This window comes from Oculina patagonica, chromosome 4 (genome assembly GCF_052425735.1).
Source record: "Oculina patagonica isolate OP01 chromosome 4, crgOcupat, whole genome shotgun sequence".
In the NCBI taxonomy this organism is placed as follows: domain Eukaryota; kingdom Metazoa; phylum Cnidaria; class Anthozoa; order Scleractinia; family Oculinidae; genus Oculina; species Oculina patagonica.
In genome coordinates this window covers 23,126,419-23,257,990 of record NC_135761.1, presented here as the reverse complement: position 1 = coordinate 23,257,990, position 131,572 = coordinate 23,126,419, and the positions used below count along the sequence as shown (strand labels likewise).

Sequence of the window (131,572 nt, the reverse complement as noted above, 5' to 3'; positions counted from 1 at the left end):
TTTCTTTTCAGACATGTAGAAACAAGGTACGTTTAGACCCTCTGAAGTTCAGAAGAATTTTTCCTCACTCAAAGACATGCGACAGTAAAAGTAAAGCTACAGATATAGGCCTCCTGAGAAGAAAAACAAATTCTTCACGTGCGCAAAAAACAAACTTGTAAATTTCCTCTAGGCCAATATGCAAAATTCCAGTGAATACCCAGACCACCTTTCGGTCTTGTCGCGTGCACTTTGATGTTTTTTTTCCGACAACCTTTCTCGAATTAGCTGTATACATTTATCACATAAGTGCAAGGCTACAATGCGTGCAATTTTTAAGGTCAAATTCGTCGATCCGCAAACCTATTCACCCCTTCCAATAGGTATATATATGTACGCCATAACACATACATGTAAATATACTTATGTCGTCATTGCATAGGTTACTTGCATGGAATCGTCGTTCCTTTTTTTACAGTAACTGGAATTGTATGATATTCTGAATACGTTACATTTTTCTACGGCAGTATGGGAATGAAGATATACTTTACTATAGTGGTATGCTTTATCTACAAATCTTATACAAAAATTGAAATTAATTTTTAACTTTTTAAAAACAGTCGTATTGGAAATTAATTTTTAAGCCTCTGTTAACCCTAACAGAAGAAAATTAACTGTTACAGCCACCACCCCATTGAGATCCTAACTGCACCACAAATATGCTTTTCATACTCTTCTTTTCATGTAACGGCTCCTAGATACAAGATGTTGAACAGTATACCAGTACTGTTGTTGTTAAATGAGTAAAATTTCGGTAAAAATCGTGGTACAAATGTTGTTAGAAAAGGGTAATTATACCAAGTCAGAGTAGGCCCAATGGGAGTTAAATTTTACAATCAAAACGATTGTATTTTGACTTAATCACTAGTGCTGGGTATGAGTGAATTAACTAAGGTGTATTTTTTTGGAAACCACAATGATATCGAGTTGAGTTTATATCGGTAGCCTTTTAAGGGTACCAATTCATTTACTAAAAATATTATCTAAAAATAACATACAGCCTTAGGGAAAAAATTACTTTTCTCCAAGTTTTGAATATCAGAATTAAATAAGGATTTATCATGTGTTTAAAAAGAAACATTGTAGTTAGCCGCAAGAAAACTGTTCCCTGTGATAATGGTTAGCAAAAACATATATGCCGTCAGAGTCTAGCTTTCGAGCATAGCAGAGCTAGTATAGAAAGGTTTATTTTTGTCGGTGTAACTGAAAAAACCGTAAACTTAACAAGTCGGTTCCGAAACAAACAAAAACACGTGCTATGAAAAAAGCAGTTGAAATATCGACAAACTGTTAAAGCGAAGCAAAATAAAATAAATTGAAAAACTGATTTTGCTTTATTTTCTTCCTCGTTGACAGTGACTCTTTCCGATAATGAGAAAAACAAATAAAAAACAGCGTAGGTAGAATGGGTTCCTTCCTCAACTATAGAGATAAATAACAATATATAAGCAAAATAAAGTTAATAGACGAATGCTATCTTGGTTTTAAAGTCGAAGTGATTTTTTGCGAGTTGGAAGGTTGGAAAATAAAAAAAATAAAGAGTAGAACGATATATGCATATCCAAAAATTAACGGTCATCGGAAATGTGGGCTGGTGACGTAATTTATAGTGGCAAGACCTATTTAAAATAGCTAAATGTGTTGGATCTAAACACACAATCACACACACAAAACGTATTTTTAGATACTGCAATCTGAAGTTTGCAATATTATTTATTACCTACATTAAAAGTGTTAAGCCATGGAATCAGGTAAATAATCAATGGTTATTCTCCTAAAGTTTCACTTTATGATAACAATAACAATTGAACGTAGTTCTGATCAATGCATGTCTTATCGACGCTTCGAAGTGCGGAATATTACAGATTAAAAACGTAATGCAGCCTGTGCAGCGTTATTTCGGCATTGAAATTCCCCAGACAGATATGATAAAAAGCTTGGGAAAGTAAGATATGAATTAACACTTCTAAACAACTAATTTAAACTTTAAATTTAAGACTTTATTTTTACTTTGTGATAAAGACCTCAATCCCTCTTCATCTCAGATTGTTCAGGTGCGTGATGGATGCATTAAAAGTTTCCCATTTTAGATCAAGTGCGAAACAATACATATGTGTAGGCGGCATTAGCTGTAACTGTGTATAAACAAAATCAAAAAGAAACATAATTCAAGTCTAACCAACAGGCTAAAAAATAAAAATAAAAACTTTTGACCATGTACAGGCACATATTCAAATTGACCAGATTTTACTTTCTCGTTAATATTTCTTTTGATCCACTGTTCAAAGTGGCGTGACATTTTGTACAATCTCTACTGTACGGAAGAAATATCGATACCAGATTGTACCCCGCAATTTAGCGTGCGGGCGAGAGAACTACATGCAACTGAATGGATTACAAAATTCGTAGTTTTTTTTTAAAAAAAATAATCTGAAATAATGAAAAGGCACTCACGTATGAGTCCCTTAACGATTATTTGCATACACTCAACTATTTGAAGCAATTTTTCCTGTTGTTAATGAATGTGCTTTCTATGCAATCTTATTGGCCGATTTATAAATAACTGATCTTGCTATTGCCAAATAAAATCTTTTCATCTTTCCAGATTATCTGAATTGAAAATCACGTTGAAATCTCGTTAGGTCCGGCCAAGAAATAAAATCATATTTTTGTTTGGAAAAAAAATCTGAAAACAAAACAGACTTAGCCAATACCTTTACCGACAACTGAACAGGGCCAAGTAACGAAACTCACACCTTGTATATTTAACTCTTCATATTTATTTCCTTTAATTTTTTTTAAAAAATTATGGAACATCAAGACAATATTTTTCTCCTAGTTGACAATTTCCTATATTGTATTCACTAGAAACTGAAATCACTCGTGAAAACAAATCTGATAACATGCATTCAGTTTCTAATCAACATCAAGTATTAAAGGCCTCGAGGTCAAAGTACTTCATCCACGATTCAGCAATCGTTTGAGCTTCAGACTCGCCGTTTTCATAATTTTCCCAAGAATATTGCTTCGCCATACTTGTGCTTTTGACAGGAAGAATGGTTTGACCATTAAGTATTTTCGTAGTTGTCGTGTCAGGCGGGAAAAAGTCTGGAAGTATTTTGGAACCTTTTCGACAAAACATCTCACGGCTCTTCCGTGTTCGCTCAGATTTGCTCAATCTGTGTTTGCCACGTGAGCTGTTAGTTGGCACTAAGTGATTATAGAACACTTTCTGTGTTGACGACATTTCTATGTCTTTTAAGTCTTCTTTTCCTTGAAATAGGGTGATGTCTTTCCTTCCTTTCATTTGCCGGTTGATATTCAGTCACTATAAGTGTGGTTCCTTCACTCAAACGATGTTTCGAGTATAACTACCAATACAAAATGCCCAAACCTTTACGGTAAATGTAGGAGACGCGCAGTCTAATACGACCTTGATCACAAACTATCTATATTAATTTTTCCTATTTGATTCTGCTTGTATTTAAACATGCAGTGATTCGATCTTATTGGCCGAAAGTGAGAAAACGTAAATGTATCTATACGTAAATTAGCATAACGTTACGTATTTCGTGCTGTTTCTTTACGTTCACTCGAGAAAATGGAATTGACAGTATGCGGCCATCTTGGCATCTAAAATGAACCAATGACCACTCAGCCACTTGAGTTTTAAGTGCAAACTCTGTAATGGGTGGTATAGATTTTAATATCTTCCTAGAAGTGCTACTTCCAAGAGAAATCACGACTTTCAATATTGAACACTATACATAATTGCTTCACCTTATCTTACATTACTGAGATGTATTATCGAGAATGCTTTTGATAGCTTTGTCTTCGCTCACAGCATGAAGCCTTGCATGATAAACTTTGGACGTGACTTCACGAAAAAGCTGTTTTTATTGTCTTTAAAAGTTGTTCTTCATAAGCTTCTATAGATTTCTTTTTAATGAACTAAAGAAACAGGATCTATTGTTTCAACCCAATCAATAAGAGCTTTAGCCATCTGTGGTCTAAATAGCTCTGTGGGCGTTAAATAAAGAAAAACGCAAGAGTACCCATATCAACCGGTTTACGAAATAATTTGCGTGACTTCTACCAATTTTTCAAAAGCAGATGGTCCTCTCGAATCTGCCACCTTTATTGGAAACCGAATTAAAAATTTCTAGTTTTTACAGAGATAGTGTGCTGGTTTTAACCCTTCATTCTGATATAACTGTGAAAACTGGCCATAAGAAGTAAAAAGAACATCAGAAAATTATTAAATATTTGAGGCTAACGTATTATTATTTTAATTTTTTATTTCGGAAAAGTACTCAAAAGTTAAATTATTGTATATTCATAATACAGAAGAAAGGTTTCATCAAATACTTCTTGGACTCGTTCTTATAACTACACCCTAAAAATAAACAAGGCTGGAGAGAACCAAATCACATAACTGGATTATGCGATCAGGATCAAAAGCAAAATTGAAATTGACGACTATGGGATAACTGATGCAAAAAAGAAGTCGTTTAAAGTGAGTTTAAAGTATTATTCAGTTAACATGTGGATAGCCGAGTCCACATTTCATGGCAACCCAAAATAATCATGTGATTCTCTAACCCGAAAGCGAACAAAACAAATAATAATCACCGTGGAGCTGTCGTCCATGTGTAGCCTATTTCGGATATGGAAGGTTGCGCGGTGGCCTAATGGTTAGCGCGTGGGACTCCGGAGCGAACGTTCCGGGTTCGGGCACTGGCCGGGGTCACTGTGTTGTGTTTTTGGGCGAGACATTTAACTCTCATAGTGCCTCTCTCCACTCAGGGGTATAAATGGGTACCGGCGAAATAATGCTGGGGGGTACCCTGCGATGGACTAGCATCCCATCCAGGGGGGGGGGGGGGAGTAGAAATACTAGCTGCTTAATGCTAAAGAAACCGGGATAAGGTCCGGTAGTAAGCGCCACTTTGGCTCGAAGTTGTCCTTTATAGACATGAATGACAGTTCCGCCATGTTGAAAGTTGGCAGTTCATGCCATGTTGATGCGCTCGCAACGTAGGTGGTGCGGGCACGTGTGCCGTATGTCGGATGAGCATCTCCCGAAGAGAAGAGGCTGCTCTATGGCGAGTTGAAAGAAGGCAAGCGCTCTCGTGTTGGCCAACGCAAGTGTTACAAGAACACCCTCAAGGCCTCCATGAAATGCAGCTGTATTCATTGCAATACCTTGGAGTATGCGCACAAGACCAGTCAAGCTAGCGCACCTCTGTGTCTTCAGTTATTTTCGTCTCTGTACACTAGACGTAAGTTTATTTCTTAAAATGATGTGAAAACTATGCAGTTCCAAGCAACAAATAGAATTGTTATATAAAAATATTGAAGATCCGATACCAGGATTCATTGTAAGAAGATAAAGAGCGTTCTCTGGTAAACTATTTTAAAAAATTATGAGCTTTTGACAGCCAGACTGCTGTCTTCGACGGATAAAAATGAAGTGATAAAATGGACCTAAAAATTTGAATATGACTAGCGAATCGCATAAATTAAAAAGTTAAAAATATGTGTAAAAGAATGTTAAAAGGAATGCTAAAAGTGTATAAATTACTGTTTGTTTAAAAGAATGTTATATTGTCCTGGCAGAGGGCACGAATTGTTGTCGGCCTCGACCGTTTTTGCCGTGTGCCACGATTCAAGTGTCTTTCTAATGCGATTGTTGCCCTTGTCAATTATCTCCGCGTTTTCAAAGTCGATGGCGTGATCAAGAGTCCAGGCATGTTTTGCTACATTGGAGCCTTTAGCGCATTGTTTAGTATTCCTGATATTTTCTTTTCGCCGTGTGCTAAACGATCTTTTTGTCTCGCCGATGTAACTCCAGGGACAAGACACACAAGGGATTTTGTAAACAACATTGCACTGGTCGTCGACCCGACGTCGAAACTTGGTTACTCGGATATCGTGACTTTTGAGAATTCTTGTAAGAGGTTCGGTAATGCCTTTGATGTAAGGAAGGACCGCGAAACTCTGGCTATTCATTGGATCAGCCCAACTGAAGAACATAGGCGTACGGGCAATTTTTTGCCAGGGGGGGCGGTGAACCATTTGCCCAAAAAATTATCTCAAGTTGCCAAATTTTTACGAAAAAGTCGAGAAGAAACTAGGTTCCTGCGATGCACTAATATAAGCTACCATAGGCCTACATATGAAGAGAAAAACTCGTGAGTTCTTGATTGAATTTTCATTGAGCTTTACTAAAATTCGTCTTTTTGATGTGTTTTTGAGCCTTTCGGGCGGCCGACCCAACGTGGTGTATGCGACAGCTTGTGTATATAGAAAAATGTATGGGGAAATCACGGGTTCTCTAAAATCGGGTAAATAAATATATATTTTGAAAAAAGTTTACCTACCTCAAATGTGTCGTTACTTGTGTCTTGTCCGAATTTGGAGTCATTCCGACGCATTTAGCGGTTATTCGAAGTCGTTGTCTCCCCTTCTTTTAGTAGGAGAGACACCTCGTCGGTGACTCATTCGGAGGAGCACTGAGGTAAGTAAACTTTATCAAAATATATTAACCGTCCGTGTTTCCCATACTTTCTCTTCACCTCGCACACCTTGTTCCGCCACTCAAAACCATCAAAGACATTTGAGCTTGGGAAGCCTGTGCTAAAGCTATCTGCCATTTCGCGGCCGAAGATTTCATGATACGATCTTTTCTTGTTGACTAAGATTTGGCATATGCCCTTTCAATGTTAATAAGTGCGATGTTACTGACACGTTACCCCATGGTGCTGTTGAGGTATGTTTTTAATCCGCCCAATGCACACAATGATCTTTCTGCAGAACACGATGTAGCAAGTATCATGCACTGCGAGGATATGTACCACATAAGAAAACTTTGGAGACATATCAAATAGAACATTCTCGTGCATTGTCTCCAGCATTTCTGAAACAGTCATGTAGCCTAATCCGCGCAAACGACGAAAACTCGCGTACATTTTCTGCTCGGCTTTCAGAATCTCGCCGTCGATTTTTTAAAATTTAGCAACGCGGGGAAGCTTTCTTTATCAGGGTCGTGTTTTACCGTGACATATTTCCCAATGAGTGACCATCATTGTGTCCATTGGTTAGTTATAAACGTTTAGAAGGAAGTTCAACTGCTGGCTTCCACGAAAGAACGCTCTTGCTTCTAACTTCCTTCATTTTAAATTCCTATCCACTCTCTGTGTTCTTCTCTCGTCTCACTTGTGGTGGCCGCCGGTTTGCGTCCTACCGGACGCGCCTTCGTGATCTTGGGTAACTTTTAGTATCTGTCTCACTTGTCAAGAAAAAAACACGCCGACTTCAGGTAAAAAGAAAATTACCGAAAAAAAAAAAAACTACTTTAAAAACTGGCTTTGCCTTTCTTTCTGCCCAAAAAATCTAGTTCCCAAAATTTGGGGGGGCTGCAGCCCCCCCACCCCCCCGGCCCGTCGCCTATGCTGAAGAACATCCCAACATTCTTCAGTGAAGGTGTTGGGGGGTTCGAAGATTTCTTTCTTATGATATCAGCTGTGACTTTTGGTGGGTAGCCATTAGATTGTAACGCGATGCTAATGCGATCAATTTCACGGGCTTTTCCAGATTCCGAGTTTGGTAGTTTTAGAGCTCTATGCAAAAGTGTCGCTGCAGTGCTAATTTTGTCTCTCTGTCATGATGTGAGTTATCGTTCTCCGTGTGTGGGCCGTCGTTGCTGCGTAAGGTCGAGGTGACAACTGGCCTGCTTGGTGGGATGGGTCGGAGTTCGGATGCTTCCTTCCATGATTCCTACTCTTCGACCGCCCCTTGGCCCGTCTTGGCCAGTGTCATTCCTCGACCTTTTTCTCGCTGCTATGTTCTCCCCACCCGAGCCACTCTATCCCAATACACTGCAGCCACTTTTGCATAGCTCTAACTACAAACTCGTCTGACCGTGATTGTCTGTCTCTGCTATCACGTCAGCTATCTTCGCCCAATTCACCTGAGAACGGGGCGGGCTCAATGATGCCAGAGTTTCCGGTCCTTCCTTACATCAGGCACACCTCTACAAGAATTCTCAAAAGTCACGAATCCGAGTAAATCACGTCGGGTCGACGACCAGTGAATGTTGTTTACAAATCCCGCGTCTTCCCTGGAGTTACATCGGCGAGACAAATCGTTTAGCACACGGCGAAAAGAACATATCAGGAATACTAAACAATGCGCTAAAGGCTCCAATGTAGCAAAACATGCCTGGACTCTTGATCACGCCATCGACTTTGAAAACGCGGAGATAATTGACAAGGGCAACAATCGCATTAGAAAGACACTTGAATCGTGGCACACGGCAAAAACGGTCGAGGCCGACAACAATTCGTGCCCTCTGCCAGGACAATATAACATTCTTTTAAACAAACAGTAATTTATACACTTTTAGCATTCCTTTTAACATTCTTTTACACATATTTTTAACTTTTTAATTTATGCGATTCGCTAGTCATATTCAAATTTTTAGGTCCATTTTATCACTTCATTTTTATCCGTCGAAGACAGCAGTCTGGCTGTCGAAAGCTCATAATTTTTTAAAATAGTTTACCAGAGAACGCTTTTTATCTTCTTAGAATTGTTATAATTCCAATATGGCATGGATTTTGAGAAAAAAAGAATCTGATAAGAATTACTTACAGCATGTGCATGCTGCAACTTCTATACAAAAATAATCATACAGCTTCCATACTTAGATTTCTCAGTTCCAAGCTGGAAATTATGTTAATTTTTCTTGGAGATTATTACCTAAGTTTCTTTGAATGTTTTGATGTTCCGTCAAGCCACTACCATAGACCTCGAGGCTAAAGTACGCCACCCACGATTCAGCCTTCGTTTCCATTTTAGACTGCCTGTACGCGCTTTGTCGTTTTTCCTCGAAAACTCCCTCGACCCGCTAATCCATTTGAGGCGAACAATGATTCGATGACTTAAGGTTTCCTTCTTCTGGATTTGTGTATCATGCAGAAAAATGCGACAAAAAAAATCTCGGCTATTTCGTGTCCGCTCTTGCTTAATCTGCGATTGTCATGAAAGCTTTTAAATGAAAACATATGGCCATCGACGACTTTTTGTCGGATAAATTTTTAGGTCTAGTCTTCCATTGTGTTTAAAATGAAATCAAAAAAAAATGTCCTCTATCTGAACTGGCGTGTGAAAAGTTCTCTATTTTATATAATTTTCCTCGATCTTTTGATCTTTTAATTGAACTTTGCAAGACCGCTTGAAAAAATAAACTCTCTGGATCTGTTGAATTATATTCCTCAAAAGAATCACGATCACTAAAATAAAGAAAATCCAATTTTTCGGTTCTGCCTCTAAGGAGGTATATTCGATTTTTACTGACAAGCGCGCTTATGATGATCGTTTCTGTGAGATTTTCATATTTGCTTCATATTAATGATAAGGAAATCACGTATCAAAATCTGATGTCCTGATGATTATTTGCATGCACTACTACTTTTTGAAGCAGTATATTTCTGTTATTATGAACATTCTTGTGGTGCAATCCTATAGGGCGAAATTAAATAACTAATATTGCTTTTGCCCAAAAAAGGTATTTTATCTATTTAGATACACGATTGTCTGTAAAATTTTTCTAAAAATCTGTGTAGTTCCGGCCAAGAAATAAATTGTTTTCAATACACTCTTGTTTTTTTAGGAAAAAAAAAATACTATAATTAATTAGCAGAGACGTGTTCAGTACTGAAATAACAGCATGGACATGCAAGCTAGAAAATTTATGCAGCCTAGTATGAACCTTATAAACTGTATTATAATTCTTCTTCACGATTAACGCACATTGCTTGAATGTTTTGATGCTGAGAGAAAACCATGTGCTCGTCTATCAGTCACCAGCTGACGATGTTGTTTCGGTATAGCATAGTACACTCAGTTCCTAAAAATCATCACGTATTGCAGGCCTCGATCGAGACCAAAGTACTTCATCCACGATTCAAAGATGGCTTGAGCTTCAGAATGTCCGTTTTCGTCAATTTCCCAGGAATACTGCTTCGCTAGGCGGTCAATCCTTTTGGTTGAAAGACTGACTTGATGATTAAAGATTTCCTTTTTTTGTTTGTCAGGCGGAAAAAAATCGGGCAGTATTTTGGAACCTTTTCGACAAAATATCTCCTGGCTCTGTCGTGTTCGTTCAGATTTGCTCAATCTCCGTTTTTTACGCGAGCTGTTACACGATACTATAATGTCCATGCTGTCTTTTTTATACTTCTGGTCTTCTGGTCGTTGATCTTTCCCCGTGGGTTTGGTTGTCGGCAGCTAGTTCCTATTTTTTATTATCTTCTGCTCGGCGCGGTTTAATTAAAGTGATGTTTCAGAACTATAAATAGAAACAGCATCATGCCTTGAAATTGACAGCAAACCGTAGTGGCGTTCATACTCGGCAAACGTACGCACAAAGGAAAACAATTAGCGAGTGGGTCTATTTATATATTTTCATCTTAGATGTTGCTTGCATTTGAACAGAGAGTGGTTAAAATTAAATACATCTATTGGCGAAAAGTTAAAATATGTCAATGTCAACATTTTAGCATAACCGTAGTTTGACGCTGCTTTATCTTGTCTTTTCACGTTGTTGAAATAATAAAATCGAACGGATTGCATCCACCTTGACACAGAATTTACCAATGGACACACGTAAGATTAATATCACGATGACAACACGAATAAGCGCAATCGTCAATTTACTATTATAGGTAGATATCGTCTTTGTATACCACCATGTTTCATTCACTTTATTGTCAAAAGAAATGTAGGGTAACACGTCGTTCTCGTCGTCCTCGTCGTCATCATCATCATTATCATCATCGTCATCATCATCAATATCACCATCATCACAACATCATCGCTATATTTAAAAACATATGAACACTTGTTACTTTTATCATGCCAGAGAACCAGATCTGAGGTTACTTCATATAGCCGATTGCATTAAAATAGACTTGCTTGAATGACTAGAGAATTCTCACCGAAAAAGCTTACCTAAATCTGTTGTTCAGGCACGAAGAAGAATATTGGCATCTTTGCTTTAAATAACGGTACTCGATAGTGATAGTCAGGTGATGAAAGTGAGCCAAGTATTTCAGTTAAGTTTGGCTAGCTAGTAAACAAATGCATGTGCATTCGTACTGCTTTGGTCTAATGGGTCCACTGTGTTGGGCTTTGGAACAAGAGGTGCGACGTTGATATCTGGCCGGGGTCTTTGTGTTGCGCAATATAAACGAGATATTTAGCATCTTCTCTATTCTGGAATAAATGGATACCAGCAAAGTGTTAGGGTTGGGGCCCTGGCTGGAATCATTGTTTGATTACTAGGCGATACACGTAAGTCTCAAACTGGTATGCATATCTAGGTTTGATAATTAATGTCAACGAAATTATCCTCGCAAACTGTTTTTGAACTTGTGGAAGTGTACTGTTAAACTATGGTTGAAACTATAAACATGACCGTTATAGTTTGACTTGATGGACTCGTGCACAGAGAAATACTGAATGTGAACTGCATGTTTAAAAAACTGTAACGAAGCTTGTAGTTTTATATTAAATACTAAAATGAAATAGAAATTATATTTGGCTAATTTTAAAAGGAGCTTTTCGAAGCTTTAATCATAATATTTATTTAAAAAATAACGGTAATAACATCAGAATACATTATTAGTGAAATCGTTGCTTGTATTTATAACAACAGCGCTCCGACTCAAGCCAATCAAATTGTCTAGTTGCCCTCACCGTCTGCCAGTAGCTACTACTGAGAGAGACATGGAACATGAACCAAAACTGATACTTTTGTACTTTGAGGTTCGCTGATAAAACGCAGTTTAAGGATTTGTCAGGTTACATCGTGATAAGTTTTAGTTTTTATTTTATCATGAAGTGAAGCACTAAGATTTTGAACATACAATGAACAGTGCCTTGTTTACTCACTTTTAATAAATATTTTTCAAATACAAAAGGTAAATCAAAATAATTGTATTTTATGATTATTTACATAATTGCAGGCAAATGGATATGGCGTAATCAACACAACCAACTAATTTTTGTTTTGAAAAAAAATAGGAGCATTTCTTAAACTGAAAATATCTTCCAGAAGCGATTTAGAATTGTAATTATGGTGCCATTAGAACAACAAAGAATTTTCATATTTCACAAAAAATAGAAATATAATTGTATTTATGCAAGACATCTCATAAAACGCAATGTTTCAGCGAAGAATCACGTCTCACGGGCCTCGAAGCCAAAGTACATCATCCACGATTCAGCGATCGTTTGAGCTTCAGACTCTCCGTTTTCTTCATTTTCCCAGGAGTACTGTTTCACTATGTTAATTCTTTTCACAACAGGAAGAATTGTTTGATGGTTTAATGTTTTCCTCTTTGGCGTGTCAGGCGGGAAAAAATCTGGAAGTATTTTGGAACCTTTGCGCCAAAACATCTCCGCTCGGCTCTTTCGCGTGGGCTCTATTGTTAATCTACGTTTGTCACGAGCGATGTTAGATGACACCATATGGGTTCGGAAGACTTTCTTTGATGAAGATTTCTCCATGATTTAAAGTGAACTTTTCAGAGTTACTTGCCCCTCGGAAACAAGTCGAGATGCAAACTGGTTTTTCTTCTATAGCATGAATCTTCTTTGTATAGTTGTGAGTTGTTCTGAGCTCGATGATTGTAAATCTTTCTAAGAACCAGATATCTTGATAACAACTTGAATAAATAGTAAGTTGATGAACACAGTCAGGTGAAAAGCAAAACTGAGCGTGGCCCTACATAAATTCATCTAAAAAGCTTGTTGTTTTTGAAACAGTGTAAGACAGATATCAGTCACTTTAATCAGACTGACATTACCCCAAAGGCAGAAGACGTCAATGAAATATTAGCATAAGCATTTAATATGATGTTTGATATCGGCATCTTTTGTAACAATGGGCTTGCAGGAATAACAATCACAGACATCTTTTACCTGAAAAATGTAAACACCGAACCCTACACAACAGCGCAACACGCATTCTCTTTAGTCGACAACCCTGGATATTTTTGCTATACAAATGTTGTTTTCGAGGAATAAGCTAAAAAGATATTTAGCATTTTACTGCATCTTTTTTTTTTCGTTGTCATTCTAGAAAAAAGTCAGAACATTTAAGTTATTTTTATTTTTGCTAACCTTTTTTTATAACCTAAGTTGGATTTGTTTTTATCTCATATAAGTACTAGTTTTAGTAAGAATGAAATATCCTAATGTGGCCGAAGTCATTTGCATTTATTTCTGCTAACACTGATTCGGTGATTAAAAGAACAACACCATTTTACCTTTGAGAACGTGACTAGAATTTATAATAAGATAGTCCTTGATTGAACATCTGCGCCTCAAACGCAAACATCAATATTGACAAGTTTAGCAACCGAGACACCAAGAAGGATGTTCACAACATATAATTTCCGATTGATTTGTTTCGGCCTAATATTTCAAGGTCACAAACAGTTTTACCATTTATGGTGATATAATTTTATCTCGAGGGGGTAATACTAATAGCATCGCAGAAAGAAGCATAGTCTACGACCAAAAATAGAACATATTATTTCGCGAGCATCCATTTGCCAAAAGAATATTATTAACCTAAAAGTTACTGCCTCTGAAACACGCGTTGATAACCAAAGCCGAGTTTTTTTAAAAAAACAATGCTTTTTATAATCTGTACAAAAACTAAATGCGTAGTAACGCAACCAACGAACTTGACACAACAAATAGGTGTCCAATAGCGAGCGGATGCGAACGCGTTGGTGCATTTATTTTTGAAATCCTTATGGAAATGATGGCGGAATGCTAAAAAGAATAATAATAAACTGGCATCAACATTTTATTTCGCGTGAAGCACTTCTGTTAAAAGTAATGCATTTTGCTGAAACTCAAAGTTGAATTTTTTCCGATGCGAAGGATACAAAAAAGTGGCAAAGTATTGGGCTTAACGTGTTTTCTGAGGCTAGGAAATAGCAGTACGACAATCAGTGCGGACCGGTGAGAAAACACATCTTCGCTTACCGAAATTTATGCGAAAGTGAAGCGCGCTCACTGATTGGTTAATTCCGAATTTCACGATTTGCCCGCCCCCATGGGTGCACTCTGACGTCACTGGTTTGTTTTCGAGGTCTTGTTGCTTCACTGGTCACTCACACTCTCATTCGGGGAACAAGTAACAGTTGATAACGATTTAAAGACTGTGTCACGATTCTACCTTTAAGAATGGCCATCAATTTACAAACCTAACAGTAAGAACATTTCAAAAACACAGCAAATTCTAAAGAAGAAGCATACCAAAATAAAAGATTAACAAATCTCCATAGAGATCTCCAAATCGACTCACAATCACAATCATTCACCCATCAACTGCTTCAGTGAAAAAAACATGCATGAAGATTTCTCGAAATCGATAAATATTTGCGAGAGAGAGGTATACAAAAAGCGATGGTACAAAGAAAACGAAAACTGAACGTGGCCATCAGAAACAACCTAGCCAAGAGACTTTGACGAACAAAGATTTCATAATCTTCTACCACAAAATTAGGTCTCCGAACGTGAACTCTAATTTTCGAGAAGTTGTGGTCAACGCTTAGGCCCTCTCTGTGCGTCGGCTCTCTCTCCTCCTCTCCTTCTCCTCTCCCCTTTCTTCTTTTCCCTCGGCCCTCCGTCTCTTGCCTCCTCGGCTGGGCTGGGCTCTCGTTGGTCGCATTTGTGTTGGTTTGGTTGTCGCCGTGTCATTTTCCCGTTTCTCAGTTTTGGGCTTTCTCCGGCAGTCCCTTTAATGTCTCCGAGACCTGATTGAGCCCGCAGTTTTTCGTTTCGATGTTGCTAAGCAACTAATCGCGCCATGATGGCGTAACAGCTTTCGGAGTACTTCTCATTACTCGCGATACTTTTGATTGGACTGACTAAACTCGGAAACCTTATATAATACGAGTGCTTCAACCAAAAGTTCGCCAAAAATGGCACTTGCTCCCCCGACTGGTCTGTTCTCGACAAATCAAGAAATCTGCATTAAACTGAAAGTTTTCAAATCACAAAATCTAAAAGAAGAATTGTTAATTGGCTGTAGAAGCTTGAATTCAACTTAGGGACAAGCAAATAAAATCTCTTCGTCAATATTTGACGGGAGAAGTCCACGTATCCTTAGATTGTCAATGTGAAAGTATCAAAATTTAAATGGAGCAGCTGAAATTAAAGTGTTACTCGGAGCAGAGCTCGTTGTTGATTCTGTGGATTATTTTGGAAAAACATTTCAACTGGAAGTAAGATATATACAAAACTGCTTTCGAAATTTAACTTAGAGTTGGGGTATTTTGATGTGTTTTGTTATGTTTATATTTAAAAAACGGGGGGGAAATAGTGAAAATAAGCAGAAATTGGAGATTATACAAAACATTAAAATGTTAGTTATATGAAAAACAACATATAAACACTTTAAAAGAAAATCAACTGATTTTTACGAAAATAGTTATTTTTAAAAATATATATTTCATACAAAACGTTCTAACTTGAACTGTTATAGGCCATTTTATTACATGAAAAGAGATACATGCAAAAAAACGAAATCAATATAGAATGTTTTCTGATCAGCGATCGCAACTTTGCGTGCAAACTGCGATGTAAGCGTGGGGCACATTGTATTATATCTACGTAAGTTGCCTCAATCGTGTTTAAATCTGTTTCTCAAGAAGCGTTCGTAACGGAGGTAATTTAGTTCCTCTTTAGGTTAATTAAGTTTTCGCAAACTGAGCACGAGGTAAACAGCACGTCCTTAAAAACAAAAATAGGTTATTCACCCACTGATCATAACATACGTAATACAAGTTTAATTAATTGCAACACACAGAAAAGTTTTCAGTATTATATGAAATATATTTACAGTTTACTTGCGGATGTGATTGCTGCTGCTGCTGCTACTACTACTACTACTTCTACAAAAACAACACAAGCAATCATGTTGCTCAGAAGAAATGGATGCAGATTAATGTGGCATTTTCCCAGAAACTCTGCCAAGTTTGTTGATCAGCAATTAAGTTTCATCATTACGTGCTTAAAGGAGCTACGTCATGGACAGCACATCTTGAAAAAATTGTCAATTTTTTTTCAAGTTTGTTGTTTGTTATTTGTCTGAATCTACCTCATTCTTGATCATTTCTGTTCACTTTTTGGTTTATTGTTACTTCTTTGTTTGTTTTTTCTACCTTAGGAAGCTCTTATTTTGAGGCCTAGGTCTCCTTAATTTTGAAAGTAATAACTTAAAATATCGTGACAAATCTCAATTAATTTCTAGACACATTGTTAGCCGAAGAACTTCAGCCAGGCAGCAATTCCTCTTTGTTTTTCAAAAATGTCTTTGTTTTCACCGAGTTTGTCAGTCTTTAGTCCAAAGCAAGCGTTTTTGCGGCAACATGTCTTTTCTTGGTATCCTGGAAAAAAATCCGGGTATGCTGTTCGCATGTGAGTGTTGCACTGACTAACCTTCCTATTAGACGCCTCAATGTCTATTCTTAACACAAAACTCCGGCGTGGTTTTTTACACATAGCCTCTTCTGCATTGTTATTCTTCTCCTTTGTTTCCCTTTCATATTCAAATCCCTGACTCAACAATAACAACGACTCATCAGTATTGTTCGGCGTTGCTTTCTCTTCGGTTACCACTTCAAAAATCGTAGGCAGGCAAGCGATTTTACCCCTGGTATTAATTTTCCCTTTATAAGCCAAAGGGTTGTCACCCAACATCGAGTTAAACCTGCACATTCTGAATCCAAGGAGACCTTTCTATCAGTTGATTCTGACCTTCCAACAAAAAAATATTTATAACGCATTGAAATGACCTACCGTATATTTATACCTCCGATTTAATCAAAATAAATGAACATGTCACCAAAACAGAACAATTTAAAAACGCATGAGGCACTGCATGTAATAAAGGTATAATGTATGGATATTGGCAATGATTTCAAAAACAATTTCACTGTTATTGATAGCTAGTTCGAGTTTAATCTCAACCTTGTTTTTTTACGTAAATTTTCCTGCCCTAGGTTAAGCTTAGCCAACTAAATCTCGCGAACCACTATTTTTGGTTGTTTTGACTACAGTTGAATGATACCAAGCGCTATGAATTGTAACCCCTGCCGTCATTTAAAGCTTGATAATAACAAACGTGGAAATCGAAGAACTGGTGTGTTTTTCTCCGCGTCGTATTCGCTTGATCTTTTATCAGTATCTTTGCATAAACACGTGATTTTAGTGGGAGAGCCCCAGCTGTTTTCATTTCATACAAACAGTTTGAGGAATTATTTTCTGATTTTAACTTCTAATAAGATTCCTTTTCTTTAGGCCGCCGACCGGGTTAAAATTAAACTAGACATGTATTTTTCCACGGAGAACTTTTTAATCGAATTAAATGTTTTTCATCCTACTCATGGCAACCTACAAATGGCAAAGAAGAATTTTGTGTTCCGATGTTGACTTACGTATTTGACATCACCGACGTATTCCAATTTCCGCTGTCGGCGGACGTTGTCCTTTCAAAGTAATCTCCATACTGTAAAACGTGAGAACTCGCACGCTAGGAAAATGTACAAAGTGAACAACAAGACATTCTTATTTTAGAAAAATAATTCAAACAATTTGGTATAATTCCTAAAGCATTCATATTGAAATTAGGAAGAAAAAAATCGGCCGTCTTTGATATTCGCCTTTTGCCCTTTTCACGCACATTTTGGATGAGGCTCAGGTTTTGATCTTTAAATTTCATGTTTACGAAGTGCTTTGTTTGTTTGGCTCTTCCTATATTGCGTTGTGTTTATTGATGTGAAATGTAGTTTATATACTTTTCTGTTAATTTACTTCATTTTCTTTTATTTTTTAGAAATTTCCTTTAATTTTTCTATTTTAGGTTTCAAAAATATTTTGATAAGATATCGTTTGTTTATTTCAAAGAAGAAGAAAAAATGAACATCAATAGTTAGACTTTCTATACCTCATCACATTACAGCTAATATATTTGCCCTCGCCTAAATTTTTCTCAGCTGCGCAGAAAGGTAAATAAAGAATAAGGCTCCAAACTCTCAATGTTCTTGAAAAAAAATATTCGTTACGTTTAGTAGTTTACCCAAGTTGTTGGAAAAACAATTATGTTTTACGTCTTTAGTCGGTATTTGTTTATCAACGGGCATGTAGCCTCAAACCATCACAGTAAGAAACCGTGACTGATATTTTCGTCAGTCTCATACTTCAGAAATCGAAAAGTACACTAACATCTTAACGTAAGCTATTAAAGAACAGCCTGGCATTCAGATGGAGAGGATGTCAAATAGAATTTGCAAATCACGAACATTAAATGTATATTTAACACGTTATACTAACGCCTTAGCAATGTCCACGCCAGTTTTCTCGCTCGCGTTCTTGCGATAAATTTTAAAAAAGTAAGACTTTTGTTTTTTAGAAATCAAAAACTTCGAGGCATAAAGGAGAGATATGGCGAAATGTTCAAGGCGTGTGAGAATGAATATCTTCCTTAAGATACACACCTTATTGCAACAACGTTGTAGAAAAAAGGAAACAGGGCAAATAGGAGTTAATAAGACTATTGAACTACATTCTGGGGCTGTAATAATTCGCGAAACAGTCAGCACTGCGCGTTAAATAACAGGCTCTGGAATGTTTTCTTCTCACAGTATAATTATGCACATTTAACATGGGTCGCCTGAGAATGATGCAAGCTATTGATAACGATTAAGCTAATTAATTTCTATTTGGCTTTTTTCAGTATTTTTTTTCCGTATGACAACAATATTGCAATTAGCTGCATATATCTCGAAATGATTTTCTCTTTTACGACTTGAAAGCAATCATAGTCTTAGAAAAACAAATACTCCATCTGAATCACGTTAGAATTGGCACGTTTTTAATAGAGAAAGTGTTAGAGATAAAACACTGTAACTGCTCTATTGTCATATAGGTTTACTGTTTCAGACAGTTGAAAAATCCGCGTATTTTGAGTCTAAAGCATCTCAGATAAAATACGGTACGGAGAAACGGTGACTAAGTATGACAAAGGAAAACTCTGTTTAGAGAACGAAAACAACACCTAAGAATTGCGCTATGGTCTCAATACATTTACATGTAAATATAAATTTTTTAATGAAAGGTTTTAAGAAATTAACTATTAAGTATAATGTAGTTTAATTTCTATCTCGAAAATTGCCGGGTTAAACCTTACACAACTAGGGACTTTAAGAACATAACTTTGTACAATTTCGTAATTTGCGGATTGAAAGACAAAACCTCATGGTTACTTGTTTACCTCACCTGTACATTTGATATATAAGTTATCTAATAAAATCAATACAATTGATACACTCTTTCACTCATTTGCTTTGAGCTTGACTGCTCTCTGATTGAAGACTTATAGTCAAAATATATCATCGCTCCAATATTCACCAGTTAATAACTTAAACGCTATAACTTTTTTCGCATGAACGGTGTATTTGCTTCGTTGTTTCCTGAAGAAATTTGAAAGATATCATATCAATACATTTATTACATTACAGTTTTTCCATTCTCGACCACCTTGGTTAAGACTTATCACCCAAAAAACTCTAGCCAAGCAGAAATTTCACTTAACTTATACTGGGTATCAGTGCTTTTTCGTTTTTCCTGCGTTTTCTTGCTTGATAGTAGAAAACAATTGTCTAGCAATGGTGAATCCATGTTCTCTGGGAAAAAGTCAGCATACGGCGTTTTAAGAAAGTAACTCCACTCATCCTGAATTTGCTGGTATGGTCGCAATGGATCAGCTTTAGGTAAATCGGGTTTAATCGGCGAAGGAACGATACACTGTGCATGTCTTTGTCTCCTTGGCTTAGACCTTTTGTTCTTTTTTAACTGAAGGGGAGACAATTCGTTCACCCCCAGCTGTTCTGCCTCAGTGTAATGCCGTTGTTCGAATTCTCCCTTTTCGTTTGCTTCATTCTCCTCGGCCATTTCAACATCTGTAGCTTCATGAATGGTGGGCAATCGACGCCAATAAGTAAGCTTAGCTGAACGGCTCGGAGAATAATCTCTGTGCCTTAAACCAGTAAATCGACACATCCTTCTTCGTTGACTGTGTCTGATGATATTTAAAAAAAAAATCCCTGAATTGCTTCAAATCAGAGAGTTTAGCTCAGCTTAGTGAGCAAAATGAACTACGTTTCTGGTTTACCAACACTATCAACAAATGAGAAAGTGCTGGAGCGTTGGTCAGTTTACTCTTCAGGCTAAAAGGTTTCTTCCTTATATAGGAAACTGGCTAGATAAAAGCGATAACGATTTTCTACACATGTAGCCGAGGCACGTTGATTAAACCTGACATGGCATGTTTCAATACTGAGATTAATATTAAATTTCCTCGCTTTCATATCAAACTAAGATAAAAGATACTAATAAGTTCAATCTTTAACTAAACAAAACGCCACGTTCTCGCACGTGAGCACGTGCATCAGAGCACATGAAGTACGAATATTAAAAAAATATGATCTATAAACCTGTGCCTGAATAGTCAGCTATAGCAAAAAATAAAAAGACCTTTTCAAAAAAAGCACAAAGATTGCAATTCCATTTTTTACACTGCTGAAAAGAACTCATTGCGGTTCTTCAGTGAATCCGAGTAAAACATCTTTGACTTATTCAATCATTGACTTACGTAAGCGATGTAAATGATTCAGAAGAAAACTGTGATAAGAATCACGAATTTGCCGCCTTGATTTGGCGAACATCACGAAAGCGTTGATTATAAGCACGAAAATAAAAAATTTCTACATAGTATTCTAAATCCACCAAAGAAAGTGTGATTGATAAAAATGAAAAACAGAAAAACATTTCAGATAGTTTTAAGAGTTTTTTAAGTGTTTATATTTTCTTATCATTTGTTATTGTTGTTGTTGCTGCTTCCAACAAAACAGGAGGATACGTGACAAAAAAAATATTTTGAGAAGTAAACTTTGATAATTTCCAAGAGTGCGTGTTTCACATATTAATTTTCAATTTCTTTTCCTTTTTGAATCAGTACTTTATCACATGTTTCATCTCAAAACTAACATAAAAGGAGGTGCGTGGCAAACAAGATGGAGAATTTTTGAATGTAGATTACAAAGGTTGAAGAATTGATCTTGATGTTGATCGCACAGTGTCAGCAGCCTTTCAAAATAATAAGAAACTGAAAGCAAAACTTGTAGAAAAGCGTCAGCAGAAATTTCGGGCGGCTTATTAAAGGAAAATCTAAGGATATATGATATCGAAGGAACAACTTCTTATTCCGCTTATCTACCAGCTTGAGGGCCTTAACTTACTCACTTTCCATTTTGTTGTACAACGACAATTTTACATTCTTTTCGTTTGTTGTAGTTGTTGGCGTTGACGTTTTATGCTGGTTTTACAAATCACTTACAAGGTTTTCAACCTAATAGGATATTTTTTTTTTGGATTTGATTTGGTGTGTTTTCACGCCTTTGTGGCATAAACAGTGAAACCTTTCTTAATCTTAAATAGCCCCCTCCCCCTCCCCCTCCCTCGCGAGTGAAAGGGTTCACTCGCGAGGGTGAGAGTATGTTTCTGTACAGCTATTTATATTTTGTTATAATTTTTGTGGAGAATTTTTGTGTTATGAGTCAGTAAAATATACATTAACTCATTGGAGTTTTCCAATGAGTTTGCAGCTAAGCAGCCCAAAACATTGTTTCCACCGAAACGCCTAGAAAAGAGGTCATTCTTGACTAAAAGTGTCTATGATAAGAAAGGTCAAAATATTCGTAGGTTTATAACGTGTATCTCTGGCCCTTTGAGACGTTTTACAGCAGCTAACAGACTGAGACTGAAAACGGAAGGAAATACAGAGAAAATACCGAGGGCGTAGAGTCGCTGGAAATGCGTGGGAGGCACGGACCCAAGGGATGGGCCATTATTTTCTTGGAGGGGGGAAAGAAAACTTTTCCTCTGCAATTTTTTTTTTTAGTTTACGCACCTCTGCAAACATTTTTATTTAAAATGCGACATATGTTTTGTTATACATATCGTGTTTGCAAACAATTTATTCTGTCTTTCTTGGCCCTGCAAACAATTTTTTCTCAATATTTCTCTCCCCCTCTCCAAAACAATAATTGTCCGTCCCCAATGTACCTTACAAAATAATGCTGTGATGGATTATCAACCTATAGCACTTGGTTTTTGCTAGCATACTGTAGCATATAATACGTTATGACCAACTTACAGAACTTCACAAATTCCGCTTGCTTCGATGCTTCCTTGATTTTTCACTTGCAAGTATAACATCCATGTATGCATAGGTGACCTTAAAAAAGCCAAACGGACAAATAAATATTATAATATAGTCGACTCCCGATAACTCGAACCTTCAAGGGAAATTGAAAAAGGTTCGAGTTATGGGAAGTTGAGAACAAATGACCAGAAATAAGTAAAAAACGAGGTTACTGTTTTTCTGTTCATACAATGTACACTTAAAACAGATTAAGAGTACAGTGAAGCCGAGTGAAATTGGAACAATACATTTTTAAATTACTGTATGAATCATAACGTAACGTAATGTAAAAAAAGCAAAGCAGCAGCGTCCGGGTACTGCGAACTTTGCAGGTTTTAAAAAGAACCACGTCAAGCTACTGCTACAGAGTTCATCGATTTACTTTCAATACGCACTGACGCTTCTCAACTTATCTATAACTATCAATTTTCTTTGAACGTTTTCTAAGGTTGGATTTGAAAGAATCGGTATCAACCACCACCAACAAACTTAAAGTCTGTAGCACGACAATGGCGCGACAGTTGTGTTTTGAGGGGCATTTCGGGGGCGGCTATGACTCGTGTACGTATTAATTTCAAACAAAATAAATTCACTTATTGACAAACATGCATGTTTCGAGTTATCGAGAGTAAAATTATATAGAAAATGACCTGAAGGAAAACAAAAATTGGTTCGAGTTAGCGCGAGATTCGAGTTAGCGAGGGTTCGAGTTATCGAGAGTCGACTGTATACTATTACAGCGTATTGTCTTAGTAGATCTCGAGTATTATACATTTAAATTGAACAAAACTAGTGGTAACCACAGGTTAGAAAGTGCGGGCCTCGATGCAGTTAAGAGAAGGTACTGCGAGGGAAGTGTTTTTAAATCACTGGACAAAAGAAAATTATTCCGAGTAAGGTCGAGTAACGCGTCACGCTTAAGTCACGAATGTTTTTTATCGTTTCCTATTGCCGCGAACCAATCAGAGTTTTTTTTTTGATTGACAGTTTTGGAAAGTGTAGTCCAGCACGCGGTGTGAATTTAGATGTGATTTTCCTCCGTCGGCAAACTCGCTTTGTTGTCAGTTTTATAAGGAATTTCTCGAGAATAACCGTTGTTGGAATCATTCGCTTTGCCGTAGTTTATCTGTGATAGAATCACAGCAGATCTTCTCAAAAGCAACACCTATAAAACAACGTCTGCAAAACGTAATGTCTGCAAGACAGAAGCCTCGATCTAATGTGACAAACTGTTGATTTTTCGCATTCTTATCGCTCTTGGAGACAAGATTTTTCTTTTCCGGTGTTATGAGAAACTGTCGTGATTGACACATTTTTTTGCATTCTGATCGTTCTTAGTGGAAGAACAAAATTTTCAACTTCCGGTTTGCAGATAGCCTTTATAAACGTGGCGCGCACGCGTAATACGCAATCCGCTGGTCACTGCCAAGATTAGGGTTGCGGGCCTCTCTTGGGCTCGCAATAAATTACATCTATTGAAAACTTCTGTTTTATTGTTTTAAATATCTCATCAAAAGAAATCATTTCTAACAACACCAAACTTCGAAAACAACAGGGTTCTTGTGAACTTTGAAATTCATTTTCTCGGGCTCTGATAAGAAATTGTTGTTGGTATTATCACGGATAATCACAAATTAATAGGATTTAAATTATTATTATTATTATTATATTTTTCGATTTCCTGATGACAATAAAAGGTTGCTTGGCTCCACTGTATCAACTTCTGCAACTGGTAATAAGTCAAAATTTCTTAATTTCCCCAGTATTACATTGATTTCGGGAGTGAGCGGTAGACGAATAGCTATTGCGCTGGTCTTGGAATGAAGCAGCCAGGGCTTCACTTTGAGCACTGGCCAGCATCAATGCGTTCTGTTAGAGCAGTTTTTAATTGAGTATCGTAAAACCAAAACCAAAGTAATTACTCTAGCCAATCACAAAGGACACAGACAATCCAGTGAACCAATCAAAACTCGAAGCAAATACATGTAACTGGCACGAAGCGCGGGAAAACGTGCGCGAGCGAGTCACGATTGGTTTTGGTTTTACTCCTGATTGGCTGAGAAAATGGCGCGAGATTTTTAAGCCAATCACTAAGCGTAGTAATGCAAAACCAAAGCAAACGCAATTTACTTTCGACACTCAAGTGAAAACCGCTCTAAATAGCAATCATTAAGAGCGAATTTAATGCTGGGGAAAAGGTAATCCTGCCGTGGACTAGCATCCCATCCAAGGGGGAATCGAAATACTCCTAGATGCTTCATGCTACTGAATACGGATGATTACGGTTGTCACCAATAATAATTTTTTCTTCTTGACCGCACATTTATTTTCTTTGTACCTAGAATGACAAGAGTGTGGAAAGCCCCGGTAACAATAATCATAGGATAATAACCAGCCTCGGGTGATTTTCACAAAGCCCTTCATCATCCTCGCAGGAAACCTAAAAATAATAGTCCATTTTTATTAAAAAAATTGTCATATTAGAGCACTGGAACTGTTAACGAGCATCTTCGGCTGCGGATGGCCAGAATAGGAAATGGATTGCAACTTGACAAAATAAGGCTTATCTTTTTAAGTTGTTGTCGCGCGTCTTCATATAATTGATATCTTAAGACGTAGCTTGATTTCTTTCCGCAAATTAAGGTTATATCTTCCATGAGATCTTCGGATGAAATGTTTTTCTGGGTTAAGTTGCAATTGCCTACCACAGAACAGTCTAGACCAAAAATCTGCAAAATCCGCGTGGCGTAACACCTTTAAATTACGACGTGATTCTCCATAGCAACAGACCAAAATAAAATATTCTAGTTGAGAAAAAATAAGTTTAAGTCAACCCTTAGGTATTAAAACAACTTGAAAATACAGGTTTTTATATCTAATGATATCTTCTTTGAAATGAACACGTTAGACGCGGACTGAGTTTATCGATGACATTCACTGAAATTTATTATATTGTTGTAGCTAGCAAAACCATATTTGACATTTTTAAATATATCAGTAACACAATCAATATCCTCGTGATAAGGTACTTCCGACTGCTCGGGTTTTATGGAATTAGAAACACTTTCTGCTTTTGATGAACGGAAATTTCAAAACTTATCTTTCTCATATAGACTATTTCTGCCTTTTGGATACGTGTTATTGAAATTGCTAGCCATGCAAAAATATTATTCAAAACTTCGTGAACACACACATCTTGTAAGTCTAAGCAATATGTGTTTTTGCGTAACAGCCGCACTTTAAGATTGCGAAATTCGTGAAAAGAGTAGTATAATATTAATATAAAATCACATAATTATATGTACGATCTCAAACTGCTCCACATACGGCAATAAAAATAAAACATTTGCTATAAATAGTTAAGGAAAACACTTAAATGACATTTTCGATGAAAAGGTAATCATTCAATCCTTTAATGCCCACAAAGTGATCAACGCATGTTTTTCTAAATTCAGACTATATATTGTTTTAATGCAAATGTACCATTAAAACATGAACATGTATTTAATACTCAAGCCTAACATCAAAAGAAATTACGACAAAAATCAAACAAACTTTGTTATCAATATGTTGGTAAACCAGGATCAGAAATGGCCCCATTGAGAAAGATTCTTTTGATACGGGAATGGTGCCATTACTTCTTATTTTTTAGTAATATAACAAATAAAGCGCCGAAATGGCATCGTACGGCTTTCGATTTCAGGGGACACATAAATTGCCAATCGAAATTTTATTTTGTGCTTTATGTTAAAACAGAACAACTTCCGATCAAATCGTCAGAGTTTTCGCGTTCTTATCATCATTTGCGCGCAAGGAGCGAAATCAGTTCCATGAATGTTAACGGATGCGGCGTCGTGAAATGGCACTTTTCGAAAATCGTGAAATAATTATGCGTATATTATACGATTTTGTTTAATTTTCTTTTAATTTCATTTTCCAAACCTTTTTGAGTCCTTGTTAAATTGCCATTATAGACAATATAGCATGAATAGCCCTTGCAATAATCATAACATTACGAAATTTCCCGTCAGAAAAACTGCTTGCTTTTTTGGAAACCGTGACAACACTTTTGTCTCTGAAGATTTCAATTAGCATAATAATACACTCCGCTGTGTACAATTTATACCTTAAAAGGCTGAATATTGTCAACGGCTATTTTGGGAACCAAAGTAATCTCCAGATGGCAGTCATATTTGGTGGTTGCTAGGCGATTGATAATAGATTTTAATTTATAATGCACATTTACACGTTCTAGAAAAGATCTAGCTACAGTAAACTTCTTCTGTGTAGATAGTGGAATACGGCTATTTGGTGCAGCATATTTCGAAACAGCGTGAGAGCAACTGACAATGAAACAAATGCTTAAGAAAGCCGAAATTCGCTCGAGAAGGCTAAATACGATCATGGAAATGGTTGAAAGCCAAGACGAAAATGGTAATCTAGTGGCGGACTCAAATCCAGCAAAAGTGGAAATTTCTAGTGATATTTCTAATACAACAAGCCTCACAAGACGGCTATATCAACACAGATCTTCAAGGGACGCAACTGCTACATACAGCCCCCGCGAAAGGAGAATCCCTTGCTCCCACGCAACGCCGCAAACACTGTCGGCCACATCGCCAAATTGGCGGGAAAGGGACAACGTATCAATAACACCTGCGGGAGTTGTTAGAAGCTCAAGTGAGTTATTGACGGGATCTGCGCTTAAACCAGGCCGTGCTGTTTCAGAGGTTGAACTCTTTTTCCCTGAGTTTTTTACAGACGGTGAAATGAAGCACAGCAGCGGAACAAATATAGAGCCTGTCCACGTCCACAAGGATGAACCGAACAGAAATAGTCAGCACGAAAGTGAAGATCCACTCGTTCAGTCGTGGCTGGATTTGTTTGGATCGCAGTTTTATAGATGAAAATGAAACAATGTTATCATCCGTGCATCTACAAAAATAAATGGGTATAAAAGACATTGCGGTTTAACTCGGAAGCTACGTACCTGAAATTGAGCCAAAAGATGAATAGCGGTACAACGAATACCGTAAAAAAAATAAACGGACCAGAACATTTTTTTAGCAGCAACATAAAGTGTTTATTTACATGTATAAATATTATACTTTCCGTTTTGGCAAAGACCTCTGTTTATTTGGATTATTCTTTATTTTGGTTCGAAACGCGCTGAACACGAGACTGACGCAGTGGGTAGAAAACAATAATATCGAAAGTATAAACAGACTAATTCAGTCGATTCAAGAGCTGAAATTACTAGGCACTACCAGCATCCCTAATGAGGCAATATTTAAAAATAGGGATTGCTTTTTAAAATTTTACATAACTACATAAGTAAGTAGCTAAAATGCATTTGTTTGTATTCGGTAATGTATACAGCCTGTAATATCAGTCAAGCAATAAAAACGTATTTTTAGTAGCTTGTTGTTCACAAAAATCTACATAACAGCCATTTTCAATTAGCACCGAAACATATAACACTAAGTCTCGCCGATTATTTACCTACTTTGTTGCGCAACTTCATAGTGCAAGCTTGAGTTTATTTAGTTTAACGCATTTGATCAAATAAAACGTTAGGTGTTTCGACCATTCCAGATTAATATACAAACGCTTATTATTGAAAGTTAGTTGAGCGGTTTTAAATTTGCAGTCATAACAACTTCCAAGGAATTAACGAAAGTTTTTATCTATTAAAAAGCCAACTGATGTATCTAGGAAAAGGTCTTGGTCTGCTTGAGTTTACAGGCTGCACCTCTAAGAAATTAGTGATAAATTGTTTGTCTTCCAACAAAGTACTCGAGAAAAAAAAATGTGACAGTAGCCCAGGGGGGGTACTTGCAGTATACATGACGGGGGGTCCGACGGAGCTTCATATTGGGAACCCAAAAATACATGGCCTGAAATTTTACACCCCAAAAAACCTGGCATCAAAAATTTTTTTTACCCCAAAATACAGACCTAGCACCTCGTTACTGATTTATTCAATCCAACAGACTTTAAGACCTAAAAATACATGACAGATCTCTTGACCCAAAAAAATACCGAGGGTGTAAATTTTCAACCCAAAAAATACGTCGGACCTCCCCGTCATGTATACTGCAGTCCCCCCCCCCCTGGGGACAGGAGCTTCTGGAAGTTACTGGACGGGTGACTTTTGAATTAAAAGGGGAAGCCTCAGGCAGATTTTGAAAAAACAAACAAGAAAACAAAATGCGAGGGTCACCGTTGTATTCTGCCGATTCATATTCTGTTGAAATTGTGCACAAAAAATCAAAGGTGTACTGCTCCGTGGAAATGATTTAAAAACCTCTTTCTGTATTTACACGTACTTCATCTATGAGTACAATAGAGTAAATATCCGGTAATATTGATTAAAGAGGTTGCAAATTAATCGAAAGCAGCGTCGATAGATAAAAAATATATGTTCGTTGTTTCACCAGCGCTGGGGCAGTGTATATGAAGTTTATTTTTTTTTTCAGAATGCGTAAAAAGGCGACTTTTTTTTAAAAAAAGTCTCTTGGGTAAGGAAAAGGTAATCGTAAGAAGTTGTTGTTCCTGAAACAGTCTCTCTCTTCTGCTTATCTGAAGATACAACTGAGCCAATTATTATCTTGAACCCTTGTGCGAAAAAAAATTAACAAAAACATAAATAAAAGCTTATTAAAAAATAAAGCGATAAAACATACTGGACAATATGAAACTCCCTAATAATAAACATGCAGGTTTCAAATACCAGGCACGAGAAGAAAAAAGGCAAATTTATTAAAGGCGAAGAAATTCATGCCAATATGGAACTCGGTTATTCTGATAAGCAAACTTTGAAAATAACTCCTCCCTCGTAGCCTTTACAGGTGCGATTCGGCCGCGAAACGGTGTATTTTTTCATAAAACGTTGTTTACTCCTCAGTTTCGGGATTTTTCCGAAGTAAAAGAGGTTTATGGTCCAACGTTTTGGTCAGTTTTACTCGCCTGCTTCTGGAATAAAGAAACAAATCAAAGATCTCTTAGAGATCTACCGACTATTTTGCATTAAGGGAGTAGAAATATAAAAAGACGGAAAAGGATTATTTACTTGTGTTTTAGCGTGAGTCACACAATCCATTGTTACGAAATTCAGTGCACGAGGTTAAATATTAGCGACCCTTCAACCTCGTTCCCAGGGTCTGGCCTCCAAGAGCGAGGGGGGGGGGGGGGGGGCGAGGGCGGGGAGAGAGAGACCCTGGGAACGAGGTTGGCGACCCTTAAGATAGATCGCCTTTCAGAAACACATACAGTACGTTGAGTTTTGTATTGCAACATACCTAGTTGTACGGTACAAGTTTGAGTTCTTGTGATGTTTAAGTATCTGCGTTTTCAACTTCGTTGTGGCTATTGGTGCGTTTTTTAACTGTTCAGTCAAGAGAGAGGACAATCGGTAAGCGTAGTTTCCTCCTCTAATAATTTTGTTTCGTTTTTACCTCGATTGAAGTACGTTTCTCTTGTGTTTATGTATTTATATTTGTGTTGCGGATGTAATGTTTGATACGTGTCACAGACTTTAGCTTAATTAAGGCATGGGAAATAGCTGCCATCAAATTCGTTGAAAATATAAAAAAATAAACTCTTAAGACAGTGAAGGAACATTTCAATAACACACCAAATAGAAAAGAAGGTACGGATGGCCAAAAGCGACTAAGATTGAAATGGTTTGAGTTTTTGAAATATTGTTAGGCTGAACAGTTTTCAAAGTTGATCTCGTTTGCTTGGTGACTTTAAATTATAACGCCCGGGAAACACATTTGGTTGCAATGAAGCTATGATTTTGTCATTTATATCCACAGAAGTGGATCGTAGTTACATAAAGATCTATTATTATTATTAGAAGTAATTTATTGGCAAACATTAATTTAAGTTTCATAGTGAGTATTTGGCAAGACTCAATGAAATAAACGTAGCTCAGCCGTGACACAATCCCTTTAATTTGTTACGTAATGTTCTTAATTTGTTGCGTAACCTTTGATAAGAAATAATAAGTCGCATTTTTAAAAATTTGTTACGTAATGATGTGTCATACGCGGTAATACTTATATAGCAATAGCTCACGTTTTTCTGTCTGTCTGTTTCATCTAGACACTGCCATTATCATCTGTTTATTGGTCAATTTTCTAATAAGATGACTGCGCTGCGTAACCAAGCACAGTTAGGCTAAAACGTGATTTTCAACTCACGCGTAAGGTCTACACGAGGCCAGACCAACTCGAGAAACAGAGTAGGTACGGTCAGTAATTTGCGTCAGATCCATTACCAAAGGAAATTACAGTTTGGTCGCTCTTTTTTAGGCGATTCTGACGGACAAAAACTGGTCTTAAAATCCTAAAGATCGTAACAGAATTCTTCTTTTTCTCTTCCGTTTCAGCAGAGATCTTAAGCTAAACCACTAACTTAGTTCCGAGATTGTAATTAACAAAAGAAAAAAGGCAGCGCATATATGAAATTAACGATCAATATAAAGTAAAACCTATGTACATAAAAATTCAGGAAGTTGTTAATGTTCTATGCAATGCCTAACCTATATCACACCTGTGAATATTGCGTACCTACTATCGGCAACAAAGTTAACCAGGAGACCTTATTTTTCAAATTGGCTTTTAAAAAAATTATCACTTAAAAGTAAAAATACATACTAGTTATGCAACGCTTTCGAGTGGTATACTATGGAATATCCCACGAGTCACTTGTATTTTCTCGGTATACACACGAGCCTTTAGGCGAGTGTGTATGCCAAGAAAATACAAGTGACAAGTGGGATATTCCATAGTATACCACGAGAAAGTGTTGTGTAACTATTTTATACCATGCCATAGAAAATACGCTTACTAAATTTCGTCGAGAATACAGTCGCAGCGCACTATGGGAAGGTTGGGTTGAATACCGTCGAATATACAACGGCTTTCCTGTATTCTGATTGGCTGTATTTTCTATGGCATGGTATAAAAAACTGTATCATACGGTTTGCAGTTACAAATTGTATAATCACAGACTATTTTTTTCACTACACTAGACCAGTTTAAAGTAAAACCTATGTACACAAAAATTGAGGAAGTTGTTCATGTTCTATGCAATGCCTAACCTATATCACACCTGTGTATATTGTGTACCTACTAACGCCTTGTTCTGATTTGCTGGTTTTTACACTATATGTGTCTTTATGAGCAATTAAGTCATCGAAAAAACCAAGGACTGCTGTCTGTTAACGAAAACTCGTCGAATTTCACAAGCGAAACTGGTATTCCGACTAGATACCACGACGACTATGATTACACACTTGTAAGTGATTAGAGAGAAAGCCTGTATTTATTAGTAAAACCGATGGAAGCAGGCAGTCGTTACACCTAGCCTTAAATTTCTTTATTATTTTTTTGTATTTGGCTAAAAATTGCCCGCTATATTTAGCTACAGGCTGCAAAAAACAATTTGTCTGTCTTCCCCTTTTTTTTAGTATGCGCTAACAAAAGGAAGAAAATAGCCGAAATATTGCTTTGTTAAAAACTTGAAGATTTTACGTAATTTGCAGGAAAGCTTTTACCGCGAACCAATAGTATTTGCGTGCTAAATACATTAACATCTGCTCAGAAATGAGGCAGCCCTACAATGGCGCGGTACTCCGTATATTCGTTTCATCCTTACTGCTTTTTCTCTTTCCCTTTTTATAATAAGAAAAATTACTTGCACTTAGTTAAAAGCGACAGAAGAAAGACGTAGCTGATTATAACCCTGCTGGCGGCAACAACATAAGAACAAACGCTTTGATCGGTAACGATCATTGATGCTAACTTGTATTATAGCACAACTAAAGTAAAGCGCGCGTTCTGATTGGTTAATTTAGCGTCTACTATTTGTCCATGGGTGCACGCTGACGTATGCCTTCAACCTGAGCGCGTGAACTGATCTGATGCGACATGGCACAAGAAAGTGCCACTACTTCACGAGTTTTTACTTGTTTTCTCAATTTTCCTGTGAATTTGAAAAGCTAAACATAAGAAAAACCATTTCTCCATAATGCTGAAAGACTTTGAGGTATAATGCAAGTTTGAAATAATTCAAAACTTTGTTTTGTTTGTATTTTTCTTTTATGTTTTCGTCAGTGTTTACGCGAGCACTACAAATAAGCGCGCGCACTTTTATCTCAAAGAAACTTTAATAAATCGCCTAAAAGTTGTGCTATAAAACAAATGGTAAACGTCACAGCGTGCACTATTGAGTTACAGATGCACTTGGGAGGTTTGCTAAGCACTCAAGAAGCTAGAGTCGCCCTCGGCTATCGCCTCGGGCGACTCTTACGCATCTTTCGTGCTTAGCAACCTCCCGCGTGCATCTGTAACTCAATAGTGCACGCTGTGACGTTTACCATTTGTTAAAGCTGAGTGTGTGAGATTAAGATAGACAATGACACTGACCATTTCCGTAAAATTGCTTGAGCCGATAGCGGGCACATCAGACAATTAATTGTATAAAAACATTTAAAAACATTCAGTTGTATGGTGAAACACCGAAATGGTAAAAAAAAAAAAAACATGGCCAAGGAAAAGTGAGGTTCGGCCACGGTTTAGCCGAGTAGCAACAAATGGTTTGGAAATCTTTTGTACAATGGTCAACTACTAACGTTCAAGTTTTAAACACTTATAATCCGTCTAAGAAAAACAGTCTGAAAAGAACCTTTAAACTCCTTAATTAAGTTTAGTTAACATTTATTCACCGAATGGAGGTGGCAAGTGGTGGATATTTACCGAGCCGCGAGGCGGCGAGGAAATATTCGCCACTATCCACCAACACTTAGGTGAATAGTTGTTTTAGTGTATTGTAAAACAGTGAGATAATATAGCCCAAAATGATGATTTTTGACTAGTTTATTCCCGTCAATGATAAAAATTTTCTCGCGCGCGTTGCTCGAAATTGAATAGCAAAGGATATCCGAAGTTTGAGTAGCCAATCAGTGCGCGCCAAAAACGCTATCCACTGTCTCAGTATATACTAAAATTAGATTTCTTGGACAACCTTTACACAAGCAATTAGCAGAATAAATAGTTTTTTTAATGAATGAATTTTCTATAAATTGAAAAAATGTAAATAAAGAAGCATTCCTTGCAATTGTGTTTGAAGGTTAAGTAATGGCACTCAACAACAGATTCAGAAAAGGTGAAAATGCTTTAAACGCTCTTTTATCTTTAAAATTTTCCGACTTCCCGCAATACCTCTAAGAAAGTGAAAATAACAAGGCACATATTATTTCCTAACTCTAATACGAAAATTACACCTGAGTGTGGCAGATTTTTTTTTCGGCGAACGGTTTACCTGAAGCCCCAAATTTTAGTCAAATTTGGACATTAGAAAATGGCCACCAATTAAATTGAGTGAAATACATTAAAAATAACCGGGTTATCCGAATGGCAAATCGATAACATATATTTGCAGATACTAAAATCAAACAAGAAAAACAAACAAAACTTTTTCAATTGCGATTTTGATGAAGTCAATAGCAAAAAGTTAAATAATAGATTAAAATAGTAAAACAGAAAATTACAAATGAAAGGTCAAGCACCCGTTAACAGAAAGCTAACAGCTACCAGAGCTCTGAATATTGCACCGATTTTAAGTGCGAATTTCGATCGATTCGTCGCTTTTATTCTTCTTGCGTAAGAGAAAAATTCGAGAAAAAGAGATTGCTCGCAGTCAGTTCGCTTCAAGCTGGATCATCAAAATTGAATGAAAGAACAATTTGTAGTCCATTAAGGATATTTACAATTTAAATCTATTAACTAACGAAAGAGGCAGCCCAATTGAAATATTTTTCCTAAACAAGGCCAAGAGAGTCACCGTTAGCTGAATTTTAATACAGCATTTAACGCACTTAATAACAAAATTCAATTAATAAGCATACTGATGACACTTGTCTATCTGCCTGTACTGTCAGTTCCTAAATACACATAAACGTTAATCCACTTGTTATATCTTACACGTTGAAAAAAAAAAGGTTCAAGTTGAAAAAAAATGAACGTTCTCCCTGCTAAATTATCGTAGATATTGGTACAGTTCTTGCCCCCAATATATTTTTCATTGTTCAATGTTCAAAATGCCAATTATTTTATTATCTGCAGGCCAAACAGATGCATCCAGGAGCCGAGAACTGGATCAGCTTGGACGTCAGGTGGTATCACACGGTCCTGATGATAGCGAAGCAATTTGTCACGTGGAAAAAAGTCGGGGAATAGAAGCTCGGCACTTGAGCGGTCAAGGGATGGAACTGCAGTTTTACCGTGACAAGAACCTTTTCGTGTCTTTGAACTTGCTGTTTTTGATTCTGTAGCAGAAGATGATTCTTTTAGGACAGTGCAATTCTTTGAATCTGTACTTTTGCTAATTGGTGACTTGTGATGCGATCCAGGACTGACAAGTTGTAGGCTTTGGTTAAACGGTAGCAAATATTTTCCTTCGACAGTGCATAACGTTTTCTCGCAAGCTGCTTCACAATCAAGATGAAGAAATCTGCTGCAAAGGGTATGCATGCTTCGTCAACCGAACACTGCTCTGAGCGGGAATGAATCAGTTAAAAGAACATATGGACTGTCAAGATAGCCGGCAATACTTATATAGCAACAACTCACGTTTTTCTGCCTGTCTGTTTGATCTAGACACTGCGATTGGCCCATTTTCAAAGATGACTGAGCTGCGTAACAAAGCACGGTTGAGCTAAAACGTGATTTTCAACTCACGCATAAATCTGCACGAGGCAGGACTATCTCGAGAAACAAGGTAGGCCCGTAATCTGCGTCAGGCCCATTTCCAAAGTAAATTAATGCTAGGTTGCTTTATTTTAGGTGATTTTGAAAGACAAAATCTAGTCTTAAGATCGAATAAAATAAGAAAAGATATGCGCCGAAGCCATCTCGGATGTTTAAAATTGGATAAGATCAAAACGGACTTCTTAATTCTTACCGAAGGAAATCATCTTGCAGTGAAATTGTATGCAACTTTTTTTGTATCATGATGCTTAGCTTCAAAATCCTCTTCTGTTTCAGCTTAGAGTTTTAGCTAAAACCAGTAACTTAGTTTCGAGCTCGTAACTAATAAAAGAAGAAGAGTAGCGCGTGCATATGAGAAATCAGAGACCAGTGTAAAGCAAAACCTATATACATAAAAATTAGGAAAATTGTTGACGTTCTATATGCACTGCCTAATTAAACAGCTTGATTCCATGTTAAACAATGTTCCTTCTCAACTTAGACCTGCACATGCACCCGCATGGGCGAATACGAAGCATTAACCTCCTCTGATCATGATTAAAGGAGAGTTTTTGTTTAAGATAGAGTTGTTTTTGATACTGTGTAACGCCCAAAATGTGTCTCAGTGCTATTACGCAGAACCCGCTGTGGTCGCGTTGAAATAGTGAATGAGGTCTTCATAATATCATACATATATTGGCGTACCTACTACCGGCAACAAAGTTATCCCGGAGCCCTTAATTTTTAGTTTGGCTAATAAAAACTGTTTGTTAAAAGAAAAAATATGCATTTATCGTATTGTTTGCCGTTTTAAATTGTAAAATCACAGGTATTTTAGACTACACTATGTCTTTATCGGGAAGGGTGCTGTTCGATGCTGTTGATGAAAAATCATCGTGTTTTACAAGCGAAACTGCACAGCTGAAAACATAACTTAACCGTGGTGTAAAACTCAAATAAAGCTGGTATTTATTTTGAATGTAATCAGCTTCACGCTAACTTTACATTTTTTAAAGCTGACTTTATGCCAACATTAAAGGGTAAAGGGACTTCTTTACACCAACTTTAAATCACATTTACTCATGGTAGCGTAAAGATGGCTTAACCACCTTTAACAACATTTAATTGATGGTGCAAAGTTGAATAACCAACTTTAAACCACCTTTAATTTCACGTAAATCCCAATTTTCGTGCTGTGCTGGTTTTCCGACTGAATACCACGACAATACTGATTACATACAAATGATTATAAAGAAAGGTTTCTTTTATCGGTAAACTCAAAAACCGATGGAGGTAAGCAGTCGGTTAGAATTTGTTTTAAATATCTTTATTTGTTTATTTATTTTATTCCCCGCTAGAGCTACTGACTGCAAAAAAGGTTGTCTGCTTTTTTCTTCCCTCGTATGGCTAATATGCGCTGACAAAAGGACTAAAATAGTAGATATTTCAGTTCAGTTTTCGTTTGTTTCAATTTAAAGATTTTACCGGGAACCAATAGAATTTTCGTGCTAAATACATTAACACTGTATAGTAAATGGTTTGAACCCAGGAGTATCAGTAGGTCGTTAAGTATGATCGTCCGGGTGAGAGTAGTTCTGGAAAAGGGTGAACCTCTGCCTTACATCGACTTACTTTCAGTACAACGGAAAACACTACAAGCAGTTGTACGGAACAGCCATGGGGTCGCCGGTTTCCGTTGTTGTCGCAGAAATTGTGATGCAAAACATCGAGGAACGCGCCCTTGCAACTTGCCGACAAACGATACCGCTTTGGTTACGCTACGTTGACGATACTTTTACCGCCGTACACAAAGACGAGATTGACGATTTTCACGAACACCTCAACGAACAGAACGCCGACATTCAGTTTACCAGAGAGATCGAAGAAAATGGAAAACTTCCTTTTCTAGACTGTCTGGTAAGCCGCGACAACAACGAACTACGAACTACAGTGTACAGAAAACCGACGCATACCGACAGATTACTTGACGAAACATCCTACAACCCGACTTCCCACAAAGCTGCGACTATCAAGACTTTGACAAGACGAGCGCAACTAGTTTGCGATACACCCGACAGTTGTCACAGTTTATCTGACGAAAACAAATACCTTGACCGCGTTTTCCACAAGAACAACTACAACACTGACTTTATTAGACGAAACACTCACCGAACTACTGAAACTACTGAAACTGACAGAAACCCGACGTCTGTTACTACAGCGACTATACCCTACATCAAGGGCACTTCTGAGACTATTGCGCGGATTCTACAACCCTACAATATCCGTGTTGCTCAAGGACGAACCTAACGACAGACAGGGAGCGATTTATAAGATCAAATGCTCCGACTGCCAGGCCTCCTACATCGGAGAGATCGGTAGAAACCTCAACACGAGACTGACTGAACACAAACGAGCGACGAGAAATGGTGATGTCAACAATCACATTTCTGAACACCATCGATTTACTAACCACAAAATCGACTGAGACTCTGCTGAATGCTTAACCTACAGTACTAACTATTTTCAACGACTGACTCTGGAAAGCTGGTACACAAACTTAGAACAAACGCCTATAAACAGATGTCAACAGCTACCGGCACCTTACAAACGACTCATTCACGACTTAAACAGAACCGACAAACGGACCGCCAACAGAACGACTTAATTTGACTAACAATAGACGGAACAGAACGACTTAATTTGACTAACAATAGACGGATCGAAACTGACCAATTACTGTCGACAAACTCTACACGAGTCTTACAGCCAGTAACATCACGGCTGAACTGACCAGTCAACATCAACGGACCAGACTAAAAACATCATCGACTGACAACAACTTTTCACTTGACTCTGAAGATGACTTCCGCTCAGGTTGTCGAAACATCAGTCACCATCAACAGTTCTTCTCAGAACTACTCTCACCCGGACGATCATACTTTACGACATTAACACTGTATTCATAGGCGTACGGGCAATTTTTTGCCAGGGGGGGCGGTGAACCATTTGCCCAAAAAATTATCGCAAGTTGCCCAAATTTTTACGAAAAAGTCGAGAAGAAACGAGGGTCCTGTGATGCACTAATATAAGCTAAAAAAGGCCTACATATGAAGAAAAAATATTCTCGTGCAGTTCTTGCATATGAATTTATCATATGAGCTCATAAATCACCTTAAAGACTGAATAGCTATCTGCCATTTCGATGGCCGAAGATTTCAATGATACGATCTTTTCATGGTTGACTACAGATTTGGCATATGCCCTTTCAATGTTAATAAGTGCGATGTTACTGACACGTTGTTGCCCCATGGTGCTGTTGAGGTAAGTTTTCAATCTGCGCAATGCACACAATGATCTTTCTGCAGAACACGATGTAGCAAGTATCATGCACTGCGAGGATATGTACCACATAAGAAAACTTTGGAGACATTCAGACATCAAATAGAACATTCTCGCGCATTGTCTCCTGCACTGTTCTGAAACACTCATGTAGCCTAATCCGCGCAAACGACGAAAACTCGCGTACATTTTCTGCTCGGCTTTCAGAATCTCGCCGTCGATTTTGTAAAATTTAGCAACGCGGGAGAAGCTTTCTTTATCAGGGTCGTATTGAGTGACCATCATTGTGTCCATTATTAAAGGAAATATGAATTTATTTGTTATAACGTTTAGAAAAGGAAGTTGATAATAACTGCTGGCTTCCACGTACAAGCAACGCTTCTTTGGTGCATTCATCAAGCTGTCCATTCACTGGTTCTTTAGATTTAAGATCTCGCTAGATTCCACGTTCTTTCTGAATGTATCGATTCTCACTGACGTCCCTACTTGAAATGGTGGCCGCCGGAAATTTACGTCCTACAGTTACGAAGATATCAGCGCCTCTCGAAATAAGGAATCTTGGGTAAATCTTGTTAGTGAATCTGGTCTCACATTGTCAAGAAAATAATAATCACGCCGACTTCAGGTTAAAATAAAAAATATCTATCTTTTCAAAAAAAAAAAGAAAACTACTTGAAAAACTGGCTTTGCCCAAATTTCTCTTGCTGCCCAAAAAATCTGAGTTGCCCAAAATTTGGGGGGGCTGCAGCCCCCCCAGCCCCCCCGGCCCGTACGCCTATGACTGTATTAACATTTGCTGAGATATGCGGCAGCCCTACGATGACGCGATACTCGGTATATTCGTTTTATCTTTCCTTTCTCTCTTTCCATTTTTAAATAAGCCAAATTACCTGTACTTAGTTAAAAGCGACAGAAGAAAGACATGGCTGATTATAACACTGCTGGCGGCAAGAACATAAGATCAAGCGCATTGATCTGAAATGATCATTATTTCTTCTTGATGTTAACTTTCAAGTGGCGTGTGTGAGATTAAGATAGACAATGTCACTGACCATTTCCGTAACATTGCTTGAGCCGATAGCGGGCACATCAGACAATTTATTGCACAAAACCAGAAACCCATAAGGGTTGAATACGTGTAACTCCATATAGATTTACTTTTTTATCCGTTTTTATTATGTAAATAGTTCTTTTTTAACTTATTTTAACTTTAAATTATTAATTGTAATAGTTGTATAATGATAGGTTTAAGTTGTTTTTACGTTTTTTTTCTTAGTCAGGTGTCCACGCTTAGTAGAGGGGACTTTTCCCTTCAGCTAAACATTTTTAGACACGGAAATTAAGTTTATTATTATTATTATTATTATTATTATTATTCGCATTGTACAAAGCGTTTGCACATTCGTTTACACTAAGTACCATATTTGGAAAATCACGAGAAACATTTAACCAATCAAAATTACTATATTTGGATTAAATTCACAGCGCGCGCTAGCTCGCGCTCGATGGCGTAATCTTGTTTTTGAAAAAGCTTGGTTGAATAAAGTTAAATTTGGTTAAATTCTCTTGTTTCATCTTCTTAAAGTAGTCTGCAGGAGAACTTCGTTTCGATACACTTGATGTATTTCTTTAGATTCTGTAAGAAAAATGACGGCGTTTTGGTCGAAATTCAAGCAACTTACCGCAAAACCAAAAATTATGTTGCGTATGTCATTACGTGTACAAAGCATTCGCGTACAAATTCTCCGTGTTTCCAATTATGGTACTTAGCAAAATGAATATTCAAACGCTGTGCGCGCGCGTTACACGTTTCAACCCTTATGGGTTTCTGATAAAACCTTAAAAACATTCAGTCTTGATGCATGGTGAAACACAGAAATGGTAACAAAAACATGGTCAAGGTATTAAGTGCAGTTCAGACACAGTTTAGCCGAGTAGCAACAAATGGTTTGGAAATCTTTTTTGTAGTGGTCAACTAAAAACGTTAAATTTTTAAACACCTTTAATCTTCATCAGTTAAGGCGATTTCATAGTCTTTAAAAAAACAATCTTTAAAGAACATCAGAAACACCACACCTTAGCTAATTGATTTTATTGGTTTTTATCCACAAAGAGCAATTTGCATAATAGCACTTTTACAAATAAGCATCTTGGACAACCTTTAAACAAACATTTAGCAGAATTATGAATTCGCAAAATGGCGTTTCTAAAAAAAAATCGAAGAAATTTAAAGTGAAGAAACAATCCTTGCAGTCGTGTTTGAAAATTACGTAATTGCAGACAACAAGAAACTCGGAAAAGATCGAAATGCTATAAACGCTACCTCTAACCTCTCGTTTAATATTTGTGTCTAATTGAAATTTGTTGGTGCTAAAGTAAGAGATATTGTTTGTTCGAGGTCCCGGCGTTTATTTGAGGTCAAGCTAACAAGTAAATATATTCTGTTTGTCACAAATCTCGACTGCAACATAAACTATCCAATCCGTAATAGTGCACCTTTGGGAAATAATCACCTTTGGATACCCAGGGACACTTTTTCAAGGCAGAACGAAGAGAAAAATCGTCCTGCCTTGACAAACTGCCCCTTGGTCTCGATTATCGGTAACAATAAATCAATCTGAAAAATTGGCAGAAAATTGCAGTCCGTTAATAAACGCCGGGCCCCGATTAAACGCCGGCTTCAAATAAACGCCGGGTTCGCGAAGCCAAGTTTGAAATAATTCAGAACGGTATTCAGAACATATGGTCAAAGATGAAGAAGATTAAAACGGGGCTGAACAGTTTTCAAAGCTTATGTCTGAAAATTGAAAATTACAACGTCCGAGAGCCGGACATATTTGGTTGCATATGAAGCTATGGTTTTCTGAACTCGGTCAATTGAAGTTCACATGGAGAATTTGGCCAAAGTTAACAAAAAACTGATAAACTAAACTCAACCGTGTCACAGTCTGGTTGAAGTTCAGCGGAAATTTTTATCAATATATTTACAGTACAATAAAAGTTTGCAGATTTTAGTCACGTGTTCTTCCACATGGCAAAAACAAAACAAAAAATCAATCGGAAAACTCTATTTTAATTCCGATTCTAGTGTAGTCAATAAAGTTAAAGCATTTTAAAAACACTAATTAACACAAAGCTGTAGCAGCTATTCTGAATGCTGACTACCGGGACTATGAATATTGCACAGATTCTAAGCGCGTTATAAATTTTGATCGATCTGTCGAATTACATTCTTCTCTCCTCAAAGAAAAACGCTAAGAAAAAGAAAGAGGCTGCTTGCAGTCAATTCACCACAAGCTGGTTCGTCAAAATCGGACAGGGCTATTTGTAGTCCATTAAGAACATTTTCAATTTAAATCCTTTACTTACGAAAAAGGTCGCCCTAGTAAAATTGTTATGCCTAAACAAGACCAAGAGATTATTCGGTAGCTGAATTTTTATACAGTACTTAACGCACTTAATAAAAAAATTTTCCATTAACAAGCACACTGATGACAATTGTCAGTTTGACTAGACTCTCAGTCCCCTAAATACACATAAACATAAATGCACTTGAAATATTTTACACGTTGAAAAAAGGTTACAGGATTGGAAAAAAATAACGTTCTCCCTGCTAAATTATCATAGATATTGATATAGTTTTTGGACACAAGTTATCTTTAATTGTTCATGATCAGTAGTCAAAACGTCGTCTATTTTCTCATTTGCAGGCCAAACAGATGCATCCAGGAGCCGAGAACTGGATCAGCTTGGACGTCAGGCGGTATCACACGGTCCTGATGATAGCGAAACAATTTGTCGCGTTGAAAAAATCAGGGAAGAGAAGCTCGGCACTTTTGAGGTCAAAGGATGGAGGTGTATTTTTGACGAGGCAAGAACCCGTCTCTCTACTAGTTGCATTTGATTCTCTAGTCGAAGGCGTTTTTTTTTTTTTTAGGAAAGAGCCCTTCCTTGAATCTGTAGTTTGGCTAATTGATGACTTGTGATGAGATCCAGGACTGGCAGGTTGTAAATTTTGGTTTAACGACAGCAAACGTTTTCCTTCGACAACACATGACGTCTTCTCGTGAGCTACTTCAGAATCAAGATAAAGAAATCTACTGGAAAGGGCTTGCATGCTTCGTGAACCGAACACTGTACTGAGCGGGAATGAATCAGTTGAAAGAACATATGGTCTGTCAGGTAACGCGGTAATACTTAAGTCTTATATAGCAATAACTCACGTTTGCCTGCCTGACTGTTTCATCTAGACACTGTCATCATCATCTGTTTATTTGCCCATTTTCAAAGATGACTGAGCTGCGTAACCAAGCACGGTTGCGATAAAACGTGATTTTCAACTCACGCGTAAATCTGCACGAGGCAGGACCAACTCGAGAAATGAGGTAGGTCAGTCATTTGCGTCATACCCATTTCCAAAGTAAATTAATGCTACAATCATTGACAAGTGTTGAAACATAATCAATTTAAGCCCTATTTTAATGGTTATTTGGACTTATTTCATGCTTTTGCCCCACTTTTCCAACCCCCTTCCCCCTATCAATGTTGTAGTTTGTTTCTAGTAGCCCTTTGCTACAATTTTACAACATTGGATGGGGGAAGAGGGATATTTTAGCAGACAGTCATGAAATTTAAAAACTAGTGGTAAATTTGCCATAATAACAGCAGAGCGATGTCAACTACTTTTGTCAAAGATTGTAGGTCGCTTCATTTTAGGCGATTCTGACAGACAAAATCTAGTCTTAAGTTCGAATAAAACAAGAAATGAAATGCGCCGAAGCTATACCGAATAGTTAAAAGTGGTCAATATCGAAACGGGCTTCTCTTGTTGCCGAAAGAAATCGTGTCGCGCGCGCGCAGTAAAGTTTTATGCAACATTTTCTCTATAATTCTCCGAAATCCTCCTCTGTTTCAGCTGAGAGTTCATACCAAATAAAAGAAGAAAGGCAGTTCGTGCATGTGAGAAATCAGAGACCAATAAAAAGCGAAACCTTTGAACAAAAAAACTTAAGGAAGTTGTTAACGTTCTATGCAATGCTTAATTAAACAGCATGACTCAATATTAAACAATGTTTCTTTTTAACTTAGGCCTGCACATGCACCCATATGGGGTGAATACTAAGTATTTATAAATACTTGTCTGATTTAGGAGAATTTTTGTTAAGATATGGTTGCTGTTAAGATATGGCCGCTGTGATCGCGTCGAAATTGTGAATGAAGTCTTCATAATTCATATCACACATATTTTTTTTATTGGCGTACCTACTACCGGCAACAAACTTATCCATAAGACCTTCATTTTCATATTGGCTAATAAAATCTCTAAGTAAAAATAAATTTATTGCATTTTTTGCCGTTTTAAAATGTAAAATCACAACCTTTTTAGACCACACCACTTTATATATTCATTAGCCGTTCAGAAAAAAAGGGCTGCTGTTAACGAAAACTCGTCGAGCAAAACTGGTTTCCTGGCTGGACACCAAAGCAACGATGCTTACACAAAAGTGATTATAAAGTAAGGTTGTTTTATTGGTTAGATCAAAAAATCGATGAGAACAGACATTCATTTGTTTATTTATTTTGTTTGCTCAAAAATTGCTCGCTATAGCTATAGACTGCAAAGAAGTTGTCTGTTTATCTCTTCCTATTCTCTCCATATGGCTAGTACGCGCTGACAAAAACACTAAAGAAGAGGTTTTAGCAGAGGTTTAGTTCAATTTTCTCTTTGTTAAATTAAGTACTTTTCATGAAAGCTTTTACCAGGAACCAATAGAATTTGCCTGTTTTAAAAATACATTTACATCTGCTAAAAAAAAGCCAGGCCTACAATGACGCAGTACGCATATATCCGTTTAAGGTCGCGGGGGACACCTTAGGCTCATCATTATGCATTTATTTAAAGCGTATGCACGAAGTACAACGACTCACATCGACAACTTTACGAGATATTTATGACTGGAGAAAAATATGGGCGCGTGCGCGTGATTTGTAAAAAATCCCTGTTTCTTTGATATTTTAACCAATTTAAAACAACACTTAGCGATATACGTTCATATAGATTGTAGGAAGTCTTTGAGCTTATTTTTATTTAAATTTTACTATTTCTGCAACAAGTGTACTCAGAGTAATCACAAAAATATTCAGCATAAACAATCGTGTCCTTTTTGAAAACGCATTGTTCTCACCATAAAAGCGTGGAATATAATTACCATAATTACATCTCTCCTTGGCAAAATGATCGTATTTAGGTCGGGACACCTTCGGAAATCTCAAAGTTTGGACTTTTCCGACAATTTTGTGGCAGAGAATACAGCGCGGATACAGAACTTCATGACTTGCCACTGCAGATAGGTAAACTATGAATACTGTAGTGTGTCATAACAGAAGCGGAATTTTAAAAGAGCGCTTTTAGAAAGAGGTAGAAGACATTAATTTCAAATTTGCGCACTTAAACCGCCATAACTTGCTGGCAAACTTTAAATTAAAAAATCCGCTTCTGTTATGACACTCTAGAGGTATTGACTGATTAGTTTTTGTCAAAATCGCAGTGTGCTGTCTCCTACTCGTTCCGCAAACTCTGCCACAAAATCATGTTTTTCCCAATTTGGCACTAACGAGGCTATAACATCGCCGTAAAATGCAATCTACCAAATAAAATATGACATTCACAATCTTTCATCATTTCGTTATGTCTCTGTAAATTTTGAGCTTAATCGCACCCATAACAGCCGAGAAATAAGCGTTTTAAAAATGCAGGTCAAGCAAAATTTCGCTTCATGAATTTATTCATGCTGTTGGTATCCCCCGCGACCTTAATCTTTACTCCTTTTTTTCTCTTGCCTTTTTCATAAAAATTTTCGACTCGACTAAGTTAAGAGCGACAGCAGAAAGGGGAAATTTTTTCAACTTTGCAAAAAGTTGTATCTTAATGATGCTGATCATTGTCCAAAAATAAAAAAATGGGGGTCACCGGACTTGTTTTTGAGTTATAAGCACTTAAAACTAGGTTTTCTTGTTTCTATGGTTACCAGTGACGTCAGCAAAATGATCTCAATTTGTTTATCAATCATTGGGCATTTGTTTGATACCATTTTTGTAACAGTATCCGGTAAATGTTTGTACCACTGACCCATTAAAGTGTGAGAGCTGAAAAGTGCTGGAAACTGTTGTGAGCCTCCTAACACGGCAGTTTCCATTTTTTCTCGTGAAATAGATGCACTGTTTGCCAGCAGTTTTTTATGAATTATACATTACTGCACAGTGTTAGCAATGTAGTGCTAGACTGGAAAGAGAAACCTTAGCTCAACCGTGACCCTTAATGACTGTTAAATGTAAACCATTCGGACAAAATGTTACCGGCGTCTTCGTTAAAGAATAATCAAGACTTGAAAAAGTGATGGTGAAGCCAAGAAGTTCAAGAATCACGTGAAATTTATAGGGCCTATAGTGAACTCGATTGCCCGGAAGCAAGTGAATTGTAATGTGGAACTCAGACACCAAGAGCATGCAGTATGCAGTCAACACACGCCTCCAGTCTGAATACTGTGCTGCTTCTTGCGCAAGCACAAATTATAAACTAAGACAACTATGCGCAACTTGCTCACTGAGTTAAAGCTTCTGAAATTACTCTAAACGTCCAGGCATGTTTGGTTTCTTATACGAAGCTACTACCTTGTGATGGTATTTACTAAAATTGTACTATCCCCAAATGTCAAACGAGACAAACCATCTGCATAAGAGCAAATACTGCTTTCCGTTACAAGAGGTCCATATATTATACTTAGGGAATCAGATATATCCTATATTTACCTGTCATTTATTATCCTCAAGAGGCGTGGAATTGTAAACCTTTTACCTTCGAAGTGCTGGGGTTTTCAAAATTGAAAAAACGCCAAATTTGAAGCTCAATCCGGAAATGTCACGTATCATTAGGTATCATTTTGAAATCGTTATTGTCTGGGCACTGTTTGGTTCCCATGAAAGGAAATAAACGTAACATAAAAAACAGTGGGGTGCCTTAAAAACATATCAAGCTAACCCAACTGTCTGCCGTTAAAATGAGGAAAACAGTAGCAAATTGCCGAAACAGAGTTGCTTTATTAGTGTTTTGCTCATTATCTTTCAACACACTCACTTGTATCAATTGCAATGGCATTATAGGAAAAGGCGAATAGTTCTGTTTCCTGTTGACCGCACAAGGTTAATAATTATTTGTTTCTTGTGACAGGAGTATCGTTATCGGTTAAATTCACGTTGCATGTTAGGTGTGCCCCGTCACTCTCACGTGTCTTGCTGCTCATGTTTGCTCGTAGCTCGGGACTTAGGCGTTAGTCGTCGAATGGTCCTTATACTGCTCATAATTAGTAAACTACTTGTTCGAAGCTAATAAACCAGTTGTAGAATTTATTCTCTTTAAATACAGGTGTCAGAAATTATACTGAATGCAATATCTCTCCAGCACTACAGGGGACAAACTTGTAAAGCTGAGGAAAGAATTCAATGAAAATTGTTTAATGCATGAATACGACGAAAATTAGTGGCTGGCAGTGACCTTGACAGGTTGAAAATTGAACAACAAATATGATAGAAAAAATAAATATTGATGCAGTCATTGCATTTAAACTAATAGTAAATTCAAAGTCGACACTAGCCCCTGCAGTAAACGAAATCCAGTTTTGATAAACGACATCCTGATTGTCGCATTGCAGGCAAATGCTTAGCGGCCTCCTCCTCCATCAACGGCCTCCAACGCATGTCATCAAAAGGCTATTTTTTGTCACATGCACAAAACGGGCTTAGTTCAATTGTCACGTGAAACATGCAATTCTTGATTGATTTTTCATAACTAACGGCCAAGTCGCCTGTTTTGAATGACAGCTTTGGATCAATATCAGCTATTCAGGTTCAGCTCCCGGGGGGGGGGGGTACTCCCTATAATGGCCTATACGGGGAGGCTCCGCCCGAAAGGGGTACCTTTTTCAGGCTCCAGGTATATAAAAGGGTAGGGATTTCACAAGTTTAGGTATATAAAAGGGTAGGAAAATCTGCCATAATTTTAAAAGGCCTTTATATCATATATTTCGAGCAGACGCAACTTTTGGCTGTATCGTTTTAATTTATTAAGCGCTACATAAAAATAACAAGAAAACTTCCCGTTTTAGGTAAATGTGATGTCGTGTAGGTATATGAAAGGGGTGCCTTTTTGCAATAAAAGGTATACAAAAGGGGTACCTTTTTCTATCAAAATGGTATATAAAAGGGTAAGGGGTTGGATCTCCGGGCGGAGCCTGCCCGTACAAAACTTTTTTGAGTACCCCCCCCGGGGTTCAGCTGTCGGCTCAGTATTAATGAAACTCGCTTGTTGCTCATAAATCAAGTAATAGCAACCAAGACGCCGTTCACTTCGCATTTTGCAACTATATTCAAGGTAGCTATGTCTTCAATGTCTAGTGTTACCTGTCGGTTTACTTAATTTTTGTTTTTCCCTGGTATTGCAATACATATTTTGCAATAATTATCTAGTACCAATCGCTAAAAGTACAGCATAGACTAGTAGACAGTTCTTGTCGTTCAGATCAGAGCTTATAAATTAAGCAAGTTGTTCTCTCTACTGAGAATCATATTAAAGTTGAAAAGGATTAACTTGACGGTAGTTTCTCCCTTTTGTTTGAATAAGCAGAATGAAGACTATTTTACAAAATACGAGCAGGACCTTAAAGGCAAGCACCAGCGGCGAAACGGGTGAAAGTGACAGGGCAGCCCTAACGTACAACGTGAGATTATCAGTTCACATGTCACACGAGACCTATCGTGCGGCCAGCGGCCAAATAAATCAAGTGGAAAGGCTTTTTCCTGAATTTTTTACTAGCAGCAGTAATATAACCTACAAGGTCAAGACTTGTGAAAATGGCCGCGGCAAGGTGGAACAAAGGCCAGACGATCCGCTTATTCAGTCATGGCTGAACTTGTATGGTGGTGGCTCGAGGGATTAGAAAGTGAACAGCCCACTCATAAGTTTACACTGCACTACGAATGTACGTTGTGAAACGGAAGAATAGCTTGCCTTTTCATCAGTCAAAAGGGTAGTTACGAAGAGATAAAGAAAGCAGTTGGTGGCATTCCTCCCGGTACTTTCAAATAGCCAAAGAGAAATTTTACGCTTCTACTTCGTGGGCTTCTTGGACTAAGCATTATTACATCTATGTTAATAAGTCCTAAGGTCATATTTAAATTGCAAAATATATAAATAGAAAAAACCTAAATTAATTATGGTTCCTTAAAAACAGTGAAAGTAGGTCTTCGCCACCGAAACGTTTGAGGATATTTGCACAAATAAAGAAAAATTTGAACACGTTTTCGTGAAAATATTAAGACATTTCCTTTACTTTCGAACATCTAAGAAAAAATGGTATAAAACTTAACTCCTAAAAGACAATAACTTTTTCTACTGCCAGTTTCTTATCCTTCAGTAAGTATAAAACGTGTCGACATGCCAAGAATCTGAACAATATTGACCACCAATACAACATATATGTATTTTTTATGCTGTGCCTTTTATTGTGAACTTTATTACTGTACATTTTTTATCTTGTAACTTTTTAAATTCTTAAACTACTTTTTAATCTCTTAATTTTGAATTTGAACTATTATTTTGCAGGGCCTCACTGAATAACACCTTTGGTGATGTGAGCTCCCTGGATAAATAACATTATTATTATTATTATTATTATTATTATTATTATTATTTTCTTTCTGGGGTATGTTTCGAATTCAGTGGGCTGGAAAATGTTTTGTCTTAGCTCTCATCTTCCACGCCTACGCGAAATTAATATTCTAACTATTCAAAATGGCGGCACTTAAGTCTGTTTTCGAACATATTTACCTAAAGGAGTAAACAGTGAAAAACGCTGAAAAGAGCTGAATATTGTCATAACAGTAAGAGCCTCGTGGATTATTATTATTTTTTAAGCTGTGCACTTATTTTGATTCCGTGATCTTGATAAACGTTCCCGTGAGCAAAACTATATCCGGTTCAATTTTGTTGTTATATATTTGTGCGGAGCCTTTGAAGCTGTCAGTGCATGAGATATACGAAGGCTATACAGATAGTGTTTCTTGCTGATTAAAATAGTTCTAAATATACACACTTATTCCCAACTGGTATTCCGATTCTAAGGTTCAGATTTAATCACATTTCAAAGCCATTCATGCTATCAGGGTAAATCCTCATGTAAACCATTCGAGCAAAATGTAACTGGTGTCTTCGTACAAAAAAAAACTAAGATGTAAAAGCATGATGGTGAAGCCAAACAGTTTTCTCGGAATTATGTGAAATTTAAAGGTGGGTAAAGGGAAGTCGAGTGTCTGTAACTGAGAATACTGCACACGCCTACAGTCTGAATATTGTGCTGCTTCTTGCGGAAGCTCAAATTATACATTTAGTAGATCTCGCGCAATCTGCTCCGTAACGGTTGCTGTAATTATTTCTAAATATCCCGCGTGTGTATTTTCATATATGAAACAACTACCTTGTGATTATGTTTGCTAAAATGTCAAACGAAACAAGTTATCCGCTACAGCATAAAAGTAAACAAAAAAGGTCCATATCATGTAAAGGGAATCAAATATATTCCACATCTACCTGACATTTAACATGCTCGAGAGACGTGAAATTGTAAATCTTTTACCTTCGCAGTGCTAAAAATGCCCAAAATTGGACAAAAAAGTGATGTTCAATCCGGAAACGTCAAGTCTATGAGTTACTGAGTCTCGATTAATTTTTGTCTGCGCCCAGTTTGGTTCACATAAGGGAAATAAAAGTGGCATAAGGAACGGTGGGGTGCCTTAATAAATATGCCAGGCTAACCCAAACTTTCGGCCATTTAAATGAGGATAACAGTAGCAAATTGTCAAAACAATGTTGCTCCATTTGTTTTGCTCATTATCTTTCAACACACTTGTATCAATCACAATGACATTATAGGAAAAGGCGATTAATTCTGCTGACTTTCGGCCGCACAAGGTTAATAATTATTAGTTCCGTGTGACAGGTCTATCGTTATCATTCAAATTCACGTTGGATGTTGGGAGTGCCCCGTTCCTTTCACGTGTCTACGCCGCTTATGGTTGCTCGTAGCTAGCGCCTGACGCGTGCTTCGTAAAAATGGTCTTTCTACCGCTCATAATCGGTGAACAACTAGTTCTCAGTAAAGAGAACAGTTGTAGAATTTATTCCCTTCGACGAAGTGTCAAAATTAATACTGCATGCAATGTCTCATTGTCAATGTCTCTTAATTTGAAGTCAACACTGGCCACTACATTAACTGAAATCCATTTTTGACAAACCACACCCTAATTGTTGTATTACATGTAGATACTCCGTTAGAGCAGTTTTCACTTGAGTGTCGAAAATAAATTTCGTTTGCTTTGGTTTTGCGTTCACTACGCTTAGTGATTGGCTTAAAAATCTCGCGCCACTTTCTCAGCCAATCAAAAGTAAAACCAAAACCATCGTGACTCGCTCGCGCACGTTTTCCCGCGCTTCGTGCCAGCTACGTGTATTTGCTTCGAGTTCTGATTGGTTTACTGGATTGTCTGTGTCCTTTGTGATTGGCCAGAGTAATTACTTTGGTTTTGGTTTTACGACACTCAGTTGAAAACTGCTCTAAAAGGTTAAGTGTTTCACTATCGGTCGCCTCCCACCCGTATCAAAAAAAAGATTTTGTTATTTATTTTGTCACATGTACATAACGGGATTAGTTCAATAGCCACGTGAAACATGCAATTCTTGAGTGATTTTGCATAACCAACGGCCAGGCCACCTGCTATGGATGACAGCTTTGGATTAATGTCAGCTATTGAGGTTCAGATGTTAGCTCAGTATTAATGAAACTCGCTTGTTGTTCACAAATTAAGTAATTGCAATCAAGACGCCACCGATGCCGTTTACTGCACATTTTCCAATTCTTTGAGGTAGTTATGTCGTCCATGTGATTGTCTAGTGTTACCTGTCGGTTTTGAAATTTTTTTTAAAAACAACGCACAAAAAAAAAACAAAAAATATATAAAATTAACTCAAAGGTAGTTTACCTTTTGTTGAAAATCTTAGGCATAAGCAGAATGAAGACCATTAAACAAACTACGAGTAAGACCTTACAGGCAAGCACAAGCGGCGAAACATGTGAAAGTGACAGGGCGCCCCTAACGTGCAGTGAGAGATTTACAGTTTACATGCAACACGAAACCGATCAGTATGAGTCTCGTGTAGGCAGCGGCCAAATGAACCAAGTGGAACGGCTTTTTCCTGAATTTTTTACTAGCAGTATAGTTGAAAGCTTCAAGGTCAAGACTAGTGAAAATGGCAAGGTGGAACAAAGGCCAGACGATCCGCTTATTCAGTCATGGTTGAGATTGTATGGTGGTGGCTCGAGGGATTAGACAGTGCACAGCCCGTTCATTAGTTTATGCACTACAAATGTACGTTGTGAAATGGAAAAATAGCTTGCCTTTTCATCTGTCAAAAGAAAGTTACGAATACGAAAGAAAGCAGTTAGTGACATTCCTCTCGGTGCTTTTAAAAAGCCAAAGAGAACATAAATATTCCGTTTCTATTTTTCGCTTTTAGAACTGAGCATTAACATCATCTTTGTCCTAAGGTCATTGATTTATATTGCAAATTATATAAATAAGAAAACTGAATTAATTTAGCGGTTGCCTGAGAGCAGTGAGGTATAGGTCTTCGCTTCCAAAAGTTTCAAGGATAACTACAAAAATAGAGACAAATTTGAAACACGTTTTCCTGATAATATTAAAAAATTGTCTTTTTTTTGATCATCTAAGAGAAATATGGTGTGAAACTAATTGAAACACTTTAGCCCTAAATGGTAATTACTCTTTCTATTATCAGTTTTTAAAAACATATAACGTGTCAGCACGCAAAGAATCTGTACAATATTGCCAACAGTTCAATAAATATGTGTTTTTATCATTCCCGTGTATGTTTCGAATCCAGTGCAAAAGTGGCTGTGAGGTGTTTAGTCTTTGCTCTCATTTTGCACGCCTACACAAAATTAATTCAAACAATAACTTTTCAAACTGGGGGCACTATGATTGCTGTTTCAGAATGTTTCAACCCACAGACATAAACGAAGAAAAACGCTTAAAAGAGCTACAGTGTTTAAATTTTTTTTATAACAATAAGAGCCTCGTTGATTATCTTTTTCAGGCTTGGAGTTATTTTGGTTCAGTGATCTTGATAAAAGTTTCCCGTGGGCAAAACTTAAAATTTTGTCCGGTTTAATTTTGTTGTTATATCTTACGGAACCTATAAAGCTCTTTCAAATGACAATGTATGTCCATGAGATATATAAAGGCTATACAGATAGTGTTTCTGCATGATTAAAATCGTTCTAAATATACACATTATTTACGAATTTGTATTTGTAAGGTTATTTTATCACATTTGCATTCACAATACCATCCTAGCTGGGTTTTTTAGGGATTTCATACTATATATCTGATGAAAGCTCGGTGAATCCTCAAATTTTCGGTTTGACTGACTTTATGTCATTCTCACCACTTTTTCTCGAGATATAGATGCACTGTTGTTCAGTGTTTGTGATCAGTACACTACGGCACTGTGTACGTAATGTAGTGCTAGACTGAAATGAGAAACGTGAGTTCAGTAGTAACTTTCGAACAAATATAACTGGTGTCTTAGTACAAGTAACAACTGAGACGTAAAAACGTGATGGCGAAGCCAAACAGTTTCGGTATCATGTGAGATTTAGATGTTTAGAGGCCGATAGTGGCTTAGGTAAAGTGAAGTTACATGTAAGTGTCCGGAGGGTAACTGAGGATACCACTAATGTTAATTGTAAACCGTGAGTTCAAGTGAATCTTAAGCTGAATCTCAGACATCAAGAACATGTTATGCAGTCAACACTCACCCAAAGTCTGAATGTTGTACTAATTCTTGCGCAAGCACAAATTATAAATTAAGTGCAACCTTCTCACTGAGTCCAGTCAGCTGTAATCAATTCTAAATATCCCGCCGGTGTGCCTTCCTATACGAAGCTTGTACCTTGTGATAACAGGTACCAAAATTGTATTATTTCAAAATGTCAAACAACAAACAAAGATTGCGACGGCATAAAACTAAATACTGCCTTAGGTCACAAAAAGTCCATATCAAGCTAAGGGATATCAGATATATTCTACATTTACCTGTCATTAACCTGTTCTCAAGAAACGTGGAATTATAAACCTTTCACCATTGAAGTGCTAAGACTGTCGTAAACTGGAAAATAACTTATGTTCAATCCGGAAATTTCACGTGTATGAGTTGCATTCTCGTTAAATTCTTGAGATAATGTATCATTTTGAGATAGTTATTGCCTGCGCGCTGTTTGGTTCCCATGATAGTGAATTAAAGTGACATACAAAACGGCGGGGTGCCTTAATAAATATATCAAGCTAACCCAAACTGTCGGCTATTAAAATGAGAATTACAGTAGCAACTTGTCAAAACATTGTTTCTCCATTTGTCTTGCCCAATTTTCTTCAATATTCTTGTATCAATTGCAATGTCTGAGAGGTTTATTGTTAAATTCACGTTGCGTATTAGGTGTGCCCCGTAACTCTCACGTGTCTTGCCGCTTGTGCCTACAGCTCGTAACTAGGGTATAACGCACACTTCGTAAAAAGGTCTTTAAAAATACCGCTTATTATAAGTGAAATACTAGTTCTCAGTTGAGACAACAGTTGTAGAAATTATTCTCTTCGTATGCAAGTGTCAAAAATTATACTGCATGCAACATCATATATCTTCCAGCACTACGGGTGACAATAACTTGGAAAGCTGAGAAGGTGATTCATTAAAAATTCTTCATAAATACAGACGATGATTACTGGCTGGCAGGACAGAAGCTCTGTTGAAACGTATTAAAATATATACTATGCTATGGTCAGTCTTTCATCATAAGCAGCCTCGTACACGTGCCATAAAAAGGTTTTTTTGTCACATGCAGATAACGGGCTCAGTTCAATTGTCACGTGAAACATGCAATTTTTTATCGATTTGGCATGGCAAACGGCCAAGCACCTGTTAAATGACAGCTTTGGATTAATATCAGCTATTCAGGTTCAGCCATTGGCTCAATATTATTTGATAAAACTCGCTTGTTGTTCATAAATTAAGTAATAGCAACCAAGCCGCTGTTCACTGCACATTTTCCAACTTTTCAAGGTAGTTATATTTTCTAAGTCTAGTGTTACCTGTAGTTTTTTAAAATTTGTTTTCCCCTGGTATTAATTCTGTGCTTTTAGTTGAAAACCCTGTGAAACGACATAGGCTAGTAGACAGTTCATTTCGGCAGATGTGAGCTTATGAATTAAGTAACTTGTTCTCTCTTTGAGAACCATAATATAATTGCACAGGATTAACTCAAAGGTACTTTGCCTTTTGTTTGAAATCTTAGGCTTCAAAAGAATGAAGACCATTTTACAAAGAACGAATAAAACCTTACAAGCAAGCACAAGCAGCGAAACGCACGAAAGTGACAGGGCACCCCTGACGTGCAACGTGCGATTTACAGTTTACATGTCACACGAAACCGATCAGTATGAACTTCGTGCAGCCGACGGCCAAGTGTATCAGGTGGAACGGCTTTTTCCTGAATTTTTTACTGGTTACAGTAAGACAAGTTTAGCTGAAAAGTACAAGGTCAAACCCTGTGAAAACGGCAAGGTAGAACAAAGGCCAGACGATCCACTTATTCAGTCATGGTTGAGCTTGTATGGTGGTGGCTCGAGGGATTAGAGAGTGCATGGCGCATTCATCAATTTATACTACACTACGAATCTTCGTTGCCTGGACCAACAGCTTGCTCTTCTCATCAGTCAAAACCGGTAAATACGCATGAAGACAAAAAAAGCAGTTGGTGACATTCCTCTTGGACATATTCCGTTTCTATTTCGTGGGCTTTTAAAACTGAGCATTATGAACATCAATGTTAATAAGTCCCCAGATCATATATTTATATTGCAAAATGTATAACTAGGTAAACCTAAATTAATTTAGGTTGCTCTAAAAGCAGTGAAAGTAGGTCTTTACACCGAAACGTTTGAGGATATCCACTCAAAATAGAGAAATTTGAAAATATATCCTCCTGAAAATATTAAAACATGCATTTTCTTTACTTTCGATCATCTAAAAGAAATATGGTGTGCCGGAAACTTTAGCGTTTCCTCTTACCAGTTTCATATCCTTCAGTAAGAATATAACGTGTCATCACGCCAAGCATATGTACATAATTGTCAATACTGCCCACCAATAAAACATACATGTTTTGTTATATATTTCCCGGTTATGTTTCGAATTCGGAAAAAGGTGTCTGGAAAGTGTTCAGTCTTTGCTCTCATTTTGCACGCCTACACGAAATTAATATTCTAACTGCGGCACTTTAATCTCCGTGGGCAAAAATTCATCCGGTTTAATTTTGTTTTTATATTTTGCGGAACCTTTGAAGCCCATGAGATATACGAAGGCCATACAGATAGAGTCACTTGTTGATTAAAATTGTTCTAAATAAACACATTGTTTTCGAACTGGTATTTTGATCCTAAGGTTATTTAATCACATTTCGAAGCTATCTTTGTTGGATATCTGATTTAAGTCGGAAAATCCTTAAATTTTTGGTTTTTGGTTTAACTGACTTCATGCGACTCTCGCCACTTTTTCTTATGAAGTAGATGCACTGGTTGCCAGTGTTTGTGATTAGTACACTATAGCACTATGTACGCAATGTAGTGCTAGACTGGAAAGATCGGAGACACCTTAGTTCAGTGGTGAACCTTAATGTCTTCAGTTTAAATCCTCTTAAGAAAAGTAGCTGGTGTCTTCGTACAAAAAGATGAAAAAAAGTGCAACCGAGACGTAAAAAACGTGATGGTAGAGCCAGACAATTCCAGAATCATGTGAATTTTTTTAGAGACCGATGGAGGCTTAGGTTAAGCGAAGTTGAGTGTCCGGAGTCTAACTGAGGATAATGCTTATGAAATTGTGAACCGCAGGTTCAAGTGAATCTTTATCTTGAACTCAGACATTAGGATCATAGTATGCAGACAACACACGCCTTCCGTCTAAATGTTGTGCTGCTTCTTGCGCAAGCACAAATTAAAAATTAAGCGCAACTCACCGAGTAAAAGTTGCAAGAAAAATTCTAGATAACCCGCGCGTATGCTTCTATACGAAGCTACAACCTTGTGATGATATGTCCTAAAATAAAGTTCTACTAGTTTGTCTGAAACATTTAAACTTTTAGTATTTTAAAATTTCAAAGAAAAAATATCCAACAGCATAAGTCTAAATGCGGCTTTCGCTCACAAGAGGTCCATATCAAACATGATCAAACTTATGCATACAGATATATTCTTCATTTACCTGTCATTAATTATGCTCAAGAGATGTGGAATCGATAAAACCTTTAACCTGAAAGTGCTAAGGTTGTCGTAAATTGGAAAAAAGGAATGCTCGATCCGGAAATGTCACGTCTACGAGTTATTGATTCTGATTTAATTCTTGAAAAAACGTATCATTTTGAGATAGTTATTGTCTGGGCACTGTTTGGTTCACATGACAGGAAATAATAAAAGTGCCACTTTTATGTATATCGGACATACGCAACGGTGGGGTGCACACTCTGGCTAGCCCAAACAGTCAGCTATTTAAATGAGGATAACAGTAGAAACTTGTCAAAACAGTGTTGCCCAAACTGAATTAAATCCTATTCCAATGTTCTACAAAATATTTGACTGTTTTACTCATATTGGTAAGAAGCACTTCGCCGCATCGCTTTATCTATTGTTTTACCAGCCTCGAAAGCTTTATTATTTTTTCACTTCTGTACACTGAGAAACAACTTCTTTGAGTTTTTTCCTTTCCTCTTCAGCCTTATGAGGACAACAGCCTAGTTTTACCGCACCAGACTGTTCGAGCCAGCATCACCAAGCTCGAAAGCTCTTCTTCTTTGACTGCAATACCCTGATAAACAGCCTCTCTTCCAAATATCATCCCTTTCTAATGCAGTTGAACCCCGCTAATTCAAAAATTCGAATTCTCCGTTATTTTGAACTAAAACCCATTTCCCTCGGATTTGCCCTTCAGTCATTTACTATCGGCTATTTCGAGCTCCCACTATTTTGAACTATTTTTTGTTTCCCCTGACAGTTCGAAATAACGGGGTTCAACTGTATTTCTTTGAGCAATTTCTGTTTTTTTCTTATCAAATCTCTTATACTTTAATGGCTGTTATATAATTTCTAACATTCTGTGCAGGTGGATAATTGGTTACTAGTTTATTCCTGTATCATTTTCTCATTGTGTCGGTAGGATGAAACGTATATTATCGATCACTGCCCCGCCGAGACATGCTATCATTAAACTAAGAAAAAGCGTCTAAGCCACTTGAAATTGTTTGTGCAAATTAATTGAACATTCTTTTATTCCTGTATCATGTTTTATTGCGTAAGCAGGATGCAACTTTTATAATCAAACGACTCCCATAGAGGCGTTATCCATTATCCTTGGTTTTATTGTATCCCCCCGCGTTTCATGTTTGTGGGGCGGGGGTTTGTGGGGGGTGTTAAAATTTAATAAAAAAAAATTTTAATATATTATAAAAAATATTTTTTCAAAAAAAAAAATATAAACAAAAAAAAAAAAAAAAATACCACCAACCTTGAGACCCCGCCCTTTTTTCGGGGCCCGGCGTTTAATCGAGAAAATACAGTAACTTATTTAGCGTAGGTGAAAGTGTCAAACACTAGCCGAAAGGATTTCTTAAGCATCCTCACACATTGCTCTTTCTTATGGAATAAAACATCAACAATACAACTTAAAAAAAACTTGAATTTCAGTTCAAAATAACAAAAAGACAAGGTAACGGGAAAAGGAATAGTGTCGGCTAGCCGTTTAAGGATTTTGATTTTTAAAGTTGTATTGAAATTTTTAAAAAAAAAAAATAGTTCAAAATTGCAAAAAGAAAAGGTAATTTATCCTTGAAAATGCTTCCACTGAGCCTGGTTTAAGTGTTATCTCTAAATACTAACTGCTTTGTTTGTCAAATAAATTAGAAAAAATGTATCAAATAAGCCGGCATAAAAGCAAATTGTGGTCATAAAATCTACAAAACGCCTGTTAAATTTTTTTAAATGACTCTTTGCCCGAGATGTCGTGTTTTTTAAGCGGGGCTTACGGCAGTGAAAATGCCTCCCAAATTCTTCGTCTGCAAAAACAATTTATCTGTATGACGTCTTTTACGTCATCAACTCCAAGCGCCACAGTCCCAGCCCCTTTGGCCCGGATATGGTCGGCCGTGTTGTTTATCAGATACATGGGAGAATAAACACTAAAGATCTGAAAACTGTTTTATTACTAATGAACCGGCCGTAACATCTAAAACCAATGAACAAAGCCAGCGACTTTTATGTCAATAGATCAAAAACTTCGGGAAGAAAAATACCTTTTATAAAGAAAGCGTAAAAAACTCAGCACAATTATTATTTTAAAAAAAATCGCGTTGAAATCTCTAGAGGCCTAGGATTGCTACAAAATGGCATCGTCGATCGATAAGGAGAGAACTTCTGAAGTTCGCCGATTTAATAAACACTTCGTTCCTTAATGCGACACCCCTTTGAAAATTTTACGTTTACAGCAGTTTTAAATTGAGTATTCTAAAACCAAAACCAAAGTAATTACTCTGGCCAATCATGTAGCCGGCACGAAGCGCGGGAAAACGTGAGTGAGCGAGTCATGAATGGTTTTGGTTTAACTGTTGAGTGGCTGAGAGAGTGGCGCGAGTGTTTTAAACCATTCACTAAGTGTAGTAATGCAAAACAAAAGCAAACGCGAACCAATTTATGACACTCAAGCGAACATCGCTCCATTAAAATAATAAACAATTCGCATGATACAATACTTTCACTCTTTTCTAAATCTGCAAAAATCTGACAAGAAAAGCTTTCGTTAAAACGATCGTACACAATTTCTGTATTAAAACGCTCACTGAGTTGTTGCAAATGTTTTCTTTGCTCAAAAATAGTTGCTATACTATCTTTGCGTCAATTTTATGGGTCACCCCGTAAAATAAAATTCTTCGTAATATACTTCAGGACAATCAACAAAATGTGATGTTCGGTGGCATTTATCGCCGGTGTTACGTCGTTGCCCGGCCGATGTTTTTAGGTTTTGCTTTGCTTGCCCTTTCAAAAATTCAAAAGCTTTTAGTTAGTTCTCATTTACATGAAGTAACGCTGGGGGCATTTACTTCAAACTAGACCTTGTAGTCCCGGCGTTTAATAAGGGGCGTTAATTTAATAATAAATAAACGAGGGCGTTTATTCAATAATAAATAAACGGGGGTGTTTATTTAAAAACGCGACCATGTGAACCGGTTTTTATATGAACCAAGCGTTTTCACTTTGCCTTGAAAATAGCGCTCTGATTTGCTTCATAGCTCAGCTCCACAGGTTATATTTCAGATATTCAGGGTGGCAAGTGAAAACAATTCTTTTGCATCCTTACGTCAGACATGACTGCAATAAATTTAAATTAACTTATTTATAGCGTGGTTTCTAACTAATAATTCGACTACAGTTTGTTGTTTTTTTTTTCACCAGCTTGCTGAAACGTATTTCAAGTAAAACAAACTCTTTTTTATTTCTCTGTGATACTCTTTTTTTCTACTTTTATGTTTCTTTCTTTCCAGTTTATGTGAAAAGTAGACGAGGCCCAATTGGAACTCTTTTACAAAAATAAAGGTAATTAACAAGCGTTCCAGCCACTCCATAATGTTTGCATCTTAAATGAACTCGAAAAACTAGACGATTCTTTTGGAAATGACGGGTGTCTCTGCGCTTGAGCGTTGTTAAAATAAAAAACAAAACCTGTGGCCGTGCACAGCTTGTTAAATGTAAACATTTGATATGGCGCTATGCATCTTTTTTTATATTTACATGTTATTTAGCGTCTGAGGCGCAAGTAATAAGCATGCGTGATAATCTGATAATAACAGTAAACATTATTTTTGGTGTCAGAAACTTTCCCGCCTCCTAAGAAAACGGCGTACTAAGAGAGGCCACCTAAACTTCACACGGTACAAAAACGAAAAACAAAAATATCATATTTTAAAATCAACCCATTTCAGTAAAATTTCACCTTCTTAACACATGACATTGTTTGAGTTAAACTGATCTGTATATTTATGTTATCTATTTTTCTTTCTGATAAAGTACGTGCGGCTACGGTTCACCCCATAGTAAATATTGATGACTCTGTTACGCTGTTCTTCAACCATGCCATAACAACCTGAAGAGTCCATTCAAATAACATCTGCAAGGACGCATCTGATCAGACGCTATTTTCGCCCACTATAAGTGACAGAGATGCTAAATTCAAACTGACAACAGCTTGCCGAACACTAAAAATATCCATTACTTGTACATCAATTTTCGCATAAAATCGAGAAAGCGAGGGTTTGTTACAGTATACATTTGAACTCCACTACTCTTAGAGGCATTGTGTGAAATTGGAAACCTTACCGATCGACAGATAGCAGTAGACTGTGAACTAAATGGCACAGAAGGTAAAAGGATTTGGTTTTAGCAGGCTAGATACCATAATGGAAACGGCAGAAATAGAAGAGAGGAGCAAACTGGATTACTTGAATACAGCGTCGCAGCATAAGCAATTGGCGTCTTCAGACCATATACAGGATTCTGAGGATGCTTTTGAAAAGATACAACAAGGTGCAACTTTAAGGAGAAAAAGAATTGCTAAACCCTCTACTCAAATACGCAACAGGATTGAACAAAAAGAACACAGACGTTTGACATCTCAGAAAGGGACGTTGGCTGAACCTTTGGTGATTATCAGAAATGGAGAAAAAACAAGAACTGATAGAGTAAACAATGCTAAAGCGACACAGAATAAAGCTCGAAAGCTGTGCGAGATGAAGCAAGTTGAAAAGCTCTTTCCAGAGTTCTTTCCTAAAAGAACAAGCATTTATCTTGGTCGACAATGTGACTGGAATGATGATCATAGAAATAACATGAAAATGGTAAATGAAAAGGTTAAGCAAGATCCCCTTATTCAGTCTTGGTTGAACTTATTTGGAGCTCGTCCTAGCATTTAGAGCCCTTTGGATTGAAATTTTTTTCAGACTAGAAATAATTTGCCATACGAACAGTGTCTATGCTTCTAAAGCAAATAAATAATACTGACAGGATATTTGTTGTGATCAAAATTTTGGGTTTGAAGGTGAATGCAGACATGCAAAAAACGGCATTGAAAACAAATTAAATATTACTAATACATCATTGAGAATAATTTTTGATAAAGTGATTGTAATTAAAATGTTTAAAGTTTTAGAGTGGAATTAAAAGAGACAAGGGAGGAACAGTTTAGTGTTTGAGGTTGAGCAACAGTTAATAGAGTATTTAGCCTAAGGCAATGGCTTACGTAACTGGGGTTAAGGCTATTGATGAAAAATTTGGGTAAGCACCAAGATGACGCATCTTGGTACAACCAATATACGTAGATGTGGAAAGCGTGGGTATACTTATTTGTTCGAGCCAGTGAAATAGCTATCTTGCGAAAGAATGTGAAACAACAGGCAAAAATCCGTCTGCGTTGCAGGCTAACCATTTAATACCTATACTAAATTTATTTTTGCTAGTTTTCAAGAGTTATTACAGTGTACTTTTAGTTGACTGTGGTACTTAAAAAGAAAAGTAAATTTTACAGTGATAAAAAATCACTGTGCATAATGTTGGCGCGTAATTGTTGCACCTTTAATTAATGTCCCATTCATTTGATTCTCATCTCATAAACCCAGCAATCATCTTCTCTGTATCAAATGAGTATAGACTAGTTTCCAAGTAAAAAAAAAAACAGATTTTTTTTGGGGGGGAAAAAAAAAAAAGAAAATAAAAAATTATTTTTTTTTATTATAATTATTATAATACACTTTATTTCAAACACATAAACCTACATTACAATGTAATTTACTTAATCAACTTACACTAAGATAACAGATAATTATTCAATTAAGACGTAAATTTATTCATTACTTGGGAAGATGAAATAATTATGCTCTTAAGAACAAGCACGCAAGGAAAACAAGCACGCAAGGAAAACTTAACCTGCGAACAAGCTTCTTTGTGGGAAATTGGCAAAAAAAAAACCGGCGACCGGAGCGAGAAAAATAAAACCGGAAAACCGAACGCGTTCCCGGAAAGATCTGCGAGATCATCCTACCCAGACCGCGCTCGTCTTATACTACTCGGTCATTTGTATATGTGTTTCTTTGTCATGTAGCGTATTTTTAAAAACTGTTGTTTGTGGTCGATGCAGTTCGCCTATTAAAACATTTTAAGTTTTCTTATTTTTCTGTGAAAGGGCGGATCAGAATAAACACGGCTTTGGTACTTTACAGGTGGTATTGCAAGGAATTATGATCTCTTTTACAGACATGGTGACCTACTCGTTTTTATTCCATATTTTAAAAAATTACACCGCAAGATCAGTTATAGAAAGTTTCAGAAAATCCCCATTTCAGCTCAGTAAGTTCTATGGTATTCAACCGTAAAAAGGTTCACATGCACGTATAAGCTCCAAATAAGTTCAGCCAAGACTGAATGAATGGATCTTCTTTGATCTTTTCATTTACCAATACCACGTTCTTTTCAAGATTGTTATTATAATACCAGTCACTTTGTTGAACGAAATGAGTGTTCGCTCGACTAGAGAAGAATTCTGGAAAGAGCATTTCAACTTGTTTGATGTCGCGTGCGTTATGACTGTCCTTCTTGGCCATTTCAGAATTGTGAGCTTGTTTTGCATGTTCAGTTCTAATAGATACGGCAGACGAAACGTTGCACAAAGGTGAACGCTTGTGTTCCTTTTGTTCGGATTTGTTGCGGATTCTCGTAGACGAGGATAAAACAATCCTATTTCGCCTCAAAGCTTCCAGATCTTGCATAGTTTCACCGCCGACAGAATCACGCTCATTTGAAGACGTCACTGACTTTTGCGGCAAATATAAATCAAGAAAACAGCCGCCGTTGTCGCTCTCTTCTCTCTGTGTTGCCTCCATAATAGTTTCAAGACGGCTGAAACGACTCAGACGTTTTGCCTTTTCTGCCATTTTTGCTCGGTATTTTTCAGTTAAAGCCGTTGTGCTGTTGTCAGATCTCTGGTATCGTGGCATAAATGCGTGGGCTCTGAAGAAAACAACTGAACGTAACAAGCTACTCCTTGTTTGTGCACTACTTACCCACGCATAACATAAATATTTTAATATGGTTTAACCTAAATTTAGATTATTTTTTGATTAACAAGGAAAATATTATGTCTGATTAAGTCCGTACAGATGGCTAGTCGAACGATATTTGAATATGTTGCTTTTAGTAACTTGCAATATTACTGGTTGAAGTTCAGGGTAAATTTATCAATATTTATTCAACTGTAAAATGAGACCAATGATAGTTACACAATGTTATCGAAATGGCTAATCGAAGACATTAGCCAAGTAGCCAAGGAAACTTGAACGTAAGTATTAAAACCAAACAATGCTTCGTGTTGTACGTATGGCAAATGTTACTGATATAAGATGATAACTATCAGTTCTGAGCACTGGTGTAGACACACTTGGCGTCTATGCTTGTTATTGAGGTCTCAGCCGATAAATTGGATGCACTTAAAACATGCATGGTATCGCACTGGTGTGTTTTCTCCTAAACAGCTGTGTAAACCGCATTTGCAATAAATAAATATCCATATTTTTAAACCTCTCGAGGAGTTGCAACAAGACTGAGTATAGCCACGCTTCAGCTGAAGTTTTGCAAAAAAAATTTCTTAGCTGTTCAAAAAGACATAACTGTGCTAATGGTTCTAGTAAAGAGAGTCAAAAAACGTTAAGAAACAACATTATTTCAAGTTCAAACACTTTTCTGCTAGCTAGTAGTAAAAGTGACAAACAAAGTTCAAAACTGCGGTTAATAGTATCGATTTAACTGATCTACCGCAAAGCTCATATCGATTTATTGCCACAATTTCAAACATGTTCCGTGCAATATCAATGCGAATATAAGTTTGTTTTTGTTCTCCAGTGTTTTCATGTAGCACTTGTGGTTAGATTCTTTAAGATGGATTCCGCTGAAAGTTCGAGCAATGAGTGCAAAAATTAAGTACCAAAAAATCTACTTGTAGTTTATAAGTAACATTTTATATACTAATTGAAACATCCCACTGAAATTCACTTGTCTTAGTGACCCCGTGTTAAAACTCTAAAGCGTTCTCGAGAAAATTAAGGTCAAACCTCGTAAAAATGTTTAAAACTGGCGCGAAACGTCCGTTTTAACTGAAATGTAGATAATTTCAAGTCTATTGTTCTCTGGCTGGTCAGCTTTAGAGCTCAAGTTTTGGTAGGTTTTTGTTACCCATGCTCAAACTGTTACCATGCTATGAGATCTCTTTGGTTACTATATTCTTGCCTGTATTGCTCGAATGCTCAGCGGCGGAAACCATCTTAAAATCTATGTAGCTTAACTGTTTGGAAGCAAGGGAGTAGTAATGGAACGATAGTTTTAAGGCTTTCTCTCCTGCTCCACAGCTCTATTCTGGGACCAATTTTTCATCCAGATCGACATTACCAAAACACAAAAAATTGGAAATGGTTTTGCCAATATTTTGGTTGCATTACAAAAATTGTTCTCGGGGCGAGGAAGGTTTTTGTAATAAAACCGAAATATTGGCAAATCCATTTCCAGTGTTTTTGTATACTAATTCGTCTGCGTTATTTTTACATCAACACACATATATAATCATGCAATCGAACTAATCGAAATCAGAAGAGGTCCACAAGATACTAAGGAGAAAAAATCAAATAGTTAAATTGTTTATGTATTTTCTCCACTTTAGATTACAACTGGATTCCTTATTGTTCAACTTCATGACTTTCATTTGACAAACGCAATTGAGCTTGCTAGAGAATATCCGGAGGAACAGATGTGTTGTTGGGAAAAAATCAATATTTGTTAAAGTAAACTCCAAAAAAGTTATCGAAAAAGTTCTTTTAAGTCTCCCCCTTTCTTTTTAAGTCCCCGTTTCTAACATGCTCTCTCTGGAAGTAGCCAACACCAAACTCTCTTCATTAAGCCCCACCCCCTTCCATAAAAATTAATGGTAAATCATGACCATTTTTGAAAGAGCAAACAAAGCGACTTTATGCTTTTAAAAGAGTTCATCCAACTCATTTTTTGCTTTGTCTTTATACTGTTAACAGCCCTCTTTTTCTAGTATTTATCAGTCTACTATTTTGCGAAAATGTATTACCAAACGGCACTAAAACAATAAATAGTCCACTTTATGTTTTTTATCAGCACCTTAATTAATATAAGTTTTGAAATTAGCCTCCCATCTCCCATAGCCCAATCTCTATCAATCTGTATTAAGGAAAAAAATCAGCAAATCTTGCTTTGTTTGGGTTTCAGTTTTAAACTCAGGCCGTATTTCTGAGTAGACATTTTTGGAACTGTTTTACTAACAGACACATACGGTCATTTAATCGTGGCTGCATTAGTTTAAAGCAGATTCTTTCTATTTTTACTCTCATAGCATTACGCCATCGTACGGAAAAGCGTCGCTAAGTCTCACCAGATGGTGACCATGGTGACCAGGGTATTATTGTGTATGATAAAAGCTAATCTCGTACCCAAATTATCTGAAGCACTCTTCAGTGAAAGCGAGAACATCTGGTAGTTAATCCATTTTGCCGACGTTGTCAAGTGTCAAACACAAATAACACGAACTCAAAATAAGGTTGAACTGCAATTTTATGAACGTAATCAAGATCCGTTCCAGCCGAATATCTGAATTCGTTCTGATAACTTAAGATATATCCAATGCAATACGCTCTTTTTTGTTTCATAAGAATATCGTTTGGATATTCTTATTTTTCTTGCCAATTTTAGGCTGAAAATATTCTTAATTTTCTTACATTATAGCATATGACATTTTCGTTTGTGCTGTATGCCATGCATATGTATTACATGTACCGTTCATAGAATTGTTATTAGCATCGAACATTTGGCTAGCGTAAGTTTTTATCCTTTTATTGGCTTCCTTTGCGTTTAGAGAAAAGAAGAAATTTATACGGTTGGATAAAAAGGTAATTGTATTATATTTATGAATTTTCAACACACAAAATTATATTATTTTCAACACCTTAGCCTCGGGTTTATTCTTAAAATATTCTTAAAACTTCGCAAGATTCAACCTTGATATTCTTATAAAATATATCCTTATAGAAAAAAAAGGGTAGCTAACCCAGTTCCCAGATAGCAATTTGTTATAATAAACAGATGCGGGGGTTTTTTTTCACAGGAGAATAACAACTGTGGCTATTATATGATAGCACGAGTTAGTAAACTCAAATTCAGAGCTGCCTTTAAACAAACATTTCCAAACAAAAGAAACAAAGCAACGGAAATTTATTCAAACTGAACTAAGGCCAAGAGACACCTGCTAAGAATGACAGTCTTAAACAAAAACCAATTAAAAAGTCAGCACCCTGCCGGCACAAAGTTTCATATCATGTTATATTCAGAATTCACTCCAGTGCACAATGAGTGTAGCAGCTCTTCACAAGAAGTCCCAGAAGTCACGCGTTGAAGTTTACTTAGGACGTTTAAGGTATTTATATTTTCAAGCTTCGAAAGGTGATGTCTTCTTCGTTCGATTCCTACAGTACAGTTTGCTGACTTTTCCTGATCTTAATTTTTATATGGCGTGCTTTTAAATTTCAAAAACAAAAACAATCATGTCAAGTGGGCTCACACTTCTTATTTTTTAAGCTCTCTCGCCTAGAAAAAAAAAATAAGCATGGTTAGAGTAAGAGATATAGTAAAAAAGCAGCGTTTTCCTGACCGTAATTTTGCTTCGACAGTTTTAGAATGAAGACAGTTCTACAAAGTACAAAGGAAGCCCGGCGATCAAATGTAACGCCATTCCTTGAAACACGTGAAGAGGACAACGCCGCCCTGAGATACCACGTGAAACCGCCCCCACACGTGCACTGCGGAGCTGATCAGCATGAGTCACATGAAGTTGACAGGCAAAGAAACCAAGTAGAACGACTTTTCCCGGAATTTTTTACTTACACCAGCAAATCACATGCTGCTGAATGTTACAGTATTGGGATGAGTTTGAATCAGAAGCCGGAACACAGGCTGAACGATCCGCTTATTCAGTCATGGTTGAACATGTATGGCTGCAACTAATGCGATAATTTAGTTGAATTGTCTCAAACAAAATGTTTTTTATTCTATTGTAGCTCTTTAACTGTTTTTGTAAATAGTGTCCCTCACAAAAGCAACTGTACCTGAAGTGAACTATACTTGATGCCAAAGACCATTCTTTATAAACATGAAACGTTTTGTAATAAAATAATGTGTGCTAGTTGGAGAACATCTTTAAAGAACATGAATACTTAACTGCTTGGTAATATAGTAAAACGCTTCTCGAGTCTTATACCGCTTAGAATCAGAATCAATTGCAGGAAGGCTTGAACAATTGAAATAATAGTTGGCAAGCAAAAGTTAGATAAATTCAAACTAAACAAAGAGGTGTATTGGGGAAATAAGAGACATTACATTAGATAAACGATTCTTTTTTTTCTCGGTCTTCTTTTAGCATCAATATCTAACACCTACGTTCCCGGGAGTTCACTAAAGCGTTTTGTTTCTCATTTAGTAATTTACGACCGCTGTAAATAACATGTCAAGAAACTATATACCGTCGATACAAACATAATTTTAGATTCTGGGGACAGATTTTGCAGGAACATCTTTCAAAATTGTCAGAAAAGAACACCTTGAGTGCATTGTGTCACTTAATGGTACACAGCGACGAAGGTACATTAGTCTCAAAACGACTCGTGTAAATTAACTATGGAAATAACTAGAGCGATAAAATGCATTCGTTAAATTTAGTGTGGCGCTAGCGCTGTGCCAATTTATTTCACGTGAGTCAAAAACTTCTATCACGTGAACACTACTGATTTAGCCAACACAAGAGAACACAAAGCGGACTTTAAGCTTCGTGACTATTGGATACTCCCTGTTACAAAACAGCATGGAAACATTTAAAATTACAAAACAAAAACCTGCTTTACTTCAAAGCTGAATACATCTGTGTTTCCCTGCTTTCTTGGCTCAATGGCAGCAGCCTTTGCTTTTTGCCAATTTCAAAATTTTAAATGAAAGGTACAAGAAGAAACTATATCCCTTTGATACAAACATAATATTAGGTTCTTGGGACAGATTTTGCAGAAAAATAGTGAAATTAAAAAGCTGCATACGAGTTCGCAGCTAGGGAAACGTGACATTGAAAACGTGCTTCTAATTTACCAGAGCTTGATTCACGTGAGCAGCTGTTTTTTTTTTTTTCTCTTTTTAAAATAACCGTCTCGAAAATTCGGCAGAAATGTATGATCGCTATCCCCGGTGATTTAAAAAGCTTAAAATAACCCCATAAGTCTCTATGGCCGTTCTATAAAATCTAAAGTAAATAAATTCCAAGTCCATTCAATTAGGAAACAGAATAACTTAAAGGATTTGCTTAAAAAGTTTCAATAAACGGACAGACTGATGAAGAAACATTAGTCTCAAAACGACTCGTGCATATTTATTGACGAACGCAATTAATTATAAACTGAAATAACACAAAAGGTGTTTCGTTTGATCACGAAATAGCGTGTTACTGCGTAACTATTAAACTTCCCGCACGTGCATGTTAGAATTTGCATAACTGAGTAGTTTGAAACTGAGTTATTTGCATTTTGGGGGGGTTAAGGATTGTAAGAGATCGAAAATCTAGAGGTTTCGTTTTAGCTGTAAAACTCGAGCCACTGGTTAGATATCATTTATTTAATATCGTTCTTTGCTTACGTTTTCTTCCTAGTAACTGTTTGTTAATTATTTTAGGTTTCGAAGTCACTTACATTGTGAATAAGCGAAATGAGTATTTTCGGATCAAATTCAGATTGAAATTCGGATTCAAATTCGAGTGATAAAACAATAATTGCAGTCGGTTTTTGCATATACAGACTGTATCGTGAATTGCCAGTGTCTCCCAGATCAATTATTTGCCTCAGCCTTCGGCTTCGGCAAATTATTGATCAGCTCGCCACTGAAATATCATTGTATTCTGTTAAGCCATTCGCCTCGTAGTCTAATTGTTAAATATGCATTAACTGTTCGAATGATAAAATATGAAGGGAACAGTGATTTTATTTTGTAATGCTTTGAAAGGATTTCTTACCTGCTTGCGAGGTGCATGTGGTGTTGTGGTGTCTACTCCTTTGAGCTTTGTGTTATCCCCTTGGTGCTTATTTAACAGTTGCGTACTTGAGATCTTATCAGTTCAACGTAGTTCTGTGGTTATAGAAAAGAGAGAGAATTGAAATTACGGCCTTGCAGTAGCCACACCCACAATTGGCCATAAAACACATTCTTTTGCTCTGTCACTCGACCTTTCTTCCAAGGAATGAATGAGTGACGAAATATCATCTACTTAGGATGAGGTTGAGCATGAAGGCCGGGGCAGACAAACATTAGTTGGCAGTTCGTTCGAGAGGCACCATCTTTTCAAAACGAACATGTATCTGACGTATCTGCATCATCTTAGCTTAGTTCTTTGCCCCCGGGTGGGGGATAGGGCAGTAACCCCTGCATCATCTAGTAGAGAAAACTAATCTGTCAGAAATTGCAACTTAAACGTCAAAATGTGCGAAAATATGTTTCCATTTGATAGTTGAAACAAAACGTACTTGTATAAAGCTATAAAATCATAAGAAAATCAGTAATATGACTTATAATCTATGCGCCAAATTGGACTGAAATTAAAAAACATAAATCTTTTCTCTATTGAAGGATGAATTTGTCGCCTAAGCTTTCCATTAGCACTTGTTTTTATTTAAATTTGAAAAAAGATCTTTAATTTACGAGTGAAAAATTTTTTCAATGAAGACTGAACTATATTAAAAATCATCTTACCGCTCATTGTAGACGGCTTCTTGCAATACCAAACTACAAACAAGGTGTGTGGCTTTCAACAGAAACGTTTGGGCTCCCTCGTTGTTTCATAACAATGCGAATTTATAGATATTTTGCACAACTTAACCTAACTCAAAGAAATCAAAATGGCGGCCGTAACGATGACAAACTTTTACCTCGTCTTGATGAGGAGAAGGCGCTTGGCGCTTGCCAACTTTTCCCGCCATTTGCGTCAAGTGGCGGGAAAAGTTGCCGAATGCAACATACACTGCAAGCGTATAAAGCAATGCAGATGCCTCTCAGGACATTCTCTAAATATTTACAAAAAAACTAAATTCGTGGCCTAGTGAATTAGTTGTGTGGGCTGATTTTGAGTTTCGTGTTCCAAACTAAATTAAAATTCAAGCTAAAACTACTGTCATTTTTCTGCCGTTTCTTCCTTTTAAAAGCACCACAAGTATTTCTTCCGTTTCCGCCGATTTTATAAATGCATTTATGCATTGCATGCATTTATTCGTGTAATTAAATTAGAATTATTTAAGATAAAGCAATTGGTGTCTACTTAAAGAAACTAAAATTTCCGAAAAACAGAGATTTAAAATAAAAGACTGTGAAAAAATTAAAGGGAGAGTTAAACTTTTTTAGCCCAAATGATTAGGGCATAACCCGGCCGCTGGCAGAAACAGTATGCACAGAGAAACAGTGGGCACAGAAAAACAGTATAAAGGCCAGAGGAACAGTGAGAACAGAAGAACAGTAGGCACAGAGGAACAGTGGGAACAGAGAAACGTAATCACAGAGGAACAGTGGGAACAGGGAAACGTAATCACAGAGGAACAGTGGGAACAGGGAAACGTAATCACAGAGGAACAGTGGGAACAGCGAAACGTAATCACAGAGGAACAGTGAGAACAGAGAAACGTAATCACAGAGGAACAGTGGGAACAGGGAAACGTAATCACAGAGGAACAGTGGGAACAGCGAAACGTAATCACAGAGGAACAGTGAGAACAGAGAAACGTAATCACAGAGGAACAGTGGGAACAGAGAAACGTAATCACAGAGGAACAGTGGGAACAGGGAAACGTAATCACAGAGGAACAGTGGGAACAGGGAAACGTAATCACAGAGGAACAGTGGGAACAGAGAAACGTAATCACAGAGGAACAGTGGGAACAGAGAAACGTAATCACAGAGGAACAGTGAGAACAGAGAAACGTAATCACAGAGGAACAGTGGGAACAGAGAAACGTAATCACAGAGGAACAGTGAGAACAGAGAAACGTAATCACAGAGGAACAGTGGGAACAGAGAAACGTAATCACAGAGGAACAGTGAGAACAGAGAAACGTAATCACAGAGGAACAGTGAGAACAGAGAAACGTAATCACAGAGGAACAGTGGGAACAGAGAAACGTAATCACAGAGGAACAGTGGGAACAGAGAAACGTAATCACAGAGGAACAGTGAAGAAAACGAAACGTAATCACAGAGGAACAGTGGGAACAGAGAAACGTAATCACAGAGGAACAGTGAGAACAGAGAAACGTAATCACAGAGGAACAGTGGGAACAGAGAAACGTAATCACAGAGGAACAGTGGGAACAGGGAAACGTAATCACAGAGGAACAGTGGGAACAGCGAAACGTAATCACAGAGGAACAGTGAGAACAGAGAAACGTAATCACAGAGGAACAGTGGGAACAGCGAAACGTAATCACAGAGGAACAGTGAGAACAGAGAAACGTAATCACAGAGGAACAGTGGGAACAGAGAAACGTAATCACAGAGGAACAGTGGGAACAGAGAAACGTAATCACAGAGGAACAGTGAAGAAAACGAAACGTAATCACAGAGGAACAGTGGGAACAGAGAAACGTAATCACAGAGGAACAGTGAGAACAGCGAAATTAACGTAATCACAGAGGAACAGTGAGAACAGAGAAACGTAATCACAGAGGAACAGTGGGAACAGGGAAACGTAATCACAGAGGAACAGTGGGAACAGCGAAACGTAATCACAGAGGAACAGTGAGAACAGAGAAACGTAATCACAGAGGAACAGTGGGAACAGCGAAACGTAATCACAGAGGAACAGTGAGAACAGAGAAACGTAATCACAGAGGAACAGTGGGAACAGGGAAACGTAATCACAGAGGAACAGTGGGAACAGCGAAACGTAATCACAGAGGAACAGTGAGAACAGAGAAACGTAATCACAGAGGAACAGTGGGAACAGAGAAACGTAATCACAGAGGAACAGTGGGAACAGGGAAACGTAATCACAGAGGAACAGTGGGAACAGGGAAACGTAATCACAGAGGAACAGTGGGAACAGAGAAACGTAATCACAGAGGAACAGTGGGAACAGAGAAACGTAATCACAGAGGAACAGTGAGAACAGAGAAACGTAATCACAGAGGAACAGTGGGAACAGAGAAACGTAATCACAGAGGAACAGTGGGAACAGGGAAACGTAATCACAGAGGAACAGTGGGAACAGGGAAACGTAATCACAGAGGAACAGTGGGAACAGAGAAACGTAATCACAGAGGAACAGTGGGAACAGAGAAACGTAATCACAGAGGAACAGTGAGAACAGAGAAACGTAATCACAGAGGAACAGTGGGAACAGAGAAACGTAATCACAGAGGAACAGTGAGAACAGAGAAACGTAATCACAGAGGAACAGTGGGAACAGAGAAACGTAATCACAGAGGAACAGTGAGAACAGAGAAACGTAATCACAGAGGAACAGTGAGAACAGAGAAACGTAATCACAGAGGAACAGTGGGAACAGAGAAACGTAATCACAGAGGAACAGTGGGAACAGAGAAACGTAATCACAGAGGAACAGTGAAGAAAACGAAACGTAATCACAGAGGAACAGTGGGAACAGAGAAACGTAATCACAGAGGAACAGTGAGAACAGAGAAACGTAATCACAGAGGAACAGTGGGAACAGAGAAACGTAATCACAGAGGAACAGTGGGAACAGGGAAACGTAATCACAGAGGAACAGTGGGAACAGAGAAACGTAATCACAGAGGAACAGTGAGAACAGCGAAACGTAATCACAGAGGAACAGTGAGAACAGAGAAACGTAATCACAGAGGAACAGTGGGAACAGGGAAACGTAATCACAGAGGAACAGTGGGAACAGCGAAACGTAATCACAGAGGAACAGTGAGAACAGAAAAAACGTAATCACAGAGGAACAGTGGGAACAGGGAAACGTAATCACAGAGGAACAGTGGGAACAGGGAAACGTAATCACAGAGGAACAGTGGGAACAGGGAAACGTAATCACAGAGGAACAGTGGGAACAGAGAAACGTAATCACAGAGGAACAGTGGGAACAGAGAAACGTAATCACAGAGGAACAGTGAGAACAGAGAAACGTAATCACAGAGGAACAGTGGGAACAGAGAAACGTAATCACAGAGGAACAGTGAGAACAGAGAAACGTAATCACAGAGGAACAGTGGGAACAGAGAAACGTAATCACAGAGGAACAGTGAGAACAGAGAAACGTAATCACAGAGGAACAGTGAGAACAGAGAAACGTAATCACAGAGGAACAGTGGGAACAGAGAAACGTAATCACAGAGGAACAGTGGGAACAGAGAAACGTAATCACAGAGGAACAGTGAAGAAAACGAAACGTAATCACAGAGGAACAGTGGGAACAGAGAAACGTAATCACAGAGGAACAGTGAGAACAGAGAAACGTAATCACAGAGGAACAGTGGGAACAGAGAAACGTAATCACAGAGGAACAGTGGGAACAGAGAAACGTAATCACAGAGGAACAGTGAAGAAAACGAAACGTAATCACAGAGGAACAGTGGGAACAGAGAAACGTAATCACAGAGGAACAGTGAGAACAGAGAAACGTAATCACAGAGGAACAGTGGGAACAGAGAAACGTAATCACAGAGGAACAGTGGGAACAGAGAAACGTAATCACAGAGGAACAGTGAAGAAAACGAAACGTAATCACAGAGGAACAGTGGGAACAGGGAACGGTGGGCACAGAGGAACAGTACGCACAGAGAAACAGTGGGCACCGAGGAACAGTGGGCACAGTTGAACAGTGTCAACGGTGGGCACCGAAGAGTAGTAGGCACAGAGGAACAGTTAGCACTCGAAGTTAGCACAGAGGAACAGTGGGTACAAGGAAACAGTGGGCACCGAGGAATAATGGTTACAGACGAACAGAAGTCACAGAGAAACAGAGGAAAAGTGGGCACCGAAGAGTAGAAGGCACAAATGAACAGTAGGTACATAGGAACAGTGGGTACAGAGGAACAGTAGGCAATAGCAGAACAGTGAAATTCAGTTTCATTCGAGTGCGTGTTACACTGAACATATAAAAGCCAAAATTTATCCAGATATATTGAGCCACCAAGAAAGCGGCGTCTCTCAAACTGTTCTCAACACTTTGAACAGAGGTTCATCAAGAAGGTTTAGTATTGTCTGCAAAGCGTATATATTAAAAAGCATCATATTACATGATTGTCAACATAGGAAAATTTCAGCCGAATAATAAAGCGATATTTCGCATTACGTCATCTTTTGCTATTTACATAAACGGTTTGCAAATTAATTGAAGAATTTGACTGTGAATCGAGTGAACGTTGCTATAACCAAATGTACAACTTGTACAATTTAATGGATTGGCATGTTTTAAAACATCGTCTGCTCGTGTCTCGCACCTCCCAACCTCGTTTGCTCGTCTGCTTGCTTTCTTAAAAAGCTAAATAAAACCTACGTGGGCTGTGTTGCTGGGAGGAAGTTTCTCGTATTTTGCTTGTATATAATCTCCGCCTGCTAGGCATTGTATAAAATGAATTTGTCTAAAATAAAAGATTATGTATCTTCATATGCATTGTTTTTAACAGGTGACGTCCATTTCTCGTCAACATGTTTTTGTGCACGATTTCATGCCCCTTTAATAAATTAATTTCACTTCAAAAACGTTTTAATTGCACGTTCGAATCACAAACTGAAGCACATTAGTCAGATTAAGGGGAAAATGAAATGTTTTCATGAACCTAAGAATATATAACCGACTCATTCGTGATTCTTTTTTAATTGGCTCTCTTCGTTTTGTTTTTGAATCGAGAACTCGTTCTGAATACAATGATGACATTATGTCCTCTATCACGGTTCTAGTCATACGTCATTATGAAAAATAATACTCAGCGTACCTAACACAGTTTGTCTATTGCCGACGCATTGTCGGGAAAACCTCATCAGGCTGTTCGATGGGCATTTTTTTAGAGAAAACAACTTACAATGATTTTTCAGAGCATTAAGTATAATATCTACCGGAGGCTAGGAATATACCTTCGTCATCCGTGTTGACTTATCCCTGATTTTTTCATATACACTTTTGTCCATTCAGTGCGGTCAATGCAAATGTCATATGTGGAGTATTTTCTTAAGCCTCCCACGTATCAAACTTCTGTAGGCAGCGAACATCCGTGAAAAACAAAAACAATAGAAGGAACTTAATAGCAAACACGCAAGAAAGCAATTTCGTTAGCAATATGGGAAAATAACAGGAACATTGAGGGATCATTTGCTAAAAAAATAACACAGATTCATCCTCTGGTCGTAAACACGCGGAAGTGAAAACGCGAGGAAGCAAATATCAGGCGTCTGCAAGGAGAAAACGTCGGTAAAACGTTCGGTATAAAAAGCTAAAAGCCGAAACAAAAGACTGAATTTTTCAGACCAGTCAAGACTACAGGGAGAAGAAAATGCTTGAAAGCAGTTCAGTCGGGTATAAAGGTCTTATTCCACGTATCTCTTATTCAAGATATTTTAGTGTTGACAACGTTGCTTCAAGTGAGAAAATCCCGCAAGAAACAAGAAGGTCCTCAAACCACAGTTTTGGTGGAGGGGGCAGTCGACAAAAAAGCGCTAATTACGACAAAATCAAGCCAAGGAAAGTATCTACAAATGAGCTGAAGAAGAAAGGAGTGCCCATTACGGAAAGTAAAACCGACATAGGCGGAAAGAAATACCTTTTACCGCCTCCGCAAAAAACTAAAACAACCACTGTGAAGGAGTCTCCTCGAGAGAAACTGCAAACTGAAAGCTTAGAATCGCGTGGCCTAGTTCCTAGCGCTTGTTCGGTGTGCAGTGAATTTTCAGCCGAGTTCGGCAGGTGTGTAGTTTGTTTAAAAATGTACAACGATTACCAGGCGACGGAACATCAGCAGACGAAAAGCAAAAGCATCGATGTGAGGCCTTGTTCTGCAAAGTCAAGCTACCAGGTCGCTGAAGAGGAGATGCAACGGGAGAAAATTATTAACTCATGGATGAAATTTTTTGGATGAAGATGACGTTTGTCCTTCGTTAAACTTCAAACGCAGCTGAAATCAGGAAAGGATATTGAAACACTTGTTTAATTGCCAAGTAAAGCCTGTCAATGTGGTTTATTAATAACTTCTTCACGCTGTTTTTGTCATGGATTCGAAGATCACCGCGAAATAGCAACAAATTCTGAGACTGACTTAACTTTTAAAAAAAAAATCTTGATGTCACGAAGAGCGAAAGTGCCTTGTGACTTTTACGTGAAACGTGATTGGGGCTGTTTATTTTTCCGTGAAACGTGATTTAAAAGATATTATTGTTATATTTTCGTGATTTCCAATAAGATCTTTAAGTTCACGTGCAAATGAACGCAATTTTTGACTTAAACGTAACCATGAACGAAGAGTTGATTCGAGTGAATTATCTTGTTTTTCGTGACTTTATTTCTGATTCTTTTAGTGTTTTGGTAAATGTAGCTCTTTGTTGTTAGCTCTGAGTGGTTGGGTTTTGAACAGATGAAACGTATGCCAGGTATTTGTCGCGCGCATTATCTTAACAGACACGATCGATATGCAACGCTGAAATTAAATTTGTGTGGTTTTACGCCTTCCGAGCGTAGCAGTCTAAAGAGGGATCGCCTTGATTTTTGTGTGAAGGTGAAAAAATATTTTGGTTATTATGATTCGAGACGCGTGAAAAAGTCTCTATATGTATAGCAGTTCAGTATAAAGACTAAAGAATGTGTACTCCCTGTATTGGACTGTACGTGAGGCTCCGCCCAAAAGGGGTACATTTTGCAGGCTGGTGGTATATAAAAGAGTACGGACGAGTTGGCATGGAGTATAGAAAAGGAGGGAATTAAAGTTGTCATTTAGTTAAAGGGACTGTGTCAAGGCTGAGTTAATTTTTTTTTTGTTAAGTGTTGCCAAATACTCGCTATGCGACTTAATGTTGGCAGAGCAATTATATTCTATGGATCTAAATGACAAAACCATAGCTTCATTACAACCAAAATGTCTCCCGGGCGTTAAAATTTAAAGTAACAATCCAACGGGACTAACTTTGAAAACTGTTCAGCCCAACAATATTTCAAAAACCCATATATCGTAATCCGTTTCAATCTTCCTCGCTTTTGGCCATGTTCCTTCATTGTTTTAAGCGGTTATTTTTTATATTTCACCGGATTTGATGGCCGTTGCCTATGCCTAAATTTGGCTAAAATTCGCGACAGGGCTCCTTTAACAAGTGGGACATTGAACTTTTCGAAGAGACGCCCTAGAGGTTGATCTCTACAGTGTTAAAAGGGTACCAAGTGAAAAGCTTAAGTTTAGAAAGAGGATGTATTTCTGCTGTAGGTATGTGAAGGGGGTAAAATATTATAAGGAAGGTGTATACCAGAGCCATTAAAGTGTTACTATTTTATTTCAGAAATGGTACATAGCCTCCAGTTATTTAATTTTGTTGTGAACCCCGTTGTGTACCCCTTGTTTGGGGACATCGTGTTGTTGTATTGTCCGATATAAAATGGTCAACGAGCTTCTTTGAAAATAAAATTAAGTAACAAATAAGTGAGAATTTTAGCAGTGGTACATTCGCCGAGTGGCTATTCGTCTGCTGTTTCCAAATTGGATTGGAATTTAGAAGTATTGGTATTTGTAAGAATACTCATCCGCAGCGCATATAAGTTATGCCGTAGCCATACAGCCGACTCGTCTCCAGTCGTCTTCATACAGCGCAGGGAGAGATGGGTTCTGAAAAAGGAAGCGCAAGGCGAGATGGGTAGGGAAAAAAACGACAGAGGAAATCTTCTCCCTTCTTCCTTTCCATTATTCCCTGCTCCGCCACCTCGTGTGCTTTTCTACCTTTGCCGCGTGCTATATGAAGATGACTTGGGATGAGTCAGGCCATACAGGATGATCTGGCTGCAAGTTAAAAACGCCTGTTGAGTGATTCTGATCCGGGATCACTTAGCTTCCTGCGCACACGTTTTTGGGAAAGCCGGAAATCGAAAGTGTGAGAATGGCAACAAGTGACAGTCTGTTCCAACATTGTCCAATCCAAGAGCTCGTTTAGTTGGGGTTGGAGGCTAGGAGGAGGAGCGCGAAGAACAACGAGTGAAAAAATACACAAGGGCGTGACCGTAGCCCCATACCCGTTGGCTTTTTCCACTGGCCGTTCTTTGCCCCACTACCCTACCTGGTGGCCCTGAAAAAGACTAAAAAACAAAAAATGAAAATAAGAAAACACCACTTAACTAAAAATAACACGCAAACTGCAGTGATGAACATTACGGACAAACGTATTTTTAGAAAAAAATAGACCTATTCAGGCCCGTAGGCTGGGGGGGTTCGGGGGGTTCGGACGAACCCCCCCACCGCCTGAAAAGGTCCGGTCTGAATGGTGTAGCATTAATGTACCGGTCTGAATGGTACAGCATTAAAGGTCCGGTCTGAATGGTACAGCATACATATGGCCTACGCGCATAATAAAATAAAAATAAAAACATACTGACGTTATTTGTATTGATTTTCAACAATATCGACTAATTTTCAAACGTTTCTCGTGTATTCCCCTCTTTTTCGGTTTTCAGACTGGAACCATTAGCAAAGTGTGACTCAAGTTATAACTGATGTTGATTTCACCGATTTGAATATGTCGCGGTCGTATAAATAAATTAAATATATCTGAAGCTAAGCTCTGAAGCCTAACGCAAACAATATAATTGACATCCAATTCCCCTGGACAGCGTGACATTGTGGAAAGTAGAGCAAAGAAGGAAATTAAAAGAAATGACTTTGAATCACGTCATGACGGTAGCGGGGTAAACAAAATTCTTATTTAAAAGCCATCAGGATAAGGCCAGCTGGCAAACGAATAAGTACATGAGATAGTGCGCTCTGAGTCCTTAAATTCTCGTTCTCACTGATTTTGGAGAGTTGTGGCTTCCTATCTTTAATTTCTTGCTGTTGCTTAAAATTTCTTTCTCTCTTTGTCTTAATATTTTTAAGTGAAAAATTTATTTAGGATGCCGAAGGGTTTTCTCGGTCTAGGGCACCTGAAAACGTCGAGACAACAGCATCGTTCCAATACTGAGGCTCAAAATCCTAAAATTTATTTCCAACGAAACGTGGCAATTCCTCTCCTTGATCACATCATCATGTGCATCAATGAGCAGTTTTCACCTTCGGCGACCGTTGCCGCGTCACTGCTTGGTCTCGTACCAAGTGTTCTCTGTTCAAAGAATGTTAATCTTGAAGCAGCTGTTAACAAGTACAATGATGATCTCCCCTCCCCTGAAATGTTTGAAATGGAGCTTATGCGATGGAGAGGTCGATACCTGGCGATGGAACCGGAATTAAGGCCAGCTTCACCTGCAGTGGCAATCAAAGATTGTGATGATGACCTCTTTCCAAACATCAGCATTCTTCTAAAAATTGCCTGCACCATACCAGTAACATCATGCGAATGTGAACGAAGTGCAAGCACGTTGCGACGACTGAATAACTACATGCGAGCGTCAATGGGAAAAGAAAGGTTGTCCAACCTTGCGCTTCTGCACATTCACTACGATACCCCCGTGGAGCTAGACACGGTAGTCAACTGTTACGCCCACCTTCACCCCCGTCGACTACAACTGGAAAATCTTCTTCAGTAACGGTATTTTTTTTTAAATTAGTGGGACACTGGTAACTAATGGTCCGTTCTAAAAGAAAACGAACCTACCCGGGCAAAAACCAGCCTACGGGCCTGCTATTTCCAAACAATTTCAGACGTTAAAATTTCGGACATTTTATTTTGGACTTCTAATTTTTGGACATTTTTTATTTGATTTCTGACAAATTGGCCACAAACTAAAAGGTCTGGCGCTCAATGTGGCTTAAAGGTTTGGGTACTCAAAAAAATTATACTGTAGTGTAAATATTTCGGACGGTCTTATTTTCAGACACTTTTTTGTCCCAATTAAAATCGTTCGAAATTTTTTGCAAGTAATGTATGCTACTTTGAGGGTGATATACACGTAAAAACAATTACATTTTTCGACAATAAAAATTACAAAAATCTACTTGGGCAGTAAATCGGTTCCTAATTTGCCCAAACTGTCTATTATTTGCCTTCCATTCCCTAAAACTGAACTGAATCCCGTCTCGGCCCTTTAAGGGCCTATTTACATGGAGGGAGGGTGCCCCGGCTAACCGAGTTACCCGGCTAGAAGGGATGAAACATAGCCCGCCTTTACATGCAGAATTCACAGCCCTTCTACCCGAGTTGAGACAGCGTCATTGAATCGAAGCGTGTCACAGCGTGGGAAAACCACGGCTCCAAATGATTGAAGAAAAATATGACTTTTTACTAAATAATCAAGGCTAGCCGTCTTCAAACCTATTTTATTTTAATGTGCAAGCTCTTAGAACTTAAGTACGTAAGTAGGTTTTTTCTCGTCTCGCCCCAAGCCCCTTTTCATCCACCCGCCAGTTCAACCAGTTAGCTCGCGTTCCTGATATAACCGCGCGCTCCGACCCTAAGATGTCCTAAGAGACCTAAGAGAAAAGGCAGACTACCAGTAGTCTAGCAAGCAGACCGAGTGCCCCGGCAAGGCAGGTTTCCCGTCTTGCATGTAAACGCTTCGATGCGTTTTCTAAAGAAACGTATGAAAAGTTGGCTCGCCCAGGGTAGCTCGCTTAGCCGGGTAACTCGGTTAGCCGGGGCACCCTCCCTCCATGTAAACAGACCCTAATATCCCCGCCCTCTCCTCCCCTGATACTCCGCCCGAGCCCAGGTTCTCGTCGCCATTTTTGCCTGGTTACAAAGACTACTAACAAGGAATGACCATACCTACTAAATATAGCTCTTACTTGGAGCTGTGAGTTTCTCGGTTTGAGGCTACAGTTTGAGACGATTTTGGCTTCATTTTGCCGTTTTTAGATTGATTTATTGTACCCTTAAGAAAGTGTAATAATATATAGCTCAAAATGTGGAAAATCTTTGGTGGAAGAAACAAGGAGCAGCCGCCAACGACTCAAGAGGCGATTCAAAAATTACGATCTACGGAAGAAATGTTGACGAAGAAGAGCGAATTCTTAGAGAAAAAGATCGATGGAGAAGTGGCAACTGCTAGAAAACTTGCTTCAAAAAATAAGAGAGGTGAGCCATAGCTAGATATGTGTTAAAATGATTTTGTTTGCTTTCTACATCGGCGAAAGTGATATGCGGCAGTTGATTTGAATAAAATATGTCATGTTTGTACTTTTGGTAGCTGCATTAATGGCGTTGAAGAGGAAGAAAAGGCTCGAAAAGCAGCTACAGCAAATCGATGGAACTTTGTCCACGATCGAGTTTCAAAGAGAAGCGCTGGAAAATGCTAATACCAACACTGAAGTGCTCAAGAACATGTCATACGCAGCAAAGGCTCTCAAATCAGCTCATCAACAACTGTGAGTACAGTTCTAAACATCAACTTCGATTTATTATCTCTTGTCAGAGGCGGTTAATGGTATTAAAGGTGCCAAGCTGCTTTCATATTTAAGCTACATGTACATGTACATGTTCGACATGTACATAGACATGTAGCGTAAATATGACATGTACATTGACTTCCTGCGGACCGCAAGTTAGCCGGTTTATACCGGTTGACCCCTTGTATAATAGGACGAGCATATATACCCCGGTTGACCGTCAAAATAAGCACGTTTTTTCGACTTTTTTGCTTGTTTACAAGCAAAAGGAGGAGAATAGCGGTTAAGTGGGGTAATCTGGAACCACATTCTTTTTAACTCTCAAGGGACTGTTTTAATTTCTCAAGGGAATACTTTCCGCTGTGGGTGATCAAAGTGCGTGACTTGTAAAGTGTCACTCTATAGTTGTGCTTCAGCACTTCCGTTCTTGTAGAAAAAACGTGACTTGTCAAATTTACAAACGTTATATAACAATTAAAAACGTGAGTAGCCCACATCTTACGTGACATCACCAATTAAGAATGTGAGGGGTTCAGCGCTCTAAGGCAGCGAAGTTTAAAACGCTGGGCGCTAATATTAATTTAACCTAAAACGATTAACAACGCAAATTTGTACTGGTACAAGTCTTTCACACACTAAAACGTTGCTAATAGTTAACCAAAGGGAACTAATTTTGTGACAATTGATTATTTCTGCTGAGTTGCACAATTTAGAATTGCAACATTCAATGCAGGTGTGAAGTGATATTTACAAGTGTTTTTCAATTTGTAGCCTGTTGTGAAATTACTTCGGGTGGAAGCAGTAAACACTAAAAGTTTTTGCTTCTGTTCAGAAGTTAATGCATCACCAATTTAGAAAAAAAAAACAGCAACTGTTTTACTGGAAGTGTAGTAATTAGAAATGGCATGTGTAGCGGTAAGGTAAAGAATAACGCGAGGAGAAGCGGCTTTTGGTAATATCCAAACGAAAATTTACTTCTCAATGTGGGGTTAAGATTGTGTGACGAGACAAAAGTTTACTCTGTCGTGTGTAACCTTTATCGGGAACCCTGCATTAAGCCGAGTAGAAATCTTTCTAACTCGAAAGGAAACAACTATTTCGATTAAAGGCAAGCGTCAAAGTTTACCATTTTTAACCAAGCCAAAGTATATGAGCTGCAAGGCGCCCAGCCGTCGCGACTGACAAATACAGCATTTCCTCCGCGAAAATAAAATAAAAATGCTTGAACTGAAAGATGTTTGAATTCTTCCATGATATGTTCGAACAACAATGCCCAGGATAAACCTTCTACTCATACTAACTTCATGCAAAAAATTCGATATCTCGAAGAGATCTTTGATTAGTAAATGTTTTCTTTTTTGAAATGTTTGTTTTTAGTGTGATCACCAGCTTTCAACACAGATCCCTTGATTTTTTTGCAAGTGATTTTGTAAACAAGGAATCTTCAGATTTCTAGGTGGAGAGGTCTAAGTGGTGTATATCGACCCTCTATTCCCTTGTAACATTAGCTGATATCAGTGTTTTCTGCATAAGCAAAGGATTTAGCAGGGGCCAAGGGGGGCCTGGTCCCCCATTTTCCTTGGAATTGTTCCAAGAAAAATGTAACCAACCGTCTTTCGAGAGTTTGTCGTGGGTATGGTGCAAGGTTGTTTCCTTGCCGAAATGTTTGTGGCCCCCTTTCCCTTTTCTATATTATATAAGAACTAATCACTGGGATCCAATACAGGAAAGCCTGGACATACAGTTTTAAGCGATTTTGATTGGAAACAAACCAGGCTATTGAATCATTAAAGAATGTTAAAGTGTTACGCTTCCATTTTTGCAAAATAAGTTCCTGCAAAAATTAGTACAAATAAGGTAATTTGGTTTCTGGATATTGTTTTGCCTTGATCAACTTGATGGAAGACTGGAAGCTGATTGAACAAAATGGTACAGAAACGTCTGGCCATTGGTACCAAGCAGAATGATTTAGGACTTCCTCAAAAATTAATGTAGTGCACAATTTCTAAATGGATTTTCTGGAAAATTACTGTTTCATTCCACTTCAACCAACATTTCTTGGATTTTTGGTCAAATGCTAAGCATCCCAGGTTGGAATTGGTTTCTGCTTGATTGATATGGTTGTTTCTGTTTCCAGTTCACTTTAAATGTATGATCATTTATTTTTTCAACTATGTTTACAATTTTGCATATTGTGCAGTGTTCTGCTTACTAGGCAGTAATCAATAAAATTTACAGTTAATAACATCATCTTTTACCACCTTGAACTACCGGTACTTCGAATTCTTAAAAAATATCAACAGGTAAATGACAAGGTAACCATCCAGGAAAAGAATGTATAGGTGAAAATGAAATATTTTCAGTTTCATAATCAGTATGACCTCACCTCAACTCCCCAATCCATGAGTGCTGGCAAGGATGTCACAGAAAGCAACTCTAACAACATTTTTGAATATTGCTTTCTTAAACTCATTAATAATTCATGAATTGACAAGCCAATCAGGATACCCCAATTTGATCAGGTGCATGTGGTTTGAAAACCCGATGAAGCACTAGACAGAGGCCTTAACACGATAGTTTGATGAAATATCAAACTCTAGAGTTTGATAAAACGTCAAACCCTTGTGATGCAGGGTTTTCCTAATTTAAATATTAATGACACAAACACCGACTGAATAGACAAGCTTCTGTTTCACGGGTTAAGTGGAATCACTCTAAAATTTACGTTTACAGTGCTAGTGCAATTCAGAAACATTCCAGAATATCCAAGGCTGTGCTCTAGCAGTGCCCGGTCGCCTCAGGCGACTAACATTTGGTCTCGGGCAACCGAAAAATAAAACTGCTCGCCCGGCCGGGCACCCGGCCCTCTTGTTCACCGTTCCACACTGTAGTATAGCAGGAGATTGATTGTAAAATTATGTTTTTGGCTGATTGATAATGTTATTTGTGGGAAAATAGGCTTCCGCACATTACGAAGTCAAATGTTTACGCTTGCCAGCGCTGTCAAGTTCGTTCCACATGATTTAACACAAGCTTGACTTTGCACGTGACAAAATGCACGAACATTAAAAAAATGTGTTGAAATCTTGAGTTTTTTCCTTGAGATGATTCAGTTTTCATTTATTTTGGTATATTAATAGTTTTCGTTAGTGCAGTGCGTTGGTGTTAACATAAAATGAAATTCTTCGTATATGCAAATTTCTGCCTCTTCGGCTTCGTCTGCAGATGTTTACATACATAGGAATAGCGACAACTTGTTGCACTCTAAATCTTGATAAAATGTAATTATCATTTAGCTTAAATCGAATTTATTTGTTTTTAGACTCGTTGTGGTAATCTCAAACGAAAATTCTTAACAACGTTAGGATTTAGGAGATATTTACGTTACTATTAATTGATTTTCGTCGGATGTATCACAAGTTTGTCAAAATACAGTGGCCGCTAAAAATAGTAACAAACAACTCCGCCATGTGTGAAATTATTACCTTTGGTGAATTGCAAAAAATAAATAAATATAAGATTGTTTGCAGTTTCATGAATTTCTGCAAGTTTAAATCAATCCGTTTCTTAATCAAATCGAATGGATTAGTATAGATTATCATTCAAACGGTGGTTCTCTCAGCCTGACCGTCGAAAGAATAGAAACTCAACCTAATTAAATGTTCTTTCTTAAATTCTTGTGACGTTCTTAATTTTTTTTGAACTCTCGACAAATAAACCGCTGAAACAAGAAAAGCTTGCAATTAATTGTTTAAGCCTTAACTTCTCTGGCGTCCTTTTATGAAACTAGATAAAGTAAGGAATTTTTGCGAAAAGGACGAAATTTTCCCATTTTGGCGCGAAAATTTTCAATGGGTTTCCGTATGACAGCATTCGCACCTTTTCGACTCACAAAGCCACTATATTTGCTGAGTGGAATAATTATTCTATGAATCCGAAATGTTGTGTTTATTTTTTGCAAGAGAGACTAAGCAAGATAAGAGGGCATTAATGCATTAACCTGTCACTTGTTTAGGGTTATACCATAATGTGATCGTTGGAAATAAAACTTATTGTGGCTTAAAAACAACCTTCTCTTACAAACTCTCTGTATTAACATTGATGTAATGTTGTGTTACTGACAAAGTCAAAGTTGTTCATTGACAAGAAGCAACAAATATATTTAATAGTGTGTGCTGTTAAATATAATCAACAAGAAATCTTAATTGGTTTAATGATTTAAATTCATTGGTTAATTAGTTATTAACTTATTAAACCATGATAATATTAATAAATTAATTAATTGAATAATTAATAATTTGAATAATTAATTAGTTTGGGCAACCAACCTGAAGGGCTGGGCACCCTACCTGGCAGGGTTGGGAGCCCGAAGGGCTCCCAGAAAATTTCCTTAGAGCACAGCCTTGATATCTCGTAGCGATCGACCACCGTTCTTATTCCCAACCGAGTTTTTGGTGGCAAGTTCGATTCTCAAAACCTCAACGGCTCACTTGTCCACTATGCTTTGACTGTGCAAGGAATTTTCTTGCACATTTTTGGGCGGCCAAAATCGGCGATATTCATCCTCGGCTAGCCCGTCCACGTTTCAAAACTAGCAGGACGCCACTGCATGCAAATTGTGGCGGCTTGAAGTAAACAAGCTTAGTTGTGCAAAACACTGATCTTGCATAATCATCACAAACTATGCCTTAATTAAACAAAAGATAGCAACAATTCAATGTTTTCGTGAATAATATCCTTTGTTTGCAATAAGGCCCCGATTGCAAACTGTATGCTAATTAAACAAAAGAAATAAAAAATTAAGTTTTCGTGAATGATATATTTTGTTTGCAATTAGGCGCCGATTAAGAAGCTATTTCAAAAACTCGTGCTTCGTGTTTCATTGGGGTTTCCAAACACTCCAAAAAAAATAAAAGCACTGGGCCTATGGCCTCATGCTTTCATCAGTTTTCTCGTGTTTGGAAACCCTGATGAAACAATCGCACTCATTTTTGAAATATTACTTCAAAAACCTGTTGCTGCCATCAAGATGTTGCCACCTTAAAACAAAATGTTACATTAAAAATTGTCTCACACACAATGCCTCACATACAACATACCATTGTTGCAACAATGTTAAGTTAAAAGTTGTCTCATGTAACATATGCAAAAAATTGCCATTGAAAATTTTCAAGATTTAACTTTAGATTTAGCAAAAATGTGTATTTGTCTGTAAATCTGAGAGGAAATAAATTTAATGTATGTACATGTAGTTGAAATGACATGATAGACAAACTGCATTTCTACGTAATAAACCCATTTCCTCACTATTGTTGTCTGCCTGTCTACAGCGATGTTGACGATGTGCATGAAATGATGGATGACATTCAGGAACAGACAGAACTGGCTGATGAAATATCTAGAGCCATATCAGAACCAGCTGGGTTTGGAATGGATGTTGATGAGGTGGGAAGAACATTTGTGCAGTTTCATTATAAATAAAACCAATTTGTATGTTGGATCACTGAATAGTTTTGTTTCTTTCCAAAGATTAGTGCTGCATTACTCTTTTCCATACTCTCTTTCTTTCACTTCAAAGTTATGGTTAATATCAAGCACTTGATCAAGCTTTAACTTGGCTACTCAGAGCTTTTATTAATTCAATAAGTTTTGAAGTTGGTGGCTGCCCTTGTGTGGCACCAAACCTGCAGGCTGAAAACATCTCCCCATTACAGAAAGCTGCGGCTCATCACTAAATACCTGCTGGAGCTCCAGCAGGTGTCGGATGCTATTGAAAGCCCAGTTATCATTATATGTGGTTAAATGTAATTTAAGCTAAGTTAAACGCGATACGATGCTGGTCAGCAGCCTACCCATGTTTTGGTCATGCATAGTGGGAGAGGGGTCTGCTGGGGGTCGTATGGTTTTACAGCTGGGCTTCAGAGGTCAGCTCATTTTCACGTGCACTTTTGCCGTTCGACTGTCTTTGACGTCTTCTCCCTGCCCTCCCTCCCTATCTGGTAAGTATGAGGTAAGTATCATGGTTCCACTGTGTATGCAGTGTGACGGTGCCTTGTGGTTGCCGCTCACAGGGTTGTCATGGTTACCCTACGCTCTCGGCTTTTGTGCTCGAGGCTTCACTATCTTTCCAGGCACCTTCCCCAAGCTCATCTATTGTTGATGAGTTTAATATCAGTTGTGCATGGCACTAGGGAAGTCGCATATTTTTACCCCTAAATGTATTTTGCCTTACCATGCAGGGTCATCAAAATACAGCACAACTGTAAAAAATTCACAATTTCTACATTTGATCAGTAGTTGTGGTTGCGTTATGCTTGTTCTAATTTTTTTTTTTTTAAATTAAGGATGAACTCATGAATGAACTTGAAGAGCTGGAACAAGAAGGACTAGATGAACAGTTACTAGAGGTCGGTGGAACAGCTAATCTGCCAAATGTTCCTGCCACAGAACTACCAGCTGCTCCAGGTTAGTTTTGAATTACATTACAGGGATTTTTTGCAAGTAACAGTGTAGATTTTGAGTCTGATTGCACCATCATCTTTTTTTGAGGTCACATTGGAAAGAAGGTGATGTTTTGTGGGGTGGTAAGCCAATGGTTTGACCCTTTTGGATGCCGAACAAAAGAAATTTGGGGATTTAGACTTCTAGGCTTCTTGGCGTCACCCTTGAAAATGGAGTGTTATGCTTCAAATTATGTACGGCAGCAAGTTTAACATGTAAAACTATGCTGCCCCCCACCCCCTCTTAACAATGGCCACTTCTGGTCTTCCCACTAACATAGGATATAAAAAATGCACTAAAATGGAGCTTACAGTGTTGTAACTTACTAACAATAGTTACTAACAACAGCTGCAGCCAGTATAACAATTTCACATATTTGAGGCAACAAAGTCACTAGAAATAACAAGTTTGCTGATCGAACCATCAATTTTATTTTATTTTCTCATTATTTCTAGTTGACAACCCTCCAAGTTTACTTTTTTCCTTAGTGGCCATTTGGCCACCAACTACTCAAGTTTTGGTCGCCAGTGAAAAATTTTAGTCACCAAATTAAGCTGATGCTTTCAATCATTCCTCTCAATTTTAGTCGCCAGGCTGGCGACCTTGGTTCAAATTTAGTCGCCAGCTCCAAAATTTTAGTCGCCATGGCGACTAAAATGGTCTTAACTTGGAGGGTTGGTTGATATTTTTATTTATTTATTAATTGTTGCTGCAAAATCAGACTATTATGGAGTAGTAATAAATATGCAAAATATTACCTATTCCTGATGCTCTAAATTATGCTTGCATATTGTGTCAACCCCTAGCTGGGACAAATAAACAGGGTCCATACAAGATACTGCTGAACTCTGAAGAGTCACAATTAAAAAATAGGAAGCCTTTGAGTTTTATCGCGTGCTAACAAATTTTTTGTTCTTTACTTATTTCCAGCCAAAGCCAAGCCCAAAGCAGCAGCTGAAGATGATGATTTGCGAGAACTTGAAGCATGGGCCTCTTAGAATGAACATATTAAGCTTTTGATTATTTTTGGAGAGAGAGTGACAACCTTTTAATACTTGGTGCTTAGAGCTGTTTTCTAATGATTGTCTTGAAACCAAAACCAAAGTAATCACTCATGGTAATCTCAACACATGTAAATAACTAAGCCATGAATCAGGGCAAAAAAATTTAAATTGATTTCAGCTTGCCATTGGGACAAGAAGTTCTTGAATTTTGCTTGCCCTGACTAGTTGCATACTTGCCTTAGTTCACCTTATAATGATTATATAGTTGGCAGATGACTTGCCTGGGCCCTTGCCCATCATACAAGTGAAATTGAAAAGTAACAACCTTATTATAGGAAATTAACGCTTCATTAAATTAACGCGAATTTCAAAAATTCGCGTTAATTTAAGTCGCGTTAATTTTTGTTAACGTTAATTTCTGCGCCATTAATTAAGTTGAGCGTTAATTTCCATGACATTAATTTCCATTATTTTGGCCCCAATTTTGTCGATACAGTCCGCACGTCGTGACTCTTAGGAAAAGGTATAATTTCATCAGGGTGGAAATCTGCCGGATCACTAAAACTGTGAAGAACGCTCGAGGCGGTCAGATTCCTTTGTGTTGAAGTAAACTTGTTCCTGTTGTCTCAACATGTTCTTTTCTCCTTTGTGTTGTCGCGTTAATTTCCCTCATTTTAAAATGTTACCCCCTCTTTCGTGTTAATTTCCTTTATTGGGAAGCAATTTTTCCTTCAATTCGCGTTAATTTAAGTCGCGTTAATTTCAAATATCTTAATTAACACTAGCGTTAATTTCTTATAATAAGGTAATGCTTGTTAGAAGAATCTACATGTCTGGGACAACTAGACAGTGCTTGTTTTAGCCCTGTGAATTAATCAGGACTTGAAGCTATTCAAATACCGGTGGATAGTCAGAGCCTAGGCCAAGTTGTATTTGGTTGAAATAAAGGCTTTATGTTTGCATTTACTGTTTAACACAGGGTTGGAAATTAAGTTCTGACAGCACTCACCATTTGGGCAAGTGACCTGCAAAACTGCATAACACATACCTGCCAACCCCCAGAGTACAAAAATCTGGAGACGTCCAGAAATCTTTGCATTGTAAGGATATCATTTAAGACAATGTATGAATACTTTCTGAAAATCAAACCGGGAGACTTGATGAAAAACTTGTAGACTCCCGGGAAAATCTAGAGAGTTGGCAGGTATGATAGCATAAACTATTTTTTTTATTCTCTCCAAAAGACTTGTGACTCACCTTGGGGTATTGGGTATTTGGGGGGGGGGGGGGGGATTGGGGGGTAAGCAGATGCCAACTTCTATCCATGTTTATGTTCTATATGTCAAGTCACTCTTTTTAACCCATTAGAACTCAGCAAAACCCATAATCATCATTGAAACCTGCTCTCTGTGTATTACAGTTTCAATCCAATTCAAAGTGATGTTATAATTTTTGCTACCGATTTTAAACTATTTTTCAGTAGCCTGAAATGTACAAGCCACATTTAGAAAATTTAGTTATTTCATGTCTGGATAATTTCAGGGCTGTGAAAATAATATTCTCCATTCTTTTAGAAAGCTTACTGTAGCCACCCATCAGCTGTTAACATAATTTTAAATGAGTTGTCATCATTATTTTGAGAGATAGCAAAGAATATGGTCGGAGAGTGGAGAAAACTTTGCAAATTGTAGTCTTAGGATTAGAAATATCTGTTGTTGTGTAGCACTATAATAAATGCACGGTAATAATTATAATTGTGAAAAATTGCTGGATTCATGTGGTTATTGTTCATTTGTTTTGGGAATTCGCCCTTAGATAGCCTGCAAATACCGGTGGAAATCCGTCTGTTTGCAGGCTTTTTGTCAGTGGGCTAAAAATAATAATAGTCTTTGTTTTTCATAGTCCTGTTTTGTAAGGTCATGACTGACAATCTGAATAAATTCATTATGAGTTTATTGCACTTTGTTCGAAATTTTCATTTATTTTAGGTCATATTAAAAGTGATTACTGGTAAGCTAAAAAATGTGTCAAGCTAGATGCACAAATTTTCTTGATCTTACCACACCTGAGAGAGAATCCACTGGCTTAAAACTGTGTAAGTACATTTCCAAAGTTAAATTTTAATACTGAACACAGTTAAGGGGCAAGGTCACACACTTGTATTTGTTGGCAAGGAAATTGACAGCAATTGGGAGGCAGGGTGGCTGAGTGGTTAGGGCACAAGACTTAACATCGTGAGGTCCCAGGTTCAAGTCCTGTGCTGACCACAACCTCAGAGGAATTGTTTCATGGTGGACCCAAGTTCAACAAGGAACACTTGTGCATCTCCTGCCAGTCAGAATTTTCAACCTTGTTATTAGGGGTGTAACGATACATCGAACTATCGATGCATCGCGATTGGGAGTGCTCCGATAGCGATGCATTGATCGCAAATTCAACTATCGATAACAATCGCGATAGTTTCATTAACTATTGATAGTTATGATAGTTTTTCAAATGGTGTCCTTTAGTACTTTTTCCTTGATTGAAAAATGCCTTTCTTGTTCTCTGTTGTTGTTTCTCGGCTTTCTGTTCCTTGTTTCAGAATCCGTACTGTATAACAAGCCATAAAAGCAACTTTCACGGACGTCACTCGTCTCCAGGGCCTTATCCCCGTTCAAAATGGTGGTTCGAATATTAACTCCACCCCCCTCTAGAAGAAAGAAATGATTACAACACTATAAAGTTGCTAATTACAATACTATCGCAATAGGGTCACTACTATCGCAACAGTATTGCAATAGTAATTCAACTATCGCAATACTTTCACAATACGCAAAATGACCCTAATAGTCACCCCTACTTGTTATGTTTAATTTGTAATATTTCTTTTGTCCTGTGCTATGTGAAGTGATCATTGCTCCAAAACATACTATAATCCAAATGTTAAGCTTGCTACACACAGTTTGGTTTTTGGGATCTTTTCTTTTTATTTTGAAGTAAAGTACTTCTTCTTAGCAGTGGAAACCAAAAATTGCATAACACGCTTAAAACGCCTCGGATCGGCCTGAGAACCGAGATAACAACAGACATAACGACAGGACATTGAGGTAAGTTGATTTTATTGTCAAAATCTCATTAGATTTAGCTATAAATTCGAAAGCGTATTCTCCCATACAAACCTTTATAAACGAGAACCGTTGTAACACAACACCTCCATATGCTGCCGGTCGAGAGTCACGTTTCGCGTACGGTTACAAAAGACAATTATGTTAAACATTTTAACTCCTCTAATTGTGAGCTTGGGCCGCCTGTGGTAAAACACTGGGCTTTTGGCCTGAACGCCCTAAGTGATACCAAAGTTTGCAATTAACACCTCTAAGCAAGACAATGAGCATCCCTGCTCCTTAAACATGTAAGATGTCCCCTCCCCCCAGATAAATCAGGTCTAACATGAATATTTGTCAGAACATTTACTTCTTTGATTAGACTAAAGCCTCAGTCACTTATTGGAGAGGATAATCTGACTGCTTCTTCCACTCAATAGGCTTCTTTCGATATATTAAAATTCAGCTTGGTAGCGAGGCAAACAAAAGAAATGAATAAACATGCTTCTGAAATTTCTTTTGTTTATGTCCTCTAGGCCTCGCTTTAATAAATCAAAAGAAGCCTATTGGCTAATTTGATGTGAGATTCCCAGGTGAGGAGGGTGGGGGTATTCTAGTTGACGGCACCTTATATGAAAAAGACAGGGATGCTCGTCGAAAATTTTGAATTACCGGTAGGCCCTAAGGAGACTAATCTGGGTGTGGAATGGAATATTTATTTCTTTACGTACAACCCTAAATGAGACCTTGATGGCTAAAAAAGTTTGGCATTTGGCCTGAAACGCCTTAAGTGAGACCAAAATCCAAGATTTACACTCCTAAGTGAGACGACGAGCATCCCTGTCTCTTTCATATGGGAGTTCCCCACCCCCCACCCCTCTGGGTTAAAGTGATAAGACACTTGTAAAAAAAATTAAAGGATTGCTAGAAAGTACCAGAATTTGTTTTGTGGAATAGCTCAAGTTCATATTAATCCCTAGTAGTGGAGGGGGACAGCTTCATGAACTTCCTGCCTCCCATACCTTTTACGGTTTACCCAATTTCATCAAAATGTTCCTAAAAATACAAAAATAAAGGTAAAAATATTCAGTCAGAAGTCACTGTTCATTTCTTTTTCAACAAACTAGCCGCAGCATCGTCAACAAACCAGTGCAGTTCTCCATTAGCTGGCTTCACTCTGGCCGCTGGGAGCGGCTCCTCGGGACCTCCCTCCAGCACCTGTTGCAGAACAGCTGCCTTGCTTGCTCCTGTGCTCACAAACACAGCACACCCGGCTGCATTGATGATAGGATAGGTCAGGGTAATCCGACAGGGAGGTGGCTTAGGTGAATCAAAGATCGGTGCTACAAGACGAGATGTTTCTTTCATCAAGGCGTGACCAGGAAAGAGAGAGCAGGTATGACCGTCTGGACCCATTCCTAACAGAAGCATGTCAAGGGGAGGGAGCTCATTTCCAGGGTACCAGCCCTGCAGGCGAGATTGATAGTCCTTTGCAGCGTCCTCTAGCGGAATATCGTGATTGATGGCTAAAACCTCCTCCGGTGGAACAGAAGCTTTGTCTAAAAAGTGTTGCTTTACTGCTTGATAATTACTATCGGCGTCTGATATTGGCACGTACCGCTCGTCGCAGAAGAACACTCGCCACTTGGAAAAGTCAATCTGCAGTGACAGCAAACCAGGACAGACGATCTTCGGAAGACTTCCACCTGAAAAACCCACCGTGAAGAACCCGTGGTCTTTGATCGCTTCTAATGACTTCTGAGCGATTAAAGAACAAACCTCTCGCTGTAGATCTACTTCGTTCGAAAAGCAATGTGTGGCGGCCATTTTGGAAGGGAACAAGTGCATCACGGGAGGAGTGCAGTGACACGTTACGCGCGTGAGAGTCACGCGATGGTTGTGGTTAATGGTTATCTTGATCCCAAGACTCTGACCAAGACCTTGACTCTGACCAATTACAACATCATGGAAATCCAATTTTAAATGATTTCCGTGAAGTTTGCTCAGCATACTTTGTGACCAGGCATCTATCGATGATCAATGACATCAATTGGTATCATGAGTTCGTGGGTAATCAGTTGATTAGTCATTGATTATTGGCGATGATCAATGAGTAATCGATGACTAATCGAAGCCCAGAAATTTTGTGGCCTATCGATTACTCATCGATGACATCGATTACTCATTGATGCGATTTAATATTGATTGATGTTATTGATAACTCATCGATGACCAATCGATTACTCATTGACTATAATACTGCGTGCAAAAGACAAATTTCTTGCTTTCTTGTACCATTTGTTTCGTTTATATTTTTTATCTGAGTTAGACGTACTTTTCTTTATAACTGGCGTTCTTGTTGACGAAATTACCCCTTCATAAAAATCCAATTATCTTTCGACTTCGCGTGAAGTGCTAATCACAGAGATGATTTGTGCCTTTTCACTTTACCCAACTCTTTATTCAATAACAAAACAACTCAAAGAAACAACAGTCTGATAAAAATAAGCTACGTCGACTACGTGGTTTTAAGATTTCTTTCGGTTGTGTTTGTGCAAAGTAAAACTGCTTTGGCTTTAAACAGCCGGCGTACGCAGACATTACGCACCTGAATGAGTGATATCGTGAGTATATGATGATGATTATGCATCATGGCTATCGTGCATCGATGACTAATCGATAACCAAAAATTTTGTGGCCTATCGATTAGTCATCGATTACTCATTGATCATCGGCAATAATCAATGACTAATCAACTGATTACCTATCGATTACCTATTGATTACTCATTGATTTAATTGATGTCATTGATGTCATCGATTAGTTATGCCTGGTTTGTGAGCGTCGCTCGTACTTTACGCATTCCAGTGATAACCGTGCCGCAGCAAGGGCGTGGCGCATGGGTGAGTGGTGCACGTGCTATTTCCTGATTGGGCATTAGAAATCGAGCATTGATCTTTGCAATGATGTCATACTCGCTTGGATCTATTTTAATTAAAAGTACCATGAAATAACCAAATGGCGAGAAAATCCAGTATTAACTAACTAGTATTAACTTTTGTTATTCGAAATCACTATTGTCATCGTCTCCATCAACACCTCTTTCGCTTCTCCCTGTTCTGTTTAGTGACAGCTGCGATCCCAGAGACCCTTGGGAGCTAAATCGATTGAGTGAGGTCTGGGAACCATTCTTCACCACGTCCAGTCGAGAGGGTGGTAGTGCAGGATGGAGGTCATTCTGGAATGCCTGCGAGGAGTTAGGGAAGGTTTAGATTCTTTGTAGCAACCAAAAGAAACTTTATCCAATCAATCAATCAATCAATGAATCAACCAATTAACCAGTCAGTCAGTCAGTTTAGTCAGTCAGTCGGTTAGTCAGGCAGGCCGGGCAGGCAGGGCAGGCAGGGCAGGCAGGGCAGGCAGGGCAGGCAGGGCAGGCAGGGCAGGCAGGGCAGGCAGGGCAGGCCGGGTAGGCAGGGCAGGCAGGGCAGGCAGGCAGGCAGGGCAGGCAGGCAGCTAACCAACCAACCAGCCTGTCTGTCCATTTGTCCATTGTTCCGTCCATTCTTCCATCGATTTGTCCATTCCTCAACTGGTCGGTCAGAGGCGAGGCAGTGAGAAAACTTTACTACAGGATAGTGTAATTGACAGCAACTTACTGACTCTAGGTACCAGTGAGAGGAACTAATGTGATGATGGTGGTTCACTAGGGCTTATAGCCTGAGAGCTGGCATCCCCTTCTCCCTCCCCTTCGAACGCCGGCCACGTAAGCTATAGAGCCTAAAGCTATATATGTATGATCCCTCAGATTATCATGTTAATTTAGCTCACTTAAGATATTGTGTGTCCTGTTCTCTTCACAAAAACCCTTAAATTACCTCTACATGTAAGTCAGATATTAGGCTTGTATCCTGTACAGGTGAATTGTCATGACAGTTTGGATTTTCAAATAATCTTAGAAGGATTTGTCTCGACTAGTTAAGGATGCATTTGGTTTTGTCCTTTCTGTATATAATTTGTAGACAAAAACAGGGGTACTCTTATTGCACTAAGCTAAGTGCCTAGCACACTCAAATTTACACAAACAATACCTCTATGTCTTGCTCCTCATCCAAGGAAACCAGACTTTGAAATGCAGTTGTATAGAGCTCCAAGGCCTTGGCATGAAACAACATCTGACCATGGAAGAAATTACTGAACACTGTCTGTAGACGCATAGCACAAACCACACTTAATCAATAAACATTTTGAAAAATCTAAAATATACTTGAAAGAAACGGGTTCAATAGTAATTGAAAGATGAAGCTAACTACTGTAACACTGAAATCTGGCATCATGCAAGTCTGGGCATGGCTGGCTCCAGGTCTATCCAAACAAGTAATAGACAAAGTGAGGCTCTGTGTACCCCTTCACCCAGAAGTACTAAACACCCATAAATGGGAAGTTATGGGTCAAGGAGTAAATGTACTTCTGAAATCTTTTAGTTCAAGTCCCAGCTCTGACTCAGACTCTAAAACCTTTTTGCCATGCAAATCCCATGATAGCTCATAGACCTTAGATTTGGTACTCCACTGGCATAATATTAACTCTTTAGTCATATTACCCCCGTCTGAGCCCCATCCAATAAGACCCAGCTGGATAAGGTACAGGAGAATCCTGGATGCAAATAAAGTTGCCTGGGGGAGAAAATGAAATTCTATTTCATTCAATTCTCACCCTTATGTCCTCCATTTTCTTTCTCTCAAATTCCACCATCTGTTCTTCCAGGGTCTGCCTTGAGCGGTTGGCATCAACTGTTAGCTTCTGAAGGTCCTGCTCAGCCTGAAAAACAATGGGTTCTCATCAAAAATAGAAAACTTGCTCACAAAACAAACCATTGGCTTGCTAAGGCCTTTTAAAAGTCTGAAAATGTTTGGACTGTGCTTGAAGAGACCGTACATGGAAAGTGTGGCTTATGCAACCTCAAAATATGCATCATTAAAAAATACTGTGCATGCAGATGTGGAAGGTGGAAAGCATGTAATGAGGGTCGTGAAAGGGCTGTGGGAGGACCGGAGGAGAAGGGAGCAGTCGATGAGCCTAAAATCCTTAAGGTACCGCAGAATGTCTGCGTAGGAGGCTACACGAGAAGGTCAGAAGGGGAAGGTTGGGTGAAAGGTTAGTAGTGTAACAGGACTTATTGACCTTATCAAAATATTTGGAAAACTCCTAATATAATTATTTAAAATGTTTGAAAAATCTGGTTGGAAAACAGTTTTTAGCAAGCTTTAAGCTGGAAGGGTGTGCAGGTATTGTTTGGATACTAAAGATGTAATTGTGGCTTTCCTGTTCATATGGAATAATTATTACAATCATTGCTATTATTTTAGTTTTTATTTCCTGGGGGACATGTTCACAGGATGCCTACTTGTCGTATCCTGATAAACTGTGGTTATACATTTCTTGATGGAACAGGTAATAATAACTTGGAATTGTTTTGAAAACATCTGCTAGCAAAGTATAAGTGGCATCCTCCAATGAAGTAAAAGTTGTTTACCCACCTGTGACTATAAAAAACAGTTAAGAAAAAAAAATAAGGATTTTAAATATTATTATTTTTCTTTAATAAAACTGAAGAGTAAAATATTTTTTATCCATAACTATCAGAGAAGCAGGGTTCTAGTAAAGATAAGGTATTAGTAAGGAATTCCAACAGGTCTTGAATTAGATTCAAGAGAGAAATATCTGAAGTTTTGGTCAGGTAGATGTCTGCTGAATTGTTGGGTTTTTGACCTGAGACCACTCCCTTTTCTAGAAATCTGCATTTAGCTACATGTAAAAATTATGCAACACATTGCATTGCAAATAAACAGCACAACAAAAACATGAGAAATACCACAACACATATAGCAAAGCACACTGCAAAGAGCACAGTACAGCATGGCCAAGCATCCCTGTATGTGAACAGTTTTGCGACAATAATGTCCCCATGAAAATAAACAAAATAATTAGAGAGTGCATGAATACAATCATTGCAACATTACAAAAATTAAATAAATATGTTTTCTTTAGAATTTTGCCGGGTTCAAGTATAATAAGGATACAATTTTCCCCTTGTTTTTTGGTTCTTTGGCTTTAAGTTTGTCTACTGCTTTACGTTTCAGCAATTCCTTCTCTCTGGAGGCAGACAGTTCCTTCACATATTCTCTGGCATGTTTAACATTTGTGGCATTCAGGGAAAGTGGAGGAGAAACCTTTGCTTGCATGAAGTCCACCTGAGAATTGGAAATTAGAAATTTAATAGCTTATAATATTACTGTCCTGAAAAGTGAGTGAGAACAACAACACAAGGTGTGGTGGAAATGATCCCGGGGGAGGGGGGCACTCCCTATATTGGCCTATACGGGGAGGCTCCGCCCATACGGGGTACCTTTTTCATGTTTCAGGTATATAAAAGGGTAGGAATTTCACAAGCTAAGGTATATAAAAGGGTAGGGATATCGCTCATTTAGGTATTTAAAAAGGCCTTCAATTAAAATATTTCGAACAGATGCACCTTATGGAGGTATCATTTAAATTTATTAAACGCTACACAACAATGGCATCAAGACTTCTCGTTTTAGAAATTTGTCCTGTCTTTTTGGTATATGAAAGGGGTACCCTTTTCCAGTAAAAGGTATATGAAAGGGGTGCCTTTTCTGTCAAAATGGTATATAAAAGGGTAAGGGGTTGGACTTCGGGGCGGAGCCTCCCTGACAAAACGCTTTTGAGTAGCCCTCCCCCCGGGGAAATGATTATCACTCGTGGAAGATGAGTGTGAGTAGTCTATTTTTTTTTATTATCTTCAGACACTCATTAAGATTGCAGTCCAAAACCTTCAATTTAAAGAACACATGTAAGGTATTATAAGAAAATAATGAAAAAAAATGGAAAACCCGAAATGTGCAGTTTCAGATAATATTCAAACCCACCTCATGGAAAGTCATTGGAAATTTGGGGGGGAGGGGTCTCAAAGGCCAAAATTTTTAAAAGAAAGTATGCAGAGGGGTGGGGGGACTCAAGCCAAAAACCTTTTGTGAGAGGGAAATGGAGGTTTTTTTGGAACAACACAATTAATCCAAATTAAAAAACAACAAGAGAAAACTAAATTACATTGATTACTCGTATTGTACATAGAATTTATTAATCACTATAAAATATAATTACAGTGAAACAAAATATTGTTTTACCTGTGCACCTAGATAATCCTGTACTGCAGCGATGCCCTCGCCGACACCAGCTAAACTTGCTTTCATTGAAGGGTACTCCTCATCAGAAAAGATATCCACACTCTTTGACAGTTTCATGCCTTTTTCTTGAAGAGATTGTAATCCTGCACTGAAAGCTGTAAGATCTTTTAGTAGTGTGCTGAAATGTCTCTCTGCAAGGCTGATCCTCTCTGTAATAACCTTCAATTCATGGTCTCTGAAATGCAGCGATGTACAAGACAGTCAGTCAACTCCTACATTGTACAGTACATGTACATGTTATAAAGCGTACATGTATACAAGAGATCAGTTTTGATTCTCTGCTTTCAGAGAGTAGATGCCTATTTTAGGGGTGGTGAATGGTCCTTCAAAAAATGCGTGTCTCGCAAAATTTTAGCCAAATTTTAGGAGTCTCATCGTCTCGAATTTTTCTTTAACGCCTTCTCAGAGTCTTGATTTCTTTTGCAAGGCTAAAGAAGTTTTGGGCTCGCAGAAATGATATCAGTCTCGCTGTCTCACATTTACTATTCAACACCCCTTAATTTAGAAATCTAGACTGAGATGTCTGAGGTATCAGCCATAGATAGATAGATGCCTTACTGAGGTGCCCATAATTTTTGGAAATGTGTCACTGTCTGCCTTAAAGAGGTGTCCACTGGGCTCTGTAGAAATATTGGCATATCAGTGGTCTTTGCGAGCATTTTTCTTTGCAAGCACAAGCATTGACAAAAGTTAGTCTTGCGAGCAACAAGCACTTTTCAAAGAGCCACCTCCACTAAAAACCAAGCATGCAAGCACTTTGGCCAACCACAAAGGACACAGACAATTAATCCAACCAATCAAAACTCGAAACAAGTACATGCGGTAAGTGAAATGAAGCACACATGCATGTACAGTATGTATAGTAATAAACATGTGAGAGCAGGTCACAATTGGTTTGGGTATTTGGTTGAGTAGGTGGTGCCAGATTTTTAAAACCAATCACAGAGTTTAGTGAAGCAAAACCAATGCAATTTCGGATCACTTTCAATACTCAAAATTGCTCTTTATGCCATATCATGTAATGTAAGCTCATTTATATGCCGTAATATAATTATGCCTGCAGGCATTTATCAGATATGCAGCAGACGTGCTTTAGGCTACAACAGTTTTATATTAAATCCAGGCACACTAGCTTTAAATAGCTTTAAGTGAAAGTAGAGCAACTGCATGTATGGTCAAACTTGTAATCTGTGATAATACCACCCTGCAAGCAGAGCCCTTTCTTTTCCACTGAATATACTTGAGAAGAAAGGGCTCTGCAAGAATCGCGTCAAATCTTTGTTGAGCATGAGCAAGGTTTATGCGATGCTTGCGTGTTAAGACCCATTAAGCTTGCGCGGGGGCCACTTATAATCTAAGCATGTGCATGCGGAATGGCGTGATGGATCGCACACGACAGCATGAACAAACTGTTTGTTTAACATGTTCTTTTCTTCAAAGAGCGTCTGAATGCCTTCAGTAAAAACGCGCCAAGCACCACTGGAGGTCGAATTAGTGACTTTATGGTAGAGATGTGCGATTTTAACCATAAAATTTCTTCTTGGTTTGCGAAAAAACAAGATCTCAATGATCCACAAGCTGCACACATGCACAAACAGTAGCTGATGGTGAGAGCAATTGTCAGCTCTAGTGCTTTCGAGAGGCGTGCTGTGCTGTGGGCTCCATCTTGACCATCAGTTTTTCCAAAAAATTAATGCCCGCACAGCAAAAACCGGTTTAATCTGGGTTGCTTAGCCCAAACTTTGGGGCTGCCGCGACTTCAGAGAAATTACACGATTCATGCAGAGCCTCTTTCTACTTCCCAAATCTCAACCGCAGAGAAGTTAAAAGAGGCTCTGCTTGCAGGGTGTGATAATACATAAGCTTAAGTACTAGTTTAAAAACGTAAGTACTAAGCTGCTTATATTAAACTCTATTCAGATCTATTCAGGGTTGTTCAATCTTCATGACTTTCGACATTCAGCAAATTAGAGTATATGCTAACCTTGCTTTTATCTCGCTTCTGACTTCACTCGGAGTGGAAGCACTTAAATTCGACGAAGACTTCTTCATTTCCACTACAGATTCTATCTTCAGGAAGTTTTGATCAACAAATCAAAACAAATCTGTCTTGATCTGCCAACTCTGATTCGACGCGATCAAATATCACCAAGCAACGACTCTTCACCGTCTCTGAAAGTTTTTCGAGAAAGATTCCTTGTGTTTCTTATAAGCTTACATATATGTATCTACGTGCGGGAGATATGTAGGAAGAAATCGCTAAGATCACCTTTCGCCCGCCATATCTCTTCCAATGATAGCAATTTCATTACTTTGTGGGGAGGAGAAGAGTTAGTTTGTTACTCTTACGCATGCGCAATATTAACGCTTTTCCGGTCGCCATCTTGCATCTCCAGGTGCAGCGCTTTTCAGCGAGGAAAACAGCGTTTATATTTGTCACAGCTTTTATTTATTTACTGCTTTCCACCTTAAAGAGTGTATTGGATCGCATGTTACACTGAGAAGGGTTTTAATGTGGCGGATTTCCACGTGCTCGGACTGACGACAAGCTCGATTGAATTCACGTGTTCAGATCTGGTAAGGCATACAGTGCATATGGCCGGTTGTGTGTGTTTTGTGTTCTTGTTTGACGCTAGAAAATAGGAAAAACGTATAACTGAGAACTAGGCTTACGTTTAAGTATTCTCCATTAACTACAAGCAGCTTAGCTGTCAAAAAACAAATAGCTAGAGAGAATTAATTCAAATCCCATATGGTTATGATCGTACAGCCGGATGTGTTAAAAAATCTAAAATCATTAAGAAATTTATTGTCTTTTCTGTTACAGTTAAGAGGATTCAGCTAGGTTCCATTCAGTTTTGGGACCCTATCATCCTAGCCCTACAAGTTGTAGGAAAAATCAAAGAAAAGTACATAACTTTGTAATGTTTGTTTTCTGTCATTGGGTAAATACCGGTTTTTCTGGGACCTTATAAATCTGGCTACCCACTGACAACACAAAACTCTGGTCAGGTTAAAAAGGTGTTCATATAAAGTGGTTCATTAAAGGGACAGTATCACGAGTGAAGCATGCACAAGCTTTCATTCGTGATTTAGACAGAGTCGGGCAGTTATTCCTTGTCAGGGTTGTTCAAAGAGTAAATTACTTTACCCACTGGATAATAAAAGCCTATGCAGCCAGTAAAACTGCTATCACTTGAATAGTTATCCACAGGATAAAAGTTGTTGCAGAAAGCCTGAATAGTGTCACGTATAACTATCTGACAGTATTATCACCGGTCAGTGTAAAATGCGGACTGCAGACTGCAGACCAGGAGTAAAATGCAGACCGAGGGTAAAGTAACAAAATACGAGTCACAAAGCATGTTTTCCCCGCTGGCTCCAAAGTTCGAAGGAATGTACGTCAGACAACATTTCGCATGAGCGAACAGTCAGGTGAATGAACTGGCGATATTAAAATAAATTTTATGTTGTCACAAATGTGTTTAAAACTGGATGAAACTGAACAGTTTAGAGCCCTTTCAGCCTGTGCCTTTTTCAGAAATAAATTAAATACACGCATGAACTATGTACCTCACATCATTTGTTTACCGCTCGCTAAACATAAATGTTTTGTACCTTTTATCTTTATGGTGTTTTATTACAACGGTTGCAGAAGCAAAGCTGTTTTTTATAACTTAACTATGGATCGGAAGGGTTTATTCTGTGCCAGTTAAAAAAAGGTTAAAAGAGCTGTGCCAGCAGAATAATATGATCGCTGTAAACATGATCTTGCTGTGTCGGCATGATAAAAAATTATTTTTTTCTAAATGAACTGTAAACCATTCAGTTTTATTATTTTTTTATTATTATTATTTTTTTTTATTTATTGAATGCAACTTTATTATTACACACAATGCTAATTACATAGGTACTTACTACTACATTTACAGTACAAAAAAGACATACCGTAGTTATTCGGTTATAAGGCGCACTCGGTTATAAGACGCACCCCGAACTTGGCAACATTGTTATGCTAAGTATACAAACTGAAAATTCTCCAAAAACACTCGGTTATAAGACGCACCATGAGTTGGAGAGTTGAAAAGATGTAGTAATCAAATTAAGGACAGTTTTTTCTTACAAAATTTGAATGTTTGAATGTTGTTCATACTCCTTGGCACAATCTTCGAGTAAAAAGCTAACATTTCCTGCTAAAATAGACGTAAATCCACTTGAGCAAAACATCTTTCCATCGTTCATGCTTTGAACTTAGCTGCTTAGTAACCAGGCAGACATGTTGTTACCAGTGACCACTGAGTTTGTAGCTTGGTTACCAAGTTCTCAAGCATGCTTCGTATCGCTACAAACTTTGTTTATCGAGTGTTTTCAAAGATTCTAAGCTTTTTTGGTGTTTTCCTTGTCTTCTAAAGTAATTTTCCACTTTCCACGCTTAGAAAGGTTTGTTTCAAATAAGTATGCTTGATTTTCTTTGTCTAATTTCAACAAAATGCTGGCATATACAGGTGTTACTAAAACTCATTTTACAAACGTGATAATAAACTTTGCGTTTAACCTTAAGCTTAATGTTTCTTATATCTTTAAAACTGTAATAAAAGTCAATAACCAACATCAAGTGTTTTCATTTCTCTTGTTTTAACTGTAAGTTCCGGTAAATTGGCGGTCATAAGATTTTCTTGGGCGAAAATACTCGGCTATAAGACGCACTCCAATTTTGGCATAAACTTCCCACAGAAAAACAGATTTTCTTGAAAAAACTGTGCGCCTTATAACCGAATAACTACGGTACTTTTCAAAACAACACTTTCAAAAGGAAAAAATAATTGTTACTTAAAAGGATAACTAATTATAACTACTTCTAAACTAAATTCTTACTCACAGTTTCATCCTGTTTACAAACATAGAAGATTGTAAACTGAAGTTTAAGTGTCACAAAAATCTTTAAAATGCCTTTGCTGTATCAAAAAATTAAATTTGATCAAATTTGTGTCAGCATAAAATCTATTTTACATGACATTTATCGCCAGTTCATTTACATGATCGCTCATGCTCATGCGTTGTCTGACGTATAATTTTTTCAAAATTTGGAGCCGGCAGGGAAAAATGGCCTTGTGACTCATATTTTGTTACTGTACCCTCGGTCTGTATTTTATCATTGGTCTGCAGTCTGCAGTCTGCATTTTACCCCCGGTCAGGTCTGCAGTCTGCGTTTTACACTGATCGGTTTTATCACTATCCAATCAATTGCCGTGGTGATGTAACTGTTATGACCATAACTGTTCACACTTGGTATTTGCAGAAAAACAACAAAATCGCCCTTAAATGGTGGAAAATGTTGACCATTTGCTATCCATCCCTTCAACAACTGACATGTTGTAATAGACAAAATTTATCTGCTGGATAGGAACCTAATCAGTCGATAATGAGCTATCCACTTTTTGAACAACCAGGGACTGCTGTTTATTTTTTAATTTTTTAAGATATTTTTTACTGATTTTCAAAACAGCATTACAATTTTAATTAAATGCTTGTTTATGTTTGTCTGTTTGACAAAAGGGACTGTTTTAACTTACTGACCTACTGTTTTGTGATGTGTCAGATTGTACTGGTCAAAAATTATTTTTCATAGATGGCGGCTTTTGCCAGATATCGTTAGCTTTGTTGTATGGAACAATAAGTGCTTTTGCTTCTTTTTGAGCCAAAATACTATTCTGAGAAGTTTCAGTTATTTTGGTTATAAAGGTTAAAAAGTTGTGACTTGTTTAAATTTAAGAGATTTCTCTGGAAACATAGTGGGAAAAGCATCGCTGACTGTCCTTTCCTGTCCTTTTTTTGCTAACTGTAATTTATGTGCCTTTAATTTTCCTTTGTGTGCAAAAGTAATTTAATTCAATTTTTATTTACAAATAGTTCCATTCTTTACTTGCCTGTGTACAGTCAGCTACAGTATAGAAGGACACTTTTTCGGTAACTAACATGATTTTGTGCTTTATTTTTCAGGATTTTTTTAACATCCTGGGATTTTAATGCGAAGAAGGGGAGGACCACCCCCACGGGGATTCAGAGATGGACCATTCCCTCCCCCACCACCACCAGATTATTTTGATGGATATGATCACCGACCACCTCCTTCCCCTCCATGGGAGCGCCGCGACCACTTTGGTTATCCTCCATCGCCACCTCCTCCACCTGGAAGACCACCAAGATTCTGGGATGACCGCTCTTTAACACCACCACCTCCTTGGGTCAGAGATGATTTTGATGGTCCTCCTAGACCCCCACCATGGGAGGATGATTACCCCCCACCCCGGCACCCTCCACCACCTTCATTTGCTGATGATGACTTTGACATACCACCTCCTCCTCCTCCCTACCCTCCAAATGGTCCACCCAGAGGGAGAGGGAGAGGTGGAGATGGGCGAGGTGGTAATCGAGGTAGAGGTTTACCAGGTGGACGGCGTGAAGCTCCACCTAGTAGAGGAACGACGACCCCTCATGGTGCAAATCATACAAGGGGTGCCCCAACTAGGGGGGTAAGTAATGGCAGGGGTGCAACCCCAGCAAGAGGAGCGTCGACTGGAACACCTAGCAGAGGAGCAACTAGTACATCTAGGGGAACACCTAGTAGAGGAGCAACTAGTACATCAAGGGGAACACCTAGTAGTAGAGGGGCACCTGGTACTACTAGAGGAAGAGGCTCACCAAGAGGTAATGCTACGAGGGGGAGAGGAAACAGTGTGCGGGGAGCACCTAATGGAAGAGGTGGAAATACAGCGGGAACTGGCAGAGGTAGAGCCAATTGGTCAAGTGCTGCTAGGGGTGGAAGCTCCAGTAGAGGTGGTGCAACTACAACAGGGACTGTTGGAAACACAAACGGGGCTAATGTTATGAAGCCAAATAACCAAAACTTTACAACAAATGCTGTTCCAAAGGCTGGGCAAGTAAACCACACAAGTTATTACAAAGGAAAGGAGAAAACAAACTCACAAAGTACTGTGGTCAAAGGTATGTCAATAGGCCCTGAGATAAATTGTATGTATTGGTACATGCGTACAATCATGAATGTAAATAATTGATGGTGTCACAACTGGCAAACCTGGGCTCGCAGTTGTTATCTAAAGTGTTGGGTGTTAAGTGCTCCTAAGATGAAATTTGCATATTCCTATCTAAGCCATTCTTAAACATGAACAAGAAGTTTGTGCAAGAGAAAGAAGTGACATTTTGACCCGGTTGAAGTGACCTTCTGTTTCTCGAGAGGTCCACTAACTAAACTTGGCTATGCTTGTACATGTAAATACATGTGTACATGTAGCCAACCGGTCTGCCTCCTGCCAGTTGGGATTTTAAATCATGGATTTTATGTTCATTTACAATATTTACACATTTATTTCAGTGTTTATTTACACTGGCCATGAAAACTCCCAATGTGATAGTGGTCAATTCAGATTTTTATTTATGTAGTGTTGCCTGGCAGGAGAGTCTTGATGTGTGTGTTTTGTATCAGTTTAAAGTCATCCTTGTCTTCTTACAAACCTTATTAGTGTTGCAGCTATGTGTATTCAGGGTTGGAAATAAGGACAAACATATTGATGAGTGATTTTTTGTGAAGGTGCAAATGATAAAGATTTGACCACTTTAATATATATATTATAAATTTAAAAAAAATTTAAAATAAAAGTTTTTTGATTGTGTGGTTCCAGAAAATATCCATACCCCCACCACGGAGGGTATTTCACGTAAGACCCCCCACCTCTCTGGAATTTCCGTTTTTGTTAAGAAAAAAAACCCCCACCCCTCCGGAATTTCCAAAAGTATATTGCGTACCCCCCAGCCCCTCTGGAAAAAAAAGATAAATTGTACAATGTCTAAATTTTAGGCCACCTCTCTTGTAAACAGTTACAGTATATAACTGATCGATCGGAAGATATGTTAGAACGATAATACGTTACATGTACTGCTGAAGAAAAATTAGAAATTTCCTCAAAAGTAAACAAACAAAATATCTGGTAGTCACTTGTCAAATTACCTTGTTGTATAACCATCCATCCCTTTTCATTCCAATCGCTTTAGAAAACCGCTATTAAAATGTATCAGAACACGGATTTGAAGTGTTGATATAAACATAAACATTCACCGTAAACGTGATCGCAAAATCGCTAATGCTCGCTGAGAAAGCAAAATTTAACAGGAAAATTACAAAAAATAGCAGAAATAAAAAACCATGTTAATCTCGAGTTTCTGACATCATTACACTATTTTCATCGCTAATAAAATGAAACTTTTCACAAACAAGGACGATTTTCCTTCGATCGAACGTGAAACGAGCAACCCTTGACACCAGTGCCTTTCGGTCAAACCACGTGACAAGTTTCGGGGGACTGGTAACAAGTAATGGCGGACAAACGAACATGGAGGATTTCAGTGAAATGAATTGCTTTCAGTGTGCTTTCAGGAGAAAGAAAACCCGTTTTAAATGTAAAGCGATTGTGAATCAAGAACCCAGAGTGCTATTTTTGCTATGTAAAACATTTGTAGAGTAGGTAAGAAACGACTTTTGAAACTACATCAAACTTGACCGTCTGGAAACATAATACCACTGGCAACCCCCCTCCTCTTCGGAATTTCCTGGGCCCTTGACCCCCCCACCCCTCTGGAATTTCCAATTTCCTCCGTGGTGGGGGTATGGATATTTTCTGGAACCACAATTGTATAATGAAATTGAACGCTAAAAAATTGGAACGACGTTTCGACCCTTCGACGGTCATTTTCAAGTTAGGTGTTAGAATAAAATTAATGTATAAATATAGTAAATAAAGCGCTAAAATATGTACATACAAACAATAGACAATAAGAATAAAAAGGCAAAAATGGCTAAAAATAACTTTGTGCGAATGGCATGCATAGTTGTAAAAGATATAATTAAAAACGTAAAGCAAGGGAATAAGACGACGAGAATAAGAACATTAAAATACCTAAAAATATCTAAACAAATAATCTCGCGCGGAGCGAGTCACTCTGTTAAGTTTCGGTTTCAGAAGTCTAATAAAAAGCATTTCAAAAATCAAAAGTCAAGCTTGCTTTGGCACTTCCTTAAAATCTTTTATTTAATTTTTGGCTGGTAAATTTGATTGGTAATTACCGATCACTGGCTGTTATTTCCAACCCTGGTATTTCATTTTCGTCAGAAACATGCCATTTCACGCACCTTATAATGTATTTTCATCATGCTTTGTTCATAACCAGCGGCTGTTCCAGGACAAATGAACTTCATTTCATTCAAGAACAGTCTTCAAGAATGCTGTCAAAAGCAGCAGCTACCAGTTCCTTCATATAACACATGGAAGAACAGCTTTGGCTACTCAGCAAAGGTTGAGGTGGCAAACAACACTTTCAAAAGTGCAGGCATTCAAAGTGATCGTAAAGAGGCAGAACAAGGTGCAGCATACACTGCTTTGATAAATCTCGGCCTGATAGACTCTTCAGTCAAGTTTGATGTAAAAACAGCTACAGGTACAGTCAAGCTACTGAATAGTTTTCCCTTTAAGGTGGCTTAATACAGTTTTGAGAGGGCAAATCAGTCTAAACTTTAATTCTATTGTACAATCTCCAGAAAAGTTTTGTCTCTCTCTTATCACTGTTTGTTACATCCCAAAACCATCTAATGCGATATTTGGAAAATAAAAGTGCTAATATACAGCTTAAATGAAAGGCCGAGTGCTTAAGAGGGGACTGGCACTAGTAGTTTAAACGGCGTTTTTCTCAAAATCTACCCGTGCGACCCACCTCAAAATTTCAGAAATAAGAAATTGGCCTTGATTTATCATTCATGCAAAATTATATAAAAATCTGTAAGAGGATTTTTCGCAAAATAGGAAAATGTGATATTTTGCCGATTTTTAAAATAGCTCAAAATCTGTCTTACAGATTTTTTCAAAATTTTGGCTGTGGACGTGGTTCACCCCTTAAAATTAATTGTGAAAGTTTTTATAATAGGTTGTACGGTAGGTTTTCGAGAGAATCTGGATCAAAATCTGGCTTTTACGACCTCTGAAGCGAATCAAATTGCGCGTGCGAGCACGCGCTAATATGACGCTATGCGTCGTGAGCGATAATGAAAGACAGAATTACAACTTCTCTGTCGGTTGTTTTTCCACCTTTTTTGTTGTATTGTTTTCCGTCCCAGGTTTCAAGACCTATCTGAAAGTATTTTAAAGTTTTCTTTTGTATACAAATTTGGTAAAGCCCGGTAAAACAGATGGAACTCTTTTTCGTTTCTTTTAGAGTTGCTAGCGCCATTTTAGCCCGCGCGAGCAGTAATGACGTCAGGCAGAAAATCGTAGCGCGCGCCTTTGAGCCACGAAAAAACTGTATTAGGCCACCTTAAGTGCTGAAAATTACAACCCTCCAAACGAAATAACCTCAGATGTACAATTAACTCATATTAAGCAGCCACCCATTAAGCGCCACCCCCTATTGAGTGGCCAGTTATGAAATCTTAAAAGCATTGCCAGTTTAATACTGAAAAAAACCCTTATTATTTTATTGCCACCCCTCTTAAGCGGCGCAGCCACCTTTGGCCCGTCCCAATGAGGATTTTTTATTGTTACCTCTATTAAGCGGCCATCAAATTAGATAGGTAGTTTGTCCTTGTTTTTAAACAACCTTATAACAGGTAAGAGTCCAAATTAGTGACGACCATAAAAATTAACGCATGCTTAGTTGTCTGGACGTGATTTCTTTGTCACTAAGAGTGTATTTATTTCCTACCTCGCCTTTGCTAATTTACGACCAACCCCTATTAAAGACAGTTACCTTTTCCCTTAGGAGGGTGGCTGCTTAATAATTATTCTGGTTCAACTGTATAATTTATTGTAGGCAAATTTTCAATTGGTATGTTGGAAAAGTGGTTGCTCGTTGGAGGTGGTTGCTTACGATGAGGTGGTTGCACAGGAAATTCCAACTTTATCATGAATCTTACCCTGGGGGGTGTTGATGATTTTTGTCAAGGCAGGGTATATCAGGTTTGATAGAAATTCAATTTACTCTAAAAACAAACAAACAAAATTAATTAGAGTGCAGAAATGTGCTAGACGTATAGTTTCTAAAAACTGGTAACGTCAACGACACCCACCATACAAGAAACAGACAAGTGCAAGTTTGAAGCCAAGTATAACAGCAGTGTTTCCTTTTCAGCTTTGAAGTGGCTTGAAAAAAAAACCGCCATATTCAAATGGTTTATTAATGTTTACTGACACAAGCTGTGTTACTCTTGCAGTGATTAAACGACCTGCTATAGACAACAGCTTTGTTCAGGATCCATCTGGAAAACGGATCAAACTTGTCAACTTCCCCTGTAGCTACCTCCTACAAGAGCAGACTAAACGAATTCTGCCAAAAGTTTCGCCTTTCCATTCCATCATATGACACTGAGAAAGTAGAGAATGGGAAAGGCTTCATCACTACTGTTGTATTTAACAAGAAAGTGTATCAGAGCAATGGACCCCAGCCAACCAAAAAACAGTCGGAACAGAACGCAGCGCAGGTTGTTCTACACATGTTGAACCAGTGTCCCCCGCCAACCCCGAGTTTTCAAGATTATATTGAGCAGTGCAGACAGCTGACTTCAACACAAGATAAACCCACAGAATCCAGTGCTGCTGGGACGTCTACAACTTCTACTTCTAACACAAGTAAGGCTTTCTTTGATTGGAAACCTGGGGGGGGGGGGGCACTCCCATATATGAGCTATATAAGTATGTGCCGATGTAAAGGGTATAGTTTTCAAGCAGTTTAGTCTGGGATAGTGTATAGAAATCAGACAGTTTTGGTCTAAAATAGGTTATCATTTGGCTGGAAACTGATCAGTGGTATGAAGTATAGAGTTCAGAATGGGAATAAAAATTCCAAAGAGCAAGAGGCTTTCCTGAAGATAAATAAATTCGTCGCAAAGTTGTTGAAAGATGGTTTTCCATTAAAAACAATGATTGTGACTCAGTTCTCAAAAATGCAAGTCTGTGATAGGGTAGGGATTTTTAGTGTCTAGTCTAGTATAGGGTGACAAAATCAGCTTAACATAGTCTGGTATAGGGTAAGGGTTTTAGAGTCCCAGCGACACACCCCCATCCAAAATAGAGAGTGCACCCCCAGGATTGTAGAATACAATGTGAGAATAACTTCAATCTTGTGAAGCAGTGAAAAGGCGTACTTGTACACTGCATCGTACAGTTGTATATTTCATCATAATCCCATAGACCCTATAATTTGATGAACAGTGCTCAAAAAAATCCTGTCTGGTCGTCTGGGACAGGCAGATTTTCCTTTTGGGTAAGCAGCGTTTCATGCTCACATACCCGATGGGCTAGGGCTTAGGCAAGCCTTCTCATGGCTAAATTATGATTTTGGGACTAAAAAAGTAAACTTAGACAAGCATGTAACTGCCCTAGGCAAGCAAAATTTAGCCTGATAAATGGTTAACATTGATTTTTAGCAATTAAAAAAAAGAACGTTTTTTTCTTCTTTAGTCTTTATTTACGTCAAAGTTGGGCGTATCACTGAAAACTTCTGGTCAGGTGGAGAACCTGCAGCCAAATTTCAGATTTCGTGCAAAAAACCCATAAGATTTGCTTTTAAAGAATGGACCAGTTTAGTACAACATTGACTGTTTTAGTTTTACCCAAAAACCAATCACAGCAGCACAACTTATCGTCTTATGGAGTTTTCCCCAGCGCCTTTATCTCTGTCGAACTTGCGCAAAAAGAGGGGTGGCCTGCCTGGGATAGAGGATGAAAAAAGGCGCGCGAGAGGATGACGGCGTTCAATCGCGCGCGTCTCCCGCATTTCACGACGACGATTAGGGACCGGTACAAGGGTTGGGAAAGAGATCACTTTGTTCTACTAAAATGGATCTTTTTTTCTATTCAGCTACGCTCAATTGTCATGATTTGAAAATGTACCTGGTATGCAATAAATCTCAACCAAATACCAACTGTCAGACCTGTAGCGTTTCAAGATGAGATGAAGGCAGGAGCTAGCTCCCGGGGGGGCGGGGGTACTCCTATAAATTTCGGATCGGGGTGTGCCGCGGAGGTCCTTAAACCCTGACCCTATTTAAGGATAAAGAAAGCGAAAATTGATACCCTTTTTATGGCCCGAAACCGAAAAATGACACCCTATTCAAGGGGAGGAGAAGCGTTCCGTGAAGACCCAAAGAACGGCCAACCGCGCTCGGCAAACACAAATCTTTATAAAATCGCTTTACTAATACTAGAACGGTAAGTTCAATTTTAAGATCCCTTTTTATTTTTCGTGTAGCTGAGCGTTTATTTTAGCTGATAGAATTTAGGTACCCTATCTAAGGATCACACCGGGAACACAATGCCAAAAGGAGCAAAAATGATACCCTATTTAAGGAGCGAGAACCTCAAAAACCATACCCTATCCCGCGGCACATACCTATATAGCCCTATGCCTGCAGAACAGGCGGTTTATTTTTTGGGGGGTTATTGTTTATTTAGGAAAAGTTCCTTCGCAATTCGCAAAGGCTCAAAGGCCCCCACAAAAGCGACCCGCAAAATAAAAACTCGCACTTCGCGCTTCGAAAAACCCGCAAAATAAACCGCCTTTGTTCCGACAGGTTATTTTTCCTTCGCGCTTCGCGCTTGTCCCCACGCGACCCTCAAATAAAAACTCGCCCTTCGCGCTTCGACCCGCAAAAAGTCAAAACCGCCTAAAGTTCTGCAGGCTAAAAGTAGCCCATATATGGGAGTACGCCCCCCCCCCCCCCCCCGGGAGCTACCTCTGATTGAACGTCGTTTTCAGAAAAATTAAAAGGGTTTTCATGTCAAAAAGAAAACCGTACTGAAAATTTTAAAAGCGCGTTTACACGACAGAGAAAATTGGGTACGGACTTGTCAAAAAATCGGTCCGGGCTTGACCCTTTTTGTAGAGAAACACTCAACTTCACGAGGGGCGCCTTACCACGGTTTATTTCCATTTCTGACAATGTCATTCTATCCACATCCAGTTATTGCTTTTAGGTAGAGAGGTTGTGAATGGTCTGCTTAATTTTGTAGTGCAAACGAGCAATAAAGTAACACAGTTTTGGGAATTAACCAATTAAAAGGTTGCTTAGGAACCAAACAATGTCTGGATTTAATTGGAGAGGGTCGGTAACGGGTCACCCTGCCAATGAAAAATAAATCGGCTAACGTTCCAGCCAGTGATAGTCAAGTTGTCATGGTGCCGGTGATCTCAGCGTTAAAATCAGTGAAATTTTCCGTTTCGAGTTTTACACTGACGTCCTTTAAAGAAGACTTTATGAGAAGAACGCACAACGCTCACAGGTGGGATTTGTCTCAAGTTGTACATACTACAGTGAAAACATTGACTGTTATCGTGGGTTACTGGCTAATACCAGTTAAACTTGTTGGAAATCGAATGGCTTCGTTCTGAGATTATCGAACGAGCACGTCAAACAGACAACACAGTTCAATACAATATCGAATAATGACCAACTAATAGGTTTGTCTGCCAGCTAGAGATGAAATATATTCTACTAGAATTATAACTAGGAAAAGTTTTTATAACACAATGAGTTTAGGTTTTCACTTTCTCAGTTTCAAATCGCGAAAATTAGCTAAGGACTCGAGAATTCGTAAGAATAGGTTAAGAATAGCCCTTCATCGGAAAGTCAGGCAAAAAATGCCTTCTTCTAGACGTGCCTTTTTAAAAAAAAATCGTTACAAGATTATAGCGGACCTGAAATAGATAAAACAAGCCGTTATGTTCACTTTGTACATACGGTGTTACACAAAAGGACAAATTAACTACTTATGATAGAACTGATTTGTGGTTATGAAACACCAAAACATGTTTTGTCCTGTTCAATCCTTTGAACTGATTCAGTGATAGATTCAGTAAGAAAGCTTTGATAAAAAGACCATAGAAATTACGTGGTCCCAAATAAAAATATTAAATAGTTAAGTTCCTCCCACATGCATGCTCCCAGTCCTCGAGATCAGAGGAGACAGAAAGCTTTCCAGTGGCATACTTAACTCTCTGTAGCACAGAGCAAGTAGGAATCGGATTGAGACACTGTGAAAAGAAATTGTCTTGTCAGAGAGGTCCGAGAACACAACGCAACGACCCTGACAAGGCCTCGAAGCGATCGCTTTCTCGATGCGAAATCCCGTTTGATTCGATGACCATTTTGGCCACCGTGCCTCACTACACAAGAGATTTGTTATGAAGTTGAATTTCCCTCCTCTTTCCAGCCCCCAAATAAAATCAACCAGCAAATCAAATCGACATTACAGTACTTGCCAACCAAAAAAAAAGCATATTTCAAGCGATTCGAAAGCTTTTGAATACTCTTGATAGCGACTTTCAAAACAAAAGCATTTTTAAAATATTCTATTAGTTTATGTTTGTGTTCATTGCCGCATGAGTAGTGTTGACCTTAAACAAAAGACCAAGCTTTTTATTTATTAATAGCAAATGCTCTCTGGCTACCAAGAAAAAAAAAATAATCTCATCAAAATTTAGTTGACTTTTGTGGTTCACAGTTCAACAGATTAACTGAAGTTAATTAATATATGTTGAGAAGTGTATACTGACATATAATAACCCAAAACGTAAATTGCCGCTGGAACGATTGCTAATGAGTTTAACCAGTGGAGTACCTGCCAAGATAAGAAAGAGCCAACCAGATACCAGCTAAAGTAAAGAAGTTTATTTGCATTCAAGTGCCAATGGTATAAACTTGGATTGCAAAACATTAACACGCGGAATAACAGTTTTCTTTTCCCCTTGTCTGGAAACTCCTCAGTTTATACCATATCAGGAGATTGCTTTATAAGAAACCAAGCTGATAAGCTTAGATGCCCGATGGTAAGTAAAATGCGTAGAGATAAAGACGAATCATGATTTGGCTTCCGATGTTCCATTATCATCAAATCCGGCGGTCCCATCAGAGCAGAATTAGCTGGGCGGAGGGCTTAAAAATATTTTAAAGTCATTTGCGACCGTTTAAACGACTAGACCCCTGACCCGATTATCGTAAGTTTATGATCAGACCAGAAGCTTACAGAGATGTCGGAAGTAACTTTAAACCTGACAGTTATATGAGAAAGAAAAGCTGATCGCGAGATAATCGCGAGTCTCGCGTGGCGCGAGAAGAGGTTGAGGGTTTTTGGTCTGTTTTTTTTTTTTTTTTTTTTTTCATCTCGCGTGGCTCGCACTCGCCCTTCTCTCTCTGTCCCTAAGGCGTTGCGTGACATAGGGAGGGCCAGAACTGAACTGAACTGCATCTGCAGCGCAAAATTGTATGTAGGAGGGCTATCCTCTGTTATGTAAGATATTAGGACCAGTACTCAGGGTTGGCCAGAGGGGTAAGTGGCATAATATACCCCGCTGAAAACATGTACCCAGTATACCCAAAATTTCTCCTCAAAATCATGCAAAATAACAAAATTTGGAAAAACACTGTAGCTCGCCTCGCACTTTTTTTACACCTTTCTCGCTAGACTATCAGCAAAGTGAAGATTTCAGTTATTTTGGCACTTTGAGGAAAAAAATTAAAACGTGTGTTGTTTGTTGTAATAGCACGAAAATAGTTTTGTCTGCGATTTATTTTTAATTTTTTTTTAGTTTGCTTCTGGGTAGCTCTTTTCGTAATTTGCGATCTTTCAGTTTTTATAGCTCATATTCTCAATCGAGTTATTACTTTTTGAGCTTTTTGTTAACCAACCGGTATTAGCAATCCAGCTATTTTGGGTTAAGCTATCTTGTCCATTTATTTCCTCTTGGTTAAAGTTGAAGCGTTCGTAAAGTGTTTATTTGTTATGCGTTTTGTGGTTATCAGCATAAGTTCAGTTTACTACATTCATCGTTGAATTAAAATTGCTGCGAGAATAACAATTTCCATAAAATTTTCATAGCTTTATTTTCGGTTTCATAGTTCACACTTTCATTTTCGGTTTCTTTGAACAAAACTGTTTGTCTTTGTTACTAAAGAAACCTGCGCCGAGAACTCAAGAATACCTAGCAACGTACAGTAAATAAGCTGTTGACCTCAATTTTCGAGCAAATAATTGAATGGGATGCAAACAGCACAATTTGAGGTCTTATGACGTGTTGTTGGATGCCTTCTTGTATCCGGTTAGAACTCTTTCAGCGGAAAATCAGTAATATAATACGATATTTTGGGATAGACTCTGCGTTCTCACTTCCGGTCTGAAACAAATATTTGGGGGGTCCAAGCCCTGCGAAATTCAGCGGAAGCACTTATAAACGAAAGTGATGCGGTTGCAAGTGGTGTGAGCATGATAAAGATTTATGCCTAAAATACAGTACTCTGTACCGTCTTACTGCAGGAAAACAGAGGCTAAGGGTTCGTTACCGACATGGTTGTGATCATAAAGATGAAAGGTCTTCCCTGGGAAGCCACAGCGCGAGAAATTAGGGCATTTTATCGAGGACTACACATTACCGAGGAGGACATTCACTTAGCTCCGAGCCAAGAGGGAAAAGCATCTGGATTTGCTTTCGCCTGCTTTCAAGAAGACGACGAAGCGAGGAAGGCTATGTACAGGAATGGAAATTATGTGGGAAAGCGTTATATTGAGCTTGTACTAAGCAGCCAGTCGGAAATGGAGAAAATTCTGAGTGAAGGTGTGCGTTTTCGCCGATTCGAGGGTGAGCGTGCACACGAGAGACCCCAGACTGAAAGTAAAACAAAGGTGAATGGTTTGAGAGAGAGTTCAAAGAGTACTCGAGATGTTTCTCGGCGATCACGAAGTCGAAGTCCTATCCGGAAAAGCAGTTCTGTTGACGGTTTTAGGAGCCGTAGGGATCATAGTGAGTCGAACCATGTGAGTGATCGACGATCCGTTAAGAAGCCTAATGATCGTGCAAATTTGCGTAGTGCTAATGGAGTGTCAACAACACGAAGTCAGACAGATCGGCGGGCACGGGAGAGGGAGAGAGATAACAGAAGGAGTTCTGACAGGATTGAGCTTGGTAAATTCACAGCTAGCTATGGCAAGGATAGGGAAGGCAGGGGGACTAGACTGGAGACCTCGACTTCAGGTGCGAGGCGGGAGGCAGCAAATGGTTTTACTAGGCGTGAATCCTTCAGCAGTAGCAACAGAAACCGGCGAGATTCAACAAGCAGGGATGGTGCAAATTCTAAATCCACATGGGTTGCCATGAGTGGATTGCCTTACAGTGTCACTGAGAGTGAAGTCTATCAGTTTTTCACAGGGTTGAATGTTTTGAATGTCCATCTCATGCTGCACTCCTCTGGACCTTTTGCTGGGAAAAATAATGGACATGCTTATGTGGAATTCAAGTCAGTTGGGGACTGTATTCAAGGGGAAGACAGAAACCGCCAGTACATAAGAAGGCGATTTGTGGGTGTTAAACGTTGCAGCTTGGAGGAAGTGTTGGGTGCCCTGGGCGACAAAAGTGTAGACACTTGGAGACCACAGGAACCAGTCAATATTGGGGGTAATATCTCTCAGGAGGGGACAATGTATTCCTTAGGGAACATGAATGGGGAAAATCAGAATCTCTCACCTCCTGACCTGGGTATGGCTGTAAGCAATGTTGGGATAAATTCTGTGGGAAAGATGCCTATTCCTCACAATGCAGTTACAGGTATGGAGGCCCCTTTGAATCCTCTAAACCAGCTCGCAGCTGGGGCTAATATAAGTGTGGGCGACATCAATGCAGGATGTGTAATTGGGATTCGTAATCTGCCCTCAACTGTTTCGGCAGAGGAAATTTTGGATTTCTTTTATGGGTTCCCCATTATTCCAGACTCCATACGCATTCATTACCTTGCCCCTGGGCGATCCTCTGGGGATGCCATGGTCACACTGCCAACTAGTGGGGAAGCCTACAGTGCAATTGAGCAGCTTAACAACAAACCTGTTGGTAAACGTAAAGTGCAGCTGTTTTTAGTTTAAAAAGAGAGAAGGAAAATCTAAATACTCCTACAAAAGGAAATCCCGAAGATTGCTTTCTCACTTTTACTAGCATTACAAGAATATTGCATAATTTTGTTATTCGTGTTTATTTCGAGAGCTACGGAATTATATGTAGTGTTAGGTAGTTTTGCGAGCGAGTCTTAATACCATAATGGTTTTTAGAAGTTTTGTATTAAAAGAACTAAACTTGCATATTGAATATTGCAAAGGGACTTTGTGTTCTCCTTGGCTTGATAGGAACAGCTATAAAGAGGCTGATAGTCTAGTCCTCAGTGTATTGCTTTGTACACTTATTGGAAGATACCGGTAGTAATGAACTTAATTGCCTGGACATTATACAAACTTTTATTGGCTTTTGAGTAGTTTTAAGTAGATTTACATGTTATACCAGCCTGCTTTTGTGAGTTAATTTTAGTAGGTAATTATAAATTATTGTGTAGGAAATGTGTGGTAGTTATTTAAAGTGGTCTATTGGTCAGTTTTATACGAAGTAGCAACTGGATCCATGTAAGGTTCTTGTCTCATGCCACTGTAGTCCCCATATTTTGGAGCAGGGTGAGGTATATTCAGGGTGAAGTTTATAATATTCCACTGGCTTCACAAAGGACTTTTTGTGGGCAACAAAGATGGCTGAAGCTGTACACGATCCATTCAAATATTGGTAAAAAGCGAGTTCAAGGTGTATGGAATGGTGGTCAAGCAAGTTTCCTTTTGTATAATATCCATTTTAAGAGACACTTATTATTGGGAACTGTTAATTACTTAGGATACCTAGCCATTCAAGTGGCATTTTGGTCAATTTTCTTCTACATATGTTGGGCAATTTTTAACCCATAGATGAGGCAGGCCTCTTGGCTTTACTTGAGCAAACGATAAGGAGAAGTTAAAAGAGCTTCGCTTTTGGCTAAAAGAGTTTGATCCTTTATCTCATTTGGTAAGTTTGTTTATGTGGTAAGACGTCAATATAAATCAATTGATTTATCTGTATTGCACAACAAGCTGATTTGTAACAAACTTGTTTGTACCAAGTTTCTTATTAAAGATCTTTTATAGTAACAAAAAATGGCCTTCACAGGCTTTCTGTTGTTATTTTTAACAGATCAGCTTCGAAAGTGTTAAGTGCAGTGTTGGTGTTTGTATTCTGCCAAAAAGATTCTCAGTGAATAATGAAATGTTTGGTTATGCTTCAATGAGCTCTTCGATTACCATATTGATGTATACACTAAACTACTGCAATGGAAGATTTATCACTTATAGTGATTGCTAATTTTTTCAACAAAAATCTCATGGCAGACTCCAAGGCAATTCTACAGCGAAGCGTTGTTAGCAAGAGATGTAACATGGGCCCCTTGTTCAGGCGCTCTATTTTTAACATCCGAGCTAGACAAGTTTGTTTATGTTTTACATACCACCAATCTAACGCCCTTTGTCGCTAGGATGTCACGCACGGCAAACAGGCATCTGGCACGCAATGTAAAATTGTTGTATTCCATTGATCATGCATGACAAAAATGTTCTAAGCTCTCTTAATCTCAAAAATATAAAATTTCATAATGATATATACATTTATTTCAACGATAATTTGGAGAAATTTGTGCATGCTGTCGAGACATTCTCCCCGAGTTGATGATTTTCCTTTCCACTGAATGGAGAATTGGATGCTTATCAGGTTACAATTAAGGGTTACCTCAGACACGCAACAGATGGCACTGAAAAATAACTTCTCAGTTGGCGATTGAAATTGTTAACACTACACATTTATATTTAGAAATTTGGAAGACGGTCTAAGCTAGCAGTTGTTTACGAGTAAAAAATAATTAACCAACAGACACACAACTGATTAAGCTTGAGTAACTGCCTTTTAGATGCTGACTGGAAGTTGGAAGCAAGTAATGTCTTCCCTGAGTGATACTCCTATTGAGTTAACTTGTTTTTATACGTAGCAACCAGCCTTATAACAATCGTATCACTAAAATTCGTCGATTTTTCTAAAAAGAACATGTCAATGTGTTTATTCAATTTATTTAAACACGAAAAAGACTGTCGTGCTTTGAACAGCATATCTTGTTCCTCTGTTGATAGATCAAAAATATTGTTGTAAATCTGTTACTCCTGGCCACCTTTAACATACATATATACATTTTCAACACATCCTAAAAGGATGATTTAAGAAACTGGCTACTGCCGATAAAGGTATGAAAACAAATTTAATACTTGAAAGGAACTTGTCTGGCTTCCCAGTGGGAAGGGGGTTCCCCTTTTTCCAAGTTTGGAGAATGATAATACATCGAAACCGAAAGGTCGTGAACTTGTCAGCACAAATTACAGATGTAACTTGCTTGTTTTCTCGCAACTGTGACAGTGAATTGAATGGAAATCTGAGTTGATACCAGCAACAAGTTTGGCGGGCAACGATCACGCCCAAAATCCATGGAACACAGCGAACACCCACGTCTAAGAGAAACTACCTTTTAGGAAACTCTAGGCCGTTCAAAATTTTGGCAATATAACCACTAAGAACCTGTTAGCCTAATCTTAAACCGGTTTTTAGTAAAAAAAAATACAAAAAAATAGTCTATAAAATACAAGACATATAGCAGTATGATATTGCAGTCAACTCTCTCTGAAAACGGATACCGTCGGGACCGCCTCCAACTGTCCGTTTTCAGTAGAGAGGTGTCCGTCTTATAGCGAGTTTAGTTACAGTGAAATGACTAAAAAAACGGCAAAGAAGAGACCGTCTCATGGAGGTGTCCGGGAAGAGTTGACTATATCTGTTACTGTTTACGGAAGGAAATCACTTTGGATTTGTAAAAGTCTGTATCATTTGCTTTGAATGAATTAAGCCTTACTAGTTTTCTTACACCCGAGGGAGGGCCCGCAAGCTCTGCTCAACTTGTACTCCATCCTCGGAGACCCAGGGAAAGTTAGTGGGGGCGGGGAAAAGTCTATACGGGCGAAAAAAAATATCGGCGAAGAAAAGTCAAGAACGAAAAAAATAGCTATTTTTTTCGTTCTTGACTTTTCTTCGCCGATTTCTTCGTTGATCCAGTACTACGCGATTTTTCGATTTTTTTCGTTGATCCAGTACTATGCGATTTTTCGTTCTTGACTTTTCTACGCCGATTTTTTTTCGCCCGTATAGACTTTTCCCCGCCCCCACTAACTACCCCTGGGTCTCCGAGGATGAGAGTACTCGGGAGTTGACGAGAGTTGAACTATTATCGACTATCCGTCAAGTGCGGCAAAACGAGCAGGACTGGAAAATACACAAGATCTGACAAAACGTAACCGAAAACGCGCGGGTCCTGACCAAGAGAGCATGCGTGAGTTTCAGGCTTCGCGTGAGTGAGAGTTTGAGCTTTTCGGCGTTTGGTAACTCTAGCTCATTCTCGTTTGCTCGTGCTTAATGCGTGCTAGGACAGAGCAGGTAGGTACGTGGTTAAGTCTGCGTCAGGTCGAAGCTTATCCCGGTTTCCCGGAAGCATTAAGCCACTAACAATTTTTCTACTCCTTGCTGGATGGGATGCTAGTCCACTACAGGGTTATCCTCCAGCATTAAATTCGCTGGTACCCATTTTCACACCTGGATGGAGAGACGGCACTATGAGAGTAAAGTATCTTGCCAAATAACTAGAACAAACGCAGTGACCAGTCTGAGTTCGAACCCGGTGTCCAGCGCGTTAACCATTAGAACCAGGGTCGAAACACTTTTGAGCATAATTTTGAAATTCCATGACTTCTCAGTTTTCCATGACCTACATTTGACCATTTTTCTTGGTAATTTTCAAAAATTATCTTGATTTCCGGTACGTTTTTATCCTTTTCTTCACAAAACATACTATACCTAATTTATTTTGTACAATCAATACCAATTTCCATGACTTTCCATGACCCAGACTTAAATTCCATGACTTTCCAGGCTTGGAAAATGAAATTCTAAAATTTCATGACTTTCCAGGCCTGGAAAATGAAATTCTAAAATTCCATGACTTGCCAGGTTTTCCATGACCTGTACGAACCTTGAGACACCATGCCTCTCACAAGACAGAGCAGACAAGGGGAAGGAACATTTGAAACCAGCTTAAAGGACTAAAGTAAGAGTAACTAAAAACAAAACCTGTAAACTGTAAAGTAAAAAAGCACAAACGGTGGTGTATTTAAGTGTACTTTTAATGTAGTAATACAATGAAAACACAAGGGAAAAACAGTTCGGCACACAAAATCAAACATTCAAGTAAATATAACGATAAATTTGCCTAACTTGACGCACACAAAATTTAATATATGCAACTAGTCGAAATATTGGTCTATTAAAAGTGTCCTTTGCCGTAGTGTTTAATTGGCTTTCCCACACGTTACAGTGACGGACGTCTGGTACGAGCATTTCTACAAAAAGCTAGATCCGGCAACAAGAAGTACTTACTGGGTTTTACTCTTAATATATACAATTATAAAGAATTATGTTAAATTGTGAGCTCTTTAGACGGTTTGAAAGTAAAACTAGCGCGTGGAAAGAACGTTGTCGAATGCCTTCGTCACACACACACTCTCAAGGTCGGGGCACACTTTGCGACAAGTCGCTGCGACAAAGTGTAAATTAACCAATGACAGAGCGTCGTGTATTTTTGCCATATTGAATTGGTAAACTAGTTCACATTCCAACTTTTTTAAAATTAAATTCGCTGTGTGCCTAGCGTCTTGTCGAAGCGGCTTGTTTTGAAGCAGTACACACGGAGCGACTTGTCGCAGATACCTGTCAATGCGATTTGTTGGCTAGTGTGTCTCGGCCTTCACTATTGGGGTTTACACGCACACGTGACTTTCTAACTACGGCTGTTAGCCACAGTGTTCAGTCGTTCATACTTTCTAGGTAAGAATTGGCTTAAAAAATACTGTATAACTTTCAAGTTCGTATAAATAGTCGACCCTCCCTGTTTTTGTGAGGAAAATAGAGACGAAAACATTCAGTAAACAATAAATACAAAAATAAATATGAATTAATATGAACAAATAAACTATATTAATGTCAATTTGTAAAAAACTTATGTCGCAACATTTGATAGTGGTAAACATAACAAAAAATAACATTCCATATTATTCAGGTTATTAAATATATAAATAATATAAATAAACTAACAAGAACATTTGTCGCTTGATTACCTAACGAGCGTGCTTAGCTTATTTGACTGATTTGTTTTTTTCCGGTGAAACGAGAAAAGGCTGAGAATCGAGGAGTTTCGCACTAAAACGACGTTTAAGTTAAGTAACTCTTATCCACACTGTACAGACAACACTGCTCGACAAATTTCCTTCGTTTTTTCACAAGTTCGAGAGAAAAAAATAAATAATGAAATATACAGCTAGGTAAAAGTGATAGTTTCGGTCCGAATCCAGAATGCACAGGCTTCAAGCTTGAAAACCTTGACTTTGCCTGCATGGCCAGCGTTTTGCAAGGATCTTAGCAGAGTGGGAGCTGAGAGCGAGACAGGTGTTGAAGGAGAGAAGTCCCTTTTCTGGTCTCTTTCTCTTAACGCCTGTCTCGCGCTTGCTTTGTGAGCGTCGCTCGTACTTTACGCATTCCAGTGATAACCGTGCCGCAGCAAGGGCGTGGCGCATGGGTGAGTGGTGCACGTGCTGTTTCCTGATTGGGCATTATAAATCGAGCATTGATCTTTGCAATGATGTCATACTCGCTTGGATCTATTTTAATTAAAAGTACCATGAAATAACCAAATGGCGAGAAAATCCAGTATTAACTAACTAGTATTAACTTTTGTTATTCGAAATCACTATTGTCATCGTCTCCATCGACACCTCTTTCGCTCCTCCCTGTTCTGTTTAGTGACAGTTGCGATCCCAGAGACCCTTGGGAGCTAAATCGATTGAGTGAGGTCTGGGAACCATTCTTCACCACGTCCAGTCGAGAGGGTGGTAGTGCGGGATGGAGGTCATTCTGGAATGCCTGTGAGGGAGTTAGGGAAGGTTTAGATTCTTTGTAGCAACCAAAAGAAACTTAATCCAATCAATCAATCAATGAATCAATCAATCAATCAACCAATTAACCAGTCAGTCAGTCAGTTTAGTCAGTCAGTCGGTTAGTCAGGCAGGCAGGGCAGGCAGCAGCTAACCAACCAACCAGCCTGTCTGTCCATTTGTCCATTGTTCCGTCCATTCTTCCATCGATTTGTCCATTCCTAAACTGGTCCGTCAGAGGCGAGGCAGTGGGAAAACTTTACTACAGGATAGTGTAATTGACAGCAACTTACTCACTCTAGGTACCAGTGAGAGGAACTAATGAGATGATGGTGGTTCACTAGGACTTATAGCCTGAGTGCTGGCATCCCCTTCTCCCTCCCCTTCAAACGCCGGCCACGTAAGCTATAGAGTCTAAAGCTATATATGTAGAATTCCTATCACTTGATCCCTCAGATTATCATGTTAATTTAGCTCACTTAAGATATTGTTTGCCCTGTTCTCTTCACAAAAACCCTTAAATTACCTCTACATGTAAGTCAGATATTAGGCTTGTATCCTGTACAGGTGAATTGTCATGACAGTTTGGATTTTCAAATAATCTAAGAAGGATTTGTCTCGACTAGTTAAGAAGGCATTTGGTTTTGTCCTTTCTTTATATAATTTGTAGACAAAAACAGGGGTACCCTTATTGCACTAAGCTAAGTGCCTAGCACACTCAAATTTACACAAACAATACCTCTATGTCTTGCTCCTCATCCAATGAAACCAGGCTTTGAAATGCAGTTGTGTAGAGCTCCAAGGCCTTGGCATGAAACAACATCTGACCATGAAAGAAATTACTGAACACTGTCTGTAGATGTATGGAACAAACCACACTTAATCAATAAACATTTTGAAAAATCTAAAATATACTTGAAAGAAAAGGGTTCAATAGTAATTGTAAGATGAAGCTAACTACTGTAACACTGAAATCTGGCTTCATGCAAGTCTGGGCGTGGCTGGGTCCAGGTCTATCCAAACAAGTAACAGACAAAGTGAGGCTCTGTGTACCCCTTCACCCAGAGGCACTAAACACCCATAAATGGGAAGTTACGGGTCAAGGAGTAAATGTACTTCTGAGATCTTTTAGTACAAGTCCCAGCTCCGACTCAGACCCCAAAACCTTTTTGCCATGCAAATCCTATGACAGCTCACAGACCTTCGATTTGGTACTTCACTGACAAAGTATTAACTCTTTAGTCTAGATATAAGTACACTAATAAAAAAGCATAGCTCATATGAATATATAACCCCCCTCTGAGCCCCATCCAATAAGACCCAGCTGGATAAGGTACAGGAGAATACTGGATGCAAATAAAGTTGCCTGGGGGAGAAAATGAAATTCTACTTCATTCAATTCTCACCCTTATGTCCTCCATTTTCTTTCTCTCAAATTCCACCATCTGTTCTTCCAGGGTCTGCCTTGAGCGGTTGGCATCAACTGTTAGCTTCTGAAGGTCCTGCTCAGCCTGAAAAACAATGGGTACTCATCAAACAATAGAAAACTTGCTCACAAAACAAACCATTGGCTTGCTAATGTAAGGCCTTTTAAAAGTCTGAAAATGTTTGGACTGTGCTTGAAGAGACCGTACATGGAAAGTGTGGCTTATGCAACCTCAAAATATGCATCATTAAAAAATACTGTGCATGCAGATGTGGAGGGTGGAGAGCATGTAATGAGGGTCGTGAAAGGGCTGTGGGAGGACCGGAGGTAGACTGTTCACGGTCCCCTATTTTTCCGTGAAGTCGTAGAGATCGATCGTTCAGTCTGACGAGCCGCCATCTTGGTTTACGAACGCGAGCGAAAACTGGGGAGAGTGCAAAAACCCCGTGGGTGGCTGGGCTGGATGCTCATAGCATGGGTTTTTTGCACTCTCCCCATTTTTTGCTCGCGTTCGTAAACCAAGATGGCGGCCCGTCGGCCTGAACGATCCATTTCTACGACTTCACGGAAAAAATAGGGGACTGTGAACAGTCTAGACCGGAGGAGAAGGGGGCAGTCGATGAGCCTAAAATCCTTAAGGTACCTCAGAATGTCTGCGTAGGAGGCTACACGAGAAGGGCAGAAGGGGAAGGTTGGGTGAAAGCTAGGTTAGTAGTGTAACAGGACTTATTGACCTTATCAAAATATTTGGAAAACTCCTAAATATAATTATTTAAAATGTTTGAAAAATCTGGTTGGAAAACAGTTTTTAGCAAGCTTTAAGCTGGAAGGGTGTGCAGGTATTGTTTGGATACTAAAGATGTAATTGTGGATTTCCTGTTCATATGGAATAATTATTACAATCATTGCTATTATTTTAGTTTTTATATCTTGGGGGACATGTTCACAGGATGCCCACTTGTCATATCCTGATAAACTGTGGTTATACATTTCTTGATGGAACAGGTAATAATAACTTGGAATTGTTTTGAAAACATCTGCTAGCAAAGTAAAGTGGCATCCTCCAATGAAGTAAAAGTTGTTTACCCACCTGTGACTATAAAAACAGTTAAGAAAAAAAAATAAGGATTTTAAATATTATTATTTTTCTTTAATAAAACTGAAGAGTAAAATATTTTTTATCGATAACTATCAGAGAAGCAGGGTTCTAGTAAAGATAAGTTTTCAAGGCAAGGTATTAGTAAGGAATTCCAACAGGTCTTGAATTAGATTTGAGCAGCAGCAAATCATCTGAAGTTTTGGTCAGGTAGATGTCTGCTGAATTGTTGGGTTTTTGACCTGAGACCACTCCCTTTTCTGGAAATCTGCATTTAGCTTCATGTAAAAATTATGCAACACATTGCATTGCAACATAACACAGCACAACAAAAACATGAGACAATACCACAACACATATAGCAAAGCACACTGCAAAGCAGCACAGCACAGCATGGCCAAGCATCCCTGTATGTGAACAGTTTTGCGACAATAATGTCCCCATGAAAAAAATAAAAAATAATTAGAGAGTGCATGAATACAATCATTGCAACATTACAAAAATTAAATAAATATGTTTTCTTTAGAATTTTGCAGGGTTCAAGTATAATAAGGATACAATTTTCCCCTTGTTTTTTGGTTCTTTGGCTTTAAGTTTGTCTACTGCTTTACGTTTCAGCAATTCCTTCTCTCTGGAGGCAGACAGTTCCTTCACATATTCTCTGGCATGTTTAACATTTGTGGCATTCAGGGAAAGTGGAGGAGAAACCTTTGCTTGCATGAAGTCCACCTGAGAATTGGAAATTAGAAATTAGCTTATAATATTATTGTCCTGAAAAGTGAGTGAGAACAACAACACAAGGTGTGGTTGAAATGATTATCACCGGTAGAAAATGAGTGTGAGTACAGTCGAAGCTCTCTTAACAGACACTCTTGTAAGCGGACAGCTCTTCTTACGGCCACCTTGTTAGAAACTCCGTTTTTACTCCCATACAAACTCTGTATTTTTACATTATCGTAAGCGGCCGCGGACACTTTCCGAGATTACGACTTAGACTTTTTCTTTATTTTTAAGCTTCCGTTAGCGGACACCGTAAAGAAAATCATATAAAAAACCTCTGTATCTTGTATTTATCAATAGACTTCACATCGGCGTTCGTCATAATGATTTTACTGTAATTACAGTACCATATTTCAGTGTTTTTTTTGTCGTCATCCACGTCCGGTTACATTTCGAAACACCACTAACATGCACATTACCATTATGTTAGCTGGGCAAGCTCCCGTAAGCGGCCATCCATCCCCTACACCTCTAGTGTCGCTTACAAGAACCATTCTCGTAAGCGGCCAGCTCCAGTTGCGGACACTTTTTTCGCGTCCCGAGGGTGTCCGCTTATGAGAGCTTCGACTGTAGTCTATTTTTTTTTATTATCTTCAGACACTCAAGAAGATTGCAGTCCAAAACCTTCAATTTAAAGAACACATGTAAGGTATTATAAGAAAATAATTTAAAAAAAAAATGGAAAACCCGAAATGTGCAGTTCCAGATAATATTCATGCCCACCTCATGGAAAGTCATTGGAAATTTGGGGGGGGGGGGGGGGGAGGGGTCTCAAAGGCCAAAATTTTTAAAAGAAAGTATGCAGAGGGGTGGGGGGACTCAAGCCAAAAACCTTTTGTGAGAGGGGAATGGAGGTTTTTTGGAACAACACAATTAATCCAAATTAAAAAACAACAAGAGAAAACTAAACTACATCGATTACTCGTATTGTACATATGATTTATTAATCACTATAAAATATAAAAACAGTGAAATAAAATATTGTTTTACCTGTGCACCTAGATAATCCTGTACTGCAGCGATGCCCTCGCCGACACCAGCTAAACTTGCTTTCATTGAAGGGTACTCCTCATCAGAAAAGATATCCACACTCTTTGACAGTTTCATGCCTTTTTCTTGAAGAGATTGTAATCCTGCACTGAAAGCTGTAAGATCTTTCAGTAGTGTGCTGAAATGTCTCTCTGCAAGGCTGATCCTCTCTGTAATAACCTTCAATTCATGGTCTCTGAAATGCAGCGATGTACAAGACAGTCAGTCAACTCTTACATTGTACAGTACATGTACATGTTATAAAGCGTACATGTATACAAGAGATCAGTTTTGATTCTCTGCTTTCAGAGAGTAGATCTATGCCTATTTTAGGGGTGGTGAATGGTCCTTCAAAAAATGCGTGTCTCGCAAAATTTTAGCCAAATTTTAGGAGTCTCATCGTCTCGAATTTTTCTTTAACGCCTTCTCAGAGTCTTGATTTCTTTTGCAAGGCTAAAGAAGTTTTGGGCTCGCAGAAATGATATCAGTCTCGCTGTCTCACATTTACTATTCGACATCCCTTAATTTAGAAATCTAGACTGAGATGTCTGAGGTATCAGCCATAGATAGATAGATACCTTACTGAGCTGCCCATAATTTTTGGAAATGTGTCACTGTCTGCCTTAAAGAGGTGTCCACTGGGCTCTGTAGAAATATTGGCATATCAGTGGTCTTTGCGAGCATTTTTCTTTGCAAGCACAAGCATTGACAAAAGTTAGTCTTGCGAGCAACAAGCACTTTTCAAAGAGCCACCTCCACTAAAAACCAAGCATGCAAGCACTTTGGCCAACCACAAAGGACACAGACAATTAATCCAACCAATCAAAACTCGAAACAAGTACATGCAGTAAGTGAAATGAAGCACACATGCATGTACAGTATGTATACTAATAAACACGTGAGAGCAGGTCACGATTGGTTTGGGTATTTGATTGAGTAGGTGGTGCCAGATTTTTAAAACCAATCACAGAGTTTAGTGAAGCAAAACCAATGCAATTTCGGATCACTTCCAATACTCAAAATTGCTCTTTATGCCATATCATGTAATGTAAGCTCATTTATATGCCGTAATATAATTATGCTTGCAGGCATTTATCAGATATGCAGCAGACGTGCTTTAGGCTACAACAGTTTAACTCCAGGCACACTAGCTTTAAATAGCTTTAAGTGAAAGCAGAGCAACTGCATGTATGGTCAAACTTGTAATCTGTGATAATACCACCCTGCAAGCAGAGCCCTTAATTTCTTTTCCACTGATATACTTGAGAAGAAAGGGCTCTGCAAGAATTGCGTCAAATCTTTGTTGAGCATGAGCAAGGTTTATGTGATGCTTGCGCGTTGAGACCCATTAAGCTTGCGCGGGGGCCACTTATAATCTTATATAGCATGTGCATGCGGAATGGCGTGATGGATCGCACACAACAGCATGAACAAACTGTTCATTTTACAAGTTCTTTTCCTCAAAGAGCGTCTGAATGCCTTCAGTAAAAACGCGCCAAGTACCACTGGAGGTCGAATTAGTGACTTTATGGTAGAGATGTGCGATTTTAACCGCAACAATTTCTTCTTGGTTTGCGAAAAAACAAGATCTCAATGATCCACAAGCTGCACATGTGCAAAAACGGTAGCTGATGGTGAGAGCTCTAGTGCTTTCGAGAGGTGTGCTGTGCTGTGGGCTCCATCTTGACCATCAGTTTTTCCAAAAAATTAATGCCCGCGCAGCAAAAACCGGTTTAATCCGGGCTGCCTAGCCCAAACATTGGGGCTGCCGCGACTTCAGAGAAATGACACGATTCATGCAGAGCCTCTTTCTACTTCCCAAATCTCAACCGCAGAGAAGTTAAAAGAGGCTATGCTTGCAGGGTGTGATAATACATAAGCTTAAGTACTAGTTAAACTTAAGTACTAAGCTGCTTATATTAAACTCTATAATCCAGATCTATTCAGGGTTGTTCAATCTTCAAGACTTTCGACATTCAGCAAATTAGAGTATATGCTAACCTTGCTTTTATCTCGCTTCTGACTTCACTCG

At 38.3% G+C, this 131,572-nt stretch overlaps 7 protein-coding genes, 1 long non-coding RNA gene and 1 pseudogene across 11 annotated transcripts in view; 5 read left to right on the top strand and 4 right to left on the bottom strand.

Moving 5' to 3' along the window:
• Positions 1-10,271: 10,271 nt before the first annotated feature.
• LOC144652009 (uncharacterized) lies at positions 10,272-70,977 on the bottom strand. Of its 2 annotated transcripts, none has more exons than XR_013570416.1 (5): positions 70,606-70,977; positions 69,872-69,984; positions 22,335-22,423; positions 11,056-11,309; positions 10,272-10,921 (listed from the first exon to the last, which is right to left on the bottom strand). It is a non-coding gene; the product is annotated as an uncharacterized LOC144652009 (long non-coding RNA). The 2 variants fall into 2 exon arrangements; XR_013570415.1 differs by having other exon boundaries at positions 10,273-10,921; positions 11,056-11,312; positions 22,343-22,423; positions 70,606-70,976.
• Positions 42,473-57,268, top strand: LOC144651965 (uncharacterized). Of its 2 annotated transcripts, none has more exons than XM_078512048.1 (2): positions 42,473-42,672; positions 54,969-57,268. In XM_078512048.1, the coding sequence occupies exons 1-2, from the start codon at positions 42,606-42,608 to the stop codon at positions 55,307-55,309; spliced, it is 408 nt and encodes a 135-aa protein (XP_078368174.1). In that variant the 5' UTR covers positions 42,473-42,605; the 3' UTR covers positions 55,310-57,268. The 2 variants fall into 2 exon arrangements, 1 of the variants encoding a protein (XP_078368174.1); XR_013570385.1 differs by lacking the exon at positions 42,473-42,672 and adding an exon at positions 54,683-54,736.
• On the top strand, positions 67,099-68,210 carry LOC144652701 (uncharacterized). The gene is made up of 2 exons (XM_078512751.1): positions 67,099-67,243; positions 67,497-68,210. Exons 1-2 carry the CDS (start codon positions 67,176-67,178, stop codon positions 67,828-67,830), a joined length of 402 nt encoding a protein of 133 aa, XP_078368877.1. The 5' UTR covers positions 67,099-67,175; the 3' UTR covers positions 67,831-68,210.
• A 10,771-nt stretch (positions 70,978-81,748) lies between the features above and the next one.
• Positions 81,749-90,207, top strand: LOC144649874 (charged multivesicular body protein 4b-like). Its single transcript, XM_078509467.1, has 5 exons — positions 81,749-82,074; positions 82,187-82,364; positions 87,716-87,830; positions 88,730-88,850; positions 89,817-90,207. Exons 1-5 carry the CDS (start codon positions 81,903-81,905, stop codon positions 89,882-89,884), a joined length of 654 nt encoding a protein of 217 aa, XP_078365593.1. The 5' UTR covers positions 81,749-81,902; the 3' UTR covers positions 89,885-90,207.
• A 3,629-nt stretch (positions 90,208-93,836) lies between these two features.
• LOC144652700 (6-phosphogluconolactonase-like) lies at positions 93,837-94,905 on the bottom strand. The gene has a single exon (XM_078512750.1). It carries the CDS (start codon positions 94,822-94,824, stop codon positions 94,081-94,083), a length of 744 nt encoding a protein of 247 aa, XP_078368876.1. The 5' UTR covers positions 94,825-94,905; the 3' UTR covers positions 93,837-94,080.
• Positions 94,906-95,798: 893 nt separating this feature from the next.
• Positions 95,799-102,540, bottom strand: LOC144651995 (CBY1-interacting BAR domain-containing protein 1-like). Its single transcript, XM_078512071.1, has 7 exons — positions 102,229-102,540; positions 100,185-100,419; positions 99,060-99,230; positions 98,517-98,522; positions 97,693-97,797; positions 97,068-97,181; positions 95,799-96,223 (listed from the first exon to the last, which is right to left on the bottom strand). Exons 1-7 carry the CDS (start codon positions 102,294-102,296, stop codon positions 96,038-96,040), a joined length of 885 nt encoding a protein of 294 aa, XP_078368197.1. The 5' UTR covers positions 102,297-102,540; the 3' UTR covers positions 95,799-96,037.
• A 66-nt stretch (positions 102,541-102,606) lies between these two features.
• Positions 102,607-131,572, top strand: part of LOC144651688 (uncharacterized) — a 43,165-nt pseudogene continuing 14,199 nt past the window's right edge. Inside the window, exons 1-4 of the transcript XR_013570364.1 lie at positions 102,607-102,821; positions 106,245-107,249; positions 109,488-109,754; positions 111,520-111,934. The product of XR_013570364.1 is annotated as an uncharacterized LOC144651688 (transcript). The remainder of the gene's footprint in view (positions 102,822-106,244; positions 107,250-109,487; positions 109,755-111,519; positions 111,935-131,572) is intronic.
• LOC144649872 (uncharacterized) lies at positions 117,481-120,296 on the top strand. The gene has a single exon (XM_078509465.1). It carries the CDS (start codon positions 117,647-117,649, stop codon positions 119,210-119,212), a length of 1,566 nt encoding a protein of 521 aa, XP_078365591.1. The 5' UTR covers positions 117,481-117,646; the 3' UTR covers positions 119,213-120,296.
• Positions 123,395-131,572, bottom strand: part of LOC144651994 (CBY1-interacting BAR domain-containing protein 1-like) — an 8,453-nt gene continuing 275 nt past the window's right edge. Inside the window, exons 1-7 of the mRNA XM_078512070.1 lie at positions 131,542-131,572; positions 129,502-129,736; positions 128,290-128,460; positions 127,726-127,731; positions 126,616-126,720; positions 125,949-126,062; positions 123,395-125,198 (exon numbers count right to left, since the gene is read on the bottom strand). The exon at positions 131,542-131,572 is cut by the window's right edge and continues 275 nt beyond it. Coding sequence (XP_078368196.1) covers positions 125,013-125,198; positions 125,949-126,062; positions 126,616-126,720; positions 127,726-127,731; positions 128,290-128,460; positions 129,502-129,736; positions 131,542-131,572 — 848 coding nt within the window. The 3' untranslated portion in view covers positions 123,395-125,012. The remainder of the gene's footprint in view (positions 125,199-125,948; positions 126,063-126,615; positions 126,721-127,725; positions 127,732-128,289; positions 128,461-129,501; positions 129,737-131,541) is intronic.

Bases quoted from the DNA above. Each gene is read 5' to 3' on its own strand.
- LOC144651965 (XM_078512048.1), top strand. From the start codon at position 42,606: ATGCTTCGTGAACCGAACACTGTACTGAGCGGGAATGAATCAGTTGAA. The intron at 42,673-54,968 runs GTAACGCGGTAA...TTGAAATCTTAG, and splicing joins AAGAACATATGGTCTGTCAG to GCTTCAAAAGAATGAAGACC.
- LOC144652701 (XM_078512751.1), top strand. From the start codon at position 67,176: ATGAGTGTAGCAGCTCTTCACAAGAAGTCCCAGAAGTCACGCGTTGAA. The intron at 67,244-67,496 runs GTATTTATATTT...TTGCTTCGACAG, and splicing joins GTTTACTTAGGACGTTTAAG to TTTTAGAATGAAGACAGTTC.
- LOC144649874 (XM_078509467.1), top strand. From the start codon at position 81,903: ATGTGGAAAATCTTTGGTGGAAGAAACAAGGAGCAGCCGCCAACGACT. The intron at 82,365-87,715 runs GTGAGTACAGTT...GCCTGTCTACAG, and splicing joins AAATCAGCTCATCAACAACT to CGATGTTGACGATGTGCATG. The intron at 88,851-89,816 runs GTTAGTTTTGAA...ACTTATTTCCAG, and splicing joins AGAACTACCAGCTGCTCCAG to CCAAAGCCAAGCCCAAAGCA.
- LOC144652700 (XM_078512750.1), bottom strand. From the start codon at position 94,824: ATGCACTTGTTCCCTTCCAAAATGGCCGCCACACATTGCTTTTCGAAC.
- LOC144651995 (XM_078512071.1), bottom strand. From the start codon at position 102,296: ATGAAGAAGTCTTCGTCGAATTTAAGTGCTTCCACTCCGAGTGAAGTC. The intron at 97,182-97,692 runs GTGAGAATTGAA...ATGCGTCTACAG, and splicing joins AGAAAATGGAGGACATAAGG to ACAGTGTTCAGTAATTTCTT. The intron at 96,224-97,067 runs GTATTGTTTGTG...AACTCCTCGCAG, and splicing joins ATGAGGAGCAAGACATAGAG to GCATTCCAGAATGACCTCCA.
- LOC144649872 (XM_078509465.1), top strand. From the start codon at position 117,647: ATGGTTGTGATCATAAAGATGAAAGGTCTTCCCTGGGAAGCCACAGCG.